At 46.5% G+C, this 142,197-nt stretch overlaps 4 protein-coding genes and 1 non-coding gene across 5 annotated transcripts; 2 read left to right on the forward strand and 3 right to left on the reverse strand.

Moving 5' to 3' along the window:
• Positions 1-25,761: 25,761 nt before the first annotated feature.
• On the forward strand, positions 25,762-25,957 carry LOC144122279 (U2 spliceosomal RNA). The gene has a single exon (XR_013312884.1). It is a non-coding gene; the product is annotated as a U2 spliceosomal RNA (small nuclear RNA).
• Positions 25,958-32,176: 6,219 nt separating this feature from the next.
• On the reverse strand, positions 32,177-80,306 carry mrn (general transcription factor IIH subunit 4 marionette). Its single transcript, XM_077654992.1, has 14 exons — positions 79,949-80,306; positions 79,767-79,871; positions 78,463-78,594; positions 70,780-70,873; positions 68,566-68,657; positions 63,793-63,907; positions 58,291-58,359; positions 45,439-45,522; positions 42,418-42,550; positions 38,119-38,170; positions 37,930-38,008; positions 36,715-36,762; positions 36,486-36,626; positions 32,177-32,360 (listed from the first exon to the last, which is right to left on the reverse strand). The coding sequence occupies exons 1-14, from the start codon at positions 80,068-80,070 to the stop codon at positions 32,250-32,252; spliced, it is 1,377 nt and encodes a 458-aa protein (XP_077511118.1). The 5' UTR covers positions 80,071-80,306; the 3' UTR covers positions 32,177-32,249.
• Positions 80,307-89,844: 9,538 nt separating this feature from the next.
• LOC144119923 (uncharacterized) lies at positions 89,845-96,694 on the reverse strand. Its single transcript, XM_077652425.1, has 3 exons — positions 96,680-96,694; positions 94,210-94,367; positions 89,845-90,238 (listed from the first exon to the last, which is right to left on the reverse strand). The coding sequence occupies exons 1-3, from the start codon at positions 96,692-96,694 to the stop codon at positions 90,022-90,024; spliced, it is 390 nt and encodes a 129-aa protein (XP_077508551.1). The 3' UTR covers positions 89,845-90,021.
• Positions 96,695-102,647: 5,953 nt separating this feature from the next.
• On the reverse strand, positions 102,648-107,947 carry LOC144119924 (carboxylesterase 1D-like). Its single transcript, XM_077652426.1, has 4 exons — positions 107,943-107,947; positions 107,062-107,372; positions 105,194-105,419; positions 102,648-102,705 (listed from the first exon to the last, which is right to left on the reverse strand). Exons 1-4 carry the CDS (start codon positions 107,945-107,947, stop codon positions 102,648-102,650), a joined length of 600 nt encoding a protein of 199 aa, XP_077508552.1.
• A 21,039-nt stretch (positions 107,948-128,986) lies between these two features.
• LOC144119925 (uncharacterized) lies at positions 128,987-138,265 on the forward strand. The gene is made up of 7 exons (XM_077652427.1): positions 128,987-128,990; positions 132,649-132,690; positions 136,116-136,216; positions 137,375-137,437; positions 137,528-137,602; positions 137,867-137,920; positions 138,182-138,265. The coding sequence occupies exons 1-7, from the start codon at positions 128,987-128,989 to the stop codon at positions 138,263-138,265; spliced, it is 423 nt and encodes a 140-aa protein (XP_077508553.1).
• Positions 138,266-142,197: the final 3,932 nt, after the last annotated feature.

The following is a 142,197-nucleotide window of genomic DNA, read 5'->3' on the forward strand; positions in this document are numbered from 1 at the left end:
CTCTTTTCGGTTCCGTAACTCTGTTTGGCCAACCACCACAAAAACAAATGTGATAAAAATACAGGTTCTGCAGAAGAAAATGATCCGCTACATTGCAAACCTTCCTTATCTGTCTCTCCAACGCAAACTGCTTCTAGAAATTATAACATAATTCGTTTTGAACATATATATGTTTTTCGCATATTGAGGTTCTTTTACCATTCTTCTCCTGCTTATAGAGATTTCTTAATACGTACTACACATTTAAGGACACCTTCGAATCGACTCTACACGTGAAACACCGATCTCTGGTATATTCCATATTTTCGAATTAATTATGCACTACAAACGCTTGAACACAATTTACCGACCACTCTTAATAAGTACAAAGTTTTGGCTAGTTAAACCAAGCGAGTTAAAAATGTATTTTGTTCATATATAGCCAGGTTGCATTTTACGTGCCTCTTGTCTGCCGGTGCCATGTATGCCTATTGAGTGTTTCTTTTCTCTTTATTTTTCTCGGGTCTTCCCTTTGTTTTCATGCGTCTGTAAACTATTGTTAGTGAACATACATGCTCATTGTTTTCATTGCATTTAATCTATATGTCACTTGCTTCGTTGTTTTTGTGTTTTATATTTATATATATATATATATATATATATATATATATATATATATATATATATATATATATATATATATATATATATATATATATATATATATATATATATATACAGAGAGAGAGAGAGAGAAGTGGGCACTTCTACAGCGACACATTTATTTATCAACGTTTCGACCGCGGTGCGGTCTTCTTCAGGACTAGTGGTCTCGCGTCAAATGGACGTTTAAGTTTGTGAGCTGCAGAGGAGGGCAAAAGGAGTGTAAGAAGCAAATTGCAACAACAGTTCAAAAAATTGAAAAAAGTAAAAAAATAAAGATATGGGTGCGGGGAACAGACAGGGACAAGATTGGGGGAGGAATCAAAAAATAGAAAGAAAAGAACAAAAAGGGGGGGGGGGGACTATTATAGTAAGGAAGGACAGGGTAGAAAAAGGAGATGGCGAAACGAGAGAAAGGGAGAGGAAGACGGTGCGGGGGACATGGCAGCGCGGCAACCACAGGCGTACGAAAGCAAAACGTGCAAACAAGACACAAACAATATGCACAAACACAAAGATGGGCGCCGCTGCAGATGCGTGGCCAAAGAGGCGCCGCTGCGCAAATGACACTGGCAGCGACGAACAGGCCAAACCAGGCGCCTTGTGGGGGGTCTCACTAATTTCCGGTGAGCCGAGGGCTAGAACGTCACACGGGCATTTCGAGGGCCCTCGAACCGATAGTCAATCGACTCAAAGGCGATCGAGCGCTGCCACACGGGCAGTTTCAATGGCGATCGAGTCAATAGCCTATCGAGTCAACGGAGTAGCGCAGAACTCCATCGAGATTTCGAGGGCCTTCGAGCGCTGCCCAAGGTTGCTAGCGTTGCTTCGAGCGGCGCCATGCGCACTTTCGTACACGACACATTCACGGTGCAAAAACACGAACAAACATTATTCGCATAAAATTTAATGCAAGCAGTCTGTAAAATTATTTTAAAATTATATTAGACTGGTTTTAAGCGCATTAAGCGCATTGATTTTGCGTTGCAGTCTTTGCGTTGCTTGCGTACTTAATGTTGACAACATGGCGGCACCCTGCCCGCCCGCTTCACAGCGATAACAGCTTCGTCGCTAATCCCTCAAAGCAATATCGTGTTCTAAGCTGTTGTATTCGCCTTCGATTTGTCCATTCTTACCCTTGCATAAGGTTTCCAGAGACAAACAGCTCTTGCTTTTCAGATATCATGGCGATTTCCCAGGTCTTAAGCCTGACGAAGCAGCGCTCCGACAAAGTTGGACTGGCTTGGTTTTGGCTCGTCTTGTATTAGAGTGGCTACAGCAGTGTAAGCATATGTCTCTCGCGTACGTGCAATTAAAAGGGTTTTGAACGACTTTCGCGTATGCCTGTATTTAAGCATTTAGTATACATTTATCAAATAATTTTGTTATTTTTGCAAAATCCAAAGTAGCGATTGTGGCGCCACACATCCGTGGTGTAAGATACGAGAACCATTTCAATGGCCATTGAGATTTGTCGTGTAGCAGCGGCGAGTTCGATGGCGATTGAGAATCTCGAAGACCCTCGACTCGAGGGTGATTGAAACTGGCCGTGTGACAGGGGTATTATACCCCTGTCACGCGGCCAGTTTCAATCACCCTCCTGTCACACGGCCAGTTTCAATCACCCTCGAGTCGAGGGTCTTCGAGCAGCGGCGAGTTCGATGGCGATTGAGAATCTCGAAGACCCTCGACTCGAGGGTGATTGAAACCCCTGTCACGCGGCCAGTTTCAATCACCCTCCTGTCACACGGCCAGTTTCAATCACCCTCGAGTCACACGGCCAGTTTCAATCACCCTCGAGTCGAGGGTCTTCGAGATTCTCAATCGCCATCGAACTCGCCGCTGCTACACGGCAAATCTCAATGGCCATTGAAATGGTTCTCGTGTCTTACGCCACGGATGTGTGGCGCCACAATCGCTACATTGGATTTTGGAAAAATAACAAAAATATTTAATAAATGTATACTAAATGCTGAAATACAGGCATACGCGAAAGTCGTTCAAAACCCTTTTAATTGCACGTACGCGACGGACATATGCATACACTGCTATAGCCACACTAATACAAGACGAGCCAAAACCAAGCTAGTCCAACTGCGTCGGAGCGCTGCTTCGTCAGGCTTAAGACCTGGGAAATCGCCATGATATCTGAAAAACAAGAGCTATTTGCCTCTTGAAACTTTATGCGAGGGTAAGAATGGGCAAATTGAAGGCGAATACAACAGCTTGGAACACGATATTGCTTTGAGGGATTAGCGACGAAGCTGTTATCGCTGTGAAGCGGGCGGGCAGGGTGCCGCCATGTTGTCAACGTTAAGTACGCAAGCAACGCAAAGACTGCAACGCAAAATTAATGCGCTTAATGCACTTAACACCAGTCTAATATAATTTTAAAATAATTTTACAGGCTGCTTGCATTAAATTTTATGCGAATAATGTTTGTTCATGTTTTTGCACCGTGAATGTGTCGTGTACGAAAGTGCGCATGGCGCCGCTCGAAGCAACGCTAGCAACCTTGGGCAGCGCTCGAAGGCCCTCGAAATCTCGATGGAGTTCTGCGCTACTCCGTTGACTCGATAGGCTATTGACTCGATCGCCATTGAAACTGCCCGTGTGGTAGCGCTCGATCGCCTTTGAGTCGATAGACTATCGGTTCGAGGGCCCTCGAAATGCCCGTGTGACAGGGGTATTAAAGAAGGAGTGGGCTACGTTAACGAGCACATGTGTAAGAACTTACTCAGGGGGTCTGGGTTTCACTGAACGGTGCACCCCTCTCCGTGGGCGGGTCGTTGAACCGACTTCGTCGGGAATACTTGCTGTAGTGGAGGAGAGCTGTGCTAGCTGTGTACGAAGATTTCAAATTGTCAGAAAAAAAGTAAGGAAAGAACGTCAAAGCTTATCAATACTGCACGAGACAGGATAGTGTAAGTAAGGAGGGGTATGATTGCCTGGGATATACACTAGGAGTTATAAAGGGTATATCAGAGTTAGCCAATTAACGAGAGGTGTAGTATTATTTTGTTTGGAGGTCGTGAATAAAAGAAAGAATACCAGGCTTTTCGTTAAGATATTCTTGAATAGTATTAAACTTGTGGATAAAATAGAACTCACGTTGTTCACGTTCTCGCCTGTTTTTGAAGCCCCCTTGAATAATTGTTACTTTTAGTTGGTAAAATGGGTGTCCTTCTGAGTTTACATGCTTGGATAGGGGAAGATTAGGGAGAGACTTGGTGTGTGCGCGGTGATTGTTAAATCGAATGCAGAATGCAGTGTTAGTCTGTCCTATGTATTGCTGGTTACACACAGTGCATTCAAGAAGGTAAATAATGTTTGATGAGTCGCAGTCAAAGTTACCGTTGATTGAATGCTGGAAAACTGACCTCGTACTAGTTGCGGAACACGTAGTCTGCATGTGCTTGCAAACTTTGCAGCGACCTTTACCACAGGGCTGGCATCCATATTTTGGGGTTTTGTGTTCATTGGAGTGGACTAGATGGTTCTGAATGTTTTTGGCACGCCTGTAAATCGCGCGGGGTGCGCATGTAAATATTTTCGATAGTCGTTGACTTTGCTGGAGAATATTAAAGTGCTTAGTAAGAATTCTGTTTATGTTCGGTGCGTTACTGTTAAATGTGAGAATAAGGTTTGTAGTGTAATCATTTCGGTTATCTCTTCGGTGCCCCTGGAGTATTAGACTACGGTTCAGATTTGAAGCTCTGCTTATGGCGTCATCAATAAAAGAACGTGGATAGCGCTGCGTTAAGAGCACGTAAACAGTTTTTAATGCTTTTTATACGTATATGTAAACATTTTTTTTTTGCTTGAAGTGCGTTTGTCGTGTAGTGCCATTTCAGAGGCGCTTGGGCCCAGTCAAGCTGCTTTTTAGCAGCTTTTAGCCCTTGCATCTCTCTAGGATGTAACACATTTTGTAAAAATGAAATGAAATTGCATTTGGAAGAGAAAGACAGGGTTTCATTTTGCAGTGTAAGCTTGCGTCTCTTGAATGAACAGATAACGTTGCCTCACACTGCTTGGGCCTGTCGTTTGACCCCTCGTTGACCCCACGGAAAAAAAAGGGCGTCTGGAAACTATTTGCGGGATCTTTCCTCTGCTTCAGGAGGGGTGGGGGAGGGGAAGGGGGGTTGATGGCCTCCCCTTTGTCGGGTTCGCCGCGATACGCGACGCACGACGGATAAGACGACGAAAGGAAGCGGGCAAAGCTGCCTTTCCGAAATTAACCGTGACTTGCAGGTGCCTATAGCTGTGTTTGGATTCCAGAGAAGTAGCAGCCCACCTCTGAATCCTCCTCGCCTATTCCCACGGGGCTCCGCGTGCCATGTCGCCATGTGCGGTGAAAAGAGCAGTGTGCAGAGTTTAAATGAAACAAGAATGAAGCTATACAATGAAGCCAATTACAGACAGCTAGAGGAATTTCAAGAGCATGCTGTGTGATGCTAGTTATCTCAGTGAAAACTAATGCAGCCAACTATTATTTCGTTTTTTTTTTACCCAACAGACATGAAAGGTCTGAAGATGAATTAGTACCAAACACATCGGTGCATCAGTTGTGATGCCTGAAAAAAGTTGTACCAACATATAAATGCCCATGTCGTGATAATCAGGAATACTGAAGAATTAAGGAAAATTAAAACATTTTTTTTTGTTCGGGCTCACACACCTGCTACAAACATCTTTATACGTAGCAATTTAAATGACTCCGTAGGAAGCTTTTTGGGTAAAAAGTACAGTATGGCAGAAAGGAGTCTTTAGGAAATGCACTTTAGGAAAGCCATACCAATTCCATCTCATCGTTCGATAAATGTAACAAATACCGTGCAAAGAAGCTTGCTGCATAGTATAGTTACAAGTTACTGGTTGCAGACCGCTCTGCAGTCACTGGACTGTGATTGTGTATGCACTGCATGACAGTGCCTGGACTTCAGAACAGTTAACCAAAAAAGAGCTGCTTGTTCATATCGTTTACCACACATATAAACATCATCAATGAAACAGGATGCTATGTGTAACTTTTTGACATGTTCCTTTTTGGCAGCCTCTAAAAATGTTTCCGCCTAAATGAGCTGGCTTGTTTTGCAACAATATAACCACTGGACTGCTGTAAATTGCCACATTTTCAAATTGTATGAAAATCATTGCATGTGAGGGGTCACAACCATATCCTCTTTCTTGAAGGTCCCGTTGCTTTGTTGGCAATGCTTGGACAACCATGGCCAGCTTTCCGCATTTATGTGCACAGGGTATGCCCAGTACGTGCATGCCTTTCCACCTAGTAATGGCTTACATTGCAAACAGACAAAAAAAACACACACAGAGCACAAGTACAGATAGTGTTTGTAGTCCACACTCTTCTTCTTTTTCACCTCAGTAAATATGGCACATACACACGCGGGGGGATTGGCCAAGGTACAGTGGAGATTTGCCAATGAAGTATTTGCACGGGGGAAAAAAAAGACGTGAGGCGGCGGCGTAGAAGACTGAATCAAGATAAAGAAAGGAAAATTCAATTAAATTTAAGAAATATGAATTACCAGGAATAGAACCAAGCATTTCGGACATGAGACAGAATTTTGTATACAGCTAACAAGGTAACCGATCAGTTGCACTTATGTAATCATGAAGGTAGCCACAAACACTGCTTAACGGGAATTCCTTGGCGCTCGCACCGAACGAGAGAAAAACTGGAAGAGACTGGAAGAGGGACCTCCAAATACTGATTTCCTTGAACAACCGCCGGCAAGAGAGGAGAAAATGGTCTAATGTTTCAACTTGCCCACATGAGACACAAAGGTTTGTCGCAGGGAACCCGTATCTGCGTAAGTACAAATTTAAGTGAGGAATTCTGCATCGCAGAAGCGTCATTGACACCTCAAAATGCCTTGATTTACACCGCCGGACATCCAATGGGTACTTTAAGTGGTGAAAATCCACGGTATTGAGCAACGGATCACTCAAGCTGGCTGAAATATGTTGGAACCACTGGAAACGTGAAGTTTCCAACAGAATGAGGTGAGGGACGGGATAGATTACAGGAGCGCTGAGAGCTGACCTTGCCAATAAATCAGCCACCTCGTTAAAACAGACTCCCGAATGCCTGCAGGTACCCGGACAAAGCGGATCTCACGCACTGTGCATGGAACGAAAAACCTAAGCGGCCGATTCAATAAAGATTTTCCGGAGTTTTGGAGAGAGCCTAAAACTGAGAGGCAGTCTGCAAGAATAAGAACCCGTGCTACACGTCTGGGAATTTTGAGAAGAACCAAACCAATTGCCAGAAACTATACGAAGAATATAGAAGTATAATCAGGGATACGAACGGAATAGCTCCAAGCCAGATCCTGCGAATATATCCCAATCGCCGCCTTCTCACAGCTACCGGAGGCATCAGTGGAGAGAACAGTATGATGAGGAAAATTGTGTAGGTGTTCAGAAAGACGACTATTTAGGATATTTTCGGGCATATGTTTCGCATGGGACGGGTAAATATGGTCGTACTAGAAGACGGGGTCAGCCTGCGTATCAGCAAACTCGTTGCAAGGAGATCAGATCAGCCTGAAGTGGAGCTTGCGTGAACCTAACTTGGGGAAGCTGATAGCGTGGTCAATGTTGCTGTTGTTGTTAGCCTATCAAAAGATGGCACATACCCACACTGGGCGATCGGCGAAGAATCCGGTGGCTATTCACCTGTACTCAATTAACAAAAAAGAAAACCACGCGGGAATGCAACACTGGCGGATGTGCTGAATTTCAGGAACAAACTGTGCAACATGTAACAAAAATATTCCTGAATCAGATTTTACATTGCATATTGAACCATGACTGTACCAAAGCAATGAGACATAAGTGAAGCATTTCATTCCTTTCGTGACAGAAATAAGTTATGAGGTTTGTTGAATAATTAAAGTGATTTTTGATGGCAGCTAGTACGGGTCATATCAAGTTATAGCTCAAGATTACAATCACATCTGATATAGATGACACGCATGCTATGAAAGCAAGATAATTTTTTTCCTTTTTTTATGAGAAATGCACAGGCAGTTTCAAGGCATGATTCACAATTTGATTTCTGACGTAAACACAAAGGCATGCCTATAATTTATTCGTGTGTTACACCAGAACCAACACTACCTAAGTTGGTAAATCATGTTCATTACCTGGGTGTCATTAATAGCAAACGTATCCTAATGCTGCTAATCCTATAGAAGAACAAACAGCGGTTTTATGAAGAAGTTAAGTAATACATGATACCGTTGTGTCCATCAGGTAATGAACTGTGCGGCAGTTTCAGTTTCTCTTCTCTTATTTTCAATTTCAATTCTCTTACTTTCAGTTCCGCTTCTTCAGAGTTTCAGTTTCAGTCACATTCATGTTGCTTGACACCACGTATACGTGACGCAGGAAAAGTAGAGGGGGGGGGGGGCGGAAACTTGGCGTCAGCATGACATCGTTCGCTCCGGTGTCTCGTTCGAACTTGCATCTACAATGCAACAACGTGCCGACGAGGTAAACCTTTACTATGAGTTTCACGGGATCTGACGCCCCCTCGTACATTCCTGGGAACCCCGGGCCAGCCACCAAAACCATGGAACCAGTGGAAGGCACTGTTTTCTACCCACTTAGAGGCGTCTGGCGCCTGAGTTTGCTGCATCCCGGCGCAAAGCTATGCTTCTGCATTCGCGCGGCGTCGAAGGTCAGCGTCGTTGCGGAGCGCCTCCCGCCACGGGCGCAATTTTAAAACGAAGGAACAGGGACCTCAATTAAATGAAGTTACGAAAGGCGAAGATGCGTTTCTAACCGCGCTCAACACTTGCGACCGTCTGTTCTCAGCCACGACGGAACGCCAACGTGGTTCGAGATATGTTTACAGAACCATATGGTGAGCCTGTCAGAGGTATATATTGCTCAGTTACGCGAACTTGCGAAGAAGTGCGACTTCGACAATTCCTGCCGCTCCCTGCGACTGCTCGGTGAACAGGGGGCGACAGCGCGTTTTTCTCTCTCTCTTTATTTCTCTTTCTTCCTTTTCTAGTATTTCTCTTTCGTGCCCATCTTCTTTTCAGCATCTGATTGTTTGTTGCTCTGTTCATGTGGCGGACATGTGTGCCAATTCCAACTCCCTAAGAAGGGGAGGAAGATCGCTGTAACTTCAGTCTTGAGAAAGGACAGGATCTGCCCGAAACGTCGACTCAAAATAAATGTCTAAATAAAGCGTTTCTCAACTTTGCGCGCGCACTACATCAAGGGTAACTAATATATATATATATATATATATATATATATATATATATATATATATATATATATATATATATATATATATATATATATATATATATATATATATATATATATATATATTAGCTACCCTTGATGTAGTGTCTCTGTACACCAACATAACGCATGATGATGGCATTCGAGCTCTGGTCGCATCCTATGGAAAACAAACAAGCGCTGATGCTCCTAGCCAAGGTACCATCGCTGCACTTACTAATCTGGTCCTCAAACTCAACTCTTTCGAAAGTTCTACAGCTCCTTTTACCTACAAACGAGTGGTACCACTATGGGAACGAAAATGGCGCCAAATTATGCCAACATATATATGCAGAGCATTGAATCGGAGTTTATCCGCTCATACCCAACAGAACCGGCTTTTTACAAACGCTTCCTAGACGACATATTAACGGTATGGACGAAAACCGAGGACCAATTCATCCAGTTTATTTCACCATTTAACGACATACATCCAAACCTCTGTTTCACACACACTTACTCCACCAGTCAAATTATTTTCTTGGACGTCTCAGTTCGAGTGGAGAAGGGTAGCTTAACCACCAGTGTCTATAGAAAGCCCACGGATAGACAACAGTACCTTCATTACAAGAGCTGCCACCAGGGACTCCGGAACAGGGGGGGCAGGGGGGGCGCCGCCCCCCCCTCCTCACTTTCCGACCGCTTAATAATAATTAATAATTGGTTTTTTGGGGAAAGGAAATGGCGCAGTATCTATCTCATATATCTTTGGACACCTGAACCGCGCCGTACGGGAAGGGATAAAGGAGGGAGTGAAAGAAGAAAGGAAGAATAGGTGCCGTAGTGGAGGGCTCCGGAATAATTTCGACCACCTGGGGATCTTTAACGTGCACTGACATCGCACAGCACACGGGCGCCTCAGCGTTTTTCCTCCATAAAAACGCAGCCGCCGCGGTCGGGTTCGAACCTGGGAACTCCGGATCAGTAGTCGAGCGCCCTAACCACTGAGCCACCGCGGCGGGGCCGACCGCTTACGCTGAAATCGAATTTTTGATAAGTGCTGAAGTTCTAGTGCTTTATAATTTTAAAGAATATTGACATAGTACAGAGATGGCCAACAAACAAACAAATATCATTCAGCACACACAAATGCCAAATTCCCATCATAGGAAACAAATGTAACCTTCCCCCCCAAAAAAAAAAAATATCCTCGATATATTGAAAAAGTTAAATATACTAAACTCTCCTTTCCTATCTCACAACGAATCCAAGAAAAAATCTCAACACTAACAATTAACCTCAGCCGATTCACAGGACACACTTGAGGTATGGCACCAAAACACCTAAAGGACGTTTACACCAGGGCGACTGAACGCTTCATTCTGTACTCCAAGTCTGGTACAAACAAACATCACAAGTGCGCAGGAAACTCCAAACTATCCAACGCTTCCCTCAGAATCACCAAAGCCTTCAGAATAACACCTAACATAGCCCTCCCAATACTTGCAAACGTACCCACCATTCACAATATTCGAAAGATAAAACGCACTTTTCAACGCCCTTAATAACAACCCTTCCTTTGCAAACGACACCCTCACTATCCCCCCTTCAGTCATCACCACGAAAACGGACCTCCACCTCACCCACCCAACGCAACGCATCAAAATCAACTACTCTTCCGGGCCCCTTACACCATCAGACCTGCATATTTACACCGACGGATCGAAAACAGAGGCATGCTGTGGCCTAGCATATAACGTTCTCAAAAAAAAAAAAAAAGAATCGAATCACACAGTATAAACTATTTAAACTTTCTGAATACAGCTCTAACTTTGAGGCCAAGGCTGTGGCCATCATCAAAGCCATTGAATACACAAAAGCCACCACTTCCCAATCAAAACACCATCCTCGCCGAAAGCCTCTCAACACTAAAAGGGGCATTTGAAAAGGGGCAATCGTGCCAGGGGCTTCTGAACTCGGGGCTTTTGAAAACGGGGCAAATGCAGCGGGGCATTCGGCGCGGGGCATTTGACACGGGGCTTCTGACATCGGGTGCTTTCGTGCACCACCAGGTGGAAATATCAAGTGCAGAGATACGTTTACTGCAGCAGCAGCAGCACTGCGGGCAATGTTTAAAAGAAAGATACATGTATCAATTTAAAATAGAAACCAAGGCATTTATTAAAAGGGAAATTTTTCTTGAATAATGCAAAAAATAACAAAGAACCATAGTGCCAGGTATATCAAACATAATGCATCGAGAAAATAGGAATTATTAAAACAAATGTCAGGTACAAACAGTTGAAAGAAGGTGAAGTCTAATAATACTTTTAAAGGAACGAATAGTTTTAAAATCCTGAGATAAGGTGTAATGAACGGGAGTTTGATTAAAAACTGAGGGAGTATGAGTCTGAGTATGAGTATGAGGGCGTGTGAGTCTGAGGAAGTATGCGTCATGTTTAATGAATTTTGTATTGAAATAATTCAAGTTTGACTTTATTTCTTTGGAAACAAACACAGCAGTTCGAAGTAAAATTATGTCTTCTAAACGAAGTATTTTGGAATCTACTAAGTAATGCAACGTGTGATCTTCAGTTCTTAAACACTAAATGGCACGAATCGCCCTTTTTTTTTTTTACAAAGAGGAATGAAGTAGTATTCTGTTTTGTCGTGGTGCGCCAAACTAACAAACAATACTGGAGTCGAGATTCTATAAGCAAATAGTACAGGAATGTTTTAAGCCAGAAAGGTAAAAGATTTCTATATTTGTTGATGATACCGAAGGACCTTGAGAGGCTATTTTAAGTTCGCTACGGGGGCATTGGAATGCACGTGGCGCCAGTTTTTGCGGGCGCCAGGCGACGCGCTTAAAGGGGTATTCACACGGGGGATAGAATCCCTCCCGAACTGACGGCGGCTGCGTACACGTCACGCCTTCGAGAGTGCTCGCGGCGACGCAGTTTCCGGTTTTGGTCCGGCGGCCGCCGCCGACGGGGGAGGGGACCGTTCGCTCGGCCGCTACGTTCAGTCCCCGCGTCCCCGGGAGATTAGGCGGCACTTGGCAGGGCGCGCGTTGGGGTCGCTGTGAGTGGCGCTCCGCTGTCGACGGAGCTGTATTACTTCTTGCCGTGGATTTTGCGCACGTTGGACGAAGAGGAATGCGTGCACTAATAAAAACATTTTTGAAGTCCAATATTTATGAACTGGTTAGAGCAAGATGCGTTTTGTGGCATACGTCGTCTTTGTGTTTGTCTGCATCTTCTCAGAGTTTCTTCTCTTCTATCTTTCACGCATCTCTTTTTTTTCGTCTAATTTTTCCCCCCTCTACTGTCGGCATTTTCCCTCCTCAGATCAGCACAGCCCCGCTCCTTGAGCATGGTAAACCCAGATGGCGGCTCCCCGTCCCTCCGCGCCGAGGTCCCCCGTGTGAATACCGCTTCCGTCGGCTAGCCAGAGAGACCCATTCTTGGGGACAAAACAGGTTGTTTACCCTACGGTGGTGGCGGGACGTGCTCTTCTGGGAACAGGGGGACGGAAAGGACGCAAGGGAGAAGATGAGGTTGTAGAGACAAGGTCCGATGTCATTCATCACACCCGACCGCAATGTCTCCACCAGACGAGCGAGTAACAACGAAGAGTGTACGAAGAGATCAGCTCGCGAGGGTCAGGGGCGCCGCACCGCCATGCCAATACGCAGCCGTCGACAGATGCTCTACGAGGAGCGTACAACCTCAGACAGCCGCCATATCTGCACTTTGACCAAGTGGGGATGCAATTACCGTGGAGCGTGGTTGACAGGAGTGGGGTGTGCTGGCTTTGCGCCCCCCCCCCCCCCCCCCCCCCTCCTCTTTCCGTTGACTCGAACGTGGGAAGCGCACGTGCGTGTAGGCGCAGAGACGCGCCCCGGGCGTAGAAAAGGAATTTTGTTCTTCTATTTTTCTTTTACCTTGAGAAAGGGTTGAAAACACGTAGTAACCAACAATTTTGGTTGTTCATTCTGATTGAATGCTGGTTGGAATGTAGCCTGGACACAGAGGCCAGCAGTGCCAGCCCGCTACGCTTCCATGCGGTTGCGCTTTCTGTTTGTGGTTGTTTGTTCCTTTACGCTCACGTGTGTGCGCGCACAGTGTAGAACGCCCGCACTGGAGAGGAGGCGCGGGACTAAAGAGGAAAAAAAATTACGCTAGCCTAGGGGGCTTAACAGTGGCGCGTTTCATTTTTATTGCACCTTTTTTTTTTTTTTCTACAGCGGCGCGCGGGCAGCGGCGGGCTGCTGTGCGCGTAGCTCCGCTTCTTTTTCGTTTGTTTGTGTACAGCGTGCGCCCAAGTGGAAGCATTTTTTTTTTATCGTGCGCCTGCCTGCTGATTTAACATTTAACTGCAGATTTACAATGCCGTTGCCTCGGAAGATGCCGGGGTCTCAAAAGAAGATCGACTTCGTGCCGGCACAGAAGCGTTTATGCCTTGGAATTGAGGGTTCACAAGGTATATTGCGCCACATTTTTGTCGCCATTTTGTTTATTGATATGTTTCTAATGCCCCTTTGTATTTGTCTTCGGGCTGGCAGCGGGAAACCATTCTCACGAAAGTCAGCCAGCTGACCGTGCGATAGGAGCAACAAGTATTAACGGTACGTCTTTGCAATATTTTGTTTATACCATGCTCTTCATGAGCAGTTCATGAACATTTAGCGCTTGATGCATTTTTTTTAACTTCTCTTACTATTTCTTTGAAGGGATAATAAAAATAAAAGATCCATACAGTGGTCGGCTAAGAATTCCTTTTATCTCACTTATTGCAGAGAACCCAGCAGAGGTTGTACTAGATGGAGAGCCCTCCTTCACAACAGACTTGGACCGGACTACATCGAATTCCGGCGCCTGCGCTCCGGTGGAAACCGCAAGACGCGACGACTGCCCCAGGATGTCCCATCACTGCCTCCCAAGGGCTACAAATTTCCAAGCAACCAAACCGGAAGGTCCTGTAAATATGCATGGTTCCAGAAATTCACATGGTTGTCGTACGACTATGAGCGCGACGTCGTCTTTTGCACTGTGTGCCTCATAGCCTTCAAAGAAAGAGGTGGAAACGTTGCAGGAGTGGAACCATGTTTTATTCGCGCTGGTTTCAATAACTGGAAAAAGGCTATCGAAAAGTTTCAGTGCCACGAGAAGAGCCAATTTCACTGCGTCTCCGCAAGTCGCCAACTGTCGAGATAAAAAGGAATGCACGTAGTGCAGCTATTATCTCAACACAGCAGCAGACAGCAAGAGGAAGCCAGGCAGGCACTGCGCGCTATAGTAAGCTCAGTCCGCTACTTATGCCGCACAGGCCAAGCTTTGCAAGGGCAAACAAAGGATGACGGAAACCTTCTTGATCTGCTAGATGAACGATCACAAGACGTGCCTGCTTTGAAGAGATGGATGGAGCAGCGAGATAGATGGCTGAGCAGCGACATACAGAACGAGCTCATAGAAATTATGGCTCACAGCGTTCAGCAGGGCATCATAAGAGACGTCAGATGTATTCCCTTCTATGGGATAATCGCTGACGGCACTACCGATGTAACAGGGAATGAGCAATTCACATTTTGTGTGCGGTGGGTAGATGAGATTACACTGGAAGTTCGTGAGGAATTTCTTGGCATGTACAATGCACTAGACAGTAGAGCTGAGACCTTGTATAGAGCAGTGAAGGACATGATTTTGCGTTTAGGTCTGGACTTCCATAACCTAAGGGGGCACTGTTTTGATGGGGCCGCGAATATGGCAGGCAGATTTACCGGCGTGCAGAAAAGGATCACGGACTCTGAACCGCGGTCAATATTTGTACACTGCAGTAACCACTGTCTAGACTTGGCACTCCAGGAGGTCGCAAGGAACTGCGAGGTTGTCGGCGATGCTCTGAACATTGTAAAGGATGTTTCCCATGCAATACTCGAATCTAAAAACAGGAAGACTGTTTATTCGAACGTTGTCCTTCCTCCGGGTAATGATGCCAATGAGCAGGATTGTTCCAGGCCGAACACTTTGCTACCATTGTGTCCAACGAGGTGGACAGTAAGAGTGAAATCAATGGAAAGGTTTATCGAGAACTATGAAAGGGTGCAGGCGACATTGCAGGAACTGGTACAAGTTCAAAGCTCTCTCATTGGCATTAGCAAGACAGCACTGAAAGGATATGAGAAAGTATTGGGGAAGTTCGAAACTTTATTGGGCATCAACCTTTCTATAGCCCTATTTGGCCCATGCGAGGAGCTAGCGAGGATGCTTCAACGCCCAGTTTATCGCGCTGCAGGAGCAAAAGAGGCAGCAGAGGCTCTTTGTGACAGCTTGTACAGGCTACGGTCTGACGCCGCATTTGGCGTCCTATGGCAGCGGATGCACTCAAGAGCAACACAGTTAGGGCTAAATGAGCCTCGAGTGCCCCGAGTCTCGCAGCCGCCGAGACGGATTCAATTCACAGACAAGCCTCAGGAGCCTGCAGCGCTTGACTGCAAGTCATTACATAGAAAAGAGTTTTTTGCCGCTATCGATCGGATTACCAGCGAGATCCGAAGGCGATTCGAACAGCCTGGCATGGAGCAGCTGATTAGTCTGGAGCGCATTCTGACTGACGCTGCTGGAGGTCGAAACTTCGCGGCACGCGACTTAAATGAGCTTTTAGGAGCACACGCTGCAGATTTTGACACCAGTAGACTTTCAGCGCAACTCGTGCTTCTCCCAACGCTCCTGCGTGACCAGGGCCCGGCCGCAAGCGAACGCATTTTGCAAATTCTACAGGGGAGGTCTGCAGACATGCGTGAAATGATGGATCAAGTTGTACGGTACCTGCAACTCGTGTTCTCTGTACCTGCGTCAGCTGCTTCAGGAGAGCGCTCTTTCAGTGCCCTGAGGCGAGTAAAAACATTTTTGCGCAATCGAATGACGCAGAGGAGGCTGACGCACCTTCTCCTGCTGCACGTGCACAAGAGGAGAGCTGCGGACCTGCAACTGGATGTCATTATGAAAGAGTTCGTGTCCAGAACGGCAGAACGAACAGCAACTTTTGGCCTCCTTTGATATCCTCTCCTGCCCGACACCCCCTTGTCATACCAGCCACGAAGCTCATCAATGCGTGGGAATATTCTTGTACTTAGTGCCTAAGCTTTACCTTACTGTGGGAGCGAATGCAGAAACAAATGACTTTTTACAGCTTTCGCACCCGTTCGTTTTTCGTTTCGAACGCGTCATTTGCTTAGTCTGCGCATGGTTTGGGAACTTCAGAAATTTCAAACCATTTTTAAAGTGCATGATAATGCAGAATAAGCAAGAATGCAAATATCTAAAATTTAATACTGTTGAAATTACTCATTAAATTAATAATAATATTAATTATGATAATATTAACATTATCATTAATGAAATGTAACATAAATAAATAACAATAGAATATTATAATTATAAAATATTGACACAAAAATAAATACATAAGTAAATACGACATAGAAACACGACCAGGCTTGCCCCCCCCCCCCCCCCCCCCACTCCCAAAAAAGTTCCGGAGTCCCTGGCTGCCACCCACGCCACTGCAAAAGTTCAATTCCATATTCCCAAGCCATCAGATTCAAACGGATCTGCTCACGACCAGAAGACTTCAAAGAAAATTCTAACCGTATGTGGGAGGTTCTGAGGGACCAATGCTATCCGCGGCCTCTATTTTTGATGATGCCATTAGGAAAGCGGAAGCAAAAAGTGGTAACGAAATGTTCGGGGATCCCCCATCAGCAACCGCAAATGACACCGCTCTAATCTCGTCTTAACCTTCGCAAGCAACCTTCATAATTTCAACAAAATTCTAAAAAAAAACATTTCAACATAATCGAACAAAACGACAGACTGTCAAAAATTTTCCAACAGTTCCACACGTTACCTACAGGCTACCAAAAAACATATATGGTTATGTAGTTCACTCTACTGTCTATAAGGGAAAGCCTGTTGGTTGCCTACCTTGCAGGAAGAATCGGTGTCAAGTTCGCCAGCATATGCGGACAACAACACTAGCTCAAAGCACGCACTCTAACTTCAAGCACTCCATCCGTGAAAACTTGAATTGAATTGTGACAGTGGTAACGTAGTGTAGACGCTCGAGTGTGGTGATTGTCAGGTGCAATACATTGGCCAAACCGAGAATTCCTTCCGAATTAGATTCAACAACCACCGCGCGCACACCAGATCTCTTCCTCTCCTCCCCCTGTCGAAACATCTTTCCCAGGAAGGTCACGAGTTTCACAAACAAAAAGTTACGCTGCTACAGAGCGACTTCCAAAATACCCGTGAGCGTGAGCAACGAGAATCATACTTTATATATCTGTTTAATACTGTGCAGGCCGGTATGAATGAAAACCCTGGTACTCTCTCCACACTTCAGAGGTCAGAGTCCTAGCCCTACTGAAATTCACAGCACCCCGACAGCATCGCCTGAGGTCATGCCAATTTACGTGCTTGCTTCCACATGCCGCCCTTCTCCTCCCCTTGCCATTCTTTCTTGCTCATGACCAGAGAAAACAGTTCTGAGAGCAAAGCATATTGCCTATTCCCCCCTCAACTTTTTATATTTTTTTATGTATTTTATTTCTCTTTCTTTCTTTTTTTCCTGCTTCGCAGATAGTAGAGCGCGATGCTCCATATAGGGCAGTAACCCATTGCAATAACGGACACTTGGGCGATTTCGCGCCTTCGTTCCCCATTTTCTTTCTGTTACTCTCCTCTCTCTCTGTTTCTAGGAAGGAGCCCTCTTTTTGTCTCCGCGACGGAACGCGGGGCGGAGGCGCCCTTCTGACGCGAGGCAGCGCGGAGACATTTGCGCTTTGCGGCGCCCGGCTGCGGGATCGGGTTTCTGCGGTGCGTTTGGCCGGCCGCAACGCCGCCGTAAGTTACATTTTAACTGTTAACAGCCGCACCCGCGGGGAGCGCATCGCGCTCTGAGGCATATGCGCGCAGTGTTGTTTTCCGTTTCTTTGTTCTTTTGTTGCTGTTTTCTTGTTTATATTTTCATTCCTCGTGTTCGAACCTCTCGCTTCCGCCGAAGGAAGCTTCCCCCCATGATAATTCTTGTCGCCCCCCCCCCCCCCCCCTATTTTCCATGCGGACAATTCACCCCTCTCCGCGCCCGCTGTCGCTAACCTCTGCTTTCTATTCCCCCCCCCCCTTTTTTTTTCGTCTGTTCCTTTAACCACCCTCCTCCTTTCTCTCAGTCGAAGATAGGAGTCTGGTCGCTCGCTGTTTGTCTCTTGTGTGATCTGTTTGTTTGCTCGAAGGAGAGCCTTTTTCAAAGGAGAAAGAGAAATAAAGAGAAAAAGAAAAACGCGCTGTCGCCCCCGGTCCACGGAGCAGCCGTGGGGAGCGTGCAGAAAAAAAAGAGAAATGCCCTCAAGGCAGAGCGGCGTCTAGTACAGAAACAGACGGTGGCGGATTCGCGGAACAGATAAGAATTAAGGCGCGCTCACATTAGCGGGAAAACGCGCAACGCAGGGCGTTTTCCGCGTGCCGCTTCCCGCCCAAGCCGGTTTTTCTCCCGCGGACAGCCTGCTGTGCCGTCCCGCGGAGCGATGGGTTCAGTACCTATTTTTCCCGTGCCGGTGATGAGAACAGCCAATGGGCGCCGACCGTGAACCGTGACGTCGGTCCCAGTTCAGTGACCCCGTCGGCGGAGGCGGAGGCTGCGCGCGTCCGGCCGGCCGGCCGGCCGGCCGGGCACTCGGCGGCTGCTTTGCCAGGGCGACGGGAGGGGAGCTAGCAGACGATCAAGACGACGACGCGAGAAAAGGGTGCGCTTTCCAGTCTTCTCTAGTGTCACGTGACTATCCCCTTCTCTTTCTGCTCGTTCGGGTCCTCCCTCAGCACCTCCTCTCTCCACATTCCAAGACAACCGCAGCGAGAAAACGCGCACAGTGTGAGCGTCATTCTGAGGAGCTGCGAGGCAGCGTCGACGTTGACGCTGTGCCGGTGCGGGAAGCTTCCCGCTAGTGTGAGCGCGCCTTTATAGATGCATGTACTCGCGTGCCGCTGGCCAAAACGAGTAAACAAATAAACAGAACCAAACGCAGACAGGGCAGACTTCCCTGGAGCCTCTTCGGCAGGAATAGTCGATGCGGAATCAGCGGCGCAGTTAGCTTAACTAGAGACACGTGCACACGTGCAAGATGCGCTTTTTTTTTATCCCGTGCGCGTTGGAAAAACGTGGGGAATTCCGAGAAAAGCCTAGGGGAAATGTGTGTCCCCAACCGGACATGACGTCATCAAAAGTCATGTGACCATGACGTTTATGGGTGACGTCACATTTAAAAAACCAATCAGCTTTTCCAGCCTACGGACCCGCAATCGCTTGTCGAAATGCTACCGTAATGTAGCTATCGCTACAATAATTCGGCCAACTCGTTCTTGTGTTCGCGGAGGGTGCCCCAGCTGGCTCAATCTCCTTAGAGCAGCACCAACCGTCTGTGCGCCTTCCGCAGAATGTCGCACATGAGAAGAATAGCCCCAAGTCACAGCTGGTTGGGAGTATACACCTCTCCAACCTGGACGCACCCATATTGCTCGCGGGACTGTTGCCAGCACATGACACCACCAAGCACCAGGCTGGTCCAGCGAGCAGTATGACGACGACCAGGGGCCGAATTACAGAACGATCAAATCACAAACCTCTCACAAACGAATCTATTAGTCCCACTTTTATTGGTAGGCCGTGACCGGTGGACGTGCTTTGTTTTTCGTCATGGGCGGCTGCCGTTTACGTCACGGACGTGGCAGAAGTGATGACTTTCCAAGCCTAATTATGCTGGGGCAAATTTATTGCTTTTGTCATCACCTGGATGCGGTACATTTTGTTAGCGATCGAGAATGACCGAAGCGTACGTGGCGATACGACTGAGGCAGTTTCGCCGCTGCTAGCAACGGCTAAGGGCGCACGAAGACGCGTTTGACTTGCCGTACGAGCTGTTTCGACGCCTGTTTCAACTCGAGAAGGAGACTACAGGTAAAAGACAATAACTGGCCGTAGACTCGGCTGCTATTTTGCAGGCCGCCATATTCACGTTTTACCGCCATCAGCGCACCCCCGCGGCAGCGAAAGTTCATCATCATTATCAGCCTGCCTAAGCCTACTGCTGGACAAAGGCATCTCCCATGTCTCTCCAATTAGCCCTGTCCTGTGCCACCTGCAGCCGCGCTACCCTCATTGACTCCTTTATCTCAACCGCCCACCTAACTTTCTGCCGCCCCCTGGTACTCTTGCCTTCTCTTGGCAACCAGTCCGTTACCCTTAACGACCCTCGGTTATCTTTACTTCGAATCACATGCCCTGCCCAAGCTCATACTTCCTCTTGATTTCGAATAGGATGTCAATGACCCTCGTTTGTTCCCTGACTCAGTCTGCTCTCTTCCTACCTCTTAAAGGGGCTGCGAAACACTGCTTGAACGGATGCACATTACACTTCAGATGGATTCTTTATGTCACAGAGATGCTGAATCAAAAAGAATTATAAGGATCGATGCATAGGAACGGGAGTTATTCAATGAAGAAATTTCAAAATACACGCAAACAAAATGCTGCCCTCCGCTAGATTTTCGCGCAGCTTCCCGTTCCCATTTCCCTCTCGCAATGACGACACTTAGGGGACCAATCAAAACAGCCTATCTCAGCACGTCGCGGAAGTTTGCACTCCATGGTTGCCCGTTCTCTGTAACTCGTTCGTGCCAAGGCTGCCAGCGCCGTTTGAATGGTTACAACAACCATGTGAACGCCCAGCTGATCCAGCGGTGCTTCATCGTCACGTCGACGGCGCAGAAGAGAACACTGATAAGTGACGTTTCCTGATTTATGGATCCGAACTCGAGCGGGAGATACTGCGAGGCTGTGACAGCCTACGCAATATATCAGACAAATTTAGCTTGGCGCGTACCGCTACTGCTTACCGCCTACCATGGCCCGTCGTTCCTAGCGCGCTGGTTGGTCATGGCGAGCAAGGAGCGCGCGCTGTTGACGGGAACGTGGCGCCGCCGCCCGGTAATCCTCCACAAGCTGACGATGCGCACTGCTAAATGTCAAACTAATGGCATTTTTCTTTGCATCCTTCCTTGGGACAGAAATTAACGTTTACAGAGTGCAATGGCTCGATCAGATCGATTCCGCAAAGCCGTTCTCAGATGCATATGGGCTGCGTTCCAATACTCTAGACGTCTAACAAGACGTCCAGTGTGACGTCTAGGAAGCCGTTTACATGTCCATGGCTGCGTTCCAATACTCCCAAGTAGACGGCTACTTAGACGTCTAGCCGGACAGCCGCCATCTTGGGACGCGTTCCATTTCTCGGCGAAGCAGTCTCATAAGACTGCTTCGCCGAAGTCCATATCGATGCAGGCTAACTTGCTGTCTAAAGATGGCGGAGCTGATATACGCGGATGAGCGAGGCGTGCTCTTGCGGGCGTCGGACTGTACACGGAGTATAGGAAAGGAAAAATGTGAGTCATTCCATAATGTTATTTGGTACGCAAACTAGTGGCTAATTAATCTTCGTGGACGTGCGATTCCTAGCAGTGAATCACGCAGAAGAAAATCGTGCAGTTGAGAGCTTCGCTACAGCAGCGGACGCTGTTGGTCTGTTTACGTGATCCGGACGATGCCGGATCTTAATTAGCACCTTGATTTTAGAGAATACTCGTCGCTGTCGTTGGTTTCCTCGGCGGGCGTTAAGACGGCTGGCGTGACGGTTAACAAATGTGTTCTTCTGTTGCTGTATTAGTTGCATCAACTCTTTCGCGTGCATTCTTTTTTATCTCTACACTCTCAGAACAAATACACCGGCATGTTGCGAATTGATTTTAGTCGTTGCAGGATTAAAGATCGCTGCTGTATTTAGGTCTCTCGCTGTCTCCGAGTGCCACGTAGGGCAGACAGCGGGTTTAATGTCACGTATGTGTTTTCCTGTTGCAGTGTATATTAGCCGTATCGTATTTCGCGCATATTAATTACAGTCTTTCGTATTCTTATGTTTACAGGACCGTCTGGACGAGCACGTTCGAGGAGCATGTACAGTTGAGCATCAATAATAAAAGAATAATCGCATATCTCTTTAGCGTCGTCTTCGGAGAGCGGTCCCGTCTGCTACAAGTAGACTGACCGATAGGCACATCCACCAGTCCGGTTTACGCGCAAATTCATCCCAGAAGAAATGTGTAAACTTGTTGAAAACACGTTTTTATTTATCTTTATTGCTCATTTTGTGAAAAATAGTAGTACAACTGTTCATAAGCTTTAGTTACATTATTATGCCGCGAGGCGGCGTGAGCACTAGACAAGTTCCAATACATGGACATGTAGACTGCTTCCTAGACGTCACACTAGACGTCTTGTTAGACGTCTAGAGTATTGGAACGCAGCCCATATATTGGAACTTGTCTACTGCTCACGCCGCCTCGCGGCATAATAATGTAACTAAAGCTTATGAACAGTTCTACTATAATTTTTCTCAAACTGAGCAATAACGATCATTAAAAACGTGTTCTTAACAAGTTTGCACATTTTTTCTGCAATGACTTTGCGCGTAAATCGGACTGGTGGATGCGCCTATCGGTCAGTCTACTTGTAGCAGACGGGGCCGCTCTCCGAAGACGACGCTAAAGACATATGAGATTATTCTTTTATTATTGAGGCTAAATTGTACATGCTCCTCGAACGCGCTCGTCCAGACGGGCCTGTAAACATAAGATAGAATACGAAAGACTGTAATCAATATGCGCGAAATGCGATAAGGCTAATATAGACTGCAACAAGAAAACACATGCGTGCCATTAAACCTGCTGTCTGTCGTACGTGGTACTCGGAGACGGCGAGAAACCTAAAGACAGCAGCGAGCTTTAATCCTGTAAAGACTAAAATCAGTCCGCAACATGCCGGTGTGTTTGTTCTGAGAGTGTAGAGATAAAAAAGAATGTACTCAAAAGAGTTGATGCAACTAATACAGCAACAGAAAAACACATTTGTTAACCGTCACGCCAGCCGTCTTAACGCCCGTCGAGGAACCCAACGACAGCGACGAGTATTCATCCCTAAAATCAAGGTGCTAATTAAGATCCGGCATCGTCAGATGCCGGATCACATAAACAGTCCAAAAGCGTCTGCTGCTGTAGCAAAGCTCTCAACTGCACGATTTTCTCCTGCGTGATTCACTGCTAGGAATCGCACGTCCACAAAGATTAATTAGTCACTAGTTTGCGTACCAAATAACATAATGGAATGACTCACATTTATCCTTTGCTATACTCCGGGTACAGTCCGACGCCCGCAAGAGCACGACTCGCTAACCCGCGTACATCAGCTCCGCCATCTTTAGACAGCAAGTTAGCCTGAATCGATGTAGACTTCGGCGAAGCAATTAGACTGCTTCGTGAGAAATGGAACGCGTCCCAAGATGGCAGCTGTCCGGCTAGACGTCTAAGTAGCCGTCTACTCGGAGGTATTGGAACGCACCCACGGTGTCTTCAACTGGTCGCTCCCGCGATCTGGTTAGGATCTGGCAGAGTGGGAGCCGCTCTTGCTCTGAGCGCATAGCGAGACTGGTCAAGCCGAATGGTCAGCGAGTTTTTAGAGCGGAAGCGCAGGAGGCAGAAGGAGGACGTAACTTCTGGAACCACGACGCGGCATCGCTGCTGATGTTGAGACCAAGCCTTCTGCCCCTGCCGCTCGCACTCCCACTCCGCGGGTGCAGCGTTCCCGCTCGCTAACCGCGGATGGGGTTCGTGCTCGAGGGACAAAGGGGAGGGACGACAATAGCGTTAACACTCATATGCTATTTATTACAGTTGCAATTAATGCACAGAGCGGGCCAGCTAGCTACAAAACATCAACGAGGCCTTCCTTGGAAATAGAAGGCTACGTAAGAAGGGCTTCCGACTTACCGGCTGGGACAGGGGCGCGACTTCGGAAGTATCGGCGGCGAACATTTGTATGCGCCGACAATAACGGCCGGGTTTTCCCGTGCGCGCCGCATTCTTGGGGCAAAGCCATTCCCTAGCATTTGCTGGGGAATGCGACCAGAGCGCGCGTTTGCTGCGCTCGCTTCGCTGCCTGGAACCAGAAGTCCAGCGGCAAGGCACAACGGATCCCCGTGCGCCTGCCGCGGAAGGTGACGAGAGCGTGCGGCTCCAACCGGTCACGACGCTGGCCGGATTCCGAAGAGCTCTGTCCGGTCCCGCAGAATTCCGCGTAACGGCCCGTTCACACTTGTCCAAAAATCCGGCGAGCGAAGCGGATTCGGCCGCTTTTGACGCCTAGCGAGGCGGAAGCGGCGCGGCGAGGGCGATCGGGCTGGACCCAAATTTTCCGCGTTCGGCGCCGCGGCGAAAAACGGCGGCGCCCTCTGACGCAGGGCCCCTCGCCTCGGAACGAATTCGTCGTTGTTGCGGCCTTGTTCAGCGCGTTCACTGGCCATAAATCGGACACCGGTACATCGCTTCGTCTCACCTCACCGATAAGGAAAATTATAAGTGATAAATTTTCTTTATTTTTTATTTTGAGTGACGATTCTGCCGCTATTAGGCCTACGAGGAGCGCCGGTTTTGTCACAGTACTAGTTCCCGTCTTGACAAGCAGATGGCGCCACTAGGCTGGGCATTTCTTTGAGAGTCTTTGCATACGCTGAACTAAAAAATGGGAATGTGCTTGCGTTTACGTACGCAAGCGTGCATACGGTTGTGGTACACAGACAGCATCAATTTATGCTCTTTTCTAACCATATCTGTGTACGCCGCGAGCGGTGACGTGGTGGCCGGGAAGTGTGTGGAAAAGGGAGAAACAGCAGCGGCGCGGCGGTTCCGCCTCGCCCGGGCGTCAACAAATGAGAACAGGTCCTAGTTTTCCCGGCGAGCGAATCCGCTTCGCTCGCCGGATTTTTGGACAAGTGTGAATAGTGCGCCGAAATCTGCCGCCGGAAAAAAATCCGCCGAATTTCGTCAGCCAATAGGAGGGCGAGTACCCGCGGCGACAAACATGGCGGCGCCCTTCGATGCAGGACGCCTCGCTTCTGACTGAATTCGTCGCTGTTACTGCCTTTTTCAGCGCGTTCACTGGCCATAAAAGAGCCAGCGGTGTTTGGCTTTGTCCTATCTCGCCCATAACAAAACGTTTGAGCGATAAATTTGCTTTAATTTTTATTTTGGGTGACGATTTTTCCCCTTTTAGGCTTAGGAAGGGCGTCGGTTTGTTGACAACAATGGTTTCTCTCCTAACCACCAGATGGCGCCACTAGGCGTTTAAAAAAAGTGAGAATGTTAGAAATGGCGTAACTTTCGACAAAATAGCTGCATTTAGCGTAACGCAAGCGTGCATACGGTTTTGGTATGTAGACAACATCGATTAACCTCTTGCCACATCTGTGTACGCTGTGAGCACACGAGACGATGAGCGGCCACGCGGTGGCCGGGAAGTGTGAACCAGACAGCATTTCGGCGGCCGCGGATTCCGCTTCCTCTCGCCGCCGAATGTCCAAGTGTGAACGACTAGCAGCGCTCCACGCGGCGGCCGTCGGCATTCATTGCTCTCGGTGCCACCAGGGGGGCCACGGGGGCCACCTGCGAAACCGTGCATCGCATTGGTTCTGAATGATCGCAATGAAAATTGCGAGAAGATTAAAGATTTTCTAGCTTCATTTCACTAGAAGACAGGCGTCCCGAAAGGCGCAGTGAGAGGATAGAGTAGGCTCATCAAAACAGTTTCTGCAGCTCGAGAGCTTTGGCGCTAGCGGCTAACGCAGTAGTCGGAGCTAGTTTGAGGGTCAACTGAGATGGCTCCGAATCGTGGGTCGTTAATTAGGTTATCGCTTCTCGGCCTTTATAACGGCTAAGATCAAAGTGTAGTATCTGTTCTTATCAGCTTAATATCTGATACGGCTCCTAATTGGAGTCAGGATGTTAAATTAATTTTTGAAAGTGGGCGGAGTGCTTGAGGCTTGCCTCACCTCTGCCGCGGGTTGACCCGGCATTGCAGTGCCGCTGGGAGCAGCCCACTCACCCCATATGGGGTGAGGCCTTCAAAAATCAAAAATCAGACCAGCTCTACTGCTCAAAGTACCAACTCCAAGCACCCTTCCTGGGCGTACGCGATCAGCGTCTGCGCATGCGGAGTGTAAGAGAAGTCAACGAACCTAGGCGAGGCGCTGAGATCTGTCCGTGGCGCACGGGCGTTCGCTTTAGGCGTCGGAAGAGGGGTCCGGTTTGTAACAATGGGAGGCTCGCGGGGACCTCGGTGACTCTTTTTAATGGCTCGAAGCTCTTCCAGGTTCCCCGACATTTTCATCGGTGGCGCACGGGCGTTCGCTTTAGGCGTTGGAAGAGGGGTCCGGTTTATAACAATGGGAGGCTCGCGGGGACCTCGGTGACTTTTTTTAATGGCTCGAAGCTCTTCCAGGTTCCCCGACATTTTCATCGCACCCCAACACTTTCTCTTCACGGCTTGAAATTCCCTCGGCTCGAGAGGCATGGAGATGCATTCCCCTTTTCGACGCCCGTTCCGGCGAGCGCCGACGCTGATCGCGTACGCCCAGGATGGACCCTTGGAGTTCGCACTTTAGAAGTGTTGAGCAGTGGCTGTCGCTACCACCACCGTACCTTGCACCGTCAGTTTAAAAATGTAAATTACCAGCAGGTGTCATCCTAATAAACCTAGCACAAAACCTGTGCGAATAGGTGACACGCGTGAAAGTGTCGAAATTCCGAGCATGGAAAACCTCGCATGCGGAATATATTTATGCATCACACACAACGCTACAAGATATCTACTAATTATTTAAAAGCATTCTTCCGTACCCCGAAGTTATTCTCTGCCGCGAAGAAAATCCCATTCCACGGACAACACTGCGTTTTGTTGTCATACTAGCTTACTTTCTTCCCCTGGTCGTTTAGGACAGCGCACTCCCACTATTCCCGGGACCTTCAGCAAACACTTTCAAAAATTAAAAAAAAAAGGCTTCTTGGGGTAAAAAATATGGCTTTTTCGGCAGCATGTGCGGCAGAGTATTACCAGTGTTTGCGGACTCCAGAAAACAAGCGAATCGTATTAAGCTGGTTAACTAACTTTTCAACTAGGAAAAGGCCCAATAGCTCTCAGATTCAGATCTCACATCTACATTTTGCTGACACCTTTTCGCCCACATAGCCTAGTAATGCATTCGCATTAAAAACGTTTCTCACCTTGCCACTGTTGGAAACTGCCGGAGTGCTACAAACCACACCAGAACAGCTAGTAGGCCACGAAGCGTGCACACCTCTTCAAGAATTTCGTAATTCAAGGCATCGGCCAGCGTAAACTGCTTGAAATGCAGAGTAGCTGGGCGGAACAACATTTCTCACCTTGCCGTCATCAGAAACCTCACTAGTATTGCGTTGAAGACCAATACAGAAACAAAAAACACGGAGTATGTGTGCTAACAATGACGCCATGCAGACGACAGTCCCCTGGTTTCCTTCTTCCTGTATGGCTTTTTGCCACATATATATTGAATTAAACACCAGCTCTACCCTTCTAATTTTGTGCGTTTCCCTAATGTGCTGCAGTATATATGAAAAAGGAATATTATTCTCAGAGTGATAGCATTGAGTATGTGAAAAGTATAGTGTATGCAATATTCAAGATGTCATACCCAATTTTATGAATTTCTTTGGAAAGTGCACTCCAACTAGCACCTGTGTTGGCAGCACCAAGGCTCCCTGGTTTAATAATTGCATCACATGCTATCATCAACTGCAGTTTCTTGTTGAAACAAAACACACAAGACTTGACTAGGTATTACCATATGAAGGGTGATGTGGCTTGCTCCCATAGCTAGGTGACGTTTCACAGGATGTTGTTTCATTCTGCAAGTATCTTGTTACCAGCTACAAATAAATAGCCACATAGCATGCCTACTGCGATTCGCAGCACTTAACTGCATGCTTGGATACATTTCGCAATGCTTGTGAGCATATTGCTGCTGCCATCAGAGTACGTTGCACACTGCTGCACAAGACTTTCTTGTGCTTCAGCATTGGGGGAGGAGGGTGGCATGTTGCTTCAACACCTGTCTTCTGACCCTCTGATTGGCCCACATGCTACAGCAGAGAACTGAATTCGCTTTCTACTAACTGCACCTGCACTGTGAGCATGTAAATACTCCAAAGGCTAGTCCACACTTGTCACCACACCCTGGCAGCAAAATGCTTCATATCAGCTTCTTCTACTAGCTCAACATCTGCATTTCAACCCGCGTTTTGCACTAATTTCCGAGGCTCAATTACATTGCACAGCGCGTGGGCTACATTTCGGTGGTTGCTACTCCATCGGGAAGGAGTAAACTTTTCTTGCTGTCATTACAATGAGCACAGCAGATGAGTGCAACCACCTTCCTTCACCATCAGTAAGCACTTGAGGCAAATTCTTTGAAATAGGCACTGTTAAATTGGCAGCATTTTCCTTTGCATCTTTGACATGTGCACTTCATACAGCAAGGCTACTTCTCCAATCGCTGTACTTGGCAACACCAATGCGGTGGGAGCAATTCTGAATCCTGGCGCACAAAACTGAGATGTGCATATGAGGTATTGATAGAAAAGCCATTGAATAAAAACAAACAATGAACCCCCAAAGACTTTGCAAGTGCTTTTACAAAAGCCAAGTGAGGCAGTTGGTAGAAAAACCATACCGGCCTACCAACCCAGAACAGCCATAGAAGTGTTGAGATATTTAATGGTTGCGCAATGATCGAGCGAGGGACGACAATTATATTTGTGGCAAGGTCCTTAACGCCTTAGTGTCATGAAAGGAATTTGTGAAATTATATATATTTGTGAGAGTTTCGGAGCAGCCACAGTCGCTATGAGGAGCAGCAAAACGGCATCACACCGTGTGTGAAGTTTCAAGTTGCACCTCCGCTTCGAGGTCCGAGGATGCAGGGGACACCTGTACATTGACTAACATTGTATACGTGCTCTGGCACAGTGACTTAATGCTGGTGCGAAACATGCACTAAGAATGGTGGGGCCTTAAACAGCAATGCTATTTATGTGGCACCACATTAATGAAGTTAGTTCGGCAAAAGACTTTTTGCACACAGGATGTAGCATCGTTGTATAACGTCTTTTACCATTGATAGCACTACACCCACAGAAGGCTGTTCACAGTTTTGCAAATGGCCTTTGTTATGAATACACACTGGACCAATTTCATAAGCAGATTCTCCAAAAATGCTCGGGCAAGTGCTGAACACACTCTGTTATCTATCTGCAGAGCAGTCAAGTAAGATATTAAAAGAGAATATGATTTAGCAGCCCATGAAATGGTGCCTCACTTTCTAAGGTGTTGTAGGCAAGACAAGCACCAACAGTAATGTTTGATGTTATGCATGCAAGAAAGGTAAGCAGTGGACGACATTCCCCTACTTGGAAGCTTATGAAGGCTACCATAATAAACCAGTAATCTTTTCAGCTCCAAGATTGGCCAGTCCATTGGCAGAGTGCAAAAATATACAGATCGAGTGGCTGGTTCAGCAGCAATTTTGAATTGAAAGTCAAAACAACTGTAAACGCAGTTTCAACCACTACTGAAGTGCACCCTGCTGCCCACGATTTGGAAACACACAGAGCTGAGAAGAGAAAAATGTTGGGAGTAATAAGAGCAGAGTGGATTAGGGAACTAGAGGGAGTTGATATCGCAGCTAAAATCAAGAGGAAATGAACATGGGCAGGGCATGTAATGCAAGAACTGACAGTCTTTTTGGGTAACAGAGTGGGTTCTGAAAGAAGGTAAACATGGCAGCTAAATGGTTAAATGAGATTAGGAAGCTTGCGGAGACACGATGCTCACAACAGGTGCAACAGAGGGTTAATTGGTGACGCTTCTGTCCTGCACTGAAAGTAGCTGGACTGACTATGATAATGTACTGCTTTGGTGTGTACATGGCAGGTTCAGGGTTTTATGGCAGAAGTGGATGCTGGTGGTTCACAAGATGATGTGGCTCTTCAGCTAACGAGATAAAACGAGAAATGCGACAGCTATAAATGTACTATCAGCATAAAAAAAAACACGAACAAGAAAAGTGAGGTGGCAACACCACAACACCAACATACTATAAGCTCCTGGATCAGAAATATAAGCGAAATTGAATAACACTTCTGAAGAAGTCTTCGCACCTTCGAAATTAAAATAGTAGGAGCTAGTACTGAGCTTCCCCTGGCTAAGAGCTGCGTATTTTGCAGTCCGTGGTTCAGTTGTGCTGATAGTACAGTTCAGGAGATATCAGTGGTTCTTGTAGTGCCTTGATGGACAAACCTGATGTCAGCCATGCAAGAGACATCGAAAAAGAAAAGAGCCAAAAGCAATTCCGGGTTCTAGGGTCAACATTACTGAAACCAAAACAATGTTGCAAACTTCAAATCTTTTCGAAAATTGTTGGCACTTGTGGTTTGAAGGTGGTAATACAGGAGCAAAACAAGAAAATATCCAATTATAAGCTTGATAGAAAAAGTGAACAGCAGCAACGTTGGAGTGTCATGGATGTCTAACACCCCTGGCACAAATGTACTATAGGCAGCAAAAGTTGGTATCAGGTATGTGTGGAAAAAAGATTTATTTCAGCTTAGTGATGAGAGCCAGTTGCCTGAAATGCCTGGTTACAAGGGAACTTGCATGGTACATTTGGTGGTAACAATAGCAGGCCAAAAGGCAGGGCTGCAATAATTTTCTTTCCGAGAGCATGCATCTCATAAGTTTTTGCTGGCTATAGTGCTGTCACGTAAATATGAATAGCTTTTCAGTGCCCTCTGAAAACCCATCAATCACTCTGGCACATCTATTTGTTGTGAGGCCTTTCGCTACCAGTTCAAATTTTTGCGGAGAATATCCACAAATCAGGGATCACTTCTGCATTTTACACTAAAAAATGGCTGTGGCTCAACTCAGCCGAGCCAGGTTATACAGAGCAAAAGGCAACCAATGTTAATGCCGATGTTAATGCGGAGATGTTGGCAGCATCCGCTGCTCTTTTCCACTTGAGATACACTTGCTGCCAGTGCCGCTGCTTCTCCAGACGTACCTCCCGTTCTTCACCCGTTTCATCAACTCGAGGAGCCCGCTTTTGCGACTTATCTCTAACCAACGCGACTTGGGGACGCTTTTTGTCATAGGGGTCGCTAGAAGCAGCCCGGTGCCTCCAATGTACAGTCGAAGAACTCACCCCAGTGATCGGTTCTGGCTCCATGCCAGCAAGAGCGAATCATGTGGTTAGTCATGTGACATTAATGGTGAGAGCGAGCGGTCGAAAACGCAGTGGCAGAACGAGCGGCAACAGCTGCAACAAGTCACGTGGTATGACGTCACAGCCACGCCTGTGGCGAGCCTCCAGTTAGAGGTCAAACCCAAGCGTCATTTGACCTTCAGCTTTCCATGCGAGAAGTGGAGCTTTTTGCTCCAAAACAACTTATTTTGATCAAGTGCACTCACAGAATCTTTGTTTCTCAACTTTAAATCCAGTGTTCCCTGTGCCAAAGCAATTTTAACTTCAAAAACAAACACTCATAGAGTGCCTGTGCAAGAAGGTAAAATGTAAGATGGAGATTGAAGAGCATGCCGCAAATAAAACATTAAAAAACACTCACAATCACAGCTCTGACCAACAGACATTTTTAATGAATACCACTACCATGCTGAGAGCTGGCAATGATTGCTCAGTAAAAATATGGACATAGGCAATGTATGGCACGAACTTTCCACAAAAAAAATAAATAAATGTGTCAAGATGTCTCGAGCAATGCTTTCACACTTGAAGGGGCACTGACAACTCCATCTAATTTTTTTAATTAAATATCAACTATTTGGTCCTTTGTGGCTATGCTGTTGTTTGGCAGTAAAGTGCTTACATATTGCTGAGAAAATGGCATTTAAAAATGGAACAGTTTTGTTCCTTGAATACGAATGAAATCTGTGACATTGAAGCAGAAACGGACTCTGACCACCACTGGCAGTGAATGGCAGAGCAGCCTAGCCTGACCGAATCTAAAACAAAAAGTTATCTAAACAGTTTGTTTGCAAAAGCGTCCAGTAGTGATGATACCTGTATTTAATTTTTTGGTGCTTTCTAGCTTGAACATTTAAAGAACCTCACTGTTAATACAACGTGGCAATCTACCGATTAGGGCCAACATTAATTTGTACCCACAGTCCCTTTAAGACTGAGGCAGGTAGCTTTGCAAATGAGCAGAAACATGGATGCGGTGTTGTTTATTTGAATTAAAAAAAAAACAACAGTAAACTGGGTGAAAATGAAGCGAGGGGAATCAATGATCTTGTCGGTGCCGCTTCCAAAAACGTTTCACTTCGTCATGGCCATTCCTATTGACCACCATGACGCGTTTACTTGGATTGTCCCAGATGAGGACACCCAAGTCCTGCAAGGAAGAAGAGAGATCAGATCAGACTGCCACCCATTTCTTCATGAAAGCTCACTATTTTAATTTGGTTGAACCGAGCACTCAACCTTAAAATGTTATTGCCAAGCATCTATGCTCTTTTCTGTGCCCGGTTTTTCTCAGAAAATGCATGGAAAGCATTCAGTAATCCATACGGAGCCAACCTGCAACCTGCGGTACTATATAGCTAGGTGCAGCTGAAACCGAAAAAATTTACAAGCAAACCTACTTCGAAATTTCACTGTTTCTTTTTATACACAGCAGTAACTGATTAAAGCAGAAATTGGGCACAATGAGCTATCCAGGATTCTTGAACTGATGTGCATGGGCATGTACTGCACGACAACTGGAAATAAAAAAGACATTTTCTACTTTAAATTACCTCTTTACATACCACTAACGGCTTACGAGAAAAAAAAATGAAATTTCTACTTAGGCTTTCTGGCAAGAAAACATTCACCAAGCTCACATCGATGCTCTGTCTTGAGCTTAGGAAGCGCACCATCTCTTCGAGTGTGGGCAACCATACTGGCCTGCACTACAAATATGTTGCATGTCTGAGCAGCCAGGTGTTTCTCCAAGGTTAAGCAAACATGCCAAATCATCAGGGTTGCTGCATTGAGATATCGTGTGACCAGATGCACTGAGCCTGCCAAAGTGCCAAGTGCCATGGAAGGCAAGCGAGGCCTTCTAATGAGGGCATGAGATGACAATGACCTGCCCATCACTATGCTGCTGCTGATGATGATGATGATGCAGTAGCCACACTTGTCCTTTCACACCATCACAAAGATGGAGGCAGGGCAGAACTGCCAACTACTATATGTGGTCGTCGCAACGTATACAGTCTTGCTCAAAAGTGTTCAGCCCACATGGTGTATTTTCCAGCCTTGTGGCGGTGCACATGTGATGCCCCTCACTGTATAAATCTCCATGAGGTGCAAAGAACCCTTTCCTCCTTGTGCACCAAGAAATGTTGGGTTTTAGACGTTCCGTAAGGTTAGGTGAGCCTTAAAATATGCTCTAGCAGTTCTATAATCCGAACTGTACAATAAAAGCTTGCATAAATACTCCCTAGAAACAGAATTAATAAATGAGCCTAAAATTTGGAAAAAAAAAGAATTTTAGATGATTTGTTAATTCGTCTAGAAATTTTAATAGCTGCATTTTTTTCCCTTCTAAAATGGCTGATCACACAGCTCTAAAATTAGAAGTGTACAAGGGCCCACTCACTGTTCTAGCATATTTGAAACTAGAATTAGTGGCCTACTAGGAAAAGCCAGTGATTTTACACATTTATTGTCTTTTTCACTGAGTCAAATTCGCAAGTTTGAACAGTTGCTAATTATTACATTCTCAACAAAACTAAACAGACTGTTTTTCTTAGTTCCAACTGGGTGTGGGTCATTGCCGCTGCTATGAAAAAAAAATCTGAATCAGCTAGAGCCCATACTTGAAAAAAGGTACAAAAACACACACACAGAAAAGCTTTGAAAAAAGAAACTTAAAGTTGTTAAAAATAAAAGTATGTTATATATAAATAAAGTCCTTAGAAGGTGATCATGACACCGAGACAGCCCTTGGTGACAGTTTCTTGGAAACGTAGCGCAAAAAAAAAAAGACAGAGCGCCATGTTTCCAAGAAACTCAAACCTACTAGCCCAAACCAAGCTTTTGCTTGGTTACAGTGTTTTGCATTTTCCAAGCAGTGCCTCCTCTATACTTTCTGTGCCTGGGAAAAGGAGAGGCGAACAATGGGAGCCGGCCGCCGGCGCTAGTATGGCCTTTCGCCGCCATGCGCCACCACCGGAGTAGGACGCCCATCGCATCACCGTCGCTCATAGAAACACAGACTGTTCGCAGCTGTTCTGTCGTTGACTTTTCGACTGCGTTCATGTTGTTTCAAGTACAATCAAAACTTCTTTAAAAGGGAGCTCGGAAGCTCTTGTTGCTAAAGGTAACCGGTCCATTTCAGTCGTATCATTTGCGGCTATTGCTGTGCAATGCGCTCGCGCGTCGTCTGCTGCGCTGATATGACAGCGCGCGCCTGCTTGAATCCAATTAGTGAAAAATTGTTCTGTCACCTTTAAGTTCGCTTGTCTGATGGTCATTATTTGAAAGCAGTGTTTGGCAGCAGCTACTACTGAAAGCTTGGGCGCTGAAAAAGCTCTCTTGCATGCTGTTTACTCACGTAACAGACGACGCAAGCCGGAAGGGCATGCGCTAAGTAGCACGTAAATCCGTTAGACTGCTTCCAAAGTGATACCTGATCCCGCGTTTCCTTCGTAAAGTTTTTTAGAGTTACCATTGTCGCCACCGAAGCCACAGTTGGCGCCAAAAAATGTGGAGCTGTGCCATGTGGTTTCATCATTTGATCGGCCGCGCACTTAATTTCCTGCAGCACTGTTTCTCGAGTCGCATTGTTGACGCTCAACTTGAGCAGAACGCGATAAAAATGCGCCCTGCTGTCAGTGCCATCAGTTATGTAACGTGAGCTAGGCGCTGCACCATCTGCCTGAAGATAGCACTGCGCTGACTATCTCAGCGAAACGGGTCTCTTCAATCCTTCTTTTAACTTTCTATCTCCCGCATTCCTTCCGCTTTTTCAACTTATGCTTCATGGCACACTTTTCGAATAAAAAAAAAAAGATATAGGGGTTCATGTATTCAATATCGGTGCGTTAATTGTGACTCAAAACTTACTCCAACTCGAAAAAAAAAAAAGCATTTATTGTGGAGTCCCACTCCCACGTGGCAGTAAAGCGTATGCCACTCTCACAGTTTCACATACTTTTGCGAAAGGAGCTTTTTTTTGCAAAATGCTTAACTACGTCCTTGTCAGTAACAATGAATGCGTAGTTGCAGAGGAGCGGCCTCAGGAAAAGAACCGATTCATGAGCTTAAGCCTGTGCTCGCTGCTGCCATCGCTCTTGCACTTAGCAACTTTGAAGCGCAAAGAGCTGGGACAGCGTGCTCTACTAATGTAGTGATAGGCTTTTGCAAGGTCTCATCTTCCTGCGGGGTGCGGTCAGCAAAAGCTCCTATTGTGTTGAGAATGAAGAGAAGTTGATCTTGCGGGTAGAGCAGCCCATCTTGGTCTTGGCTGCGGGTGAACTGAAAGAGCGGCTGGTTGCTAACCGGCTTCGTACACAAAGTAAGGCAGTTCTCGCATCTTTTTCTTTTTAGCACTTCTAAATACATAGGGACAGATTGCATGCAGAATACGAACTTGAAAAAGCCTTAGGAAAGCATGAATGCAATTAAACACGCATGCAATAGTGAAAGCAAGAATCGTACTGCGCGCCGCCGATCAGCGCCAGCCCAGCTTCTTGTATTCTCGAAGAGAGCGGAGGCACCCGACGCGCCAGACGTATTCTACTCACACAGCGCCGCCATGCGGCAGCCGCGAGCGGCCGCGGAGCCGGCGCCCGACGGCCTGAGGAGAGCGTTCGCCCAGGCACAGAAAGTATAGAGGCGGCACTGGTCCAAGTCATTAGCCTCTATGTTCATTTTGTCTTATCTGTTTTCAAACTCTGAATCCATGAGTTTGGAGTAGCTTTTTTTTCCCTTTGTGCACATGGAGAACAGCCCTGAAGTGACATCTAATTCCTTGAACACTTCGATTCTTCCCGCATTTCTATCATTAAAGCATGACATTTCATTACCAACAGCTGCCTCAATGGTCTTCATGCTTGGTAATGCTTATGGGCACCTGACTCACGTCACTTCGTTAGTGCCTAGAGTGCACTTTGTGTAGCTACAAACATAAGCTAAAACGAGACACGCAGTACCATAAAGCAATTGTACTAGCCCCAATAAGAAGGCTAGAAAATCAAAAGTGAAGCATTGCATGATTAAAAATAAAAAAAAATGGTGTATAACAAGGAAAAGTAGTGAACACTCGGTGCGACGCCTTCAACCACACGGACTTTTTGTTGCACTCTGTGAAAAAAGGATCTATAGGAAATATTTTGAGCATGACGAATGGTTATAAGTTATGCATCATTAGAACGCTAAGAAATTGCTCTATAAACAAGCCCGAAATTAAGAACTCTATATACCCAATGCAGTTAGTATGACAGTAGTGAAGAACAACGGTACATACAGAAGCATAGTTCCTGAGGAGTTGGAAGTCACTCTGCGAAATGAACTGGCTGTACAGGACTCCTTCACGGAACACAAATCGGTCCCTCTCCAGTTCCCAGAGACGCAGCTGATCCATGATGGTAGCCGGAATCACGGGTGTCTGCAACGTAGGACACGTGTTAGGAAAATCAAAGAGCTGCATGAGCCATCCATCCGCTTGAGAAGGCCACGGAAGGACTAGTACTTGCCCGTTTGAGAGCCTCGGGATGTGCATACATACGAAGAAACTTTATGATCTGGAATAAAAAAGAAATAAGACAAGCTATGCTGATGAGCCAGATGCTCAATCGAAAACAAGCCGTCAGATAAAATTGACCGTGAGGACCGTTGAGTAAAGATACTGCGCAAAATAATACAAACACAGACGAGAAGGGCACAAGGACGGGCACCCTCCTCGTCCGTGTTTGCATTATTTTGCGCAGTACCTTAACTCAACAATGTACGACCGTCACGCCAACAACATGCACTCTTGACCATGAGGAGCAGGAACCAGATAGTTACAGCTCAGAAGGACAAGAATCAACAATTAGGTCAAGTTAGCTTTCTTAGACTGCACTAAGCACATGAACCGTGAATTCATCATGTGGCGTTTATTACAAATGAAAAGATATTTTAAATTCCAACTAAGAAAAAAAACACAAACAAATATGGCGGGCTGATGACAAGAAATTCTGGCACTTTGTAGGTTCTTGAGAGGAGACTGAACACAATCACCGCTTGCGAGCTACTAATCTGCCAGACATTCATTTTGCCAGCAAAGAGCAAAGTGCAGCTTTTGTCAGAAATATATAGCCTATCGTTTTGTACAACAAGCTTTCCAAATCTCGCAAAGGTGGAATGAACTCTCGCCTTCACTTCTCCAAAGCTTTTGACCTACAGTGGTGCCAGTGTGCCCCACAACAGCGGTACATAGAAGTAAGGAGGAAAAATGCTTCAATAACTGCGCTGCAGAAAAAAAAATATGGACGGTACCAGCCAAGAATGTAGTGGTGCCATGGAAGTGAAATAGTCTCACGAAAATTAAGTAACCATAAAATTAGTAGACGTTTTTAGCATACCGGAGACGTACTACCAGACACTTATACCGGTTTACTAGATCCCTCTTGCACATGCGCAGTGGCATTGTTGGGGTGAGGGGGAGACACTGCGTGTGCGCAAGAGGGGTCCGGTAAACCGGTATAAGCGTCCGGTAGTACGTCTCCGGTATGCTAAAAATGTCTAGTATTAGAATTAGGTCAGACCAAATCAGAATAAGGTCTGCAACTTATATTACACATCAATTTTCTACCTAGAAACAACTAGAAAAGTCGGACGTAATAAGACATTCTGAATAACACTAGTTCAGTAAATAAGCAACCAAAATATAATCTGACAGCCAAACACAGCTATGCCACATGGCCCACCTGATTTGATGTGATGCCACTACGAAGTGCTTGCCGGACACTCTCCCTAGTAAGTCTGGCAACTACCAGATTAGGAAACCTGAGCAGGACGAAAGGGCAATTGATGATGAGTGCCATTCATTAAGTCGAGACCTCATGCAAGCTAAGCACACACAGTATATATGAGATGTGTTTTCAAGCTGGTATCACCTGTACAAAAGTTCGCAGAACAGCGCCAGCAGGGCCACCTGGAGCTGAGAATCTGAAATGTAAATAGATAAACGACATCAATGCTGGTGAACTGCACTCTTAATTCACATATTATACACAGTGCACTTTAGTTTGCTGTCTATTACAATGCACAAGTCATACAGGGGCAGAACCAATTGTACCGTAATACGCAGCACCTCCTTCAGACCAACTACATAACAAATACCGATCTTCGCTCCTTTACAGGTATCACAAACTTGCAGCCCACAACTTCACAAGTTTTACCATCTACAGAATGAACTTGTTAACTGGATCAGCAAGGACATCAATCTATCCTATTTATCCCAATATAACACCTACACGACTCCAATATCAGGGCCGACTGTGCGGGCAACGAAATGGGGAAAAAAAAGATAGTAACTTGATGGCCCATTTTGCGCGTAAATGAAGAACAAAAACAAAAGATCACAAATACTATAACATGAGAAATGAGGCCGCAGTATATGTAATGATTGTTAAACTTTACGAACAAAAGCACCTCCAAAAATGGCTTCACATGTCGCTTCTCTTTCAAGATAGCGGCATTCAAAGTCTACAGAAAGGGGTGTTTGAGCTTGGCTTTAAAATGCTTGCACTCTGTAAAGTACAGGCCACCGAGACTCCATGCCGCATATGAGACCTAAAAAGCGAGCGGGAAATTTACAATACGTTTTTGAAAATTCCCGCTTTCACACCTCACGGCGACGCGCGGTGCCAGGCTTTCACACGAAAACCTGGCATTCGACATCATGTCGTGCAATTGACGTCAGCAGCCGGGGGTTATCATTGGTTCATAGCGCCTAATTTTTTCAGATGTCAGGCACCAACACGGCCACGGCCACTACGCGCACATTGCAGCCAGCGGAGGTACAGGAGTGGCCGCGTGGGCGAGGCCGACGGAGGAGCGCTGCCGTTTTGGCGTGCGAGAGGAGAGGGAAAGGTGCGAAGACGCGGAAGTTCAAATTTTTTTCTGCATATAACTCAGCTCCCACAAAATGCATTAAAATAATCCTTGCTGGGGGATAATTATGAACCGTCATCTTTTAACATCCCAAACATATCACACCTTTATTGAGACCCGCTTTCTGGGGCCCTTTAAAGATAATTTGGAATCCTGGAGCATGGAGTCCTGCTGCACCATCGCCGCATTGAGTGCACACACTTTAGAGGCCTTGTCGTGAAAATGAGACTTCTACCAGTTGGTCAGCCGTGTGGCGAGTCATGCCTACAACACCTAGTTTCCCGTGACTGCACAAAAAATTGCAGATTTAATAATTTTCCCTCCAACTGTGTGCTAGTAGTGACATTCTCTTTTTTGTGCTATTGTTGTATGGTGACAAGTGGTAATGACAGTATGAAGAAAAAATGACTATTTACATTTCCGAACAAACATCATATGGGGGGGAGTTCGAGAACTTGGGAGAATTTAAAAGAAATATTATTATTATGAATATGCGATCTCACACAGTTCATGTCTACCATAGCCGAGGGGCCCTCAAAAGAAGTGCACACGGCACGCTAAAATACAGAAGCAACAGATATGTGAACTATATTCAAGAGGCAACGCTTCAGATGCATGCGTCACAATCAAGTGATGGTGAGCCTCCTGTACTTTAACGCAGACAGCCTCCCATGCAGCAAGAGCCGCCATCATCGCAGTGCCACCACTACTCGATGTTTCGAGTTGCCAAGTCCTACGCCTGTTTGCTGCGCCTTCTCTGCTTTCCCTAATTCAATCAACTCTTTCAGTGCTTCCTCTTATGACCAGAACTGCCTTCTTTCTAATCAATAGCCACATTCTCCTTTGCAGTTGCACACCGAGCATACTTGAATTGGAGAAAAACTAGCACCAAACCATGCACACCACAAGACAAGAACGAAGAGGAGACACAAGCGAATGATGTGTTGTGCAAGGTTTAGCACTAGTTTTTCTCTAATTAAAGCATGCACCAACTAGCCCAAAAAGAGGTGTTAATACACCGAGCATGTTGCTCCAAGCGCACTAAAAAGCTGACTTTGCCCAGTGGCTGTCAAGCCTATTGGTGCAGGTTTGCTCTCTTTTCTCTCGTGCCTTCTGCAGCACAGCTGTTAACAGCTCCACGAGCAGGCACACCAGGCGCCTTACCGTCTACCACAGGCAATGTGTTCAGCGCCAGTATCTAGATATCTCTGCACCGTGTATGACACCCTCTCAGTTGAAATTGCAGCCCCGGAATTTTTAGGCACGAAGTCAGCAAGCGGGTGAATGTTGCACATTCACGCCTCACATGTTGACGCCTGTGGCAGGCAACGCGCGGTATGTGACGTGCACGCAATGCCGTAATCTGCGTGACAGTACACCGCCTTTACCGCATTGGAGAGAAAGCTTCCGCAGAGAACATCTACCAATATATGAAGAGGAACCAAAAAACTTTCAGCTTGAGTAAATTTATACAATTATTTCTCTAACAAGACCGCTGCTTTTCACATGTTAACATACCAGAGCGAGAACAAATGTTCAACCCATGAGGGGAACTCCATAACCAATAAGCCCCTTATGTGCTAGATTTAAGAACTTTTTCAAAACCAGTAGCCATGAATGTTACTGCACTCACAACTAGATATGGCAAGATTGCCAATTCCAGAACAGAATAGACTTCTTTTAGTATACCAGTGATACAATGCTCACGCCTTGTTAAGCTCCATATTAGCAATATTCTTTCTGGTGCCTCTCCAAACCTCAAATATGTGCCGCCGCCACGGCTGCGCTTGCTGATTATCCTTTTCTCGCGACCTGCTGTGGTGGCTAAGTGGTTACGGTGTTTTACTTCTGAGCCTGAGAACACGGAATCAAATCACGGCGGCAGTGGCTGCATTCCGATGGACGGGAAATGCAGGAGATGATAATTTGATGTTCGATGTCTGTGCAAGTTTAAGAGCCCCAGGTGGCCAAAACAATTCCAAAGCCAATGTGCAGCTCTGGGACATTAAGCCCCACACAGTGTATAAAACTATAAACCACTCCCTTGGCACAGCAATGGGCATAGCATTTCTTCCGCACAGCAATGGGAGGCTCCACTTCCGTTGTCAGCACCAACCTCGCATTAGTAGCCATCAAGAGAGCAGCCATTTCCATGTTCCAACTGGCACCAAAGTTATTCCTATGCTATGTGGACGACTGTTTCAGCAATATGCACCACGAAGATGAGCAGCCTTTCTTACTTCATCTAAATTCAATTCAGCCATCAGTACAATTGACCATAGAAGAAGCCAACGGAAAAATCCTTTTTCTTGATGTCCTCGTAAAGAGAAAAACAACAGTGCTTGAAACCTCAGTATATCGAAAACCGACGCACACAGGGAAGTACCTTAACTTTCAGTCCGCACATCCAATTGGTCACAAGCGGTCAGTCGCAAAATTGCTTTTTAATCGCGCTTTCACCCTATGCTCATGCCAAGAAAAGCGCCGCTGCGAAATGGACAAAGTGAAGCAAGACTTGCAAGACAATGGATATTCTCAGCAGCTAATGAAAAGCCAAGAGCGCTCCGCTCACAAGAGCAGAAAAACGCAGAAGCCAAGCGAGCGAGCATTCCATATGCTTCCGGGGTAAGCAAAGCACTTTCACACATTTTCAAAGGTTATGACGTGCACATTTCTCATATGCCTACCAGCAAGTTGAAACAACAGCTGGTCCGGGTAAAAGATCATCTAGATCTATCAAGGTACCCGGGCGTGGTATACAAAATACATACTGTGTCAAGTCTGTGACGCTGCTTACATTGGCGAAACCGGAAAGTTCAGACGCAGGCTCAAAGAGCATCAGAATGACGTCACGAACGGTCGCTCCACATCTAATGCTTTGGCAGAACCCAGTATATCAACCGGACACACCATCGATTGGGACGAAGCATCAGTCATCGCGCCTTCTTTTAGAATCTTTTCATATACATAAAACGAAGCATGCTCTTAACAGGACATGTGGAAATCTTCCAGAGATCTACAATCGGACACTATGCAATTTTGACCATACTTAAGCCACTATCATTCCATGCGGCGCTCTATGTGATCAAGGGACCCGTACAGGCCCCGAAACGTCGTGTTTCCTTTTCCTGGAAATTTTTAGTGAGAGCACGCTTATTTCTACAAAACCATTCTCTCGTAGCATACAGAGTCAACCAGGAAAACAAGCAGAACCAGCAGGTTCTACGGTAAGCAGTAAAGTGAGATACAGGTCAGGAATGACAACAGCATGTGTGCAGCTACACACAGTGGAGCCTTACTTGTGTATGCGTACACCCTGTAGTTGGTCTCAACCATGATGTAGCCTGCCTCGTAGCTTCGCAGGCTGGTCTCTTTCAGGCCCGACGCCAGGTTGATGGCGAGCCGCGTTGGGTAGAAACGACCTGACCTGCGCTGGTGAACGCCATGCCCAGGCAACACACCACACTTTAAGGTCAAACAGCCCGTGGCTCTTTCACTAGAATTCATGATCTGACAAAATGAAATTGTATTTCTGTCTGTGCTGAGGCATCCCTGCAGGTATCCACACCACCAAGAAATTGCTCGAGAAAAGGCTTCCGTCAAAAAATAGCAGCGATACTCCGAAGCTGAACCATATTAGGTACTTAAGAATACCTAACATAACCACAAGGAGCATTTCATGACAGGTTTCAGAATGCAACTTGGGTCTTTCTCAAGCAGCAGCTCACTGAAAAACAGGAAAGAAAAAAATCATAACTGAACTCTCCTTAGTGCAGAGAAAAGTGAATGTCACTGCTGGTTCTTAATATACTTATGTTAAAAACTGAATGGCATAATAATGCAATATCGAGTCAACTATAGCTTATTAGTTGGTTTTCTTTGAAAATTGTAGCACACATCAATGACATTGCCAAAAAAAGATGCCACCACAGTCTAGAAGACATTGAAGTAACGAGCGTTAGCTGTTTGGTTTACTTGAATTGATATCAATGAGATTAAAGTGACGTGCACTAATGGAAATACAAATGTGACAAATCCAAGTGACGTCACCAATCAATCACCAATTCGGTATACCAATGTCACCAATGAATCACACCAATCGGGTTGCTATATCAATTTACTATGGGGGGCGCCATCTTGAATTCCTTGGGATTTCACGCCGAAGGGAGGTGGTAGCAGATCCCAAGAAATCGAGAAACGTGATGAATAAGAGCTGACGCTCTTAAAAATTCAATTAAATAAGCTACTACAACAACTAGTGCTTGAAGGCATGTGCTTGAACATTAATTTCACAAAAAAGAAAGGCTGTTTCCACAATAAAATCTAGCCAAACACAAGGGTTAGAAGTGCTGGAGAAACATGGGCAACAGTGGTAATTTATTTATTGTGCAGAATTTTGTAAAAAAATTCAGCCCTGTTCAGTTAAAATAGCAGTTCCAATTTTCGTCACATTTGTGAACAGGCACATCAGGTACATAAGTCCAGTGCTGATGGTGATATCTGTTAGCGTGATTATGTGGGCCCAGTGTCAGTAAAATGAAGCATATTAGGGGAAATTCAAAATTCCACAAGTGCGCTTTCCCATGTAAGCATGCTGCCAAAGACAAGATGGCAGACTTCTCTATAAAAAAAAATTGCTTGGTCTACAGGAAAGGCACTATGGGTGTGGATAGAATGTAAGAAACATATTTTGGGGAATCAAACAAAAAACCAGTCCCTCTTGTTTTGTTTCAGCTAAAAACGCGTGGTCAGCCATCTTGTTTTTGGTTATGTGGCAAAGCGCACTTGCGGAATTTTGAATACCCCTATTAAATGCAGTCTAAGCAATACGCAAGAGGGAACATATGCAAAACATATATGCCACAAGCAGAAAGAAGGTGTGGCTCTGAAAATGACGATGTAAATATTAGTAAGCTTATGGCTGTGCTACGCAAACACAATACATCTCTACTACAAACAGACAGGTATGCACTACACATGAACCCTTTCATAATAAAAGCATTTGTCCCACTTGAGTTCTCACACTTTCTGTAGCAAAAAAAAAAAAACAACTTCAATCTATCAATGATAAACAGGACTAGCTTCTTGTTGCAAACACCATTCGCCTTGATAGTGCTAATGGGTGATAGGAACGGGACTTTACTCCATTCTGATGCTAAATAAGACCTCTAGACATTAGGCTCTTACATTGCACAATGTACTGCCTCAATTCAAGCTGTCGTTACTGGGTGCTGTCACTGGTTTTGCATGGGTCCAGTCCTTATGAATGTGCTGATGTGACTCACAGAAACATTTGTTGACAAAGTGAAGTTGGCCAGCATTGATCGATTTCTGTGTTTTAATAACAAAGACGCTAACTTCACTGAAAAACAGAGCTGTTATAGGATAGCAAAGGTGAAAAAAAATTAAAGATAGCTGTCGCCACTCTCAGCCATTTTCGCAAACTCTAGTGAGTCGAGACAGATTTTTGTGTGCTTATCTCTGAAACTATGTGACATTGCCGCCGATTTGCAAACACTGATCATGGAGTACTTTTTGTGAGGATAAACATAAACATAGCCGAAAACAGGCACAGAATAGACCTCTTACTGCTAACAAAAGCTGGACGGAGCATCCTTAGTATCTCTAAAGAACGTTGGAAAGTTTAACAACATAGTTTCCTAGTTCTGGTATTGATCTGAGTCATGCATTCTGCAGGTGTTGATAATCAGAAGTTTTCACTGTCCTGATCAGACCTGCAGACACGGAAGCTCTGCATTTACTACAAATTCTAATGCATGAGTCGAAGACATTAGCATCTTGAGGTAACTTTCCAAGCAGCAAAATAATGACAAGGCACGACCAGAACAAAGAGCGCAGTGAACAAGGAACAATGCTGAAAGCTGGCTGTACCGAAATCTGAACTTGCACTGGCTAGGTTTTTCACACTGCCACAACTGCACTAAATGTGCTTGCTGCAAATGCTGGCAAACACAAACATGACTTTCTCAAAAAACCGGTTGCAAAAAGCTAAGTCTGCAAAGGAAATTTGTTGTTTTTTTTCAGTTCATCTTGGTTAATGCCTTTATGATTTTTTTCTGACGATATAGTAAAATAAAGCTTTACGTGAAATTTCAAAGCAATCTCTCTAGTCGAAATAAGGCTTTGTAGTCATTCTGCTCAACCACAAACCTTTCAGGATAATGGTTTCATGCACAGAAGAAACCTTTCCATCCATTTCAACGCAAAGTGCATGCGCTATGCCTTCACACATCCTCTCCTTCAGCACACCAGTCTCACTACTGGTTACAAAAGAAAAAGAAATGGTGGGGCAAACTCACCTTCCTTTGATAGACAAGCCCAAACTCCCTCAGGTGCTGCAGGAACACAAGGAGGGACTCTGACATCCCTTCAGTGCTGTAATCCTGAAAAAAAAAAAAAATATCAGCATTTCAATCACTCCACCTTCATGGTCGCCAACGAAGATTACTACCACACTAAAGCTAGCTGACGCACATACAGATATCAGCTTCAACACTAATCTTGCACCAGTGTGCAGAACACCTTGCTCCACCTGTCTTGTAAGCTATTCACTTTACTGCACATCCAGTGAGGGTTTTAGACATCACTGTACACGATTAACCTTCATTACAAGCCCAGAGCTAATTCCATTTACAACCATTAAACAGAGCATTTCTTGACATGTCGCAGTCTCGCGCTGGCCCAAGCAACAGGCCTCTCCTGCAGGGCACCCTCACTTAACTGTTACCAGAGGATTTAGTCTTTCAATTTTATGGCGGGCGTTAGAATATTGTTACGTACTCGGCAGGCACTGAGCAAGTCCGGGGCGTCCATTTAAAAGGTTTAGTAACGAGGCGGAGAGCTCAACGTGGCCAGGCCGCCCAGCTTCTCTTTCCTCCACGCTTCCGATTTCCTCCGCTTTGTTGTCGACACAAAGCACGTTGCACTTCTCCCTCCGCAGACGAAGCCTCCCACGGTGAGCTAAGCAGGGTTCCAAGGGCTGAATCGTTTAAGCCAAGCAATATGCACCACTTGGGTCTTTTGAGAGCATCGGCCACTGTCAGTAAGGCGAAAGATGATGTAGTTCAAATCACTGATGCGTTCAAGCACAACAAAAGGGCCAGTGTAGTGGGACAGGAGCTTCTGACACAAACCACGCTTGCGGAGCGGCGTCCACAGCCACGCTCAATTGCCAGGGCCATAAGAGATGGGCTGGCAACGGATGTCGTAGCAGTGTTTAAAGCGCTGCTGTGAATCCAAAATGCGGAGGCGGGCAATTCGACATACTTCTTCAGCTCGGCAGAGTGTGGCAGTGATGGAAGGCTCGTCGTGGATAGAAAAAGGAAGGATGGTGTCGATGCAGCAACGAGGAACGCGAGCGTACACAAGGTAAAATGGGCTGTAACCAGTTGTTTCATATTGTGCAGTGTTGTACGCATACGTAATGAAAGGGAGGACGTCACCCCAGTTCTTATGGTCAGAATCGACGTACATTGCCAGCATAGTGGTGAGCGTGCAGTTTGTGCGTTTGACGAGGCCGTTCGTTTGTGGGTGATACGGTGTCGAGTGATGAAAATTGCATTCACAGCGAAGAAGTTCTTCGACAACATCTGCAGTAAACTGGCGCCCACTATCACTGATGAGAACGCGAGGAGGTCCATGACGGAGAATGAGAAAGCGCAGGAGAAAAACAGACACATTGGAAGCAGTGGCGGACGGTACGGCGGCTGTTTCACAGTATCGTGTTAGGTGGTTAACACACGATCAGACCGGGGAAAAGGGCCTAACAGGTCGATGCCCACTTGCTCAAATGGTGTGGTTGGAGGTGTGACAGGGTGCAGCTGGCCTGGCGAACACGACGTAGGGAGCTTAAAATGCTGGCACTAGACACAGCTGGATACGTATTATTGAATCGTTTGACACATTTTGGGTCAGTAAAAACGTTCCTGTGTATGGTGAAGGGTCCAGGCAACTCCCAAGTGGCCAGACGTGGCATCGTCGTGCATCAGTTGAAAAACAGGGATGCGAAGGCTAACCGGCACAATGAGAAGAAACCGTGCACCGCTGGGCGTGAAATTCTTCTTGTAAAGTAAACCGGCGAGAATACAGAAACAGGCAGCAGAGGAATGACCGGCGTCGTCGAAAAGCGTCGCTAACGTTACGTCCTTGCGCTGTTCAGTCTCGAACTGGTTAGGATCAGGAAATGTGGGTGATACAGAAGCGAAGCAGTCATCGAAGTTGTCGTTATCGCAACCAGTAGGCAAAAGTGGCAAGCGTGAAAGACAAAAAGTATGGTGGGGCAGCCAAAAAAGAATGTAAACCAATAGGCCCTTGCCTGTGCCACTACGTATAACAGGCTTAAGCGTGAAAGACAGTCAGCATCGGCGTGTTGACGACCGCTTTTGTACGCAACAGTGAAGTTGAACTCTTGTAGCCGCAAAAGCCCAGCGGGCAAGTCGGCCGCATGGGTCGTGGAGGTTCATGAGCTAAAAGAGGGATTGATGGCAGGTGACGATGATAAAACCATTTCCGTACAGGTAGGAACGAAAGCGCTGCACAGCAAAAACTACTGCGAGACACCCTTGTTCGGTAACTGTGTAGTTCCGTTCCAACTTGCTCAACGACCGGCTGGCATAAGGTATCACTTGCTGATCTCTGCGGTGGCGCTGGATGAGCACAGCGCCAACTCTGACAACTGGTGTCGGTGTGAACTTCGATGGGAGCAGACAGGCAGAAATGGCGCAGGATAAGGCCCGACGTCAGGAGAAATTTCAGATTGCGGAATGCAGACTCACAGTCAGCGGTTCATTGGAATGGCACGTCTTTTTGTAGGAGGCACGTGAGAGAGGAGGCGACGTCCGCAAACCGCGGAACAAAACGGCGAAAATACGAGCATAGCCCTAAAAAACCGCAAAGTTCCTTGACTGATTGCGGCACTGTGAAGTTGGTGATAGCCTCAACTTTCTGGGGATCCGGCCGGACACCGTCCTTATCAACCAAGTGACCGAGGACAATTATTTGGCGTTCGCCAAAGTGACACTTCTTAGAGTTAAGGACCAGGCCGGCTCCTTCAATGCAGTCGAGGACGATAGCGAGGCAGCTGTTATGTTCGCTAAATGTGTTCCCAAAGATCACTACAACATCCAAATAACACAAACAAATCTGCAACTTAAGACCACGCAAAAATAGCGTCCATAAATCTTTCAAATGTGGCAGGTGCATTGCATTGTCCAAAAGGCATAACATTAAATCCATACAGTCTGTCAGGTGTGATAAATGCAAGTCTTTTCTTCATCGTTTCGGTGCATTGGTATTTGCCAGTACCCTGATCTCAAATCAACCGAGGAAAAGTATGAGGGGAAGTGAAGACAGTCGATGGCAGTGTCTATGTGTGGGAGCGGATACACATCTTTTTTTGTGATGGCATTTAGGCGACAGTATTCTATGCAAAATCGCCACGTATTATCTTTCTTTTTCACGAGAATAACTGAAGCCGCCCAAGGGCTTGAAGATTCCTGGATAACTCCTCGGTTTAACATGTTATGAACTTGTTGGTCTATTAGCTCACGTTCGGTCGGTGATACGCGGTAAGGCCTCTGCCGCATTGGAAGTGCGGAGCCAGTATTGATCACATGATGAATGCGAGAATGTGGAATGGGTGCTGGAATATGTCTGGAGAAATCAAACACAGTGACATGCTTCAAAAGCAGTTCCACCAAAATGCGGCGCTCGTTTGTGGAAAGAGACTTCTTAATCATAGCCTGACCTTTGGACTCTTCACAGGGGTGTTCCGGCTCTTCAAAAGCGCGGTTACTGAGCGCCACGACTGAAACAGACAAGCCTTTCTTGAAATGGGCAAGTTTCATGCCACGAGGTAATATGGTGGGCGCTTCCGAATAGTTCACTGTCCACAGTGCAATGTGGTCACAAGTCACGGGGACTGTGCAACGGGGTACGAGGACACTCTTCTTAGTGCACGTAAGTGCAGTGGGTTCCACCACGGCGTCAAAGGCGTCCCACACAATTTTAGATGGAACAACCGGCACGAATTCAGCGAACATTGCCGGGACAGGTGTGTCCTCTGACACAGAGAATGCTCTGAAATCAAGAGAGGAGCTTTCCACTAGAGCCGACATCAGAGTTGCGTTCAATGAAATCCCTCCAGTACGACACTCTAATGTTGCACCGCACTGCTGCAAGAAGTCAATTCCAAGTATGACGTCATGTGTAGAATGCGACAGCACAGTAAATTCAGTCCTGAACACTTGTCCACCGATAATAACATTTGTGGAGCAGACACCAAGTGGAACCAATGTTTCACCCCCCAACATCCTGCAACGCCACAGCCTTATCCCAGCCGAACATTACTTTTCGCCCCAAACTATTAATAAAGGTCAAACTCATTACAGATACTGTCGCATTGGTGTATACTAACGCCATAGTTCGAATTCTGTAGATAAGCATTTCAAGTTTGTTCTTTAGCATAAACATGGGAAGAGGGATTGATAGCATCCACTTGGCGGTGGCCTCACCTCCATCGGCCACGCCGTCTAGTTTCCCGGAGGGGGAGAGCAGCGCCGAGGGGATGGTGAGCATCATTGACGTGAAGGTGGTGTCAGGCTGCGGTCGGAGGCAGGTGAGGCGTTTCGCAGAAATGCCGCACGGCAGCTGCTCCAAGGGGATGCTGGCGTTGGGTGCTGAACTTCAACATCGGGGTTTAGAGAAGTGTTCGGCCACGGGCGGTGATCTTGTTGCATCGGGCCTTGGCGGCGGCAGTATCGGGATATATGTCCGGTCATGCCACAGCGGTAACACACAAGTGGAGGGCGCCAGTGGTCAACGTATCGTGCCTGCCAAGCGGGGTCAGGGCGTTGGTTGTAGTCAGGTCTAGGCTGTTGTCGCGCAAAGTCGGCTGTGTAGGCACGCCATCTTCCCACAGACTGGTAGGCAGACCGTACATAGCAGGGTCTCCGATCGGCGAAGTTCTGCGCACCGCCAGCTGGAACCCAAGAAGTGGATGGTGTTGCGGGCTCGGCCTGCAATGCACAACCGTCCTGCTGGGCGTCATCACGGCGCACAGGGTCTTGATGCCAGAGGAGTTCCTCGCACACAATTTGGCGAATCATGTCAGCCATTGACACAGGAGCAGCGACGTCAACGCTGGTGACGGAAGTGACATTGGCGAAGTGCCCGAATTTTGAGACAATACGAAGAAGCTTCAAAGCCTCGAATGTTCTGCAGTGCTTGATGACGTCAGCCGTAGACTTCAAAATGTCTTTGCTAATAAGGAAGTTGTGTACGTCTTCAGCAATCCCTTTAAGCAAAAGTCCAACCTTATCTTCTTCAGACATCCGTGGATTCACTACCCTGCAGAACTTTACGATGTCTTCGATGTACATGGTGCAAGTCTCCCCAGGTAACTGGGCCCGTTGAAGCAGCGTTTGTTCGGTACGTTTCTTTTTGGCAGATCCGTCGCCAAAAACTTCTTTATCTCTTCTGTAAAATGTACCCACGTGGCAAGGGAATCTTCATGGTTGTCGAACCAAATCAGGGCTGTCGCTTCCAAAAAGAATACGACGTTGGCTAGCTTCACTGTAGCATCCCATCGGTTATACAAACTTAACAGCTCGTAATTAGTCAGCCACTCATCAACATCTTCATCGGACCTTCCAGCAAAGGTGCGCGGTTCGCATGATGCCAGTGGCTCATGATGCCAGTGGCTCGTTGCAGGCGCTGCTTGCTCGGCATCGCCGTCCTGAGGCATATGCAATGGAAGGGGTGGTAATCCAACAACTCTGCGGCTCCGTCGAGCACCAGAGGGATCCGTGTTGATACCCAGCAACGTCCACCACGACTGTTACGTACTCAGCAGGCACTGAGCAAGTCTGGGGCCTCTATTTAAGAGGTTTAGTGAAGGGGGTGGAGAGCTCAACCCGGCCATGTCGACCAGCTTCTCTTTCCTCCACGCTTCTAATTTCCTGCGCTTCGTCGTCGACATAAAGCGCGTTACAATATAAAAGGAATCAAACAACATTTAATTTCACTAGGCAATGTAAACAATGGTTGTTTACAGTGCTTCTAAGGTATCTTATTTTTAATTTATTTTTATTCTAGCCTTTCATGAGCTATTTTGTCCTCTATGGCAGTGGCATAAAGGTTTAGTGCCAGGAAAGGTGCTACGCTGTCTAGTCCCCACAATTTCCTCTACATGTGGCCCAATTATAACAAGAGTGGACACTTTTCACTTCTATTATTAGCAAAAACCTTGTGTCACATTTGAATAAACATGGCACTTTGCATATTTTGTCAACGCAAGCACAGTGTGACGCTTGTTAAAAAAAAAAAAGGAAATCACTGGCACAAAGCTGCAAAGCTCTCTTTAGTAGCCAGAATGTGAAAACACCTATACAAAATAACTTAGGGGAAAAAAAAAAAAAATAGCAGGGCCAAATTTCACGATGGCTCATAGCAGCATACCATGTGATTAAAGACTAACCAGAAGTAGGCCCATGCACTCATACAAAAGGAGGCCAGGACAATCACAGAGTTCCAAAAAACAAAAAAAGTCATGCCCTGCCTATTCATGAAGATCTGTAATAAAAATTCTTGTAAAATGAAAAAAAAAAGAGCGAAGCTTTTGACCCCACTATGCTTTAACATGGCAACCAGCAGTGTATCACATAAAAAGGTGCAGGGGTTAGGCTATTCATGTAACTGCTTTTTCCAAATCTCGTGACATTTCCAATAAATCCGGCAGCCATCATGTCGTGTGTAAAAAGTACCATCCTCCACCTCCTCAAAAGTTAGCTGCAAAAAGAATGGTGCTATTAGCTAGTACGGTGTTTTTAAATAAGTACTCCTGTGCCTCCATCATACTGCGAGTACCAACTGGCAAGCCAGCACTGATGCATATTTCTTCATAGTCCGATACCATCCACTAAGGATAATGTTCATAAAAATTGCCATGAGTTTCAATGTGATGTCATGAACAGCCTAACGCAAAATTAGAAATTTTGAAAAATAAAAAAATGATGTGTAGGGCTCTCTTTCAATGTGGCAATATCACAGACATTCAGAGCTCCCTTCCCGACACTCTAAGGATGCTCTGCATTGAGTCAGAGTGCCTGTTTCATGAGCAACAATTTAAGCAATAGCTACCACCAAAATGGCTTTTGCCAGAAACCGTCAGTAGTACTCGCACTTCAATATTTGTGAACTGTACTACTGCTCTGCCACTTTTTTAGGTAAAGGATCTGCCACAAAATAAAAATATCAGCAAAAAGATATTTCACTACTGTACATATATATACCGTATCAATGCGTGTAAGGGCCGCACTTTTTTTTCCAGATTTGAGGGCCAATTTTTGGGGTGCGGCCCATACATGCGATTTACGAAAAAAAAAGAAAACATACCAATCAGGAAATCGGTAGCATCTATTCTACGTTCAATCGCAACTCGCGGTGTATTCCCACTCCGAGCTGGTGCTGTGCTCCGGTGCACGCTCATCCCACAATAACTCGCGCAGCACGTCCGCTGTCAACGCGCAGCTGTTGTTCCGCGCTTCCATTACTTAGCAGAGCAGCTCTTCTTCCAGTTCAGGAAACTTGCACGGCTTGCCTCGGAAAGCGCGCTTTTTGCAGCCTGTGTTCCTCAATGCATCCTTTTGGTTGCACCATTGTCGGACGCACCTCCTGGCCAGGTAGAACTTTCTGCCCGCTGCACGCTTGCCATGTTCGATAGCAAACTCCCAGCTGTGTAGATAGGTATTAAGGTGCTTGCCTTATCGTGCTAAAACTGCTAAAACTACAACGCTCCGCGGCAGCACGCGAAAGCTACAACTAAAACCCGTGCCTTTGACAGCAACAAAACGCTAGAGCTGGTGATACTGATGCTGATATGAATAGCGGGAGCTGGCGGCGGAGGAAAAAGTTGACGATGATGAAAATGAGCCGCGGCCTCTGGCACCATCCGTGGGCGGCACCTGGAAGCTCCTGTGCGCATGCGTCGCCTCCGCGATGAAGCGCGCCCTTGCTCGAAGCCGGAGCTGATCACGGAGGCCACAGCACATGCATTTCGAAGGCTATTCCGACATGGGTCGTGTGGAAAGTATGGGTGCGGCTCTTAACCCTTACATGGATATTATTTCTTTTCTAATATTTCCTTCTGGAAAACAGGGTGCGGCCCATACACGGGTGTAGCCCTTACAGGCGTTTATATGGTAAATCACTGCAGCATGGAGTGATCTCTTACTCTTAACTGACATGGCGGTTAATGTGTTCCTCCATCCACCCCAGATAATCCCCCCCGAGCACAAGGTAGTAGAACTCACTTTCTGACAACTGTGACACACTACGATCAGTGCATGTCAAAAATTGCAAACAAGCACGGTAAGTTCTATAAGGAATGGAACAAAGCTGCACTTTCATCCGCATTGCAAAATGTGCTTCAAGGTTCTGCAAGTGAGTACTCTTGGTGATCAGCACAGAATTTGTCAATTTAATTTCGATGTCATTTTTTTTTTCTAGCTCAATGCCTGGTTGAAACTACTTCAATAAAATAACTTTATATTACTGCTGACACTCCACATTCAAGCCAGCTTCTAATGTATTTAGGTACAATGAATGCTCATTCATTGCAGATCAAGACAGCACCAAGAAGTCACTACCTACGCATACATATGTAGTGACATTGCATTTCCAATACAAGCATGGGCAGATTTTAAACTTTGCAACAGCAGACAACGCATTATAACAAAGCGCCTGAGAAACAAACTTATAGCAAAAACAGAACATGACACCCTGAAATAGTTAACACCAGGCTTACCATAAAAATCGGAATATAGGTCGAACTTTTTTTCAAAAAACCATGGTGAAAAGCCAAGCCCTCTCTTATATACTGGTCATTGGCAGAAAAACTACGGAAGTCTTGCAACAATAGGCGGCTGAACTCAACAGCCTCCATCACCATCGCCATGAGCAGCAGTGCCGCCATTTTTGTGTTTCTGTAGTTGAAAAGCTATTATTTTGGTTAAAGGCTGCTTTTTCACCTTTTGTTTCGAAATGAGCGGAAGCCGACGACAATTCACCGTCGCCTTCAAGAAAAACGCGATTGAGTACGCGGAAGCTCATGGCAACTTGGCAGCACAGCGCGAATTTGGAGTATCGAAAAGAGCATTCAGTACTGGCAGAGGCAGAAGCTGCGTATTACAACTTGCAGCAACCAGAAGAAAACATCACTTCGTGGGCGGACCACAGCGTATCCAGAATTGGAAGGAAAGGTTGTGCTGCGTGCAAGATCGCTGCCTGTGACGGCCGAATGCATCCGCGTGAAACGGTAGAGATCACGCGTGCCTCTAGACTCACGAGGGCGCAATTCCAAGGGCTCGCCATCGTGGGTGCGGCGATTCATGAAGAGGAAGGGCTTTGCTCTACGGCGCCGTACTTCTGTGTGCCAGAAACAAACACATGGGTTAATGGGCACGCTATACTGTTAAAAAATTGGCTGGATGTACATATGCCAGCATTCAAATGAAAATGAATACTGTCACCATTGTGCAACCTGTCGAGTCGAATTTGTTCCAAGATAAGGGTGTCTTTTGGTAATTTTTCTATTAAAAATTTTTTTTTTTCATTTTTAGAATTGGTTAGTTGGGGGAGGTGGACCTATATTCTGATCCGACCTTTAGTCCGGTTTTTACTGCAGTTTGGATTTACCCCATAGTCTCGCGTACAAGTTGACTCTGCTCATATGATAGCCACCCTCCAATATGCAGCGTGCCCTCTTTGGGCAAAAGAACAGTTGACTACGAACACGTTGGCCATACATAGCAAGATTGCTTCTGAAAGTAATTAAATTACATTACAAATTACTGGTCTCAAAAAGCAATGACATTACATTATAATTAGTTCCCAAAAGTAAGGAAAATTACTTTAAAGTCTCAATGCATAAAAATTTGTTCACTGATCACAGTTCCTACAAAATTTTCAAATTTCTTTTGTTTGCACCACCACTGAGCGTCTAAGCGGACGTGGGAAATTTTGCCCCTCTGTGAAGAAAGATAGGCCTAGCCCATTGAACAGCCGCTTTGCTGACATAGATAAGGTAAAATTAATCGCGAAATCTATATAATTGCTTACATCACTCTTCCGTTTGAAGTTCATTCAATTCGCAACACGGTCTGCCCTCTTGAGTTTGTCATCCGCGTGAAACAGCGGGAGTGCATTGACTGCTTGTTCACGCTCATCATCCCGGAAGTGCATCGCGGTGCTGACAAGCTGGCAATTCGGCTGTTCAATTTATGCAATGTGGAGGCGCGGTGGCTAAAATTGATTGTATGTCATGATGATACTGTCGCCTACGCTACCCTAGAGTTAAAAACAGGGCTTTAAGTCTGGACACAGATGCTACTTTTCCTGAGAACTCACAACCATGTGTGTTAGATGCCAGATGAGACTTCTTGCCAGTGCAGTGACATGACAATATATAGTAAAACCTTGTTAATTTGAAGTCACTAGAAGCGTGAAAAATATTCGAATTAACTGGGTTTTTGAATTAACCGAGCACAGCAAAAAAATCAGACCCAGTCAACAAATTTTGCTGCGGAAACCTATATTGGACAAACTTTGTGATTACCATACACTGCCATGTGAGAGTCTACCCCCAGCTTGAAGCCCCCTGCCGACAAAAAAAAAAAAAAATGTCTCCAAATACAATTCGACACATGCACACCTCCCTCCTCCCGCATCGTCCCGCTGCCGCAATCTGTTTTGTAGTCGCCTGCGGGATCAAATCTGCCTGCGTGCACAACTCAAAGCAAGATCACAAGGACGGCATGCAGTATGAAGCCACTGGAGAAGTTGCTAGGATCCAGATCAGGTGTCTGGGGTGGGTGGTCTAGTTCTCTAAAAGTACACTCTGGACTGGCTGACTGGACATCACAAAACTTGTGAACAGAGGTGCTGTCATGCAGGAGGATGTCTCTTGTTACCAATCCTCGGTGCTTTTTCATGATGGCCTCATGCAGTCATTGGACAACATTAGCGAAATACTAGTCCTTTTTGTCTTGCTGTTTTCCAGATAACCAACCAGTACGGTTCCCTTGTCCCGAAAAACCATTGCCATCAGTTAGAAGTTTTTCAGAGGCGGAGACCCCGAATGTCTCTATGCAAAAAATGTTTCGTTTCTAAGTTCCGCTGGTACAGCTACGCTTCAGCCCTGGTCACAGGGGTGAAAGAAAATCTTCTGGGTCACTTGCATAGAAGCACAAAAGCTCCCTTGCTGAACGCGAGTAGTGATATCGATATGGTGAAGAGAGGTTCCATGACGCACACAGTGCTGGGACCTTCGACATACCCAAAATGTCATGGATGATTGTGAGAGCACTACCATTCAAAAATGTTCAATTTCGTGACAGCTTCGGACACCTTAATTTGGTGGTTCTTCATGAGAAAAATCTCAACGGAAGCTCAATGATCCAAATCGGCTGAGGTATGTGACTGCCCTGAATTTGGATCGTCTTGCAGGTCCATACGGCTGCATTTAACTCAATAGAATTAACAACTTACTGTTGCATACGAAGGACATTGCCACACACATTCTATTGTGAATTTCTTCGGTGGAACTTCCTTCTTTGCACAATATCTTTATCATACTCCGATACTCAAGTCAAATTGTTGGAAGGTGCCATGTTTAACTGACTGATGCAGACCAAGGGATGAACTGGAAGGCTCGATAATGAGAGCTTGCTTGACTAGAGATAGAGAGATAACCTAAACAAACAGTGTAAAGAGAGACCATTATCAGGCTTCTGTGGTTACAACCGAGCAGCAAAACTGTTTGATCTCCCCTCGTACAATGGCACCACAACAACTCGTCACCAGAGCATCACACTAAGCATCACATTGTACCAAGTGTGAATTTGACACTTCATCCTGAGGAATGCGTTACAGAACCCGCAAGGCAAGAACGCTTTCGTTTTTTTTCCGAAACGTACAGGAGAACAGTCATTAAAGTTCGGGAAGCATGATTCACCGCATGGCTGAGCGACTGAAAGATTTCAGTCATAAATGACTAAAAAGAAATACGATAACTCTACAGCTGGCGTGGCGGAAGCACGGTGGGGCTCTGTGCTTATAGGCTTTATCTCAGAATTTTTTCGGAGGCTCTTTCGAAAATAAAGGGGCTGCAATTGGGGGCAGCAACAGCTGTAGTATTTCATGAAGGCTTGCGGGCAGCCAGAAAGCAAAGATTTCCATTGTCTCATCGTTGCCATCAGTCTCTCTATTTCTCTTCTGTGCTTGCAACATTATGTGTGCCTTGCCCCAGCCATGACTCAAGTATTAATCAGCCCACTTGTTTGGAGTGCATGCTTTTGAAAGAAAAAAAAAAAAAAGTCGACTTATATGCAAGTAAATGCGGTACTAAAAAAAAGCAAACTGACCAATTTCACACATATAGGCATTAACCCATTAATGCTATTGCACTAATGGCAGAGCTTAAGTGTTGCCACCAATTTTTAAATTCAGTCTATGAGGTTTGCTCATTTCATCCACGACAGAGCAGCCTTTGCTATAATAAAGCATACAATATGACAATGCTCTTGCTCCTTTGATCGTGCACCCAAATTCGAAGCACCTCCTCAATGGCAGAGTGCTTTCCGGACTTCAGTCTGTGAAAGTCCAATAACTAGGAGCATGAGTACGTGGTAGGAGCTGCTAATGGAGCATAAAAAAAACACCCCTAAATGATCCTACTATTATATCCAAAACTTTCCGGCTTTCCAGACTTCAGTCTGTGAAAGTCCAATAACTAGGAGCATGAGTACGTGGTAGGAGCTGCCAATGGAGCATAAAAAAAACACCCCTAAATGATCCTACTACTATATCCAAAACTTTCCGGCTTTCCAGACTTCAGTCTGTGAAAGTCCAATAACTAGGAGCATGAGTACGTGGTAGGAGCTGCTAATGGAGCATAAAAAAAACACCCCTAAATGATCCTACTATTATATCCAAAACTTTCCGGCTTTCCAGACTTCAGTCCGTGAAAGCCAAATACGTAACTAGGAGCATGAGTACGTGGTAGGAGCTGCTAATGGAGCATAAAAAAAACCCTAAATGATCCTACCATTATATCCAAAACTAATTGAACACAAAGAATTTAAAAGTCGGCTTACCTTGCCTAGTGTGAGAAAGCTGAGCTGGAACAGGAATGTAAGGCATTCCACCAAGTTCAAGCCACGTGACTGCAAAGAGCAAAGGAGAAGGCTTATCGCACCAGCTGGATATGGTACTTGCTAATTATGCCCACAATGACATGGCGCTCAACAAAGAAGTAAAAGGTTTGCACAAATTGTAAAACAGATGATGTGGTTAAAAGAAACAGAAATATTACAACAGAATTAAAAACACAACGATGCAACAAGGCCTGGGTAAAAAAATAAAAACACAGTGCAGCAAATTTCACAAAAAGTATAGTTTAAAAAAAAATATGACATTACAGTGTCCTATTTTCAGTGATTACTAAATAATCCACAAAACGAGGAAGTCCTCCCCTTTTCTTGGTTGATGAACTTACGCTTTCATGAACAGCCTTTACCAGGCTACTTACACATCAGTAATACTACTAACCCTGTACACCCACAGCCCTTCACAAAGCCAGCAAGCAGCTGTCTTGCTTCCCTTAAACAAGGATATTCAATAGCGGCTGTGTATGCCACACGTTGCTTTTTAGTCAATAATGCCAAAAGCACGCAGAAAACAAGCCAGCTACAAGTGTGAAGGTAATTAACAAAAACTAGAGGTGTGCAAATATTAAATTTTTGGTTGCAAAATGAACTGAACATTTTGTAGTAGTTTCGAATATTTTTAAATACTTTCATATGTCAGTACAAGTAGTTCAAACTAAAGACAAACGCCTTCCCACAAAACATAGCTACGAAAAGAAACAGACACATTGCAAACAGATTTTACCTTTACCCATCATCACCATAATTTACTATACCTGCACCCACCATGCATTAAATAATGGAGGGGTGAATCACGTACAGCTGCTCCCACTTATAGCGGAAGTTCCTTTCTTTGGAGGTGAAGGCGCAAATCATCACCAAGGCTTCAAGTGGCAGAAAAAAAAAGGAGGCATTGCAGCGGATGTATCCATCTCTGACAGCACCCTGTCGACACTCTTGAACCCGAAGGATGCGATCACTAGTGTTCTTCCTCTGGGGACTTCTGCTTAGCACACAAGAAGTTGATGCAAGCGGCACATGAGGACCCTGAGAAGGCATTCTTTGCATGGTTCCTCAACATGCATGCCACAGAAATGCCAGTCGGTGGAAGCATGCTGCAACAGAAGGCAATCAACTATGCTTGCATTCTGGGCATCGACGATTTTAAAGCAAGCACAAGTTGGCTGACCCATTTTAAGGCCCCAGCATGACATCGTTGCAGAAGTGTTGTGCAGCCAAGTCTGATGGTTCAGACGCCAATGGTGCAGAGAGTAAGGTGTCATCTGCTTTGCCCGATATAATGAAAGAGTATGCCCTGTCCGAAATTTATGAAGTGGATGAGACAAGACTTTTTAATGAATTCCTGTCCACAAACACGCTGAACATGAAAGACCAACCGTGCAACGGAGGGAAGCACAGCAAAAAAGCGTGCAACTCTGCTTCCCTGCACTAACATGGACAGCTCCAACAAGCGCTGCCAGCTAGTTATTGACAAGAGTACCAGGCATCGATGCTTCAAAGGCAGTAAGAGCTTGCCAGTAAGGTATCTGGAAAACAAGAAATCATGGTTGATGCAGGCCATTTTCTGTGATTGGACCAAAGCTTTCAAACATGCTATGAAGGCCCAAAACTACAAGGTGTGCTTGTTTATTGATAATATTCTCAGCTGATAACGTTGCGCTGGAAGATGTGGAAGTTGAGTTTTTCCTGCCAAACTGCATGGCTCTGATCCAGCCAGTACACCAAGGCATTACAGTGAAAGCTTGTTAATTCCACTTCCGTTAATTCAGAAATTTCGAATAATTCGACCTTCGCATTTGGTCCCTACAATTATATATAGGTGTCTATGGGACGAAACTCTCGTTGATTCGGATAAATTCCATCCCACCTCGGATAATTCGGACGATTTCGGGCAGCCACAGAGGCTCGAAAACGAAAATACGGCAAACGTGGCACAAAAGTGATACCCAAACGCAGCATCGCCATTGACATCAATTAACAAACTTGGCCAATCCAATTCAATTGGCTCGACTTGTGGCTGGATGGGCGCTTTTTCTTGTTTTTTTTCACGTGTCGGCGTTATCGACGGGGGCATTTTGTCGCTCTGTTGCTATTGGTGCACTGTATCCTTGCACGCTGTTTTGCCGAGGGCCGCTGGATTTAGCGCGGCTCAGTTATTGAACCTTATTAGTGCTTTTCTACTGTGCGCCCGTGTCACCGCATTCTCTTCCGATGACAACGCCGGCTAAACGGTCGAAGTACAAGGCCAAGGACTTGGCTACCAAAGTGGAAATTTTGCGGGCCCTGAAGGACGGGCTCTCTCGACAAGAAGCCATAAAGAAGTAAGACGTGAAAAGAAGTACCTTGAGCACATATGTGAAAAATGAAGAACAGATTCTTCAGGCGTTTGAAAGCGAGAAGTTCCGAGCATCACAAAAGTGCCTGCGAACAGCAGCTCATCCAGAGTTGGAAGAGGCTTTGCTTCGGTGGGTGGTCAACTCGCGTAATGCAAACCTGCCATTGAGTGGACCCCGCATCATGGCGCAAGCCGTGAGGTTTGCACTGATGATGCATATCGATGCATTCCAAGCATCGGAAAGGTGATGCGCACGCTTCAGAGAGTGACATGGCCTCATTTTTAAGACTGTGTACGGCGAAAGAGGTGCTGACAACGAAGACGTTGCCAACAACTGGAAGAACGCTCAGCTGCTCGAACCCATCGCCGCCTACGATCCAAATTATATATTTAATGCTGATCAAAGAGCACTTTTCTTTAAGACTTTGCCAGACAAGACTGTGACCATGAAAGGAGATCCGTGCATCGGTGGCAAAAGAAGCAAGGAGCGAGTCACCATTCTTTTAGCCGCCAACATGACAAGGACAGAGCACTTGCCGCTTGTCGTCATTGGAAAGGCACAAGAGCCACGGTGCTTTAAGAACATGCCTGCTCTTCCAGTGGAATACCGAGCGAATAAAAAGGCCTGGATGACGTCGGAAATTTTTCGAGGCTGGATGCAGAAGTTAGACCGACAGTTTCCGCAAAGTGTTAATGGTGCTGGACAATTGCAGTGCGCATAACAGTGTCACTGGACTGGACAACATAGAAGTTGTTTTCTTGCCACTGAGCACATCGGCCCTCCAACCGATGGACGAAGGCATAATTCAGTATGCCAAGACCAAATACCACAGGCGCGTGCTGGAATGTGTGCTCCTGCGCCATGAAGTCGGCAAGCAGTACGACATGAATCTTTTGAGTGCGGTCAACAATATTGTCTATGTTTGGCACAACACGCCCGCACACGTCGTTGCTAACTGTTTTAGACACAGTGGCTCCGTTGTGCGTGAACCTTGCGATGATGCAGTGGCCAAAGTGTCGCTAGACGACAATGGAGATGACTGCCAGGATTTCGGAGGAGTTCTGCTGGATGCAGTGACACTTGCTGATTACGTCAGCATTGATGACGGCGTTGTTACAGCCGGCCATCTTACCGATGAAGAAATTGTCAGGGACGTGCTGCACGGCGAAGATTCTGAGGAGGAAGAGGATCTGAGGAGAGAGGAGCAGCCTTGGCCCCCTCGCAGTGTGAAGGAAGCGGTGGAGGCCCTCGCTGTATTGGAAGAATTTTGTTGGGACACTGCAAACAGCATGTGAGCTGCTAAGCACCTGGAAAGACTTAGAAAAATAGTAGCCGCGCGGGTTTGTGCGCGAAAGCAGACGAGCGTCCTCGATTGCTTTGCGCAGTAAAGGTATGTTGATGAAAATCGTGCATTTATTGTTTTTGTTGCCAACTCGATAATTCGGACATAATTTACGGTCCCTAGAAGTCCGAATTAACGAGCTTTTACTGTATTCACAGCGTGAAATGTGCTCACCGGTAGCGGTTTATTCAGCGATTTTTGCTGAATATTGACACTGGGCGGCTGACCAAAGTGGACTTATTCATAGCCCTACAAATGAGTACCAGAGTATGGACAGCAACCCAGCGAAGCGTAACCAAAAATTGCTTTGAGCATGCTGGCTTTAAGCCTGATGCTTAAGTGACTGCCCATTCAACAATGGACGAGGAAGACTACCGTTTCAGAGTGGAGCCACCCTCCACAGAAGCTACTGCGGCGTGTGCAGTCCTTCGGGAAGCCGGGAATGTGCCCATGGACGTCAGCAGACAAATACATCGCCGTTGACACAAACCTAACTGCTCATGAAGAGTTAAATGAAGGGGGGTTCACCATAGCGACGCGGCGTCGGAAAATGAAAGTGAAGCACAAAAGTAATCAGGTCTGCCTCCTGCACTGAATGTGATCGACGCATTTGACGTCATTCGTAATTTCATTGGCGCCCACAATGATGACGCCACGATGCAGCTGCTGACCGAGTGCAAGCATTGTGCCCCGGTGCTGATCTCCAAAGGAAGGAGGAAAATGAACATGACGGATTTTTTGGAAATAAATGATGTCTGTGAAGGGTGTAGTCAAATCTGACACAGGTTTTGGGGCAGATTTCGCCACAACAAAATTTCTTGCGCGTCCCGTCAGTTTCATTGTAGTGAGGTTCGACCCTACCTTTTGTTACAATCCTTTTAATATAACAACTGCATCCAGTGAAAGGAAGTCCAATATCGCACTTTGACATAATGTCCCCAAGATCAAGGAGCTTACCGATGCTGTCATGATATGAAGCACTGTAAGCAGGCCAGATACCCCTTTACTAGAACAGTGACCTGAGCGGTCAATTATCGGCGGAGCAAGGCACCGCTAGCAAACTGCAAACTGGTTCACAAGAAAGACACAAGAGCAGCAACTTGAGCAGCAATGCGAGTGGACCACCCTTTCCCCGCTCCCTTGTGACACCTTGTACATAGAATCTGTCCACAACGCACTGTGTTTACAGTGACACCTAGCCTGCTTACTGTGTCGATTTTGCCGAATTGCAAACTGTGTGATCAGCCCAAGCACTGTAGCGAATGCCAAATGCCCTGCGACGGCAGGTGGTGCCAGCGGTGGGCCCTGTGGAGCCCAGGTTGCTATTCCCGAGCAACCAATCGTTAACTGAATGGCACCTGCCATGATGGGCAGTTTTCTCACTATCCGGTGAGAAGGCTGTGATGACGCCACAAGGTCATGTGACCTAGGCGGCCCACCTGCCTCCTAAGTTGCTTTCTGGGGACCACCTGCCGGGGTCACGCTTGTTATTTTTGGCTCACAAAGCCAATGCCGACAGTGCCAACACCAGATTTTCTGGATAACGGGGCTTTTAACGGTACCACGCTAAAATTCCACCGTGTAGGAGAATGCGTCGTCTGGACCCCGTGCAAGGATGGAACGGGGCAGAGAATGAACACAAGAATGACGAGGTTATGGATGGCTACGAGGTTACACAGCTAACTGGCAATGTGGACTAAATCAAAGAAGCAGCACATGTCACCGAGATAGAGAGAGGAGGCCAGTGCATACCTCAATGGTGTCCAAATACTGGAGCACGAAGTGCCACACCTGGGAAGGCGTGTCCATCAGCAGAAACTGGAAGCCCTCCATCGTGATCAGTGGGGAACTGCCTTCGCCTTCCTCCCTGCATTCACAAAGGCAGCAGCACATGGGTAAAGGGTGTACTGGAAACGGTCTCCATTGCAGCAAAGTTTCGTGTAGTCTATCTACCGCAACAAAACAAGTGGGCTGAGTTTCAGGCATCGTGACTGAAAAATTACTCACATTAGCCAAACTGCGATTCCGGCTGAATGCAGCCGGTTTACTTTTAATGGTATACTGAGGACAGCTTCGCACAATTTTTGTCCGCAGTAAAAACCAATTATGTGTAAAACACGCATCCATTACATTGAGAAAATTATACTTAAAAACAGAACATTCTAGTCTTTCCGCCACTCAATTCAAATTCAGTAGAACATGTTGGTAGACTAGTTGGTGCTTTCAGCAGAACCTATACCTGGGGTTCCGCATGCAAAGAAACCGTCAATATAACGACAGTTTGCATGCAAAAACGGACAATGGTGGCGACACATGTGCACTGAATTTTTTTGACCTCACCCAGCTTACAAGCTCCACTGTCAGTGAAAGTAACCACTTTGTGATTACAATCTGGCAATTTATCCAGACCAACTTCAATTTCACCTCAGCATCTCTTTAACTAACATCACCACAAGCAGGTTCCCACGTGCACCGCTCCAGTATATTCAGGTGGCTGCAGAAGTTTAAAGAACACGGAAGCCACAAAACGCTGAGTCTCCTCAGTGCCTGGAGACGTTGCCCAACATTGAGGGGTGCACATCACAGGTAGAGCAGGGACGTAAAGGACAAAGCCTCTGTTCAAGGCTCCTTGCTAAGTCGGCCTGGAGGTCAAACTTTTCATGGCTGCAATGGTCGAGAAATATCTGCGAACAGCTCTATATGCATGCATAGGCCTTGCTTTTTTCATCACACCATACACACCCTCTTTTACATCACCTACTAAGCACATTAATGCTCATCACACTTCGTGCAACTATTCCAAGTGACATGCAAAGATGGAGTTCACACTTTCTTTTTTTTTTTTTTCGCTGAAGCCGTGTTCCATAAACTTTCGACTGCTAGTGTGGAGTTGCAGATATAATACATGCGGACCACACTTCAGTGTTCCAACTCTTTCTTACTACTGTGCAATGAAAATGGAAAGGTTTGCTGCCTTTATGAGCAAGTGCACAAGCGGCATTTACTTGGATAAGTATAAAACATCCATTAATTTTTCCTACGTAATGCACCACAAATATTTAAATGCCAAAACATCGTTCATATTACGCTGTCCGTTATTGTACACCTGTACTGACCACCCCCTGCTTCTAAAAACGAAGCCCCACTGCAACATTACAGAAACTTGAACAAACAATCGCAAATGCTCTATAGCTTTGAAGCAATGCGTGCGGCACAATTTCACTAAGAAAACTGATCACGAAAACTCATTTGCTTTAATAGTTAGACATGAGCATAATAAACTGGGACACTGAACCGAATCACTGAGTAGTTATTTAAATTTATATAATTTTAATTCCAGATGGTTTATGGGAACTCATAGCCTGAGTCCCAAAGCGACTCAGGCTATGAGGGACGCCGTAGTGAACGGCTCTGGAAATTTTGACCACCAGGGGTTCTTTAACGTGCACTGTGCGATGAAGCCACCTTCAGATGTGTAGAAGAATTATGGCCGACATTAGCCAAGCCTCGAGAAACTACATAAAACAGCAATTCACACATTGACTGTTATAAAATACGGCTAATAAGCAAAACCAAACTTGCAAAGCATTTTTAGTGATTTGGATATTGTCGAAACCAAAATGCAACCACACAGAGTCAGTGCGAAATCATACTCCTAGCTCTTGCTCTTAGCTACCGACAGGAATCAAATACGTATAGATGCCATTTACTATTTAATCGTTTTAATTTAAACAACATAATGGAAAGCATTATTGCTTACTTATAATTATCGCCTACCGAGGGTCAATAGAAAAAATTTGCAGGAGACCTGCTGCCAACAGTGTTCTGTTCAATGAAATTAAAACTGATTTTTTTTAAATTTTTGAATTGTGAACGATTTCATGACAGTAAACAAAAAAAAAATCTTGTTTAGAACTACTGAGGCGGGGTTGCCTAAGATGCCGGATGCTCTGGGGGAAAGAATGTAGGCTGAAGCAGATCAAGTTGCACAACCAGAGCGAGCCTCAAGAGAGCAACTTGAGCTCAGTACCATGCACAAGGCAACACCAACAGCACATCAACCGGCTTTGTTGTCTTTGACATCAATGAATGAGCGTCATGATCTTCATTGCAATTGCCTTCAAGGAAAGGGGGAGCCATGATGGCAGTTCATGGCAAAGAGACGACATGGGGTTGTAACATGTTTTTACACGAATGATGTGAATGGCTTCATGACCGCAGGAGCACTGGACCTAAGTAGGCACCAACGGTTCAGTAGCATTGTTGACAAGCCGGGTACTTTGCATGACATGGGAGGGGCCCTGGAACCTGGAAGAAAATCTGGCACTCGCCGGAACAGACAGACTAAGGAGTCGGCGGAAAAGTCATGAGCAGGCTTGCCTTGCCTGTTGTGATGTTTGCAGAGGCCTTAACAGTTGGAAGTGAACAAGTGAGCCAGCTGATGGCACTGCTCAGCATGACAGGCGACTTCAGAAAGGGAGGTGTATTACCAGCTAGCGGGGAAGCAGGGTTGAAAAGGTATGTCAAGGAGGCAGAAAAGCTCACATTTGTACAACAGACAGAACGACGAAAAGCCAGTCACTGCTTGGGCAGCAGTGTTGCAGGCATAAGTAACAATGGGGCGGGCCTGATCCTTACTACAGTTGTCGGAGGAAATGTACGGAGTGGTCCACTCTAAGTACGAACATGCCACAGTGTGGCCACGCTGCGCCGTGTTCGTACTTAGAGTGGACTACCCTGTACACGAGGAGTATGTTACCAAGAATTTGTCTGAATCGTTCTGCGAGATCGTGAGGCCGGTGAATAGTCCTGTGATGAATTGTGCATCTTGGGGCAGGACTGCAATCTCAGCATACCAAGTGAGGCGGTTGACCGCAACAGTGATCCTGCGACTGTTGGTGGCCATGCACGGATGTGGGCCACAGATCTATGATCAACACTCATATGACTCAAGGGGCAAGCGGGAAACAGTAAAGGACGTTAAGGCCAAGCAAGACAAAGCTAGCTGGTCTGCCACAACCACTGGCTGGTGAGTAAAACTGACCTCAAGCTGCTCTTGATGCCTGGTCTTAAGTTCCGCGAGTAAACTTGCTTTAGTCTACATTCCCATGTCCAGTACTTCAGGCATATCAATAAAACCTGCTTCGCTACAAGTGGACAAAATATGGGCTGATTTGGTGCAGCGAGTAATTTGTAATTGAATATTTAAAGGTTCTCTTGAACCGTGTGGCAGCCAGCAAAATTGGTGCACTCGCGGTTCGTGACGACATAGACTGACAGTCACGTACTTGCTCGCAACTGAATGACTAAACCGTGTGTAGTGAGCATAGGGAAGTGAAGTGTTCGTTGTTCAGGCTTGGGTTGCAGTGGGGTGAAGTTGGAATGGGACATAGGCAACAAAGGCCTGTGTCCTTCTCGGAATCAGCAACTTCATCACAATGTGCCATGGTCGCGCTCGGGTAGGCATGCACTCTGTGCTGCACCGACGGAGAGCGCGGCAGTTTTTCAGCGGACAACGGCGCTGTCAGTTTAAGACATTACTCAAGCTGCTTCATTATGGCCGTCACTGCTATGGGGAGGGGCTTAGTGGTGATAACTTGAAATTATAATTTCTAGCTCAAATGTATGCGTAGAGCCCTACTTCTTCTTTAAGCACGCATAATGCCGTGGCCAGTAGCTGCAACGTAAAAGCACGATTTGTTTGTAGACCATGTCATGACCCATTTAGCGTCTGCATATATCTTGTTTTAAGTTTGTGATGAAAAGCGCAGTTTTTTGGAATGCAAAAATTTTGAATTAATGCTTGCAATTCTTTTCTCTACATTACAAGCACAAAGAAAGTCCTTTCCATTTTTCCAAGCCAAAGAGTTTGCAAATTTTTACTAGGGAAATATTGAAGCTTGCACAAAGTTTATATCTTGCTCATTACAGCTCCAAACCTGCAACTTTGTGCAAAAGCACAAGCAACATCCTCAAGCTCTTGTCAAATATCAAAGTTTTCCAACAAAACTGCACTATTTTTTGTCAAATTTAGGCTCATTCCTTTGTGCTGACACATTACCACAACACAGGCAAAAAAATTTGTTGGAGGCATTTAGACATCTTACAACTGCGGGAAGGCGAAAGCCGTTTGCGACTCATTGCACTGATTTGAATTTCCCGCACTTGATTCCATTTCACGACAGAGGAGAAGAGCAGGTGGCGCCAGCGTGGCAGAGAGATCACGCGACATCACAAGGTCACGTGACCTAAAATGTAACGGACGGACGTGACTATGAGCGATCAAAGGCTATTTCCTTAAAACTAAACAGAAACAAACAATGTTCCTGGGACCGCTGCGACTGTCTGCATCTGAACATGCCCATTACACTCGTACCACCACCTGCCAACATGGCCAAGGCGGCATTTTCGAACAGTGCCGCCACCACTTTGGCCAGTAACAGAATACAAAAGTTTACCGAAGCCGTCACCGCAAGGCAAAGTTAAAAAGCTCTGAAAAGAGGTAAAGCACATGAAGAAGCTTACGATTTCATCAGTCCAGCGTGGAGAAGTATCCGCACCGCATCTGCACTAATGCCTTCTGTTGTATGACAGCCCACCATGAAATGAAGAACACACTGCACAACAGACAAAAGGCACAGTTGGCAGCAATGTGAACCGAAAGAGGCAAACACACTGGTTTATCATGCACAGAACAGCACATAAGGCTAGTATAAAAACCGTGATCAACAAAGGACATGTAGCCAGGTAGCAGATACCACAGACAGGTTACGTCAGCAGTGAAGTTGCACTCAGATTCATGACTGCACAAACTATTTTTATGCGATGAGAAAATAGCCTGCAGTTAAAAGTTTTTCCTGTTACCTAAATGAAAACGTAATCACAAGACGAAATTATAAATGCAAGAACTCCAATGCATTTGACACGTTAATCTGAGTGAAAAATTGAAACGATGATGTGGTTTGCTACTCCGATTGGTAGAAGAAACCTGCTGGTCGTGAGCCACTGTTACCAACTGCTGTTTCCTTAAGCTGTATCCTACTATACAGTAAAGCCTCGATATTTTGAACTGAGATAATTTGAAAAACTTCTGTGGTCCCGTATTTCTAATATAAATTTGACCCGATAATTCGAAGTGGCGGCGTGTACCAGCCCGGTTAATTCGGAGATCTGGGATGCTGTGCAGGCATATCCGATCCCATTTCGCCGCAAACTGATGAAGCAGTGGCCTCTCGGAGTCGCGAGGCAGCGGTGAATAGCGATCTCGATTAGCAATGCTGATGCTCGATATGTGAAGCGCCCGGTACTCTCAGCACAAAAACAAATCTGGTATGGCTTGCGGACCACCGAAGCATGCGCCTACAGAGGAGAAGACATGCTTCACTGCAACGTAGGCGTAGATACCAGTTTCAAAGTAACATGCTCTCCACGCTTTGTCAGGGCACAGCGGAGGTGCTGGCATCGAAGTACTGCCCACCCGTAACAGTGCCAACGCCTCCCGTGATGCGATCATTCTTGCTACGTGCCCACGACGGGTTGACTGCGCGCAATGCCGACCTGCACCGTTTCTTTGAGTAGTATGCCACGGTTTGAGGGTTAGGTTGCCCTTTCTTCGAAAAAAAAAAGAAGAATACGATCCTAAAATTCGGTGTTAACATATACGAGCAGTCGACTTATTTTTTGCGGAGTCCGAAACAGTTTTAGATGACCGCCAGGTAGTACACGCTCCGTGACAGTGCCCGTTCTTGGCTACATGAGGCTCCTTGAAGTAAAAAAAGTTGTTCGTTCGTATGCAAACATGAGGCTCCTTGAAGTAAAAAAAGTTGTTCGTTCGTATGCAAATCAATTCTGCTGAAGAAAATTCCAATAGCGTGTTGTTTACCCAGCTTGTTAGTGCTGGTTGTAGCTTAGAGTGTTCGGTAGCGCGTGGGAAAACTGATTCTGATAATTTCCCGGGCGTGTGTCACGCCGGAATCCGAAACTACATGACCGTTTGCAGTTCAGTTTGCTGCCAGTAAGTCGGACAGCACTAAAGTGTGCTGGAACACCGCTTTTTTACTTTTGATCTCCAATAGCTTCAGACTGCCGCCTTTGTGATTGCAATATTACGTGTTTGTTGCATTGAGCTGCGCATGCCGCGATGCCCCCCCCCCGCGGGAAACTGCAAATTAAAAACATGCGGGGCAGGGGGTATGCGTCAACTTCTGTTTTCGACAGAATAAACAGATGTCAGACTCCTGTTTAAGAAGTCCCAGAATTACACGCCACCCGAGAAAAGATGAAAAGCAATATTGCACTACAATAGAACATGCTCAATGATATGCATAATCAATGATAAGAGTAACTGGTAGCAGCTCATACGAGACAGATAAATTAGATTCAAATGATTTCATCAAAGCACTTGAGATACAAAGGTAAGCACCTACATGGGCTCAGACCTTGAGCCAGTATCTGGTAACAAACCCTTCCACTAGAAACAAGCACACATACTAATAAACTGTTCCGTGATATTTGCAACTGAGGAGCAGTTTCTAGGTGCTGCCCAGGCCTGCCTCTGTGTTTTTACTGGCTGAAGTTAAGCTGCAACTTCTGGGCACCAGAAACAGCATGATAAAGGAAGTCTGAAACGTAAAACAGTGCATTCAAATGTGCAGCACGCTATCACCTCTATGGTCATGGCTACAATGGAGTAAAATGCATACATATTTTTTCCTCACAACAGTGACCTCTCGCCCTCACCTCCCATCGTTCCGCTGCGTACTGGTCCAGAAAAGAAGCATCTCTACCATGCTTGTCCTTTTCGAGTGGATTGTAGACAGCCCACGGTTTTCCACTGTAACACACACAGAAAGAGACGCCAGTGTCTCGATATGTCCTGCTTACCTTCACGCAGTGTTAAGTGCATACTGGGGCAAACTGAAGTGAGCCTGCGTCTACAGATTATCGCACTCTAATGACTTTCACTGAAAATGGAGCTTTCACACGACAGAAAAGTAAAAAAATAAAATACTGGCGTTTCCACCGCCAGTCGTTATTGCAGCCGTTTTTGCAAGCAAGACAGTTTATTCAAGAGAGTTTATTGCAAGTAGGTCAGGCTGCATGCCCGTCTTCTTTCAAATGGCGATCACAGTGTCCTTATCAGTTTTTACATCACAAGTTTCAACCAAATGGCGAGTGAGTGAGTGAGTGAGTGAGTGAGTGAGTGAGTGAGTGAAAACTTTATTGCATCTTTCAAGGGTTTCGCGGTTAAGAAGTCTCCGTCATCTTCTCTGGCGCTGGCGACTTGAGGGTTCTCGTCAGCAAGGGTGGGCCCCTATTCCAAGGCTCCACTGAGTCGTGCTGCATCATTCACGTGCTGCACTAAGGCCCTTTGGGTCGTGAGCTCGCCGCTGGTGAGCCGACTCTCCCATTGCTCCGCACTCGGGTGTACGTGTTGGTGGAATGCTTTGTTGCGTTCGCACTCCCACGTGATATGGTAAAGTGTAGGTGTGGCACCGCACCAAGGACAGGTGGCTTTGTATTGTGTCAGGAACATCTTATTAAGTATGTGTAGGTTAGGAAAGGAGTTGGTATGTAATCTGCACCAGCCGATCACTTCCTCCTTTGTTAGGGCTTTGTGTGGTGGTGGATATCTAATTCTAGCTCCCCTATGCAAGTTCAAGGTCTCTGTGTATCCCCCCTCGCAAGCCTGTAGGCGGAGCTCCGGAGCATTTGACTGCTCTGCTCGGAATGCGTTACCTCGAGCTAGGCTGTCTGCCCTTTCGTTCCCCCCTATACCCGCGTGGCCCGGGATCCAGATTAGGTTATGCCTGGGTTTCTCCTCAGCGGAGGTTACCCCGCTGAGTATTCTAAGGGCTGTTCTGCTGATCCTGCCCCTCGTGTAGTTCCTGCACGTCTCCTTCGAGTCCGTCAGCACGTTGAGAGATCGGCCCGTTCTGTAGCCTTCTGCTGCCGCCAGCGCAACGGCAATCTCTTCGGCCTCCGCTGTGCCGGCAACCTTTGCCATGGCACACGTGATCATGTTTCCTTCCTTGTTTACCACTACCGTCGCGGCTACGCGTTCTCTCTCGCGCGGATATACGGCAGCGTCCGTGTATACGGTGTTGTATAACTGGGCTAGCGTTCTTTTTACGTATTCGGCCCTCGCTTTTCGTCTGTTTTCGTGAAGATTGGGGTCCATGTTTTTCGGCAATGGTCCCACGTTAATGGTTTTCCTAAGGTGGTCCAGTACGTCCGCGTATCTGTCTACTAGACCGCTCGTGGTCCGACCCAACCTTCTTAGGAGCGCTCGTCCCGTAGGGGTGCCTCTGAGTCTCGTGGTTTGCGTTCCCAGCAGAGCTTCGGCGAGCTCGCTGAAGGTGTTGCTGATGCCTAGCTGGAGCAACTTTTCGTTCGACGTGTTCTTGGGTAGGTGCAGAGCAGTCTTGCACGCCTTCCTGAGAATGGTGCCGGCTTGCTCTCTTTTCGCCTTGGTCGTCGCGTGGTACGGCAGGGAGTACGTGACTCGGCTGACAATTAGGCTGTTGACTAGCTTGAGAGTGTCTTCTTCCTTCATTCCGTATCTCTTTTGGGAGACTCTGTTGATCATACGGCCCACCTGCTCTGCCGCCTTGCTCAGCAGGCTGATGGTGTGGCTGCATTTCCGGCTTCCTTGCAACCACATGTTCAGGATCCTTATCATGTTCTTTTCCGGGATGTTCTGTCCCTCGAGAACGACCTCCAGTGTCGCCTGGGTGGGATGCTTGCCGACCCTTAGGAGTTCCGACTTCTCCGTTGAGCATCTTAGGCCCCTCTCTCTGGTGTAATTTTCTACGCAAGTTGCCGCTTCCTGTAGTTTTTCTTGCTTCTCCCCGAGTGATCCTTGGGTGACCCATATCGTGACGTCGTCGGCGTACATCGCATGTTGGATGCCCTGGATCTCCTTGAGCCGTCTTGCGAGTCCAATCATTGCCACGTTGAAGAGGACGGGCGATATGACGGATCCTTGGGGTGTGCCTTTGCACGGCGTGGGGAAGACGTCGCTTCTCAGCTCGCCCAGCCTCACGGTCGCCGTTCTGTCGCTCAGGAAGGCTCTGACGTAATCGTGTGTTCTCCTCCCGCAGTTGGTGTTGTTGATTCCTTCCATGATGGCCGCGTGGCTTTGGTTGTCGAAAGCCCCCTTTATGTCGAGGGCCATGACGACGTTTTCGAGCGCCTTCGGCATCGTCTCGAGCACTTCCTCCTTAAGTTGGAGCAGCACACCTTGTGTAGGGAGGTTGGCTCTGAACCCGTACATGCTGTCCGGGTACCATTGTTCGTTCTCCAGGTGCGACTGGATTCTCTTCGTGATCACTTTCTTGTAAAGCTTGCCCCGGCACGACGTTAGAGGTATCGGCCTGAGGTTCTCGATCTGGAGCTTCTTGCCCGGCTTCAGAATCATCACGACGACGGCGTGTTTCCACTCCGCCGGCACTCTTCCCTCTTGCCAGAGCTTGTTGAGGTAGGTCGTAAGCTGATCTATCGCCTCGTCACTGAGGTTCCTTATTAGCGAGTTCCGGATCTTGTCCGCCCCCGCCGCCGTGTTCTTCGTGGCCGATCTTATCGCCTCGACGACCTCCTCTCTCGTGATGGGTCGGTCCATGGCCGGGTTCTCCTCGCCATGGTATTCTTCTCGGTAGCTGTCGACCTGATCTTTGCCGTAGCACTTGATCCGGACCTCTTCGAGTAGTTGTTCGTCCGTGTCTTCGTATTGGTGCACCAGCCTCTGTACCGACTTGCTGCTTTCGGATTTGTGTTTGTTTGGGTCCACGAGGGCCTTGAGGATCTCCCATGTTCTGGCCGTGCTGAGGGTGCCGTTCAGCGAGTTGCTGCCACCCCTGCCTGGCCAGCTGCGTCGCGTACTGTTCCGTTTGCTTGGTTATATCAGCAATTTTCTTCTTTAGCTTCCTGTTGAGTTTTTGTCTTTTCCACTGCTTGGTGAGCCCGCGTCTCGCCTCCCATAGCTTGAGGAGGCGCTTGTCCACCTCCGGCGTTTGTTCCGTTCTGTCTACTTCTTTCGTGTATAGGTCTTGGATTCGTCTGAGTTGTTGGCTCCACTCTTCCGCAGAACCGATGTTGTCCTCGAGCTGCTTGCAGTGCGCTCTGAAAGACGTCCCAGTCAGTTAGCCGAGCCGTGCCAATCTTCCTCCTGACGTTGTCCACCACCGTGCAGATCCTTATTATGTGGTGGTCGCTTCCAAGGTTCTCGAGTAGGTTTTCTCACTCCGCTTGTTTGGCGCCCCTTTTGAAGGTTAGGTCGGGACTCGTGTCTGGACTGACGCTGTTCCCCTGCCTAGTCGGTTGATTCTCGTCGGTTAGCAGCACGCATCCTACGTTCTCTGCCGCCGTGCAGATGCCGCGCCCCTTTTTGTCCTCTTTGTTACAGCCCCATCTCGGACTCTTGGCGTTAAAGTCGCCCGCTATGATTAAGGTGTTTTGCCCCGCCAACTTTTTCGCCTCCGCAAAGAGCCTAATAAAGTTCCCTTTTGTTTGCTTGGGTGGGCTGTATAGATTTACGATATAGGTGCTTATGGAAATTCTTTTCTTTTTGGGAATTATCTCCGTAATTACGTGTTCAATCTGGGTGTCCTCTATTTCTTTGTGTGCTATGGCTACTACTTGTTTGCTTATGAGGGTTGCAGGGTGGCCACTTTCCTGACACATGTAGCCCCTGAGTGTCGGGGTGTTGTTTGTTTCTTGTAACATAATTGCATCCGGTGGGGTTCCTCTGGTGTATATGAATTGCTGCAGGAGGCCTTGCTTACGCTTGTACCCCCTGCAGTTCCATTGCCAAATTTCTAGTTGTTGGTGCCGTTCTGCCATGTTTGGTTATTGTTGGTTGTGTTGGGAGTCTCTGCGCCGAACCTGCGTTCGTTGTATAGTCTGTCTCTGGCGTCGTTGGTGGTTCTTTGTGTGGTCTTGTTTTTTACATAGTTTCTAAAGCTCTGTTCGTGCAGGGCAAACTTTTGTTGTGTCTGTTGCATTTCACTTTGCATTTGCTGCATCTGACCCTGTAGATTCGTTATGAGGTTTTTGATATCATCAATGGGGTTTCCCCCTTCGTTGTGTTGTTGCGCCATCTCCATCGCCTGAGGTGGTGGAGTCGGCGTTCTAGCCGGCGAATAACCCGCCCTCATTTCTTGTTTCTCTCTGATAATGTCATTTAGTTGTTTCTTTAGTTGCCTCGCTTTTCGCGACTTTGCTCGAGTTCGCGCCTGAGGCTCGTAATCTCTTCTAATAGTTGTTTGTCTTGTGTGGTTTGTATGTTGTTTGTGTTAGAGTGCGGAGCAAAAAGTGATTTGGAAGGGCCGTCTCCCCAGCTCACCTTAACACCTCCGCCGCTCTTCTTCTTCTGTTGCCACGGCTGCTGCTTTTGCTGCGGCTGTTGCTTGCCGGCGTTGCCCAGGGGTGGGTAGGACCCGTCCCGGTTGGACCCTCGGCTCCGGCTCCGGCTCCTGCCGCGGCTGCGGCTCCGTGTTCTGCTCCGGCCCGGGTCCTGGCTCTCGTCCCGGAACCATCTTGGTCTTCTTCCCCGGCTGCGGCTTCGGCTGCGCCGCTGCTGCTGCTGGGGTCCCCACCGCAGCTCGCTCGCTGACTTGAGGCGTTGTTTGCAGCCTCTTGTGCCCACCGCGTGGTCGCCGCCACACAGCAGGCACTTGGGTGTGCATTGGTGCACTTCCGCCGGATTCTGGCATCCGCACTGCCTGCAGGTCCTGGTTTCCGGGTTCGGGCAGACGTCCATTCGGTGCCCTTGTTGGCCGCAGGCGTAGCACACCTGCCTCGTGGGCCGGTACGGGAAGCACCACATCTCCCCGCCGTAGTACAGCACCTGCTTCGGGAGAACGGGGCCGTCGAAGGTGATGACGGCCGTGCTGGATCTCCCGAGCATTCTGGCTGCCAGGATCTTCACGCCTTGCGTGCGGACTCTGAGGTTGGTCTTGAGTTCTTCTGGTGCGGTTTCCGGGTACACGCCGTGGACGACCCCGCGCAGCGTGCCTTCCGGTGCTGCCACGTGGGCATTGACGGCGTAGCTCTTGCCCCCGAAGCTTAGCTGCGTGATGCGCCTAATCTTCTGGGCCGCTTCTTCGTTGTCGGTGCTGATGATGATGATGTTCGATCCGTTGCGCAGTCGGCTGATGAGGTCTTCCGCCTTACATCCTTGTTCGGTAGCCGCGAGCACCGCCCACGCCACTTGGTGCGTCTGCAGGCGTTTAGCAGCGAGTCCCCTCGGCCGAAGGACTATTTTAGGGTCGTCTCTGGGAAGCGGCAACAGTCTCCTCCTCGGCGCTCCTCCTCTCTCTTTCCTCTCCGGCGCAGCTGGCGCTCTATCTGTGACCTTCGCCGCGCCTAGGGAAGGCCCGTTCCCTAGGCTCGTTCCCACCAAAACTTGCTGCTTGTTATCGCTGCGTTGGCGTCTTTTCTGCCTTCTCGACATGGCGATTTCCCAATCTGCGTCGGTTCCGCCATTGTTGCTTACTTGTGAGCTTTGCGTCGATGGGGTGCTGCTTCCTAGGGCTTGGCTGCCCGTCGCCACGGGTCTGCCTCGGACCTGTTGCTCGGGAGTCGCTTCGGTGGTGTCCTGGAGGTCTTCCTTCATGATTTCTTGCGATTCGGCCGAAAATCTTGTCGGGCCTGTCGCTGAGGGTCGATCGTAGCTGGGGTTGCTTGCTTGGGACATTGCTCCGGGTCTTCTTTACCTCGGGCCGAGGCCGGGGAGGCCGAGGAGCCCCACTCTCTTGCTAAGCCTCGTTAGGCTTAACGCCTGGTCGGCCACGTGGAAAACTCAAATGCCGATAAAATCCAAAATATTGGACCCACCGGCTTGAATTTGGGGCCCTCGTGGTCCTCTTCACTTCCGGCGTCAATCCCAGCCAAAATTTTGGTGGTCCAGTCGGGTTGAACGGGTCAAAAAGCCGAAAAACTGCGGAGCACATGTGACACACGTCCGCTCGCCTCGGCTGCTTGCAGCGCCCCCCAAATGGCGAAAAAAATTTTTAAATCCAATTTTCCCAAACTCAACTCTGTCTTTTGTTGCCAGACAGCCATGAACAGAATGAAGTACTAAGAATAAAAATTGGATTGACTTATCCTTAGTGTTCCTTAAAATCGAAGCTATTTTCTTGCTCATAATTCATAACGTTTAACTACTACAAACATGCCTCATGGATCCGTAGTTGTAGTCTACAAGCTAATTATGTATTACTGGCCAGAAGCATTCAGAATAAATGAAAAGTTGGCATCACAGTTTATCATGAGCTTGATATGGTTTTTCAAGCTGCTCAGAAGTGTTATTTGAAGCAAATTAGGTACAGAACAGAAAGCTTTCAAGCAGTATAGACATCAAATTTTTCCTTGCAGGTTTTCATTTTTCAAATGATATGTTAGGCATTAGTACATATGAATTACTTAGTAGTATTTGCTTACAACTGCTAAAAAATTTATAAATGAATTTCTTACTGATGCTATTTTGGTTTCAGTTTCATTAAATGAATGATGGCTGAGCTGTGTAAGAAGTGTTTAGGTCCAGTGAGGCATGAAAAAAACTGCAATGTAACCGCTGATATGAGTTAAAATAATTTCCCTACGCTTAAGCCAACATAATAAAGAGAGGCGGGCTAGTTGGTGACGGGTAGTAGAATGCATATTGAAACCGCGCACAAAAGACAAGGAAGGAAGGGACGAGACAACGGGACAGAGCGCGGAAATGGCGATTGGTCAGTTTCTTTCTCGTCCCTTGTATTTTTTGCGTGGTATCAAGATGCATTCTTATGCCAGCCTGCTTCAAGAGCTAGAATGACAACAAACAATGTATCAGCAGTTACATTTCAGCTTTTTTCATGCCTCACGTGACCAAAACAGTTCTTACATGTCACGGCCATGGTTCAGTTGATAAAAGCGAAACTGCACAAGATGAGGAAATCAGTTATAAATCATTTGCGGTCATAAATGATGACCACGTTGTGATTCATGTATTCTTATGTCTTATGCATCATTACAGAGAAGAAGACATACAACTAAAATGAGGTGTCTACAGCCTTTCCAGTTCGAAGTCAAAGCAGTAGATGAGAAATGTCTTTGGAGTGAGACAAAGAAAGCAGGTATTAACAAATACAAAAATTGCCTCAAAGCGATAAAGCTTGGAGTGATCATGTGAATCCAATAACAAACAGCACATTCCAAGAGTTCGGCATCTACATGGAAGCCCAACACTTCCATGCAGCCAAGTGTAATGCAAACATTACCAAAATTTGTTTTCTGTATCTCCTGTCTACATTGTTTGTTGTGCAGGTGCTTAAATGAATTTCTAGGTACAAGCTAATGTTTTCTATCACAAATACAGTACAAGTACTGTACCAGCTTGCAACACCAAAAGCACCAATAAATAAATGAAATAACAGCACTCACCCTCCAAGCAATGCAATCTGGATGTTCTTTCGAAAAACTGCACTTAATGACCAGCCTGGAAGTCCACCAGGGAGGCTGGCATCCATCCATATGTGAAGGGCAGTGAGAGCCTCAAGTGCCTCCAAATGGTCCCTGTTCAAGTTAAAAACAAAAAATGCCGCAAATGACGTCAATGAAGGCCTTCACGATACAAGGCTTTCCAAACAAAGCTCTGCAGAAACCTTGGGTTCCTAGGAGTGCTTTTCGGATCCCTCGTGCACTGAAATCCATGCATGCCTCACCCCCACCTTTCCATTACAAACTTTATTTTTGGACTAACCATACTGTAACTGCTTATATGAGACTGTTCCATTCTGTCAGCAGTTATTACTAATGAATTTGGCAACTTTTTTTATGAGGCCGAACACTGCATGCTCTCTTTTGCATGCATGTTTGGCAGGATGAGACGAAAGACTCGCAGGGCTCCTCAGCACCTAAGGCATTGAGCTTTCCCAAGGTTAAAAGGGCTGAAGGTCCCTGAAGTCAGCTTTTACAAGCGAGTCGTGCCAACAATACAAGGCGTCCTGGGGGTACAAAGCACTCACTAAAAGTATGCACACAAGTTGTGCCACACATGCTGACAAAGACAAAACAAGAGGAGATTAACAGCAGCATCTCTGGTCCCGACGAACATAACGTGTTAAAACAAACTGAGCACATTTTCAGAAATCGGATCAGTCCCTGTAAAAGATGCGGTGCTTTAGTTTGGAACAAAAAGCTGCACAGTGCATGATAAGGCGATTCAGTTGAACGCATTCACATATACTTTTCGCAAGGACACAACACAGCGTTGTGTTGCGTCCTTCCTTCTTGTTTGTGCGTGTGTCGCTACGCTTTTCCACCATCATGCATAAGCAACTTTCCCAACAGTTCATGCTTTCAATCACACTGGCATGATGCTTAAACTACAACGCTGTAATAACACGGCTGCAGCATACGAGTCGCGCCTACAAAGTCAGGCACATTTAAACACTTCAAATTCTATGCAGTGCCAATTCAAATAATTCAGTATGCACGAAAAAAAGACTGCATGTTATCGGTTCACCTGCCTGCAGGCTTTCCCACACTACAACAAGAACGGAGAAGTTTCCCATTCATGTGCGAGGCAAGAACTCAAGTAGGAGTCAAACTATTAGTGCCATGCATTCAATACAACAAATCAAATGGTTTATCATGTAAGCCATGCTCGAAAATCAAGCAAATTCAGCATAGCATTTCACATGCGTTCAACCAGTGTCTGGAAAAGAATGGGATCTGCAACTCACTTGACGTATTTCTGTTCATTCCACGACGAAACTACCGCCTGGGGAACAGGTTGTTCAACGAACAGTAGTCTCATGATGTAGTGACGAGATATGATCGGCAGCTCTCTGAAACAGGGTGTGAAATATAAAACAAAATCCGGCAACGGCACCCCAACGGGACTACCCCGTTGAACAGTACGCACCGGAAAACGGCCAGACACGTCGCTGGATGAGTGTAGAGCTTGTCTAGCGTTGCCGCCGAAAGTGTTTTCAGGTACGCGTGCAAATCTCGGCACTTCAAGCCGGCTGACGTCGTTAAACTCATGGTGATCACAGTTTGAAAACACCTTTAGTCAGCTCATTCTAGGCATTATTGTGTTTAGAGGGGCCGTTGCCGTCGACCGAAATCGACGCGGCTGGCTCGCCGCAGTCCGTGCACCCACGTTTTACCTAAACACCGGTTAGCAAGGCAAGCACGCACCGACGCTGTCGCATTGTGGCTGAAACGCCGGAAACCTGAAATAAAAGACGCTTGGGACAGGTACGGACAGGATTGACTTTGACTTGGCTTTCGCTTTCGTAACAGTGTGGCCAATCTTTATGTGAAAACACTACCAGTATATGAAGGGTGCCATCGATAACGACAGCACCTTAACGTAGTTTTTATATATGTTTTTTTACTTTTCAATAATATTTTTCTTTTATCTTGGTTTGATTCTGAATTTTTGTGACCCCCCTGCTGCAAAAGGGATTGGTCGTATCAGCATCAGCATCATGCAGCCCGCAAGGTTCCGCGGGCCATTCGAATGTCGTGATATCGGAGCAAGCTTTGCTGCCTCTGAACATTACGGTCGTAGGCCACTTACGATCACATATTGGGGAACTGTAAAGAGGATCCGCCACCGGGATCTCTAATACGAGCTCCTACTCTCAACCAATGGGAGGCGGTGTTGGTCAGCCCAGACCTCGGCATTTAAACCCGGGCCATTGAATAGGCTACTCAGGTCGCTGTCAGCTGTGGACTGATACCCACATAGCACGGGTCATCTGCATTTTGCCTTTTATGACGAAATAAATCCAAATAAAAAGAATCGCTCCAGCCACAGTGTGCATCCTATCGCATTCTGTCGAATAAATTACATGTATCGTTCACCCAAATCTAATTCCGGATATTTTTGTTCTTACTCGAGTCATAGCTGCTTAGGTGGACGCTAATTTGTTACACCTCTCAGCCGCTTTTCATTTTCGAATACTTGTTACCCCACTATAGGCCTTTAAGGAAAATAAGGTGCTGATGTGATGCGGTAACATGTACACGTATTTTGTATCCTTTACTCATAACTTTCACACTGAGCATGTGTATGCAATGTCTTTTCACTAGCCAATGCAGTGGACTAAAATAATAATGCTAGAAGTTTACCCTGCTGTAATTCTCCACATCCCTGGTTTAGAGCTGTGGATACAGCACAAAATTTATGTGCTGACATTTAGCAGGGGAGCCATGCTGTACTTGTTAGACAATTTCTGTATCTCAAGTAAATTGACATGTTGAGTTTAACGTAATGATTGTTTTTCGACTGTCTTCGTGGACAAAGTAAACATAATTAAAATCAGTGAAAAAATCAAATAACCGATGTCGAATCACAGCCTCATAGGTAACAATGACCCAGGTATACGTTCCATATAGCCATGCATAAATGTGATACAGTCTGACTGATATGTAACATGATTGTCAGCTTCTCTGTGCAGGCATATGTGAGGTGATATGCATTCCACATAAAATGCACATGACATAAATGGCAGCCCTTAGCAGTTCGTGAGTTAACTGTTTTTGCATTTGGAGCAAATCAACACACTCCCCCTTGTGCAAAGAACCAGATACAAAAATAATTAGAGGCATCAGTACCTTGCACTTGATGAACTGCTTTCAAAGTTTTGGAAACTTAATTTCTTACTTTCTCAGCAAAAGTTTTTTATTTGCTACTTGACCTGCAGCACATTGCATGCTTGTCGCTGCTGACTTGAAAACATTGTACAAAAACAGCCTGTCTCCTTGTGTTCATCTGTAATCTGCAAAACCAGTTTTCATCTGCCTAAAATATGAGTGCTGTTACCTTTTTACTGTGTAAAAAAAAATAAATAAAAATACGCGCATTGTGCATGACAGCTGCTCACGCTGCGACAAGTCTTCATTTTGACTGTGATGAATGATATGCATATCATCATGATGAATTTTTATGGCGTAAGGGCATCTATGGCCAAAGAGCGCCATGGCACAAGACATTTATTGGCTTCTCAAGGTGGGGTCGAAGACCCATTTTCCAAGCATTTCACCCTAAATAATCCGAGCACCAGACCACGGGAAAGCTTGTACCCATTGTATCACCGGTGGGTACCCGGCGCCATTGGGGATCGAACCCCGCACCTCCCGCATGCGAGGCGTATGCTCAACCACTCGGCCACCGCTGTGGTGCGAATGATATGCATATATTCGCTGCGACAAAAACGACAACACTTACAAAAGCGTGGGGGAATCGCCAATGCAAATTGTGACAGGGCAACAATATTTTATGGTCAAAAGCTGTGACATTAATTCGTCTTACCAAAGGTGGTGTCACTTGGGAAGGACTGATCCATACGGTTCCTATGGGGTGGGTGGGTGGATGGATATAGGAGCATGTCCTTTGAAACGGGGCAGATGCAGATAGGTGCTAGCAGGCTCAAATCTAAGCACCCAATTTTTTGCCGCACAACGGAACCTTTGCTGTCTAAGATGCTGTATTCCGCTACAGTTTTGTTGGAAACGCCGTTGAAAAATTTCACGAGGAATTTTAAATCAGTGTATGCGCCCCCTTTTCTGTATCTCATTACTGGGAACCATGATCGGCGAGTGTGATGTTGATTACACATCGGCAGAAGTGCTTTACCAACAACTAATATAAATCTCACCTACCAGACCATAATAAGATATTTTTCGTATAGAGTAGCCTCCATTTTAGCTTCGACACCCAAAGGTGTTGCGTTACAGTGATTTACGCCTCGTTGACAAAAATTTTCGTTACACCATGATTGCTGCTCCATCCAAGAAATTCAGAACACTGTGGTGTCATTCAGTTACAAAAGCAAAAAGCGCACTGTCGACATGCGGTGCGAAGGGAGCATTGCTTTTCATCGAAGGGCGCACTGGAGAGAGTGTAAATTGTAATAAAACATGGCGAACAGTCCTGAAAGAGGAAAAAAACAACACTGTGCACTTAAAACAAACAAGCGATATTTTACATAGATGTGGTCACATGGTAGGCTACACTGATGATGGTGGATTTCACCACAAGATGGCTCCTTATGCAATTTTCAATGCAAAATTAGAATAGTAAATCCACGTTTCTTTGATAATGCAGTGCTTGATTCATACTTCTATGTACAAACGTTAGCGCAAAATAAGACACATTCACAAGAAACGTAGAAAAGACAACGCGCGTTGTCTTGTCCACCTTTCTTGTGAATGTGTCTTATTTTGCGCTAACGTTTGTACATAGAACTATGCACCAACTAGCCCAGCAACAAGTGTTACTCGATTCATACACTATGAGGCACGATCTTTTCTTTTCTCCCATAATCTCATGACACGTTTTGATGGGTGGTCATTGTTAATGTTTAGGTTAGAAAAATGTTTTTTAACATTTTTCCTAATTTAAAAGTACCATCTTGGAATTCATTCTACTTTCAGATAGAAATTTCAGTAACGTTTAGGCTGCACCAGACTTCACTCCTTAAAAACTATCCTCAAGTCACTTCATTGCTTTAAGGCCACCAATTCCCTACCACATTTTACTACTGTTATAGTGATTCACATTCACATTACCTGCACTTAGAAACGCTGACTTTGCTGGCAACGGCGTCTGGATAGATCGGACATTGCGACTTTTTAAGAAATTATTGTTACCCAGCACCTACACCAAATGTTATGGGATGGCAAGCCAAGGGACAGGGCAACATGATGGCAGATTAAATTGGTGTGAGGTGGGGGGTAACGTCATCATCCGGGTCCCTGGTGCACCGACGCCTTCAGCTGGCCTTGATCTTCAGCCAAGCGAACCTGGTCTCCGCCGCCCGGCTCAACCCCAGCTCGACTTGACCACAAGTGGCCAGCCGCTTTCCCCCGGCCCCGATCACAACGACAAAAAGAAACAAGACTGCACCCGCACCCAAGCTGTCTGGCGCGCCCATAAACCTTGGCGTTCGGCTCTGGGCGACCGACCATTGGACGTGGAGATCCGGGGCCAACCATTCATCACATCACCTCATTCACCGTGATGGCAAGCCTTTCATCTTCCTTTACGATTTCTGATCATGCTCAACATCACCCCATACTTTAGAATTCAAGTAATCGATCGGGACGATTGCTCGGTGGCCTCGGCTATTGTTACGAAGAAGTTGACCAAGAAGCGGGCAGTTGCGCGGGACGGAGCGCTTGCGCTATAGGGCCGCAACCCATTAAATTCATATTTAGTCTCTCTTCATGTCGTCCTGTTCCTTCCCAGTAAAGAAACAAAAACAACAAAAACATTGGAACCAATTGGAGTTCCAACGGCTTCCAGCTGGTTCTAATTGGACCTGTCCAGTTTCCAACTGGTTACAACTGGAACGGCGTTCAAGTCGGATAGTACAATTGGACTATCAAACTGGACCATTTGGGCTTCCAATTGCTGAGTCCAATTGGTCTTACCCACTGCCTCCAAATGGTCTGCTCAACTGCGCCAAATGTATCCATATGAATTTTTGCATATTAGACAAACAAGGCAGACCTAGCATGGTTGTTATAATAAGAGCTATCAGCAGCTTAACCTACTGAATTGTATTCATCATCTGCACCACCACTGCGGTTGAAGTTAAATAACGGCGCTCAGTGGGCAAGCGCCACTGGCCTCGGCATGAGAACCTCATAACGGGGTATATGAGCTGGAGCAGAATACTGTTCTCTGGATGTACGAATTGAGCTAATATATCCTACTAGTGTCTGAATGTGTAGTGTTTCCTGTGTGTGATGCATGGGTGCCTGTTAGCCTTGATTTCCATAAAAGCATGTTAATTTCAATTCCGTAGTAAAAATGTTGATTGGCATTAGCACAATGTCTCTCTGCCGTCCTCACAAAGCAATTTTACTTCTCTACATTAACAATATGGTAACTTGTAGAAATATTTCTCCCACTGCATATTTTGCGAAACTGAATTGAGTAATATTTTTTAAACGTTTCCTGGGTGGAATAACTGCCTGGCCGAATGGGTCCAATTGGTTGGTCCAGTTGGATCCAATAGGTAGGCTGGCTAAAAATACAACTGGAACTAAATAGAATGTCCAATTGGTTCCAATGTTGTCTTTTGTTTACTGGGTTGGCTTTCCACCCCGTGAAAAAAGGCTCATATGCCTCTTCAGAGTTACTGCACACTGCGTATAAGTAACCATCACATGAGTGGACACACTAAAAACTGCCATCTATGATCTTCTGTTCCAGCTGGGTTGAGGGGAATGTGTACTTTTGGGTCATCAATACTACATATTTACCCTGAAAGCTGTTCCAAAGTTTTGACCAAGGCCTGATCTTCATTGTTCTTGGGATACGCAATTTTTCCGACTTTCAATGGATTCAAAAAGCTTTTTTCTGGTTTTTTCACAATTGGTTCCACATGAGCTAACCCCTTCCCAAAGAAAGGAACGTCATTAGACTTTTGATGCTTTGTGGAAGATCCTGTTCTCCCTTAATCCCGCAGTTTTTAATCCTGGTGCAGTCGCAGTGCTTGTTTTATAGGTTTGGCTAAAATAAACTGATCTGCTGAAGTTGGTGGCTGAAATCAGTGACACAGGCCCAAAGGTAGGGGGTTTTCTTTACCAAATTTTGCAAGTAATTTTACATATTATGGAGAGCTCTTTAAAATTAGATAGGAAATGGGTGTCTAAGTGCGAGAAGTACAATTCTGGAGTTGGCTTTAGCTGAAACGTTACATTTCGTTCTTTACAAAATAAGGAAATGTACGTGCGTCTAGGTTTTCTTTACATTTCCAAACTGTATGAAAGAGTGCCCCGTCTGCTCCACAGAAGGGGCAGGAAGAATCGTGTTTCAGGATACCATTTACTCATCAAGGGCAGAGTATTAGCTTATATTCGCCTGATTATGTGCTCTTCAAATCTGCTAAGGGTTTTGTAAAGAAGAAGATATTTCCTTCTTATGATCTTATAGTACTTCGTATTTTCTGCGGAGCTTAGTAAATGTGAAGGGTTGTTAACTGTGTCAGAGGCTGCGTGTCAGATGCTCGGAGAAGGAGTGCTCGAGCAGCTGTGTTGGCCACCTCATTGCCCGTCGTTCAGAGGGGCCCTGGAGTCCAGAAGACCCGGATGTTCGAAGGATTAGACGTTTCCAAAATTTCCCAACAAGGAGCGCCAACGCGACCTCTGAGGTAATTGCGTACCACTACTTGTGAGTCGAACATAACCGTTGCGTCGCTATTCTTGGATATCGCTAGTGCGATAGCTGTTTCTTCAGCCGATGTGGTATCCACCGCTTGGATAAGGCTGCTTGCGATTATATCCCCCCGCGGTGAAACAGCTGCAGTTGCCGCGACCCCGTTAACTGGTCCAGTCGCATCGACATAGATCGTGTCCTTGTTTCCATCCCAATGTTTAGAGAGGTGTCTAGCTATGCCCAGAAATCCTACAAAACTACATCCTATACAGAAGGAAATATGCGACACCGAACGAAGAACTGGACAAGAGACCGAAAATAACACTGAGAAGAACACAAACACATACTCAAGCCCAAAAGACTTCAGGCAATCTACCCAGAAGATTATGGGCCACAAAGCGGTACTGTGGCATAGAGGCGGACCTATACCACATGGTATGGACCTGCCAAAACAGCACAAAGAAAATATAAATGGTTTGGTTTGTGGGGTTTAACGTTCCAAAGCGACTCAGGCTATGAGAGACGCCGTAGTGAAGACCTCCGGAAATTTCGACCACCGGGGGTTCTTTAACGTGCACTGTCATCGCACAGCACACGGGCCTCTAGAATTTCGCCTCCGCGGCCGGGATCGAACCCGCGTCTTTCGGGCCAGCAGCCGAGCGCCATAACCACTCAGCCACCGCGGCGGCTAAAAATATAAATGGCCCCAATCCACGCTGTGAAAGTGGTTGGACAGGAAACCTGTAAAACTGCACCCAATTACCCATTGCGACATCACTTGAAAGTTCACACATGTGGCTACAAAGAGTGAAACCAGAGACAAGTGAAATGTACTTGAGCTGCATGCTGTATGCCTGATTTCATTGGAGATATGGTGTTTGCATTCCATTTTCAGCCTGGCGTTCTTTGATTACGACAACGACACGAAAACGCAACCGTAATCGTTACGAGGAAACACACGCTGGAAGAAGGAACGTGCTTCGCAATGTTTGCAGGCGCCGTTATCATACATTATGCGGTTTGCACTTCACATGAGGGATTCGAACGACGCCAACCCCTTTCGAAGCAACTGCAAACCTAATGTTTACCGGAACGCGTAGTTATAATTGTCGACAACCCCGCGTCGGAAACATTCCTTCTCTTATGACGTGGTTTGGATGTCCACCGAGGTATGTGAGACGGGCGTCATCTCCTTTACTTAATACCAATTTTCATTTCATTTCCTTTGCCTTACGGCGCGGTTCGAGTTTCCACCAAGACATGTTTCCTTTCCTTAAATTGTCCGGGCAGGACGCCGCGTCGAACGGGCGATGGTGTTCCCTGGACCCCTTGGCAACGCTGCAACACACTGTCGCGTCCTGCTCTTAAAGATGAAGCTTAGGCGTCCTCCAATTTTTCAAATCTTTTTTTACTTTTTATTGTTTTTAGTTAGTTATGCCGCCGCCATTATACATTATGCGGTTTGCACTTCCCGCCAGGGCTTCGAATGACGTCAACCTCTTTCGAACCAGCTGCAAACCTAAAGTTTACCGGAACGCGGCGTCGGACGGTGCTCCCACTGTTCACACGCGCCTTATCATCCATCTTACGTGTGGTTTTGATGCTTGTTTTGTGGTTTTTCTTTAGCCTGACGTTTTTTGCTGACGCCGCCGACACCACGAAAATTTCCTTGGACGGTATAGGTATGGTATACAGCTTCGCTGTGAAAGAACCGGCGATTGAGGGGTGGGAAGAAATGGTGTCCAGCTCAGACCCGAAAATTCAGCAGAAACAGCACCTAAAGTGCTAGAGCGGCTGCAAGATCCTACGTACTTCTGAAATAGGGGGACCTTCCACTAATTTTAGATACAATTAAAATATTTTTCTTCTCATTATCAATTATTATGCTGAAAATTTAATGCATAACATTAAGACAACGACGTTTATAAAACGTTGAAACAACTGAACTATTAGTCCTGTTGTTTGTGTTTCTCATCGCCCTTGTTTTATCGCGCTGCTTTCAAGTTAAATGATGAGTAATCGACTCGCCCACAACAAAATTTTAATTCATGTGATTACCCACTCCTTCTTGAGCTTTGAATCTAGATCGAGGGCACACATGCAGATTCATCTCGCTTTCCATCGCACTCTTCGCGAACTGCAGTAGACAGAAAATGAGACTGGTTTTGCTTTCTGGCCGCATAGTGTGCTTTCCACGCTCACGTGAGTGCTGTATACTAGCCAGTTGCCCTAATTGAGCAAAACGCAATCCCTAACATAATACCGCTAAAGCACTGCGCGACTGTACTAACAGCACAGAAGTTGATCTTCAGACGCCGCAACAAGCTGGACGTCGTTGATCGCCGGTATCATCTCTAAAATGTACCGGAGGCGGCCGCGAAACGGTGATGCCTGCCGGAAAGTTGCCCTCACTTTGGCCCATGTTTCCCGCAGCAAAGTGAAACAGTATAAGGAACCCGAATTTGACCGCGCGATGACAGCGCCGTGATTATCCCCTGGCGGCAAGCCGTAAGCCAGATGTATACAAGGCGGCGGCTGGTTTGACGGCGGCGCGCTCGCTCTTCAGTCCGTGCACTCGTGGCGCAGCAAATGCCTAGCTTCGTGCGCTCATTCGACATTCGCGCCTAATGGACTGCCGTTAGGAAGTACGGCTATTTCTGCAATTGCAAGCTTCTTTGGCAGTAAAGAAAACAAGTTGAATGATTAAGCTAGTTAACATTAAAAAAAAATCGAGCGAACTGCTTCGAGGGCTTTTCGCCGCGCTCCACTCTTACGAGTTAATTTCAACATAAGTTCAGATTTGCATGTCGTGAAATACTACAGAGCAATTTTTTCGTTCCCTAGTGTCTTTTACAAAGACTTTTGTTGGAGAGTGTTGATTCCCTCCCTTTTAACGTGGAAGTCGGATCCTACCAAAGGTATAATGTCATAAGAAAGCCCAGAGAAAAGAAGAGCTTCAAAACACGCCCCAAGAAGCAGTTTTTATGCCTTTATTTCAGATCGATGGGACGCCAGTGTGAAGCACTCTCATAAAAATAAAAGAACGATATGACACTGCGACACTCCATTGGAGAAAATGCCACTACTTTTTATGTAATTGTTCTTGCAGACGTCTTCTCTATACACCAACACCCCAAGGAGAAAATGCCACTGCTTACGCTTTCATGAACGACTTTTTATTTAATTGTTCTTGCAGACGCCTTCTCTTTACACCAACACCCCAAATGCAACATCTCGTGAGCCAGAATTTCAGAAACAAAATGTGTCATAAATTCTACAAAGACATGCAAACAGTCACCATTGTCATATATAGCTGCATGCACATTCGTGTATGTAAAGGTTAAATCTAATACACAAAGAAGAATTATGCTAGAGGCAGACGTCCTCCTAAGGCGGGTTCCTAATTATTAAAGAACAAAGACAGCATGCATGCATTTAAAATTACACATGTAAGAATTGAATCATGGTTTTTAGGAATCCTTGATGAGGTAAAGCTAACAGTAATGCTCAATTAACCTGTGGATGCGTACAGAACAAATAAGCGCTTACTACCTTACTTGTCGCATCAAAAGTTGGGGACAAGAGAGAAATTGCGAAAGGCGAGAGTTACCGGTATATAGTTCGCCGCACTCTCTGCATCAGAACTGCATTAATAGGATTACTAGCAAATCGTTCAGACCTTTGACGGGCGCTTCAATAACAAAAAGAAGAAAATAGAAAGATAGCTGACATCAGTGCCTCAACGAATATGAAAAATAAACAAAAGCACAAAACCGAAAGCGTTCCTCCGGCTGAATACGCGCCCGCACACACCATTGTCACACATGGTGTTCGTTCGTGACAAACTCGCTGGGGTCGCCGTCTTGATCCGTGACAGATTTTCTCAGGATCTCATTGATGAGGACGCAGGTTTTATCGGCGAATCGTGTGGGAGCGGAGAGTTTGAATCCGTCTCTGATGACGACTTCGAGGGCAGTCTTGGGCGTGTCTTCAATGACGACCGGCCACGGATCGCCATTGACGGCCGGAAGTCTCCTGTGGCATCGGGCGCGGCATGCATGGAAGTCAATGTATTAGGAGCATCCTGAAACTTTAAACCTGAAAGAGCTCATTCCGTGTTCCGATGGGCTTATTAAACTAAAAACGCGGCATTAAACGACAATGTTGCCTTACAGCGGGAATGATGACTTCTAAAATGAAATTGCTATCAGAAAGGAAGAAAGCGGCTGTGGCTCAGTGGTTAGGGCACTCGACTACTGATCCGGAGTTCCCGGATTCGAACCCGACCGCGGCGGCTGCGTTTTTGAGGAGGAAAAACGCTAAGGCGCCCGTGTGCTGTGCGATGTCAGTGCACGTTAAAGATCCCCAGGTGGTCGAAATTATTCCGCAGCCCTCCACTACGGCACCTCTTTCGTCCTTTCTTCTTTCACTCCCTCCTTTATCCCTTCCCTTACGGCGCGGTTCGGGTGTCCAACGATATATGAGACAGATACTGCGGCATTTCCTTTACCAAAAACAATTTTTATCAGAAAGGAAGAAAGCGGCGGTCATCGGCAGAATTGATATATAAAAACCGCCTTCCTTCAGTGCAGTGAGCGCAATGGCGCTGGTTCCTGAGCAAGTTAGAGAATGAAAACGGTGATGTTTGTGTTCATGTTGGAGGTCTTGCGGGATGGTTTAAGAGAGAGTAATTAGTTGTGGAGTTCAATGTCCTGAACCGAAACATCGTCTACGAAAGATGCCGTAATGAAGGGCTCCGGATTGATTTCGAGCGCCTGGTGCTGTTTAAGATGGGCTTACCATGCATTTCCACAGGTCATTTTTTACAACTTTTTCGCGATCTCTCAAGTTCTCCCTCTTAGTATAGAAAAACAAGCCTGCGTTTTTAATAGCAGTACTTGTCAGTACGTGTGGAGCGAGCAAAAAACGTAGTGTATAAGCGATACGTTCGTTCAACTTGCCTGTTTACTGTGCGCCTTTGGAAAAGAGACTGCACCAAATAATAGCTCCTTTTGAAGCATTTAATGAGTGTTATGGTGGTACTTTTAGAGTAGTTTTTGGCTGCAGTGGATAGTTATTTAGATTCGACGCTCTAAGAGAGACCAAACGTGACAAATTCACGCATCTCAAAGGCTCAATAGCTTCCCATCTAATTGACAAAACACTGAATATTTGACGCATTCGTGGGACGTGCATATTTCGTTACGTGTGCAAACTTTCCTTGGTCTCCACTAAGTAGATCTTCAGGTTTTGTTGGGCAAAGTTGACCGCCATTACAAAAACGCGACCCACGGCGGCCTGGTACTTTGTCGCCAGATATCCGTGCGCAACACTTTGGTGACGGCGGTTGAATTTGAACAACGAAACCAAAACTGAAGAGCTATTGAGTACAGATCAAAGTAATTTTTCAAGCGTAACGAAATATGCTTGTCCCAGAAATGCGCCAACTATTCGGCGTTTTGCCAATTAGATGAGAAGCTATTGAGCCTGTGATATGAGTGAATTTGTGACGTTTGGCCTTTTTTAGAGAGCCTATTCTAAGTAACTATCCACGGGAGCCAAAAGCTGCTTTCTCTTGACATCAAGGTATGCAATAGGGGAAAATATCATCCTACTTATCATAGAAGTTCAGTTATACAGGATTTTGAAGTTGCCGCATAAGATACGGGAAGAAAAATTTGTATTCCTGTTTCTGAAGTTACAGCTTCAAAACACTATCGCTGAAATTCTATAATAGGTAAGATGATAATGTTAGTTTTATTGTATACCTTGATGTCAAGAGAAACCATTGACATGCACATTAGGAAGCTCAGTGCGGAAAAATTTTAAGGACGCTCTCGGCAAAAAGTTATGTAACATAAAAACAAGTGCAAAATGTCATATTTACATACAATTAAATGACATATTTAGAATCAGCATAATAAATACGTGTTTCCTGAAGATTTGGTAGTTGTAATTCCATAAGTAAAGAAATTTAAAAACCTCTTTCCCTCTTAAGGAGACTACCATCGAACGCCTTAACCTTCGACGAAAAATTGCGTTTAAAATAAATTACCCTCCAAGTTTGTAGCTTTAGCTTCCGGAAAAGAACGGATGAGGACCACAGATGCAAATCTGAACCTAAAATCGAACTGAAAAACTGCGTTTGGAAGAAAGTAACCTTGACAGCAGTATTTCAATCTGACGGTGCAAGCAATGAGGATAATTAAAAGGACTAGATAATCTCATAAAGCGCTGAGTCCGGCTTGCACCATGAGCATTATTCCAAAGACGCCCACTACGCAGGCAGGAAAAGTGGACGCTAAGAAGCGAAAATCTAACCACGCAATGCATTTCATGTAAGTTAAAGAATTTTCAAATCTTCCGCGTTGGTCCGTTCTAACCTGCTCCATCATATCCATGCAAGTACAGTGCTTTGCTGTAGCGAATGAGATGTGCAGTCGACTCTATAAACGAACTCTGTCTAGGTTTCCTACTGGCGTCAGTTCTCTGTTTCGTCACGGCGCCGTCGCTTTTGCGGGGTGGCGTTTTTCAGCATCGATGCTGAGAAGCGCTTCATGCCCAGCAATCCTGGACAAAAGCATTTTTGAGCGGGAGACCGGTTATGAACACATTTTTTTCATATAATTTTAAGATTTCACAATAGCAATCAATATATCCGCAGATCACCCGACGGCAGTCTTGTATTTGTTTTTTCTATTCACGTTTTTGCTGCCGTCAAGAGCGTTCCCCATTGGTTTTCTATGACAGTCTTAACTCTTCGATCGATGCGACCGATGGAAACGCTTTAAAAGAAAGATTTTGCTACATATCAGAATAATGGACCATTACCTTAAATATTTCCATAACAGTCTCTTACAAGTTTCTATATTTCAAAATTTCTGCCCTAGAAAGCTGGACTTGTCTGCTCTTCAATGAAATCACGACAGCGACGTAATTTCGATTGTTGCTGCTGTAGTGTACAGTTCTAAGTAAAAACGCCGCCAGGCACCGGATCAGATCGAAACCCTTCAATGATCAGGGCTAAGTTACTAGTGTTCATAACCCCCAAATTTATCATGTGGACCTAAAGTGACGCCCTGAAGGGATTAGTTCAGATCTTTCGACCGGTATACGCCGATACGCGGCGATTTGTCATGGTGATATGGATTAGCACCAAGGCTTCCAATCTCGAAAAAAAAAAAACACGACGTCTGTTTGAGTGTCTGAAGCGAGCTAGACTTTGCGAAATAAAAGCATGGCCGCGAGTGGACAGATCAGCTTCGCTGCCCACTGCACGAGACCACTACGCTATCGCCGCAACCGATCACCCCTCGTGCTTAACTGCCCCTGTCTAGCTCTGTGCATTGCATGTTGCTGTCATTATCAACTTCTTTCCGTGAGCAGTGGATCTGGATTGCACAGCTATCGCAGTGCCCGCTCAAGGTGCGTTAAGCGGCCGCAAAATTTTATAGTGCGGTAACATTCAGGTCCCTAGTTCTGGGGGACCATTCAGCATTTAGCTCTGGGGGACCATTCAGATCCGCCCCAGTGCTAACAATCAGCCACTAACTGAAATCGAAATGAAACTCGGTGTGCTACACAATATACTTAGCATTTTGCTAAGTAAGCTAAATCGGCTGTAATTCTTTTGCAAACAGAGATGTTCTGCTAATGGAACGCGTATATCCGGGGCGCCATCTGTAAAATACATCCTGCACATAAAGTTTCCTGCTGCAGTCAAACCGTGACCGAAAGTTCCGCTCACATTCCACGTCACAGTGATGGCCCTACTTCTTTTGAAAGATTACATGGAAATTTGTTCCTGTCCTCTTGCTGCAGTCTCTGAGTGCAGAATAGATGGCGCAGCTGATGTTACAACTGCCCTCAGCGGCCCGCTCCACTGAAATTTTCAAAACACGCATTTCAGTTTTAGGCCCAAAAGTCCAGCAGCGCCTGAAAGCCGAGATAGACTTTCAGATACTAAAAGCAACAATCACATTGCAAGTAATAAAATGATTCCATACCCTGTCTTCATAAAGGTTGCCCACGCCTTTATGAACAGCAGGCTTGCTTGCTTGAGCCGTTCGGGGTACATGCGGTTCGGGGCCGTTAGCGGTACGCCGAACAGGAGGTCCAGGTCGGGGAAGGCATTCGCCGGCTCATCACCTTCCGCACCATCAGACTAAAGAATGAAAAGGAATGAGGACGCGTGCACTAATCCATCCGCTAACTGTAGAAGTGAATGTTACGGCAATTCTGTGTTTGAGCCATAAGCATAGGCTCTGCCCTCAAGCTCCATTGCGTACACTGTCTTCTCACTAAGGATTGACGACATGCGTATAAAAATTACGTGTCTCCTCCAAAAAGTGCCACTTGGGAACACTGTGAATTTTATGTTACAAAGCGATGCACCATGTTGGAGAGATTAAGACACCAGTCAAGACAAGGTTGGAGGCGGAATGATGGTGGCCATCATCATCAGCAGCCTGACTACACCCACTGCAGCACAAATCCTCTTCCAAATCACTTCACTTCAATTAACCCTGTTTTAGCCAGCGGCGGCCACCTTATCCCTCAAGCTTCTTAATCTCATCCGCCCACTTAAATTTCCGCCGCCCCCTGCTACGCTTGCCTTCTCTTAGAATTCAGTTTGTTACCTCGAAGGATCATCGGTTATTTTGCCTTCGCATTACATGCCCTGCCCAAGCCCATTACTTCATGTTGATTTCGACTAGGATGTCATTAATCCGTGTTTGATCCCTGACTCACTCTGCCCTCTTACTGTTTCTTAAAGTTACACCCATGATTTTTCTTTCCATAACTCGCTGCGCTGTCCTTAACTTCAAGTTAAACCCTTTTGGATGGCCGGCACGTCTCTGCCCCATAGGTGACTAGCCGGTAACATACAGCTCTTATATAATTTTCTCTTGAGGCATATTGATAAACTGCCAATCATGACCCGAAAGAGCCTGCCAAATGTTCTTTACCACATTCTTATTCTTCTATGAATGATCGCGGTGTACAGTTAGAAACCTAACCGGTATTTCGTGATCTATGACTTTCCATGAGTAACCTTACACGCAAGGGCGCAGAGAATCTTTGCAAACTGAGATGGTAGGTAGCATGTGTAAGCGACCTCCCTTCTGTGCAGTTGAATCAAATGATCGATATATGGTCAACGCAGCTATCAAATAGGAAACTACAAGGGGGGTGGGTCAACTTTGGAGAAACAAGGGTTAGCTGAATGCGCACTAACCACTGTTTATTGACATAAGTGCTTTAATGGCAGTTTTCCATCAGTATTCGCTGCTGGAATGGGTAGAGTATGTCCATTGTTATGGGCAGTATAGCTGCCAACCAGTGTGACGCTATACCTTATTTGAAATCGTAGATGCAGTGAATAGGCACCCACTGAATCTTCGCGCAGTGTCCCGCCGTAGAAGCGAAGGCATTTACTATACCGGCTGTTTCACCTAATGGTCTGCAATTTTTAAAAACAGGTTTTGTGAGTTAGAAGAGGGCTTTCGCCACATATCTTTGTCAGCGGTGCTTCTCTCGTGAGAATACAGCTAAAACGTGCTTACTAGTATAGACAGGTAAACTTATAGTGAGTAACCAAGTTTTAACTATTACTGTAAGTCGTCTTATTTGCTGATAGACGGGTAACCTACTTAAGTAATATCCATATCAATTTTTTATAATTTCGAAAACGCAATTACCCTCGTCGCTGTGGTCCAACAAATTTTGGCTATTTCAATGAGTTACATGCACTGGAGAGATTGTTTTGACTTCAAGTTTCTTGAAAGCGCATGTATTTTGGCGCGATGTATCCAACATTGTTTGGGCTACAGCGCCGACGGTAACTGCGTTTTCAAAATATTAAAAGCTGGTATCGATGTTGCTTAGGACGGGCTACGCCCCTCTTCTTAAATAAGGACACTAACTGTAATAGTTAAAAAGTTAACCCCTTGATACTAGTTAACCAGCCTACTATAGTACGCACGTCTTAGCCGCAGTCTGATGCGCTACACTGTTGACAATGCAATGCCGAAAAAAGCGCTGTTCTTGCTTAAAAAGCCTATTTTAAAAAATTGCAGAGCATCTGAGGTGAAACACGCGGTACACCAAGGCTGGTTTTAGGTCGCGCTGGACTGGATGTTCGAAGGATGTAAGAGCAGGGTTATTCTGACTGAACTTGTCATGCAGCTCGTTGAGTAAATTGACACTCAAATTAGTCTCATATCGCTGTCCTGTCATCGAGGATTTCGTATCTGAGAACCGCTTTACTTTGCTGCAAACGAAGACACTGAAGTACAAATCCTGATGTAGGAGTAGATGTTTTCATTCATCAGCGCAAATTTTTATGCTGCGATAATGTGAAAAAGCATAGAGTCAACAGTTTAGCTTAGTCCTCAAGAAGCAACTTTTTTTTCGGCCATCCAGTTATGTCTAATCTTATGCCTAACACAGTTTTAAAGCATGATGTGCACGTACACTTAGAACTTTCATTTCCCTTTAAGGGTTTCAGACCCATGAATTAGACATTGCCAGTGATCAATGTGGAGGTTTGGCAAAGTTAGTGTTGATATTGTCGAAACAGCGAAGGGACACGGATGAAAAAAAGAAACGCTCAAGACAAGGTGCTCAAGTACACAGCGCCCTCTCTGTGTGATGTGTGCTTCTTTTATCTCCCGTGCCACCGCACTATACGAACAAATGACATCAACATTATCAACGAGGTTGATGAAGGAGCTTTTGGAGCTCGTTTGCACGTCCATTCTCAAGACTTAAGATGACGATCGGACCGAAATGAGGACGAAATTCCTTAGGCATGCTGCTATGGTGCAAACTACAGTTTACGGGCTTCCACACTTATCTTCTTGTTTTTCAGTAGTACTGGAAAACCGAACGTGACACATCGGCCCTGCAGCTAAGAACCTGACAGAAGACCTGATGTGGTGCTCACCCCCCCCCCCCCCCCCCCTGCTTTACAGAGGGCTAGCAAAAAACATTTGCTTTAAGCTGCACTTCCCCTTTATAAGGGCCTAGTGAAGCCGATTTTCTTTAAGCTCTGGTGGTTATTATGCAAAAAAAGAACTTGCGCCTTCATACGTACATTAAGCGTAAATGAAGGCAATGCTATCGGTTGTTGTCATTCCAACAAGTTTCACATTTTATGGCACTCAATCGTATGTTTGTATGAACACTCACATCTGTCACGTAGACGAAGCCGTAAGAGATGAAGGAAATGCCGCGTACGAGGTCGCTGAAAAGCTCGACGGGACAGCGGACCAACAGGTCTTCTAGGAAACGGACCCGGATGTCCGCGCCTGGAGGGTTTTTTTCCCGTGCATCGTCAAACAGCGCCTTTAGGCCGGTCAAGTTAAGTTGGTGCTGCAGTGCTCCTAGCCACTGCTCCTGTAGATGAACGTCGCATGAATACGTGATGTAAATCAGGATGTAGAGCTCAGCGTGCTAAAAAATTATGGCACAAACTTTTATTTTAAATTACTATATTCACAAGCTCTTAATCACAGTGCAAAAATTGGTGGTGGTTTAGCTCTGGTTAAACCTGCAGTGACGCGATAGCTACAGCTGGCCGAGTGGAACTTGGTCACGTGACCAACCACGTGACGAACCACGTGATCAGCCACGGCGCCGCGCCGCCGGCAGCTGCTCTGCGCCACGTGACCAACCACGTGACAGCGTGGCGGCGCAGCAACGCTGAAGGCTCGAAATGCTACCGTAATGTAGCTATCGCTACAAAAGGGACAACCTTGCAAAGCTCCCAAACTGTTGGCCAATTTCACCTCCCTTCCTCTCTTGGGCCGGATAAATGGCAAAGAGGGTTACGGCACAGAGAAAGTGCAATCTTGCTGATTAGAATGCGATGGATGGCGTCAGCATGTCACAGCTAGTTCGAATTCTCGGTAGTCTTCCCGCGGAAGAACGTTCCATTACTGGCTTTCTCTAGGGACCACAAAAGTTATGCAAGAACAGCGTACAATGGGCAGTTGACTCGATATTCAAGGCTTGTTGAAATACATGACCAGTTTTGATAATTCAGTGAGTGATAGGGCGGCGGCATGTTTTGCCTTACACATTTTATTGTGGATGAATGCAACTAATTTCGGCGCGTTATACAATGCGTTGAATGTTAATAGCGATTAGTGGCAATGAATGCGCTTATTGACCAGATTGTGTTCAATAGTATCGTCCTGCGTTACCAGCCCATAGGGATCCCAACCTCCGCCAGATGGTGTTCCGGAAGCGAGCAATCAGCGTTCTATATGGCGGCAGTTTTATAAAGTAAGTGAAGAGGGGCTGAGTCCAAGGTTCTCACGTGAAAATGATTCGTTTCCTGAATTAAACAGTCTTAATTTAATGCCGTTTGCCGTGATGGTAAAAGAAAAAATTTTAGGTTGCTTAATTACCATTACCGGATGAAACTGCAAAAGCACTAGGCCTCTTACTGAACTTTAGTGCTTCTAATCTGCCGCCGTATCGTGTGGCTTGCTGCATGCCCATCTGATGCCGCTTCCAAGCGCACGGATGGAAGACGATGAAGACGATGGCGCCAAAACCACAGCGCGATAGGCTGGCAGTGTAACACGTGTAACACTGGTAGTAGATAAATACGATATTCCAAGCACAGCGCGGGAGACTGCAAGTTTAACGCACGAGATTTTATATAAGCTGTTGTTACGAAGTGCTGGTGCGAAGCATCGACTGGCGAAGCTGATCGATCCCGCTCCCTCGGCCATAAAGTTTTTGATTTCTTTAGTTTCTTCGACAGGTGTGACACTGCTCATCAGACGACACCGGCTTTCCGCTGCGATGAGGCTCTTATGCTATTACCTAAAAACTAGCAACCTTTAAGGACATTTCCACAGTGCGAGTCTGAGAAAAAGAGTGCGGTCGTGCGTCTAATGTTCGCCATGCCATACAGATTCCCTGACGGTTCTGTTCAAGCGAAGAGCTTGTCAGAGGTGAACAGTCGCATTAATAATGACGCGAATCTGTATATATATAGGTCAGTGCCCAATTACTTAGCTTCTAATAGAGGAACATAATACAACATAAAAGTGTACTGGGGCGACAGTGAAAACTGCGCACGCGGCATAAGGATTTTTGAATAATAATAATGACAACGGATGGGTGGTTTGCTTAACGCTATTAAGTTGGCGTTAAAAGCGGCCCCGTACGTGGGCCCTGACAAATCAGTTGCTGCCAGTAGCCATCACTTTCTACCCGCGCAATCATGGTTGCGCACAATAACAGCCAAAACGAAAGCTTTTGTAAGTCTCTTAATTCTGTTTCCAAATGAAAGCACTGCGAAAACCGCAAAGTGCGCGCGCGCGCGCGCGCGCGCACGCACGCACGCACGCACACACACACACACACACACACACACACACACACACACACACACACACACACACACACACACACACACACACACACACACACACACACACACACACACACACACACACACACACACACACACACACACACACACACACACACACACACACACACACACACACACACACACACACACACACACACACACACACACACACACACACACACACACACACACACACACACACACACACACACACACACACACACACACACACACACACACACACACACACACACACACACACACACACACACACACACACACACACACACACACACACACACACACACACACACACACACACACACACACACACACACACACACACACACACACACACACACACACACACACACACACACACACACACACACACACACACACACACACACACACACACACACACACACACACACACACACACACACACACACACACACACACACACACACACACACACACACACACACACACACACACACACACACACACACACACACACACACACACACACACACACACACACACACACACACACACACACACACACACACACACACACACACACACACACACACACACACACACACACACACACACACACACACACACACACACACACACACACACACACACACACACACACACACACACACACACACACACACCTTCCATGCCTTTAGTGAGCGAGTCAGCTTTTGCAAGGTTTCGCGTTAGTCTCAGCGGCGGGGTTATTATTGCTAGTTTTGTTATACGATATGAATTAGGCCCATCGTACTGTAAAGAAACGGAACGTTTTGACTCTGCAGTATAGCTCCTCTGATTTCCTTGACACTTGCCTGGGAAGCGCCAAACTTCCGGTTCCTGGCTCTTCGTATTTTGTAAACTGTTGTGGGACTCCACAAAGTAACAGTAAGGACTTGCAGCTTTCCGCGAAGATGAACTAGGCGATATCATTGCATAAAGTGAAATAAGAATACACGCGAAGCGTGTTTGGCACAGCCCAACACGTCTCTGCACGCTCTCGATGAATTTAAGACTGTCACCGCCAGGGGACCTATGCAAAGACTCGCGCCGCCAAACCTGACAAATTCTTTTTGCATTCATACTTGTTTAGAGCTCTCTCGGTGAAACAATGATGGGATCAGATATTTCCTACTAATGTGGAGCGAAGCTACAATTTCCACCTCAGGCATGAGTGGCCTGGTTATTATCCAGAATGGCTGATCTAGCTCTTGCTGTGGAGTATTTCTTTTCTTACGACGAGAAGCTGTGCGCATGGCCACCTCGAGGTTTCCACTAAAGGTTCTGCTGAAGGAACCCGTTTAGTAACAATTTTAATATTTGTATTGCATTTTGCACAGTTGCTATAAAGCCTTCTACCTCTGAAATGACACTGCTGAAACGTAGCTACAAGACGGTGGACTGGCAATAAAGGAACGCATTTGGAAACAGTGATTACGAATTTTTCAGTTGCCTCTGAAAGCTGCCTCTCGTAACGTTCTCGTATGAATTCCCTAAGCGCTCATAACAACTGTTCACGTCAAGCGCATAGAACGCCAACAAGAGCGCATAAAGGAACTGCAGCAACAGCTTACTTGCACGAAAAAAAGAAATTCCCATTGATCAGCACTCGACCGACCACAGTACAGTGAATACGAGCTAAATAGAAAACATTTGCACGTGAAATCCGCTCGTTCACCTCCTTGTACGCAAAGGTGGGTATCCGTAACAATCTGCGTCGCCCTACGCGCTTGGAGTACCAAGGTTTACCAGAAAGTATGGCTGGCTTTCTCAAGTGGCTTACATAGCGCAGTACATGTTAGGACGCACTGTTTGCGAGGAAATCTGCTCTGTGAATCGCGCTAAGCGATAAGCAAATGGGCGGGGCTTACCGCTGCAGGTTCAGTACTGGTGTCACTGACGATGTCGTGAAGCAGGTCGTCAAGCAGCGCTTTCCCTTGTCCAGCGACAAATCCGAGCAAGACCACACGTTGATTACCAGGTCTGGCTTCAGCCACTGTCAGTGGGGCTGGCGGCCCCTGGAGACGGAGCGATGCGAGTTTGTCCAGCAGGGAGGAATCCGCGGTGTCCAGGCATTCACTGGAAGCGGGCCCGCAGCCCAAAGCTTTCTCCACAAGGTATGCGCGGATGGGTGCATACCTGGCACATTGTGAACGAGAACAGCATTCGTTCCTCAATTTTCTGCAATGTATTCTGAGCCGGAGTTAATTTGTTTTCAGTGAAAGCTATGAAAGTGAAGCTGTATTTGAAAGATGTCTTTGCAGCTTTGCACGGCCCAGCGCAAGACAGTCCCACGTAAGCATCTTCAGCCCTCAAAAGCCACAGATGTGCACAAAAAAAAACGCAAATGTGTAACGAGCCAAGAAGGGTCAGGGAAAAGCAATACAGAAGGAAGCACGTATTAGAAAACCGAGCAATGAATTTCAGAAACTGTTTCCTTGCATATTTTATTGCGCCGTTTTCTTTAAAATATTTATTCATTCATTCACTCAATATAGAAGGAAGCCTGAAAAGTCGCATTAACACTGTGAGACACCTTGTTTTTATAAAGTCGTGGCTAATGCTTTGCAGGAAACAAACATGTGATTCTCGCGCTCTAATTGAGTGGGCATAGGGTAACAACATTCGATTACTTCTTTCAAGGGTGAATTTTTTTAGCGGGTCTGAGTAACTACCTGCGTGATTTTTCCACAAGACATGATCGTCAATGTTCACAGTTAAAAGTTCAGATTTTTCCAGCTAAAATTTCAAGAGACAGTAAGATATGAAGTGTTCTTCCCATCGTCGAATACGTGCAGAAATTTTGTCAAAGTATTCATTTTGTTTTAAGTTGGCAGAAATGCACAACACTCGGGAACGTTTTCTGCTGAATGAGAGAGCAAGTTAAACAGCCTTAGAACAGTCGTTCACTTGAAGCGTTGCAACCAGTTCCTTTCCAGAGCCGGGCCATAGACAGAGGAAGTGAACTATGTCTCTCCCCAACTCCATACGACCGCGCCCTCGATCCTAAGATGACGAGCCAGATTCCACCGTGGGCCCATTTGCTCTGCCGTACAGAACATTACTGTGGTCAGGATTAAAGTCATACAAGCATGGTGATGCAGGCCTGCCTACTGTACCAAACCTGTCCATTCTGAGTGCTCGCGATAGCATCAGAAATGCTAAGGAGGTCGCAGAGATTAATTTTAGCCATGCTCTTATAGTAAAATAATGCATTTAGGTTGCTTACAAAATGGTTTTAATGATTTTACGCACCCTTCGATGTCGTAGGTAAAGAAAGCCTTCGCTTGACAGTGCTGCTGACAGAAATACCCCCGGGCTGTAAGCGCGGTGTGTATGAACGGAGTGACAAATAAAAATCGTCCTCGTCCGAACAAAATCCATCCCGTGTTGTGACATGGGCAGGTTTAAAAGCGGGCATTTTTCGTTAAATATATTGAGCCAACAGTTGTAACTTTTAAAAACAGGCGCATGCAGCTATTTGGAAGGCTGGCAGCTTATACCACGATAGCATTAACAGTGGCACTTGGCGAAAATGCCGGCGCTGTCTCTGTGAAGACTCGTAGAGCGAAGCTTTCGCTCTCGTGAAGCAAGCAGCCACTTCCCTGTCCCACTCCTTAGCTAGCGGACTGCCCACCCACTTATCCACCCACCGCTACCCTCGGTCCACCTCCCCAGACCACTTCGCCCACCTTAATCCCTAAGAAGCGCTATCACACCCTCTTCTACATAACTCTACCTTCCAGTATCGCCGCATACCACCAACCCATCTACATAAACACTCCACGATGCCTCCACCCTGTAGAAGCCCGCGAAGCAGAGGAACGGAAAAGCAACGGTGAAATCGAATTGATAAGTGAAGTAGAAATGGTAGCCTCTCTTCAAAAGCATCAACCATAAGCCACCTCCCCACCCAACTCGTTAAGCTAGGGGTTGCTCACCTACTCTCCACCACACTTCCCTCACCTCCCCAACTTAGCCCCACCTTCCAGAACCGCAGCGCACCATAACACCATCTCCCTGAAGCAAATTTTTGTCGCATCTGTGAAGCATCGGCTTAGAGTAAGTGCATTCATTAGGGTGAAAACATAAAAGTAAAAATCGAAGGTAAATGAAACTGCAATCGCACCTATCCTAGCATCCGTATTTGTCATCATCCTGTCATTTGCTTACACGAAGGAAGCCAACTGTCTCCGAAAGCAAGAAGCATAAGGAATATGTTTTTTTTTAATTTTTGGTGTTCGTCAATGGGAGATAAAAAGTTGATTATTATTATTCTTTTCAAAGATAATTGATTATAAATCGGAATAAAAACCACATGTCGCCCGTGGGATCCGAGCCGACGACCTCCGAATTCCGCGTCCGGTGCTCTACCAATTGAGCGACGGCGACGGCTGTCCAATCTTCTGCTTTCGAGGGTATTTCTGTGTAGTGTAACTGAACCTTGAGAGTGTTCACCAGCGCCACCAGCGTCCATAGCGACAGGCGTAGTACGTCCTGCATTACCGCGAATGCTACGCAGGAACATGGTCGAACGGTGAGGGCGGAAGCTGTGCAAGAACCCTCTGATGCTACTTACGGCATCAAGACTGCCAGAATCAAGGCCTTCGTTAGCTATTGAGCACGTATGCTCTAATGCTAACGTGAACTATAACGTTATCGCATTAACAAAACTTTCAATTAATAAGGGTAGGCCAACCTAACTGTTGGTGCCAAGAGGGAATGAAGTAACACTGAAGTTTTGAAACGGTACAATCACAAAATTGGACGGCGTTCGGGTGAAAATTTAGAGCCTTTAATCCAGCTTATGTCGGACAAAGGGTATCTCGTTCCGCCTAAAAAGTCGCTGCGTGAAACTAGATGCTTCGATCGAAAATAAGGTAAGACTTGAAACATTCATGGCTCGGGAGAGACTGAATACTAGAAGCCGCTCCCAGTGTGTTTCGAAACTGAGCGGCCAATGAAGCCCGCCTATTTTTGAAGACGGATTTTTTTCGATGTAGCGGACCTTGTTATTTCCAGTGATAATGTATGCCAGATTCCAGACGATACCTTGAAGCTCACGTAGCCAGAGAAGTACCAATCAATCCTATTGAATCGAAAGTTGCGCACTGCGCTGAGTGAAGTTAATAGGGCCTCGTTCAAGCATATAGTTTCTACAGGAGCTTTCTTCGAGCTGTGGCCACCTTCTTTGGCCTTGTAAAAAGCATCTGCGTCACAGCGCGTTCAAACGCTGGTTTGCGACCGACTGGCGAGCTACGACAGAACCAGAGCTATTAGAGGGAGTGTGGTCATGACGCTAGATGAAGGGATCACTGATCCTCCAATGAAAGCGCAAAGGTCAGTCTACTCTTGCCCTGCACCGACGCTTATCTATGCACAGGTGTGCACATGTGCACCTGCAGGTGCAGGTGCTGGTGTTTGTTTGCGGAAGCCGAGCGCCCTGAAACGAGCCTACATTATTTATACAGCCGCACTGTAAAATAATATGCTGTTAGGGAGACAAACAGAAACCAACGGGACAGCTTGAGCCAGAGACAAGCGCTCCACACCTGCGCAGAGGAGATCCACCGTGGAGAGCCACCCTCTGGATGCGGTCCCGGAAGCTTTCTCGATTGGACAGCAGCAACTCGCCGACGGTCCACGCTCCGCCCCCAGCGCCCAGCACGTTGATCTGGCTGATGTTGCCGCCAAAGTGCCTGATGTTGTGCCACATCCAATGTATCGCCTGCAGCTGGTCCGATGAGGTTAGTAGCGGCAGCCCTTGCGGATTCTTCTCTGCAAGGAGCAATGCGATCACGTCACGCTTAACTTCTCTGTCGGCGATTTGTGATTAGGGAAGGACTATTTGGAGTCATTCCGACATCGCTCCGACAGAGTCGCTAAAGTCTGTGACTATGGCCTCAGAGCTACACTAAAATTATTTGAGGCTCGTATCTCAATGTGCGGCTACGCCATCACGTCGAACGGACTATAGCATCGAGGAGTGCAGCACGGCGACGGTGAATTTGTTCCTAGGGAGGAAGAACAAGCAAGAGAGGTACTTGTGCTCAACCGTGGTGCTAAAAAAATTTGTGAAAAGATATTTTCTTCATACTAAGGGATAACTTCCATGTGTACCTCAACCTCATTTATTTATTTTTAAGCAGTTGTGCTAGACCTTTGAAATATTTTGTTGTTTCGGTGAGTTATTTATTACATTTTTAATGAATGTATTACTTGCTCTGTTGTTTACTGCAAAGTGTTCGCCTGTTTTGAGTGCTGCGACCCTTGTCAGGCAAGAATATTGCCTTCTGCTGCAGCACCTGAGAGAACCACATGTCTGGAAGGAAATGAGGAAAGTATATGCAGATGTAACGTTAAGAGACAAACAGAACTGAATGGACCAGGGAACAAACGCGAATTAATATCAAAGTTGAAACCAAGAAGAAAAATGGGCGAGGCATGTAATGCGAAGGCAAGATAACCCACGATTCCTTAGCAAAACAGGGGGCGGCAGAGACCGAGAGGAGGGTGGGCGTCTCGGGATATAGGTGTCCTGCTTGCAGAGGACCGGGTTAATTTAACGTACATGGGATAGGGCACTGCCCTGCAGAGAACGCAGTGCGAAACAATTGTATAAGTAGTCCGTTGTCGCAGACATGAATAGTAGAAGAATGGATTGACTAATTCGCCTTGTCGTTTCTTGTGCCTGTTAGTATTGTGGTGCTGCAACATAATGGATCCTTACCAACTCGCCCAAATGTCACTCTTGTGCGATTCGCTAAAGCTTTTTCAGTGTTCGACTATGCTGCCGAAGAAAAATGCTTCGAGAAAAAAACAAACCTAAAACACGGCAGCATCGCAAAAAGACGACAAGAACCACTCACATAAGCTTAGTTCTTCCACGAGGTGAAAATAAAGGGAGCAATATAACACCTCTCCATCCATCCCCTCAATGCCCGTCCAAGTGTAGGGCAACTTTGCGCAGACCGTATGAAACACACAACACATAGACGCATGAATATCTCTAAAAAATAGAGGCACATACATGGTGACCAACACTACGATTCGGCAGAACGCTTGCCTGAATTGCACTCACTGGTCGAAGGTAAAGAACGAGAAATTTAACGTCACGGAGTGCCACGGCCACAATTAACATGACAGTAAACGCAGAGCCACCTCAATCATGCACATATATCTCTAACACCAGATTCAAGGACTTTGAGTTTCCTAACGCTTGTCGTGCATGTGCCCGAACGTTCAGTCTGAACAGGCCGCTAAGTGACCTACCTCATGGAACCCTTTGTATCCGTTGTGTGTATTGTTCATCCTCGTTGTACATTAAAGATGTTTGTCGCCCATCACCTCTGAGAGTGAGTTGTCTGCACTGAGCGCCCATTAGGCCTAACGATAGGCCTTCAGTCTACTTCTCACTCACCTTTGATGGGAACAGCAAGAGGACCGAGCCGAAAGTTGGGCGCCACAACGACCATGCCGCTGAGGCTGGCGAGCACCGCGCCGTCATACCAGTCGGCTCCACCGCGAACGAAACCCACGCTAAACAGAACGGCCAGAACTGGGAGGGCAGGACCGCACGAGGAGCTCGTGTAGTCACAGGGCTCAGCGGGGCTCCACACGTTCAGATACAGGCAGTCCTCGCTGTACTCAATCGGCTGAGCGTAACCGCCTCTGTCAGCAGGCGACTGTGGCCACTCTGAGTTTGAGCCGTTAGGCGTCACCTGCAGGCATCTGCCACGAAACACTCGCTTCGCAATTTTCAGACTCTGGAGAGTATTACTTAAATTATTTTGCATTTTTTTTTTTGCGAAAAAGAAAAGAGGCGTGGAGGACCGAAGTCCAAGGATTCATAGTCCGTTTACAGTGCTGCGTCAGCAATTGACTAGAGAATAGGAGAGGCGTTAAATAAGTGGCGAATTAATGTCACAAACGTTCCAAGATTTCTAGCGCACTGCTGCCTCGAACGTCCACGGCTATCGGTGGCTTCTCCTTTCAGCGACTGCCATACGAGGGAGGCTTCTAGAAAGCAAGTTGTGTTTTTTTTTTGCAATCACGAGCTTTCCACACCGACCGTTTTCAATTACAGCTCAGAGGGGGTGAAAAAACGGTAGGATGTGTTCCCTGTTCTTGTCCACAAGTAGTTGAAATAAGGCTCATAGTGCACGGATGCCAAGGACCAAAAATACACAGTAAACAAACAGAAAATACAACAGTCATGAGTGTGGAAAGGACGCGAAATGTGATGCCACACAGTTGCCACGTAACATTTTTGTTTCCTCTGTTCCCACTTCTTCCCTTCACACCATTTTGCCAAAGCCTGCTACTTTTTGTTTCACTGTGCCTTTAATGATTAGTTTTACTTCGACATCTTTTAGTTTATTCATTGTTTTGTATAAGAGAAAAAGTAATTTTCCTTCAGGCGAGTTGCTGATTGGCCTTTTTGAGGAAAACGAGAATGCTAGACATCGTGGTGAATTTAGAGCCAAATGAATCGGGGTAATTAGCCAGGACACTGTGTCAGTCACTCGTCTTGTTGGCGGGAACGGAACAAAACGGGAGAAATCAGGAAGGGCAAACACAAACAGCTCGAAAGCAAGTGGTATTGTCAATCCTTTTGTTAAGGCGGATAGGGTCCAGGGGGCATAACATTATACTAGCAAGAAGTGTTACGTGCAAAAATTGTAACTATCTGCACATTTATGCTCGTTTCAATGTAAATAATACAGGCGACAAGGACATGGAGAATGAGCTTTCTGCGGCATGCTGTAAACAAGGACTGCAAGGCTGCATCTAACAAAAGGACTCGCTTGGGTCCCAAAGAGAAAAATCGTTAAGCTCCGCTTTCAGGCTGACCACAGGAGCAGTAGGCGTTGTCCACAGACAATTGTACAGTTCCGGACAGCAGTTCACTGTAATTATGCACTGACTATTCCGAGTAGCTACACGCATCTTGTAGGAAGACAAGGGGACGCTACCTTGTCTGAGTGTTAGTAATCGTTCCATCCTGACGGATTATCAGTGTTCGCGAACAAAGCTGTCAGAACATGACAATAACAGATCTGGTGGCTCACTGGTTATGACGCTCGGCTGCTGACCTTAAAGACGCATGTTCAATCCCGGCCGTGGCGGTCAAATTTTGATGGAGGCGAAATTCTAGAGGCTCGTGTACTGTTCGATATCAGTGCACGTCGAAGAATCCCAGGTGGTCGAAATTTTTGGGGCCCTTCACTACGACGCCCCCATAGCCTGAGTCGCTTTGAGACGTTAAAACCCCATAAACCATGAACCAAACCTTTATTCTCATAAAACGTATTGGAAACTCATTGTTCCTTATGAAAAAAAAAAAAACGGGTAGCACCTCTCGACCTATATACCCTGAGCCCCACAACGCATCACGTTTGTTCCAACAGATTTCCAATCTGAGGTGCGAACGTTTCCTGGGGGCTATTGATAAATAAGAACATTTTTTAGGTCGCGTCGATATCGGGCTCACAGTGGAGCAGAAAAGGGTTTTGAAAAAGTCTACAGATGCCGCGCGTTGTTATCAGGACTTTGTCTCAAAGAAAAAGCGGCTTTGTTCACCGTGCTGGTTGGCTACACTACGAACGCTTGCAACGCACGTCACGAAGCATGCATTTCTAATAATTTCCGAAAAAAAAAAGCTGAGTAGTTCTATAGATCACATTTATAGACCATAAACAGATAACCCATTGAACGTAACATGCAATCAAAGGTTTTCGCAACACATTTTTTAGATTAATCACCTTTATAACTTACAAAAAAGTGGTTAGCACAGTATCTGCTAAAAATTACATTAATAAAGTAAGGTGGGCGATTTGGCAGTGGGCATATAACAAACAAGCAAGCAATGATTGAAATGTCGGAAAAGCCCATTACTGCGTTGCTCTAGCCTGAAGTAGTCAAAGACGTGCTGAGAAAAAAAGGCAAAAGGCACCATGTTGGACTGTAACGACTTCTTCGTTTAACTTTCTCATTATCGATGAAAAACAGGCAATATCAGAGTAGTGAGCGCAAAACAATTATTCGCCCATAAATTTAAAAACTTTGGCTTAGTGCAGCACATCACAGTGTTCCCAATACAGGTGTTCATGGCGCAAAAGAAATAAAAAACACGCTTGAGAAGAAAGAAGTCTTTGATTGCAGGAACATGAGAGACTCGCACAATAACTAGCAAAAATAATATATTCAGTCAAAAATTAGGTCAGTGAAAGATCTAGAATATACGTTTTATGCGTTACTATCTAAGCTTTCAAATCAGTAAAAAAAAATAACATTTGCGTCCTCGAAGCTCTTTTGGCTACTCCGCAGTACGGCTTCAAAGTTTACTCCTTGCCATCTTAAAGAGAAATCTGTCTGCTTTACTGCAGATGGCACATAATCGCCTCTGAAAGTATCGAATCTCCTTTGCAAGAGCCAAAACAAAGCTTACAGACGGACAGCTGTCTGTAGCCCGGGCTGAGCGGGACAGTAAGCTCTTTCGGAACAAAAATCAGCCGAATTGAGGCAAGTTTTCCGCACACAGCTGTCGCTTGTATCTACAGAGTCAAGTGGAAATGCTGCACATCCGCGACAGGGTCGGTGCCAGAAGAGGACGCTGAACGCAATGCTCGCCGTGATCGCTGTGCGTCGACATCCTTCGCGAGTAGTTAAAAATTACTCGGTCATGTTGCTGACAAATGAAGAACTGAGTCCTGAGGACGATGTGCCGTCCTTATGCAACATGCCGAGCGGTGTCAGCTGCCCAGCAGCGGCCCGCATAGCAGATAATGTGCCATTCACGCCATCGTTCAAACTGAAAGATTGGAATAAGTGCGGTAAAGAAAGACTTAATGCGTACTTGAGCATTACCCTTTCCAAGCTCGGTCACATGAAATGATGCATTCTCTAGGAGCGCAATAAAGTAAGGCCAAAGTGCAGTTTATTTTTTCAAGAATGTCCGGCCTATAGGGTTCACAATCTCGACGTGCAGTGCGATACACTGTAGTGACGTATAGAAATGGGAAGTGGTAGCTCTGCTGCCCTAGAGATATATAGAAGTAAGGACTAGAGGTCTTTGCATCTTCTAGGGGTTTGGACCTGCAGGATACTTTTATATGTTTGCAATACGGCTTGACGGCGAACCGTGTGCGCCGTTTACCATTGGCGAAGGCTATACATGTGCTTGTATTTGCAGCACGCACAGAAATCCATGCTGTTGAGCAGTTCATGCTAACTGCTGCGACGCCCACCTGACGTTCGGCCGTTTGGGAACAATGTTGTTCGGCTGCAGCTGGTGGACAAGGGGCAAGGCGCGCTGGAAACGTGCCGGCTTGAAGGCATACGGCAAGCCGAGGTAGTAAAAGACGTTGCGCTCCAGCACCCATTGCTGGGTGCCGTCGACGAGCCCCATGGGAGTGCGAACGCGGATGTCTTTGCTGGGCGTCAGGGCGCGAACCACGAAGTAGGCGAACATCAGCAGGAAGAGAGCGAACAGGCCCGCGTAGAGCAGGCGGCACACCTTCTCGGCCCGCTCGCTGCGCGAAGCACATTGTGAAACAACGCGGAACAGATGTCTGAGCAGCTTGAAGAGACTTCAAGCATGCTGCATGTTCACGTCTTACTATTTCTAAGCACTATCAGTCAAAATCTGGGTAAACTCTTCGTCTCACGATGAACGCGTATGCCGTTTAAAACTACCCGTGGCTGATGTCTCACTGGGATTAGCCTCTATGGGAGTAACGGTTGGTCTTGAAGAAAAATGGATATGACAACGAAGTTACTTCCAGAAACGAACCCTTTGTGCCCTGTTTGCCATTTGTGGGTTAGAAGGCACTGCACACACTGAGCCGTGGTCATCTTAGGATATTTGTGCTGCTAATGCTCAAGCAGGGAACCGCAGTGCCCACTTCAGCTGTTTGCAGGACGGATGAAAGATATCTTAGACGAAGGAACAGATTTGTTAATTGTAGTTCAGTCGTTTCTAAGCCGTTCATTTCTGGCGATGGCTGTATGACCGTGTTCACAGGGGTAAAAGTTGTCACTCTCAGCGCGGTGAGCAGTGACCAAACGCTCACTCGTTCTTGTGCTCACCAAAGAAGAGCATTCGCCCAATCCGCACCCTCCACAGCAGCGAGGGAGTGAACACCGTAATCGTACTCTGGCCTTTCGTTCATGCTTCCATGAAAGAGTGACAGAAAAAAATGAATTTATTGCTTTTTTAAATTAACTACTTTCGACGTACACGTCGAGACCTTGGTGGATAAGGCAAAGTCGACGTTCCTTGCAATTCACGGAAAGAAAAAGCTCCATGCAAGTGGCAGCGTTGGAGAGCTAAAGAACGACGAGTTGAAGGAGAGAGGGTGCTCCACGTCTTCACTACGGGGTGATCTCAGTGGGCGAGACGTATCCGATCGGAGTCGAAAGACGTTGCGCCTGGGAGCGGTTGTCAGAGTGTTGGTTTGATCCTAGGTTTGATGTTGGTGGAGGTAGCGGGCTCGCAGCCGACCGGCGGCGCTGCTGTCACCGACGCTGACCGCTTCTCCCGGCTGCGAGTGTAAACTGGTTGACGTAAGCTATATGCCCTCGCTCGCGACATTTGGGATGATAAGAATTAAGCGTGCAGCACGTGCGGCCGGCAGTTTCAAGCTTTCGGAGCGCTGTCATTCTGAGCGAGGGAGCAGGCTTAAGTCAGCCAGCTTACACGCGCGGCCGGGGGAATGGAACGGTGAACGATTTTTTGCGCTCGACCGAAAAAGTTGGCATCGGCTAGTTTATGTTTAGCGGCCCAACACCAGTTTTCCTGACGTATGACGACTTGGCGGACCCTATACTCTTAACCATTCAAAACTAGCAATTGCATTGCATTAGACCGAAGTATGGCTAATGTCGACCTCGGGTATAATGCCTTGCTAGATCGGTATGTGTAAATAGATTGAGAGAGAGCGTATTTGGGCGAGCCGGTAAGATATTTCAACAAAGGGTACTGCGCACACCCAGACAAGGACGAGAAGGTTAACACAACAAGCGCAGTTTTTTTAACCTTCTAGTTGAAATCTAAATAGATTGCTTCATCTGTGACAGGTGAATTTAGTGGTTGTTTACCCTGTAGCGAAATTCCTGTGATAGCATTACTTTGCGGTGCCGCTAGATCGGAATGGATAAATATAGGATGAGGAAGCTTCTTAGAACATGATGAATCTTGTGCTTGAAATACACGGAGATGTACGAAGCGCTTCATGTATATAGTCACGGGAAACCAGCTCAGCCGAACAGGCGCCTTGTTCTCATGAAAGTTGAGGTGTGGCACCAATACTCTCAGGTGAAGGGACAATACGTAATGCCTTCGCAAATGGACAGTGTTCACAGCGGCTACATATTCTCATTTTGGTTTCCTACTTCATGAAATTAATCACCCTGAGCTGACATTCCAAATGCACAAAAGTGTGATGACCAATTCATGTCAACGTCCAATACTAGGGACGAGTGTTAGCAGTAATACAGTAATACCAGAATGTTGTGCAATTTTGTTTCTGCAAAGAACGAATACGCCCCAGTGCACATAAAACAGGATCTGGCGCACTCACCGTTCGTATATGCGCATTATGTAGCTCATTCTTCGGGAGCTGTCTTCACCTTCTCCCCGAAGCCTGGAGAAAGAGAAGGAAGATTGTATTCGTTGGGCAAACTCCTAAATCAGGCTATATAGATGAAACTACGTGACCACACTGATGGATGAAATCTAAAAAAATTAGCAAACGATTTAGCTTGGCTAAGTGTGGAATACTGTGCAGAAGCACTAGTTAGGTGGCCAGCAGAGGTCCTTACATGCCAATGGCATTTTACATAAAGGTCTTTACCATGAAGGTCTTTGACCTGAAGGCTTTACTCAGAAGGTATTTATCATGAAGGCCGTTCACCGTAAAGGCCTTTGACATAAAGCCATTTGGCCTAAACGACTTTACGCTGAAGGCATTTACTTCGATTGCCTTCGCCCAGGTGTACCCTTCACCTAGGTGGAGGTCTGCCGAGTGTGTATACCTCTCAGGCTAAACGCATAGTAAAGCCATTTGGCCTAAAGGCCTTCCACGTAAAGGCCTCTACCCGGAATGCTTTTCCCATGAAAGCCTTCCCCCTGAATGCCTTTCCCATGAGGCCTTTATCCTAAAAGCTTTTGACCTAAATTTCTTTACCACAATTAAAGGCCTTTGACTTTACCCTGAAGACATTTAACTTGAAGGTTGCCGACAACCCGCTGGGCAGGTGGGCCGCCTTCCACAAAGCAGGCTACAGGACCCTACATACGTACGTATGCCCGAAATTGGAAAATATGCCTAGCAGTGCTACCGTAGAAAACGCACCACCAGAAAGCAAAATCGCTTCAGCAAAAAAGTATATATCGTGATATATAGATACTGCAGCAACCAACAGCTGTTTCCAAGCCAGGAGCCTCATGCTCAAGAAATCCAACCTTCTTACTGCCCCAAAAGAAAAACCTGCACAAATTAGCACAGCCGCACGATGTTGAGCTTTCTAGACTAGTCGTCTATACTTGTCAATACTCACAAGTGGTTTCACGTATCATGAACAGAAAGACGACACTCCTTCACTGCCTGATGTGTGGTCTAACGCGTTTACCATTATTTTTATGTTTATTCAGTTCACTGGTCATTTACTGTGAATTTCTTAGTAGTTTAACGAAGAGCGAAGAGCGAGAAGTTTTCAATCAGATGTCTTGTTGGTTAAAGCGACTCTCCATGCTGCTGTTCCTTTTTTTATGGTATTGTTAGTTCCTCTTGTCAACGCATGGTTGAGAAAAAGTGCGCGGAAATTAAATTGCTTGCAGCTTGTACGCCTGTTTCACAAGTCTCGCACCTTGTCGCATTCATTTCCTGTCCATTTTCCCGACGTGCTGTTGGCGCAGCAACATTTCGGAAGTGCGCGCGCACGAAAGTCCAGAATGGAGCGCATTCGGGTTGTAACGCCATATTTGGAAGCTTGGAAAGGCGGCCTAGTGCAATACCGGGAATTTCTCAAAGCAGACGCTGTGATTTTTTTTTACGGTCTCCGTTTTCTGAATGAAAGTTCTTGCGAACTTCAGTGTTAGAGAACCTGATCTTGGCGTCTAAGTTAGCAACCCAGTAAAACAGTTATTTGGATCAGCGGTCAAGGCGACCGCAAGAAACGATGTTTGAATTTGGTTCTCACAGAATATACTATAGGATGACATGAATTGATTTGCAACAGCGTGTTTGCCTCTTCCAATGTCTGGTCCTGTTGTCTAGCGCTGTTGAAAATTAATTCATGTCATAGAGCACCAACTCGCACAGTCTGCAGTCCTTCTGCAGTATAGGAGATTGAAAAGTGCGTGTATACATTGACAGCAAGGGGCGGCAGGTCGATAGGTGGCCGTATGAGGTTAATACGTTTGAGAGGATATAGTGCCCATAACTGGCACAGGACAGGGTTAATTGGAGAAATTAATGGAGAGGCCCTTGTCCTTCGGTGGGCGTAGTCAGGATTATGATGATGACAGTGTCTATAAAGTTTGCATGAAAAAAAAAGTGATCAGTCAATCAAACCTTCAGCTCAATGCAACATGAAGGAACCTTGTAAATGAATCCTGCGAGGGATTTGACCGTACCTCATCAACAACCTCCGGACTCCAGTAGGCGAGCTGGTATCTGTGGTCTTGCGGCGCTGCAGGCTGTAGCTTTGGCGGGACCTTCGCTGCTGCGAAGACAATGTCTGCTGTGACGTCGGCTTTTGCGCTTCCAGGATTGTGGAGGACTCGCTATAACGAAACACGAAAGGCGCAGGGATCTTTGGGAGATGGCAGGCAGATCGACTAAACAAAAACGCATAACTACAAAACACGCATAAACAACAACAGAGCAAATATGCTTTCCAGACTTTGGTGGCAACCGACCTTAAGACTATGTAATGTAAGGGTTACCTGTAGCGCTTAGCACTTTTGCGGCCAGCGTCCTTGGGGCCCCTTCTACAACAACAGAGGGAAAAAAATTGCGCTTAGTCACAGTCACGAGGGTTGTCAAATGGGGTGTAGTTAGAGAGGATTCACGATGAGCAACTTACCTCTCCGGTTCTCTGCGAGGTTCCTCCTGCCTCTTGCGTTTCCTGCGTGTAAAAAGGTCTGCATGAAGAGGTCGGAATACTAGTGTAGATGAGTACGCATGAATGCGGCGTACTGAGGAAGCGATTGAAGCCAAGGGTTCAGATCCTAAGCGTGTAGTGACAAACGTGGTAAAAAGCCTCTTCAAACAAACACATTCCAAAATTTGGCACAACCACCTGTCGAGGTCACCACTGCCCCATTTCTTCAGGGACGGGCCCTCTTGATCCGCCTGCACAGCTTCTTTACGCAGCTGTACAAACCCGCACCACGCTCCAGAGGCGCGGCCTGTGCATGTGGAAGGCTCGATGAGGCAAGCACAGCACAAAACACACGCAAGCGCCCGTACTGTCGTTTTGTCTATGTGTCGTCGGTTTTGCGCAAAAAAAACAACTTATGACGAATGAACAGACCGACAACGACTCTTGCTAAAGCACAACGCCATATATGGTGTTTCTGTAATAGCATCATATGTACAACAGCCATTCAACATGCCTATACAGATTTATTAAACACCCCGACTGACGTCATTTCGGGCCACCCCAGATGTAACTTACAATTACATCGGATTACTTCAGGAATAACTTCAGATAACTTCAAAGGTAAACGTTCAGTCATTCTTCTTTCTAGCCAGAGCTGAAAACTAGACTTAGGAGCCCAACGTAACCGACAACCATAACCGGCGTGTGTAAGCCGCCGCGGTGGCTCTGTGGTTATGGCGCTCGGCTGCTGACTCGAAAGACGCGCGGGTTCGATCCCGGCCGCGGCGGTCGAATTTCGATGGAGGCGAAGTTCTAGAGGCCTGTGTGCTGTGAGATGTCAGTGCACGTTAAAGAACCCCAGGTGGTCAAAATTTCCGGAGCCCTTCACTACGGCGTCTCTCCTAGCCTTAGTCGATTTGGGACGTTAAACCCCCATAAACCAAACTAACCGGCGTTAGTAGCACAAAGTGCCATCAGTGGAGCCACGTGCGGCAAATACCTTGGCTGCCTGACTCAGCAGCTCTGCTTCCTCTCTGCCGAAGCATCGTCTGCGGCGAAGTGCAGTTAATACTGCATGCCTATGTTCAAGGCACACAGAAGCTCTTTTGACATGACTGAGGAAACATATGTGTTCCGCGGGGCTAACGGAACTTAGGGCGCTAGTCTGTTCAAGATGTTGACATGGAGGGCTTGCAGCCAGTTCGTTATTGATGGAAGCTTGCAAAGAAAGGTTACTGTAAAGTAGCGCTTTCAGATATCGCTAGGTTAGATGTTTCCTCTTATCTTCAAAGTTATAGACATAGAGGGGAAAAGTTTCCTCTGGAGCAAATCCAAAAAAGTTGAGACTAAAATTTAGGAATTACGAACAAAATGCAAAGAACACGAGTCTATCCCAAATCCAATTTATTTTTCTGACAAGATGCGCAGCCGCCCACATCCGTGGCCTGGACTGCCGGACATCCGTGGCCACACGCGTGGCCTAGATTGCCGTCAGAGCCACGAAGCGATAGTCATCGGGTGCGAGATGTTGCTCTCGGCAAGTTTACAGTGGCTGACAATAGCTGGTGCGTAGCTAGCTTTGACTACTTTTTAGCTTGTGCCTGATTGCCGCGTGGACAGCGCGCTTGTCACGGGGGCGTTTCCGCGCGTTTTGCTCGCCGATGCGGCCTCCACGGCCCCGGCAACGCTCTTTGCAGTTTTCTTATCGCAGGAATCACAAATTGCTGTCAAAGCGAGATGCGCACCAGCTATCATCTGCCACCGTAAACATACCGAGAGTATTATCTCGCACCAGTAATTATCGCTTCGTAGCGCTGACGGCAGTCCAGGCCACGCGTTCCGCCATTCGTGCCAAGTCTGTAGGCGGCTGTACTTTATGATTTAACCTTGATTTATGATATGCCGAAACGCAATGTGAATTAACTCTGACAGGGGCTAGGGCATACCATGTCCACCACTTGCGGATACCATGAGGCGAGGTGCTCTCCACGATGTTGTGGGGTTGGATATTCGTGCTCTGACCAGGCCTCGGCTGCAGCGATGAGGACGAACTCAGGGGCGACCTCTTTCGGACTTCCAGGGTTGCAGATGACCGGCTGTCGGAAAACGGACCACAGAGTCGCATCTAAACTGAGTGGTAGACATTCTAAAGAACGGTACACACACGTTGTCGCACGTCAAGTGCGTTCAACAAACAGCGAATTTTCCACATTTACGCAGCACATAAAAGAGACAAAAGAGACAGAAAACTTTGTTTTGTCCATTTCATACTTTCCGTCGCGCACAAGCTTGTTAACAACCATTAGCTTACCTGTCAAGTTTTGCATCGCTGGCGCCCGCATCCTTATTGCGCTCTCTGCTGTAGAAGAAGGAAAAAAATGATGTCTTAAGCGACGAGCTCTCTCTCTCGAGGCATGCAGTCAGAGAAGGCGCACTGAGGACTTCTTACTTCTCCGGCGATATGCGAGTGCTATCCGGGCTCTTGTCTCTCCTGCGGTAAAAGTGAACAGCGAATTTGGCTGGCCTGCGAAACCTTCGAAAGAAAACATGAGCAATACCGCGCTGGCAGCGAAAACTAGTCCGCTACCCTGATTTCTTCCTTCTGCTGCGTGGTTAGGCCCCACATTTTTCACCAAGTCAAGTGCCACTAGCCCCAGAATCTACCCTTGCCAAATGTGTAACTTTCCTAAACGAATGAATTTCCACAAAATTTCGGCCATCAATCCAGAGAGTGGCTTGTTTTTCTCAGCAGAGCACGCACCTTTGCTATAGCGTGTTACGATAGCTTCTTCTGTGCTTCCGCTCTCATATTTTTACCTATATGTGCGGTTACAGAAGACAAGTAGCTTGCGATGGACTGGTGAAAGGGTGAAGTGGCTCCTAACTTGTGTCTTGCTAGGCTCCCAGAGGACCAGAATGCATAGTTGGCATTATACATTCTAAGCAGTAAGAATAGCATAATACTACTGTGCCTCCTTTGTCTACTGCGTGTTTCCTGCTGCTGCTGCTGTGTCTACTGTGTCCCCTTTTAAGTACGTAGAATTGCTTAACGAGAGAGTTGCGTGACAAAAATACAACCATTTTTAAGGAAAATGACCACGCACTAAAATTAAATTTCAAAGTCATCCACCGAGCTTACTGCTGCTGGAATCGATCATCGGATGGCTCCTTGGTCCGGGTTGCTGTCGAGTTGGCGCGCGCAGCTGGGCTGTCAGGCCGGGATTCATCGTGGCTGCCTAGACGGCTGGCCGAGCGCGTTCGGCGAGTCCTACTCTTATCAGTGTTGCCCCGCAAACTGTGCACGACCGGCTCGTGGCATTCTCGTCGGTGCCCATCGGTTGGCACGTCAACGTCTTCCATCGCAAGGGAGCTTTTCCTTGCGTTGGTGATGCAGAAGGCGGACACTGTGCAGTGGGTATGGTTTACGTATGAGGGAGTAATTGAGTCAAAACGCTTAAGCTGTTTAACAGAACTATGCTATAGCAGGGTCGAGATAATACATTGCTTCTCATCATTACCACCGTAACCTGCCAGTCTAAACGCTCGTAGTCTATAGCTCGTATCTATACCAGCCTCGGCGATTACACCGGGTGGTGTAGCGGTTCATCGCATGTATGAAGAGATTTAAGATCGAACGGCTGCTTCCTTTATGCGTTTAATTTACAGCGACAAGCTGTTTTAGAGCTCTTCAACCGAATAGACGACTATGAGCCTTCAATCCTACGAGCTATTCAAAGAACATTCATTTTCCCCGAACGGGAGGGGCCACCCAAAATGAAGAAAACTGAAAGTCAGTGGATGATAAGAGCAAAGAGGAAAAGTAAAACCGCCGTAATTCTAAAGACTTGATCTGATTTTCGCAGATTATTGCGTGCGTGCTAAAACTAACACGTTAATGCTCCATCTGCAGGAATTATTCATTTTTAAATACGAGTTTTCTAGTCACTATGCGCTGTGAAGTAGTCGAAACCAAAAGTAGTCATGCGCCGTGTGGTTGCAAAAGATACGAGGCAGAACGCGGTCCGGAGATTATGGCAGCGTGTTATCGATGACAAACGCCTCTAGGGCTCACCGGCAATCCAATTCTCTAGAGTGGGTAAGTAACGCCAATGATTCGTTGGCAGACATCCGATCTAAACACCTGGACTCCTATATTTTGTCGGGTAGACTTCTTCGCGAATGTAGTATATCGCAAAATTAACTGAACCGGGCCCCAAACATGTTACTTGCACATAAAATAAACCTCCAGAGACAGCACAATGAGTTGAGGAGAATTCCTGAAGTAGTAGTAGTACATTCCAAGGAAATATTAACCCTTTGCAGCCAGGCATCATGAGTTCGTGACACACCGCTTGCATGCTGCGTACTCATTACTACACGAAGTTTGAGTTCAATGTTTGATGACGCCTCGTTTTCGACAACCACAGCTTTAAGGTGAAATTTTGGTTTCTTTGCAAGTGAACTGTGTGAAGAAAGAGAGGGCGCGATTGTGCGATTACCAGCCAGTGTGAATCAATTCTTCGTCTCTTCTGACAAATGTTGCGGTGAAAGTAGACAGGAGTTCAATAAGAAAATGTTTACGGTGTCAGTGCGTAGGAGTACGTTAGAGGTCAACACTTCTGCCCCTCCTGCAACACCGACTAGGCACACAAAATGGTCTAAATCTTAATTTTTCCTAGCTGGTTAATTGGGAAATTGCTGAAATTTCTGCTATTTCTGCTGCTTTAACAAGCTTTTCATATTAGCGGTCGGGTAGTCATAGATTCGTTGCCTTGATGTGGATTTAACATTTCTTTCTTCGGGTCTTTCAAGATGTGTGCAAAAAAAGGTCAAGCAAGAAATGCTGTTAGCTTCCATTGCATGAAGCAAGTGACGACCATCATGTGAACATGAAGATAAAATGGCCTGGCTTAGCTTGGTCATGCCAAGAATGCGTTGCATATCTCGATGGAGTTCCGTGCTGCTTCGTTGACTCGATAGGCTATTGACTTGATCGCCATTGAAACTGCCCGTGTAGCAGCGCTCGATCGCCTTTAAGTCGATAGACTATCGGTTCGAGGGCCCTCGAAATGCCCGTGTGACAGGGGTATAAGACTGTCCCGGCGAAGGAGCTCAGCTCTTTTATACATATGCCGTGACGTCAATCATAGCGCAGCGCCCCTAGCGGGAGGAGCGGGAGTCAGGTGGTGGCTGCGGCCGCGCGCGACCGCGCCAGTTGGGGTCCAGCTTTTCCTCCGTGACGTCACGCGCCGGCGCAGCGCCCCTAGCGGGAGGAGCGGGAGTCAGGTGGTGGCTGCGGCCGCGCGCGACCGCGCGAGTTGGGGCCCAGATTTTCCTCCGTGACGTCACGCGCCGGCGCAGCGCCCCTAGCGGGAGGAGCGGGAGTCAGGTGGTGGCTGCGGCCGCACGCGACCGCGCGAGTTGGGGCCCAGCTTTTCCTCCGGCTGTCGTGACGTCAAATCACGTGGTTTGGTGGCTGCCCGGCCGCGCCCAAGGGCTGAACTGAGTGATTGCAATATGCAACGCATAAAACATGAAACCGAACATGCAGGATAATAGAAAGCCAAACTTGTGCAAAACATCCCGAACATTATTCGCCTGAGTAGGGAGCAGCAAGGTTACCTGGGCGGGATTCAAACCAGTGGTGGCGCAGAAAGAGCAGGTGGCTTTCCCTTGCTTTAGACCGCTCAACCATCGCCGCAGCCTGTTGTGAAACGTGCTATAATTGGCAGCGTCTCGGGGTCCACATTGAAGATCCTTTTCTTCACTGTTCCTCAGTTCATTCTGCGTTTATAAATGCCCACATCTAGGCTGTCGCCGTGGCCGTCCGATTGAGCGGATTGAGTCAAGAGGCGTAAAGGATGGCCCGTGTCACCAACCGCGATTTGATGTAGCCGAAGATGATGGTGACAGCTCTAGAAGAACCCTGCTACAGGGTGGTTGGTACATTTGGAAGGAACACATGAGAATGTGGCACATGTGAGACGGCGACTGAACACGTTTCCAAGGGCGATTGAGAGCTTCAGATCGCGATGTGGCGTCAAAGAGCGAAAGCAGCAAGGCGGATTAAGTTCCTTGCCCAGCACGAAAAACAGAAGTGGCTGAGCGGGAAGGAACGCAAAAAAGCAAAAAAAAGCAAACGAGGGCAAGAACACTGTTTAACTACGGAAGGCGGCTGATTGCGGAATCACCTGCTGCCGCGAAAGCTGCGCGCTGCCCATGTCGAAGATGATACGCGGGCGAGGATAGAACACGTCCTGTAGATTAGAAACCTATCCTATACTGGCCATAGGGCGACCCTGGACTACAGGACAGACTACAAAGTTTTAGCAACCAGAATACATCACTGCGCGCGCTACTCGCTTACTGACACTGAGGAAGCAGCATGGAAACACCATGCCAAGTGCTAGAAATCACGGCAGCTATGTCTGCTGCTAGTACAGCAACACTAATAATATTTCGGCGTTTTTCTGACCAGCCATTTCATGGTCTCTTTCCACCTCATGAAAACCTAACTCGTGCACTGAGAAAAAGAACGTTCTCGCCTCTGGTAGCGTGACACCGCAATCTGGAAGCCTCCAGCCGTCCAATGGCCGTATACTAGAACAAATAATTTCTTCGGATATGTACAGGAATGGAAACCCTTAGTTGCGGATAAGTGCGGAAATGCAATACTCACGATCTTCAACGTTGCTGAACCTGTCAGGTTAGGATGCAAATTTTCTTCTTTCTTCTCACATGGGCGCGCGCCGATTGACTGAGGGGAGAAAGGCTTCGGCAGTTGTCGAAAAAATTCATGAGCGTGAGTGTGGCAGCCATGCAGGAAGCAAAGCTGTCCTTCGATGAGGAGACGGAAGCTGCTCTCGAGCCATTTTTGACAGTATGCAACGTTATCGTTAGCCACTCGAGCAGCTTACCCGCTGGGTGTATTCTATTCCTGAACGGCACGTTGGAGATTTCCATGCCGTCTTGCAAAGACGACGAGGGGCGACGCAGGTTCTGTGGCCTTGCTGCTGCGGATTTTCAACACCTAGAATTTCTTTGCAGTGTGTGGATGTGCAGTTCAAGGCAATGTGAGGTGTCCATGACCCTCCTGCGCTGCAGAATACCTCGACTCAATCTCGATTTATGTCGATCAGGGTTATCTCTGACCAACCTTTGTGAGTCTTGTGGGGAAATTGAGTCCATAGATCACTCTTTCTTCTTTTGCCGGTGGTTCGCTTCTCTCCGTAGCACTTACTTGGAGATTCGGCACTTGGCGGCGGTGGGTCTTTCACCGGCAATCCGGATTCCTATATTGCCTGGACACAGGGTGCATATCATCGTTCACTAGTTGATTTCATTAGATCAGCCCACATTTTTTCATTTATTTAAGCATCTTCCTCATCTCTCATTTCATCACATTTATGAGGCAATAACATCGCTTGAAAAAAAAATCTTACTTGGAGATCCCCCTCACTCGACTGGGGTTGATCGAACACATAATATTCAAACACATATCTGTCTTTGTGAATGACAACGCATTGATACCAGACAACATGGGTTTAGGCGAGGGTTTTCCACCGTAACTTAGCTCATCGAAACAGTTCATGATTTAGCAGCAGCTTTAGATAAGCAAAGCCAAGTTGACATAATTTTCCTCGATTTCGAGAAAGCAGTTGACCGCGTCTCTCACTCCAGATTAGTGCTGAAACTAAGGCTCATACTAAAGAACAACACCTTAATTAACTGGATTCAAGAGTACCTCTCTTTACGGAAGCAATGTGCCCAAGTCAATGATGCAGCTTCTTCTTCCGCAAATGTTCACTCAGGCATTCCACAAGGATCCGTTTTAGGTCCGCTATTCTTTCTGATTTTCATAAATGATATCGTCAGTGACATAAGCGTCAAGATCAGGCTTTTTGCAGACGACTGTGTCCTGTATCATGAAATACGTAATGCGAATGACCAGGCAGTTTTAAACACCTCCCTATCTAAAATACAATCTTGGTGCTCGAATTGGCAGATGACTATTATTCTTAAAGAGACCATGGCAATGACCATTACACGCAAAAAGAACCCCTTAACATTTGCTTATAACATTAAAAAGCAGTGCTTATCTGTCGTTTCCAGCTACAAATAATTAGGAGATATTATTTCATCAGATCTTAGGTGGAATGAACATTTAACACACACCTACAATGGAGCTATGAAGAAACTTGGATTTTTAGGGCGTACGTTAGGGAACGCTTCACCTGAAATTAAAATTTTAGCCTACAAAACATTTATCTGACCCGTCCTAGGATCTCTCTGGGATCCACATACACAATCTAATATTACCAAACTTGAGAAAGTTCAAAGAAAATCAGCTAGGTTCATCTTTAACGCATACAGCTGGCGCACGTCCCCATCATTACTTATAGAAGCTGCAGAACTGGAAGACTCACATTGAGACTTTACCGGGATAGGATGAAATTTTTCTATTTACTCTATCATAACTAGTTGGGAATAGACAAAAGTTTATACATTCTGCCAGCTAACCGCCGCTCTACGCGCTCATATCACACCAAAAAAGTCCTAGATTTTTCGTGCAGGACTAAAGCATTTAAAAATTCCTTTTTTCCGCGCACTATTTGCGATTGGAATGCGTTATCCGCCGACACGGTTGACTGCCCAACTGTTTCGTCATTGCTCTGTGCACTTGCGCATAAATCCTGAGTGACATAAGCCTCCCCCCAAAAAATGACATTCATGTTGTAAATAGTATCTTGGGTTTTGTTTTTGTTCTGATTTATTATTGAGCGTCCTGTATCTTGTTTTCTGATTTTGATGTTTTTGAATTTGTTGATTTGTTTTGTCCACTCCTGCCTAAGGCTTGGTAATAAGGCTGGCAGTACCTGTAAAATAAATAAAATACTGAGTCGGAGCACCCGGGTTGGAACGCGGCCGCAGCGGCAGCGTTTCGATGGAGGCGAAACGCAGACTCCCGTGGGCTGTGCTATGTCAGTGCAGGTTAAAGATCCCCAGGTCGTAGTAATTTTCAGGAGACCTCCACTATGGCACCTCCTTCTTCGTTTCTTCTTTCACTCCCTCCTTTATCCCTTCCTTTGCGGTGTGGTTCGTGTGCCCTCCCAGATATTTGAGACAGTTACTGTGTCATTTCCTTTCCTTAAAAACCACTTTTCATTTTTTTAATTTTATGGGGGATTTCATAAGGAAGTTCCTGAAACCTACAATTCTCTCACTCTGTTATTGTGTAAATAGTTTGTACATATTATTGCTCCCCCTGTCCTCTATTCCTGTCCCCTCACCTCTTTCATTTCATTTCTCCATTCTGCCTGCTGTCCTTTAATTCCGCTGCCCCAGCTCAGGTGCTTCAGTATCGATGGCAGATGCCGGGGCTAGCAAAAATCTTTTCCTTCCTTTTTACTATTATTTTTAATAAAACCACTACCACCACCTGTCACTCTGCATCCGTGAGTTCTACCTTGAAGGATTAACAACAGGGCAGTCTGGACGCCCCACTCCAGTTGTAGTCAACGTAGTGCTGTGCGCGTGTGTTTTTATTGCTCAATCATGAACTAATCACGCGCACTACCTGGACACATTTCTTATTGTGTAAATAGTTTGTGTATATAACCTCTCACCCTATCCTCTCTTCCTGCCCCCTCACCTCTTTCAATTCATTTCTCCATTCTGCCTGCTATCCTTTATTCCCGCTGCCCCAGCTCAGGTGCTTCACTATCGATGGCAGATGCCGGGGCTAGCAAAAATCTTTTCCTTCCTTTTTATTATCATAATAAAAACCACTTACTACTCACTCTGCTAACTTTCCTAGCTAACCCCCCGCGGTAGCTCAGTGGTTAGGGCGCTCGGCTACTGATCCGGAGTTCCCGGGTTCGAACCCGGCCTCGGCGGCGCGTTTCGATGTAGGCGAAATGCTAAGGCGCCCGTGTGCTATGCGATGTCAGTGCACGTTAAAGATCCCCAGGTGGTCGAAATTATTCCGGAGCCCTCCACTACGGCACCCCTTTCTTCCTTTCCTTCCTTAACTCCCTCCTTTATCCCTTCTATTACGGCGCGGTTCAGGTGTCCGCAGATACTGTTCCATTTACTTTCCCCAAAAACCAATTTTCATTTCCATTTCCTAGCTCACCTGTATCGGCTCTCTAGAATGCAGATGAAGCAGGTTCTTACCGAATCTGTTCCCTGTGCCGTTGTATGGAAAAACTAATCGATGTTTTAAAGCTTGTTAAGCGAATGTGGATTCAATCTGCTGCAAAACATTATTTTTTGAATTGTGCATACCGACGCCACCTTCGAGGCATAGCTTCACGCTAAGAAGATGTTCGTTCCACTGGCGAAGAATTGACGCCTTTGTAATACGGCAGGGGCCACTGGCCTTTCTTTACTCTCTGTTGCGATGCTTATTCTGTAATATAATATAGCGAACCCGTAAAAAGTGCCTCGAAGTCACAACGAACAGTAGAGATCTTTGCCCGTTGAAAACTGTATTGTGCCTTGTGACCGTTTTGTGTTGATGATATTATTCAGTTTATGGAACAGCTGTAGGATTGACCGCCATGCCGACTGAAAACGAACACCGTAGTCGGTGTTCCCAGAGCAGTGCGCATTGGTGCGAGAGTATATAGTGCTCTGGAAAGTTCTGCAAGTTAGCAACCATATCTAGATGCATGTGTGTGCGTTCGAGAATATTTATTTTTTGACAATAGTGAAGTGCGGGGGTATGGCGGGCTCGTAATACGCAGCCCATTGATTTTTGGCATGACTGTAGAACCGCCGCTTCCCTCGCTCCCCCATTACCACTGAAGTGAATGGGGAGGTAGTATCGAAGATGGAAACCCTCCGCGTCTTGGGCCTATACATCCAGAGCGACGGTAAAAAAAAAATTGGCGGGTTCTTTAGAAAGGATATCAGTAATCTCAGTGGTGCATCAAATGCAGGTCGTGGACGGGCTTGCAGTTCGTAACGAAGATACACAAGCTATGAAGGAAGTAGCGATAACCCTAGCCGCAACACACTCCGTATCGGAGTACATAGTTACAGATTACCAGGTGGCTTATAGAAACTATATGCGTGGCAGTATCACGCCGCTAGCCTGCAAAATTCTGAGTCAGTGTAGGACTTCAGCTGCACGGAAGGAGCTAACATGGGTACCAGGTCACCATGGAGTTCAAAAAAACGAGCGCGCACACGCTTCGGCCCGAACTTTTCTTTCTCGGAATCCTCCTACATTCTCCCTTACTGATTCAGGCTCCCCCTCTCCTTTAACAACATATCCAGAGATATTACAGCATTTGCGCATTGAAAGGTAGACACCACCGAGGCGCGCTAAGGGTCTTAGTAAATCAGAAGAATGTCATCTTCGAAGGCTACAAACTGTCTTTTAATAACCCAGATACGCTTCACGCCATTGATCCCGAGTCCTTTCCGGCGCATTGCCAATTTTGTGGCCAGAAGGCAAACTTATACCATATGGTATGGGCTTGTCAGAAACATAACAGTATTGTCATGATAAATCAACCAACATAGGAGGGCTGGGAGGTGGCTCTGTCCAGCTCGGACCTCGAGGAATAACGAGCCCTCGTCGCCAGAGCCGGACAGCGGCTTTTACCAACGGTGTCCCGAACTAGGGACCTGTTCAGCCTTTCCTTAATCTAAGTCATCGTGGCTTTAAATAAACGTTTTCATCATCATCATCAAGAATGGACAGGGTGCAGCAACTGTTTCATTAATCGGTGGACGCCTCAAGCATGCCACGAGGGGAAGGATGAAGGAGGGAGTTTATAAAGGATAGAAAGAAGGAGATTAAAAAAGTGGGGTAGCGGAGGGCTCCGGAATAAAATATACCACCTTGGGGATCTTTAGCGTGCGCTGAAATTGTAACCCCCCCCCCCCCCCCCCCCCCCCAAGGTGGTCGAAATTATTCCGGAGCACTCCGCTACGGCACCTTGGAGGATTGGTGCCCGTGCCGAAGTGCTAATTGAGTGGAACTTCGCCCACATATCGCGGGTTCGGGCCAGAGCAAGCTGAGGGCATAGCCAGCGTTCTCCGCGCGCCTGAGCTTTCGCTCCGAAGGAAGGAAGGCGCATTTATTTGAGAGCACAAGTGTTTATTACACAGGAAGCTGCATTACATAACAGTGCACTGATCCCCAGACCTCAGTACAACCCACAGCCCAGCCGCAGCCCCCGAAAGCGGGCCCGCGGAGCCGCGCGCGCAAAGAAAGGACTACATACGCGCGTGACGGCACAGCCAAGGGCGATAGCATTCCGCACGGCCAACCAGAGGGTTAAATCGCGCGCGACACAACACGAGGGAGGATGGGGAATGCGCGGAGGACATCTTGACGGCGCAGGTCGCACGTCGATGGCTCATCGCGCTTCGTCACCGGCAATGACCGGCGATTGCGGACAACCAGCCAAATCAGGCCCTTCCGAATCCGGAGCGCGTGAGCGCTGCACAGGCGGGTGACGGGAGTCCGGAGGCTCGGGCCTGGACTCAAGAGTACATACTAGGTGAGCGAGGTTACACCACCCGCGCTCTTGGTCCCCCGGCAAAGGTCGGGGCCTCCGGGAGGCGAAATATGCGCACCTTTCTGCTGCCCGAGTCGGTGGCGGTCTCCCCGTTCATTCGGGCCTTTCACCGAAACAACGCGCCCCCAAATGTCACTCGGAGTGATCCAATAGGGACGCGAGGTCGAAGCGGGAAGAACGGAAAGGAGGGTGATTTACAGCGGTTCTTCAACAGAGCTTCCCTTGGAAAGGAGGACAACCAGCGCGGCCGCCTGCAATCCGCTCGCGGAAGAAAGTGGTTGATAAGGTAACGGTCTGGCCGAAATGAAATAGGCACATGGGCTTACTTATCTTCGTCTGTAGTTGAAACTAGGGTATACTTTATCTATAGCCTATCATAGTATACATTCTTCAAGCAGAGAAAACAGCTCTTTCATATCTTTAGTGGACGCAGGTTTTTCCGCGGTCGTTTGCGAGGAGATGCCTCCAAATAGATTAAATGATATTTCGTGCACCGGTCTATTTGTCGCTTGAAACACGTTGGTTGCTGCGCTTGCGTGCAATGGAAAATGATGCGCGCCCTATTAAAACGTATTTTAGAGAGTAGTCACCAATGCGAGGGCTCCGGGGGATACTCCGACCACTTGGGGTTCCTTAGCATGCGCCGAATTATTAGTAAAGATACGTTTTTGCATTGCGCCTGAGCAAAATTCGGCCTACATGGGTGAGTCATCTCGATTGTTCAGTTGGGCAGTGCTGTGCAAACAGTGCCTCCAGGCTTCTTGCCTCGCTTCGTTGTGGCGTTCAATTTAACTAGTAAGATAGAGAGGGCACACAAGCATATAGTCTTGAAGAGTGGTATGCCGACTTTTCAAAATGCTAGCTCTTGGCAGTGCTCTCTCCGAGAGAATATGCTGGCATTTTTCAGCACTGAGAATCATGCTGTGTGGCTACTTTCAAAGGGTTATCTGCAACGTAATGCCAGTAAAAGAAAAGGAATAGTTCCAAATCCAAAAGCCATCAGACTACTCACCAAAGTTAGCAGTTTGCTGCTTGCTAAGGACACCTTAATGACACATTTGCATGAAAATTCTGGCCTTGATCAGACTGGTTTTCAAAACCCGTTATCTTTAGGCGCTTACCTTGATCAACTACCCTTTCTTGTAATTTGGCGCAGGTATACGTAAGGAGCACTTTCTGTCAGACGCAGGAGGAGAGGAGGAGGAGAAGGACTTTAATGGAACAGGAGAGCTCTGCCTGGTTGTCGGCCTGGCATGCTACTCCAGCTCCACTCATATATTCAACTATGGTAGAGAATTTGTAAACACAATTTTATTTACAAAAATATGAGCTGCCTGCTAAACATGCGAAACCACCAATCATTTCATTGTGTCATTGACAGCGAGTCAGCACGACTATCTGCCCGGAAGAAACTTCAAGTAATAATCGAGTCATTGCACATAAATGTTTTAGCGAGAAACTGTGGCTGAATGGACAAATCGTAACACGTAAGGAAACGAATCACAGAAAATCGCACGGTATAAAAAGATCATAATAATCTCGATTTGTTCTCCGTGGCAAAGACCATGGGATCCCTAGTGACTCTGTTTCGTTTTATTTCACTTCGTTTATTGGTATTCTAAAGAACAGATGGCATTACACGGAGCGGACAAAAGGAGGGTTGGTGAATCATAGCCAGCTATTCTGGACAAAAGCATATTTGAGCAGAAAACAATTTATGAACGTAATTTTTTCATATACTGGAAGATTTCGCTACAGCAATCAACATATCGCCAGATCACCCGACGGCAGCCTTGTATTTTTTTTATATTAATGTTTCTGCTATTGTCAAAAGCCTTCCCCAATGGTTTTCTGTTCGATGCGATCGCTGGAAGCACTACAGAAGAAAGATTTTGCTACATTTCAGAAGAATGCACCATTACCTTCAATATTTTCATATGAGTGTCACACTTTTTCAGTTTTCAAAATATTTGGCCCAGAATTTTGGACACATGCACAGCTCTCTTCAAAGAGCACCATGACACATGATGCTTTTCATCTCCAAATGTGGGTCAAACACCCGTTGTTCAAGCATTTTACCTCAGTTTGACCGAATAGCAGGGCCGGAAAGCTTGTACAAACTATATAACCGGTGCTTACCCGCAGACAAGGGAATGGAAAGAGATGCTCGCTATGACATAAATCACGGAAGCCAACAGTCAGCGAAACAAGAAGCAGAGGGGATGTCTTTTTTCTAATTTTGTAGTTTTCACCAGTGGTAGTTTATACAAGCAGAAGAACAAGCACATGCCGCCAGTGGGATCCGAACCTCGCGACCTCCGGTTCGGATACCACCGGCGGAATATTTTTCTGCTTTTATTAATCTACCGCTGATAAAAGCTACAAAATTAAAATAAAACATCCCCTATCTTCTTGGTTTTTGTGACTGCTGGCTTAATCCCGTCATTTATTCGGACGGTACCTGGAAATACATAGTAGTACTATAAATAAAGGCAATTGAAAAAACTAAAATAGCATTTGGAATGCTGCTCATTATAAAATGACAGCTAACATAATTTGAGAATGCTGGCGATCGTCATTGGCAGAGATGAGTACAAAACGGCGGTTTCAAATCCATGATGTGCGTGAAAAATAGAACTTCTCGAATGTAGCTAATGCAATTAGCTTATAGCCCCAGCTTCGTTTTAGTAATTAACACAGGAAGAAGGATAAACTTGAATAGAGATATTAAAAGGAAACTGAATGTGCTACTATGCGTTGCGGAGTTAGAATTTAAATGAACAACCAATGACGAGAAAGTGCGTTGAAATGGGATGCTAAATTTAGGCTCTCTCTAATGATTAACAGTTTGGCTGTGCGACTGGACTTTAAAGACAACGCCTGACATCATTGTGAAGAGGCGCACTCATACACAGTATTTTACTAAAAAGGAACTGAAGTGATTTCAGAGCAGAAAATAGCTACCTCGCAATTATGGTAGTATTTGGCTAAATTTGTTTATAGGGATATTTGTACTTTTTGGATAGCGCTTCCTTCCTTCATTGTATGTGGTCAGTATAAACAGTTACTGTCGGGTTTAACCTGTTGCGGACTACCAGGTAGTTTTTCAGACGTTGGGGAATCCAAAACAGCGTTTCGAAGAATGTTTACATCTGCATACGAAGGAGTCTAATACACGCAAAACTTGGCATTCAGTAACGTTATTTCCGTAAACCGACGGTCGCATCAATGAAAAATTATTGAATAGACAGCGTGCAGTGTGGTAGTATCGTGGTCACTAACGATTTTCCGGCGTACACGCGGCATTCATGGAGGACGATACAAATAGTACAAATGAGATAATGAGAAAATTAGTTTATGCATGTACATTCGGAAAACAAAAAGGGCCGAAAGCCGAGCCTCGACCGACACACACACACACACACACACACACACACACACACACACACACACACACACACACACACACACACACACACACACACGCACGCACGCACGCACACACACGCACGCACGCACGCGCACACGCACGCACACACACACACACGCACGCACGCACGCGCACGCGCGCACGCGCGCACACACACACACACACACACACACACACACACACACACACACACACACACACACACACACACACACACACACACACACACACACACACACACACACACACACACACACACACACACACACACACACACACACACACACACACACACACACACACACACACACACACACACACACACACACACACACACTTAGTAACACGAACCATTGGATAAGTCGCTTTTAAATACTTTGAGTGTAAACCGAGAATTATCCCCAGAAAAATACGATACGAGCCGATGCTTGATTGGCTCATTTCCTGGGCATAGCTGTCTATTTCATCACTAGTACGAATAATCGCAGCGGAAAGCCTATAAAGAGGCAGTGAAATCGGACGGAACGGAACATATGTACACAGAAGCTGTACACCAGCTGTTGGCAGAGGGAAACGCTGCGCTTCACGTAGATGCTATGTCTTGAAGCAGACAGACAAAAATCTGCTGCGCACTTCAATGGCTGTCACTCTATTTAGGTTTTTTGAGCCAATTCTTCTTGGCAGACTCCGAATCAGTAAACATTACCCGTCATCTGAGAGGAAGCTCGCGGGAAAGTCCACGATTTAAAAATGATATTCTGTTTCGAATTATTCCTGTAGACCTGAAGCATTGGACTTCTTGCTGTCGTCAATATTATCTTTAAAAAGTTCGTCCGCGAGCAGTGATTTTTGACACCTTCCTTGTTAGTCATGCCGAAATTCGGATTTAGTATTTGTGTTTGTGTTTGCACAATATTTCTATCTACTGGAGCTCGAGATGTTCAGAACATGCGCTGGTGCGGGTCGACCATGAGTAAGTAATTGCACGGCTTAAAATAACCGCAGCTGTCAGCACAAATGACTGCGCGGCTCTTTCCATTCAAGAAAACCAGATAAGTTCATAGCTTTTCTTGAGTGCTTTCGTAACGTAAGAATCTCAGATACGAGTGTGTACTATACTGGTATATAGGACAGCGGAGCTGCTGCGGGGCCTCACCGCTCGCTTGCAGCCAGGTATAGGGTGTCCCGAGTTCGGACAAACTTCGCCCTCGCACCTGCGCGGGTGCTTTTCACGCTTGATAAATTTCTTGTGTGGCGTTCGGCTTCTCTGCTGTTCGCGGCCGCGACAAAAGGGAGAGCGCATCGGCAGTGGTCGAGCACATCGCTCTATGGCAGAGCTATCGGACGGCCGCAGCCCATCAAACCGCCGCAGTGTCAAGGAACGAGGAGCCGTTTAGTCTTTTGTTGTCCGCGTATATTGCCCTCATGTTAAATATCAATTCATCTCGCGTGGGTCCACCGCTGCCGGAGTTTGGGCGACGTGGCCCAAGGCGCCGCAGTGGTGGCCTCCGTGACGTGCGGTTTTTCACGGCGCTGCGATAAGTGACAGCGAGCATTGTTGCGGGCGTTGCTTATTTTACGATGCTCGCTTTTCAGTATTTTATCCGCAACGGGTTTAGCGAGTCCCCTGAAAATTGCTTTAATTCGATGCTACAACACGACACGCCGTCTCTTATGAAAATTTATTTACGCTAGTACCGTCACGAAGACATTGCTCGGAAGACGAATCACGAAAACTATTTTCTGTCAAGAAATTTTATTGACGAAAGCAGAAAAAATCTCATTCGCTCCCATAAGAGTGTCCTTAGTGCGACGATAAGTTGCGGTCGACAGTGATAGCTTGGCTTAATCGTCTTGGCGTCGAGTCTTACAGCGCCGCCACCAGCTCCGGACATCCGCGCAGGGCTTCACACTCTTCTTTGACGACAAGCAAGAGCTGATCCGCTGTGCCACCACAAAGGCGCCGTGAGGAGAACTCCTTCTTCATTATTCCGTAGATGTTCTCGACAGGGTTCAGGTAAGCCCTAATCAGTCCTGCAGGGCGTAGGGAATCAACTGTGCAGTGCGGACTGGGCAGTACCTCGGCCCGGTAGACGAGCCCTTCATCCGTTCCAGTGGACAGATATCGTGCCTACTGATGGCGCCCAAGATACTAACCGAGCAGCGGCTCCTACTGAGAAGAGAACGCTGTGGGTGTACTCAGAGAGATACGTGGGCGTAAGAGAGAGCAAACATGTTCCAACAAACATATGTTGACTCCCAAACTTAACCAAGGTAGAGCTGGCTCGTCACGCTGCAGGAAAAGGTACAAATCTGAAGGCTAAAAATATAACAAATCCAACATTCCGCTTAGGCTTGTGTGCGGCACGAGAGAATAATTCACTTCGTATTCGAAACTGCATCTGTGTGATGTCAAACAGGAATGGTAGGAGAGAAGCTGCACTAGGTACATTCTTAAGATGACGGTGTGTTGCAAACAATACTTTGTTTTTTGGCACTAACAAGTTAGTCGAACTTTACCTGCTCTTTTCGTTAGTTGTAAGAATGACAGGTCATACCTGCCATTCAACGGACGCCACACACGCTGATGTTGGTCCCAGCGTGCACATATGTAGAACGCCGAATCATTCGTGAACATCACATCTCGCCACTGCTCCGCAGATCACTGCTCGAACGATCGGGCGAAGTTGAGTCGGCCATCCCTCTGGTTTGTTGTGAGGTACGGCTTTTGAGCGGCAACACTCAAAAGCCGCAGATGGTTCACCCTGCAGCGGTTTAATGGGCTGCAACCATCCGACTGCTCTGCCGCAGCACGATGTGCTCGACCACTGCCGATGTGCCCGACCACTGCGCGCTCCCTTTTGCCGCGACCGCGAACAGCAGAGCAGCCGAACGTCACACTAGAAATTAATCAAGCATGAAAATCACCAGCGCTGGAGAGAGCGCGAAGTTTCTCGGCACTCGGGGGCAGACTGGCCGCAAGCGAGCGGCGTGAGAGAGCAGCGCCCCAGTGCGGCCACGCAGAAGCTCCGCTGCCCTCAGTCGTGGTTCATTTACTTTTGCGGCCGATGGTGTATGTGCATGTGCGTGTAGAGGGTTCAGGAAGCGTTCTTTTAGGAACCAAATGGGTATTTGACTGAATTTATTAAGATATATAGACTTGATGAAACTAAATTGCTCAGGGTTCGAAAGAATCCAAATACAAAAGGATGATAATTTATGTTCGGAATTTTAGATCCTTCAGCATTTTTGTGCGCGCAGAGTTATCACCATCTGCTCGCTGGTGTTGCATTCTTTATACTGTTATTTCAGAATCTGCCACATCTAAACTTACAATTTCCTTTAGAGCGAAAGCAGCATGTGGGTGATTTTCCCTTGGTACACGACGGTAATAGAAACCATACCATAAACCTGCCGGCGTGGTTGCTATAATTGACATCTACTTACGGCATCAGGCAACGCCAAGCAGCCAGGCCACAGGCGTAACTAAATTTTTAAAACCGTTTGGCTCCCCCATTTAAACGACAGTGAAATGCAGTGCCAGTAGATGGCCAAGTCAAAGTAATATTTTGGCCGCAGCAATCATAATGGCTTCTACTCGTCTACTAGCTTAAAAATAAGTTGTGGTTAATTATTTAGGAGAGAACGAATGGGTAAAAAAATGAGTAAACAATGAATAAAAGTTTGGTAAGTGTACCGTCTTTGTCAAAAGTAACCAAGCAACCATGGCGGCAGCGGGAGTGGGCTCTCAGCCGAGCGGCGGCGCTGCTGTCCCCGGCGCTGGCTGCTGCTCCCGTGTTGCGAGTGTAAACTGGCGGACGTAAGCCCGTGCTCTTGCCCTCCTTCCTTCAATAATAAGTAAGGAGGAATTTATGTGCAGCGAGCAGTTTCGCGCTTGTGGGGTGCTGTCATGTTGAGCCAGGGCGCAGGCTTACGTTAGGCAGTTACATTATACTCCCATTACACTCGCTGGCGGGGAGCAGCGACCGGCGCCGATGATAGCAGCTCCGCCACTCGGCTGCAAGCCCGCTCCGGCCGCGGCTGCTCGGTTAATTTCGGCAAATATGATGATGAAGAGCAGACGATGATGATGATCATGAAGCACGAACAGATCAACCGACTGCCCCCAACGGCCAGAGAGTTCACAAAATTTGGCGCACGCAGTCCCATTGGGCCCCACCATATGTGCAGGTCTAGTTCAGTAGGTCTTGCTCCTAATAAACACCGTACCGCTAATGGCGATCCCAAAGCTGCTGACGAAGTTTCCTTTCGTGTCACGCTGGCATTCCCCCCTCGTTCGCAGCAGTGCTGTTAATGGGCATGCATGACTATGAACCGACTGACTCTCTTTGGTATCCTCTGGACAAAAGATTCTTATTTGTTTTTTGTTGGTTGCAGACCCACTGGAGATGGCGAAGGCCACCAGGACGGCAACCAATATGTTTTTCTCTTGCAAGGAGGCCATCATAAAGCACAATGTGAAGCCCGCCATAATAATGGTGCTTGTTACAGTTTTGTTGAGATTGCCCTGAGAAAAAGTTCGAAATTAGAAGAAATCTGTTAGTCTCAAACATTCCTCGTACAGACGGGACTCTATGCTCAAGTTCTGTAATGAAATTTATTACTGAACCCCTATATACGAGCTCTAAACCCCTTAAACTTCGTAAATTAAGATCAAAAAGGCAAACGTCGCGCGTTGCCTTTGCATAAAGGGTTCTTGTTTCATTTGCGCATGAAAATATTGCCGTGGCTATGATACTCAAAGTGTCTTCGCCTTCAGGGCACTGTGGCACTTGTGCTGCAGTGCAGAGAAGTGGTGGTGCCGGTTCGACACAGGCAAACAGAAAAGAAAGTGTACTGTCGCTTACCTTCGCTTGCCGTTGCCGACGCAGTACGAGCCAACCTAAGCAAACACGATTTGTTCAGTGACACGTTTTCCTGAATGGTACGAAGAACCTTGCTGCCATATCTGCCCAAGCTTTTCGCCGCCTTACCTAAAAGCTACATTACTTACCTCTTTGGAGAGGTATCAAATTAAGGAGGTCAAAAGAAAAGGCCCCACCTATGAGGGGCGTTACTGTCTCATCATGTACATAATGCACTGATAGAGTAGAGTTTTCGAACCTTGGTTGGGTGCCAGATTGAGAATTTGAGAGCTTTTTCTCTTTTTTCGTTTCTTGCTGCAAATTCTTATCCGCAACAGTTTTCTGACAACCGTAAGGGCACGGGCACACTGGCGGCAAAACTCGTGCGGCACGCCGCCGGTGGAAAGCCGCTTGCTGCGAAACCTACCGCGGAGGCGGGTTGATCTGCCGCGCAGACGATGAGTCCAGGAGCCATTTTCGGCGGCTTGCCGCGTGCCGCGGAGCGGGGAAACCATTGAGGGGCGCCCGGCTTAGTCACGTGGGGAGCGTCTGTGTCGCCACCTCTTGGTTCCTAGCAAAGTCACCTTCCAGAGGTGGCAATGGAGCCGCGCGTGCTCCTCCACGAGCAGGGACCTCGACCGTTTAGGCATGAAAAGAGCTTTGCGCGGCGGCGCTCTCCAGCGCACTACTCGCCGCGGGTGTGGCCGTCCCTTCGCGCCGCGAATTGTGCTGCCAGCGGCTTGCCGCGCATTTTTCCACCATTGTGTTCGTACCTTGACATACTTCTCGCAGGAACTGGACAGGCTGTGTGCATCTTTGCGAGTATGTTACTCCATCGGCCATGAAGCAAAAAATGTGAGTGATGTAGAGTAACTGCTCCTGCGTATAAGCTACGTGTTATGATATGCAAATTTTCCTTCTTGCATTGCGTTTATTCCGTACCAGGTATCTCGAAGCTTCGAAGACACTGTTATTGATTGTTTGCAAAAGATGGCTCACGCTTGGATCACAGTAAGCCCTGTAAGTTACCATTATTTCACAGAAGCTGTCAAGATGATCGACATTTTTCAACAGTTTTAGAAGCCGCAGTATTAAGAAGTATTTTCATAGAAGATAAAATAGCATGATATGTATTGCGGCCAACACTTTCGTCGCGTTTCTTTTGCTAATACACTGCAGTTAATGAGATAAGTGAATAAGACTGCGTGACACCCGAAGAAACGTTGTTGCATGAGAAAATACTGAAAGAAATCGTACCTGTTTTCTTCCTTGTGTTGATCGAAGGCAGCGCCTAAGAAGTACAACGTCGACGTCGATGAAATCACTAAATCATTTCGAGTAAGTAGCATACCAAGTTTCTTAACAATACCATGTCACGAACCAGCTAAAAAACACACCTGAAGACATTGTACCGTTACATCAGTTATTCCGGTACTGTTTTGCATGACTGTGTCTTAAGAACGGATATTCTTGCTGTAACTCTATATTTTTTGTTGGTCGGACTTTTGGAACATTCCCTGTCGTGAGTGAAAAATTATTGGTCATTGTTGTCAGTTCATGGGCTCATAGATAACAAAATCGATACAATTTATATTACAGCGGTGTGCCCGGCGCCACCTTTCGAAAGATATCAGTCACGCCCTGGAAGGAGCGAAGTGGATAAAAGACTTCATCTCTGGCTAAATGACGTGCTACTCGGCGACAGGGCACTGTTTTGCAACACGTACTGTTACAACCAGCCTGTCTGATTTTGTGCAGCACCACCTAAGCATGCTAGGGCTGCAGTAAATAAACAGAAAATATTAATTTCAAAAGTCTGGTTTTTCAATTTGCAGGGAGTCATACAAAATATTCGTGGTCTCTTGCAGTATTTTAAAGCGATGACACCCGACACACTGCACACTCGGCTGTACACAAGCCAAACGCAAAACCGATGCCAGAACGCATGCTCTGCCACTATGCGAAAGTGGCCGCTGTACTTATGGGCATTTTTAATGGAGGTGTTTGATAAATTGATACAGTGGAGCTTGCGAAGGTACTTTCGAAACATCAAATGCAACATTTTTCGATTGTTCGTGGTCGGTATTGTGTCAGCCTTATGCAGGTGCTATCTAACCTAGCTACCACCATGGCAGGCTCTTCTATGACAGAAACGCAGAACAAAATTTGGCCCTCTCTCTTCTGGATTCTTTGGAATGCCGGCCATAAATAACGTCGCCTCGGTAGACGCGTTTCGACTTAAACGCAATGCAAGACGCCGACATAATGTGCGATGTTAGAGCAAGTTAAAGAATCCCAGGTGGTCGAAAATATTCTCGAGCCCTTCACTACAGCGCCTCCCTTTTTCCTCCGTCTTCTTGATCCCTGCCCTCACGGCGATGTTGGGGTGTGCACCAGGAACCAAGGCCGTTAACTGCATCTGTCCTTCCCAGAAAACCAATTTTGATTTTCGAACACATGCTTTCCGGCTGGGGCTCCTTGGAACTGACTGCGGCTACGGCAGTAAAACACGAAACGGTAAAAATGCTTTGTACGCAAGCTCGTGCCTTAAAAAATAGCAAAGAAAATTTACGTGAGCCTCGTTGAATTTGTCTTGACCGGGATACCTCGAATTTAAAGGCGCATGATAGCTCTATTTAATTAGCATGGTTGTAAAAGCCATTGGCCTTCTTGGATAATTTCAGAAGGAAGACGCTTTTACTTTTTTCTCGGCCTGGAGACATAGGCTGTGCAAACGCTGGCAACATCGCTGTGCCCCCTGCATCGTAAAATCAGTGCAATGTCCCTTTCGAAAACAACAAATTGCTACGCCAGCAATAGTCCATATATAACCAGAGTCTAAAAAGCGTTGAAAGGCTGATATTATTAAAGACTCCTGCCAATCATGAGGCACCAGGCCTTAGCTGCCGCTAAACCAACATGCAAGGTTGATTTCAGGGTTTTGAAGTTAGCGTGAAAATATGGTTATTTCTTCCTCTTAACATGAAGCCACCTGAGGGCTCTGCATGAGAATGCAGAACCCTCACATGAAGCTTAGACGAAAGGTCTCCGCAATAATTTAGACCGCCTGGGTATCTTTAACGTGGAATGACATCTCACAGCACACGGGCACATTTTGCGTTTCGCCTCCATCGAAACGCTGCTGCCGCGGTTTCTTCTTTAACTCCCTACTTGTTTTAAGGCGGAAATGGATAAAGGTTTTCAAGATAGATGAAATACAACTACACCAGATGACAAATATTCTAATGGTGTAAAAAAATTTTAATTTGCAAAAATTTAATTACTGGCTACAATTTGTCCTCGCACTGAGAGAATTTACAATAACTGCCTATTTTATATTTTTTTATTGAGCACACACAATAGGCCTGCTTTTTTCCGCCATTTAAGTGCCTTTCTTATGGCGCTGGTACTGAAACGTAGTTTTATCACTGACATAACTATTAATAGAAAATTACATCACTACTCAAGACCGCAGAGGTGCGCTTAGTGGTTTGAGTATCCGCCTGGTGTGCGGGAGGTGGGGCGTTCTATCCGGAAACCACCGAGTACCCGCCGGTTTACAGTACATAGAAGCTTTCCCCGGACTCGTACTCGGCTTTTCTCTTGTTAAATTGATTTAAAATTTGCACTTTACTTCTCTCCCATTTGCATTCGAAAGCACGTTGTGCTATATATAGCGCTGTTTGGCCAGAACTGCCATTACGCCATTCAAATTTATCAGAGTCATTATCACCCAATTATCACTCAAGGAAGACAGCGACAGAAGAATGCGAGGTACCCACATCACGACTGCAGTTTGGGCTTGATGATTATCACTGTCGGAGCAGAATAAAAGCAGCGCGGAAAGGACGAAAGAGACGAGAAGCACTGACGACCCTTCGGCGTCAGTGGTTTTGTAGCGATAGCTACATTACGGTATCATTTCGAGCTTCAGCGTGGCGGTGGCACATGACCAGCCATGTGGTGCAGAGCAGCTGCTGCTGCATGCGACGCGGCGCATCGGCGAAACCGAGCTGCAACAGCTGTGTGCATGCGCCGTGTCAAGTGGGACGAAGATGAAGGAGGAACGCCCAGCAAAACGGAGCGGCGGTAGACTGTCTGTGCAATTCGATTGGGCAAGTTCCACACGGCCAGCTGTAGCTATCGCGTCACTCCAGGTTTAATCAGAGCTAAACTACGGCCAATTTTTTTCTTGTCGTTTTCGTCCGCTGCCGCACTGCTTTTGTCTCGGTTGTACGCACCTTTTACACCCCGTTCTGTGGAGCGACGCCAGCGTAACACTTTAACTGCTGAAGGTATTTCGTGGGCCTAATACCTTTGCGTCATGGCCCACCTGTGAGCTGCCCTTAGATTTTTTTGGGCGCGGCGTGACCCACCAGTGAACCTCCGGCGAAGCGAACTTATTGGAACCGACAATAGATTGCTGTTTGAAAAATCGGCACTGTCCCACGGCTTTATATTACCAGTTGGTATTCGTGCCGAATAGCACTTATTTATTTATTTATTTGAAATACCTTACAGGCCCGTAGGGCATTGTGTAAGGGGGGCGGCAAAACATCAAGAACAAATTTAAAACGGGACAAACAAAAACAAGAAAACAAGGCTCTATACATGATCAGTAAAAAATTTGACACACTTATTTATTTGAAATACCTTACAGGCCCGTAGGACATTGTGTTAGGGGCACGAGCGCATGACGTGACCCACCTGTTAACGACTGTGCAGTGAACGAGTTAAACGAGGTGTACGGCAGAGAAGATGCGAGAGAAGCCAGACAGGTGCCTAACTTAAGCGGCCGCGCTGAAGTTAGCAGGACAAAAAGATGCCAGTAAAAGAAGCAGTGAATGGTGTCAAAGGTCGCGGCCTCTGTAACTTATCGCGCCGTGACTAAGTGCGAGTACCAGAGCAACGAACATGCGCAGCTTTTCTTCGACACAGAGCACTGCGCCGGCAGGTGTCGCCGCTTTGCTGCCAAAATGGCCGCTCATTCTGGTGGCTGCCCTCCTTTTCGTTCTTCTGCCGATAATGCACACGCAATTACACATCTACATGTCTACATACATACATACATACATACATACATACATACATACATACATACATACATACATACATACATACATACATACATACATACATACATACATACATACATACATACATACATACATACATACATACATACATACATACATACATACATACATACATACATACATACATACATATTAAACATACATACATACATACATACATACATACATACATACATACATACATACATACATACATACATACATTTTGTAGCGACCTGAAATCTGTATATTTCTAGGGCTCTATTTTTGTTTTTCCACACAGTCGCTTTTCGTCTAGGTCTGCTCTCCAGTTCGCCACTCTGGAAGCGCAAAGCCGCCGATGATCCTGTCCTCGGGCGGCGCGTTTCGCAGCAGCTGTCGCAGATTGACCGTGCTACATTCCTCTGCTCTCGCCATACCCTTCCTCTTCCTTCCAAGGTAAACACGTTCCCGACGGTTACCGTGGTACGATTTCCCGCAACTCTCGCCATAACCTCCTCCTCTCACCATGCCCTTCTTCCACGGCAACTACCTTTCGGT

The sequence above is a fragment of the Amblyomma americanum genome, chromosome 2 (assembly GCF_052857255.1).
Source record: "Amblyomma americanum isolate KBUSLIRL-KWMA chromosome 2, ASM5285725v1, whole genome shotgun sequence".
NCBI classification, from domain to species: Eukaryota; Metazoa; Arthropoda; class Arachnida; order Ixodida; family Ixodidae; genus Amblyomma; species Amblyomma americanum.

Coding starts and splice junctions, on each gene's coding strand:
- LOC144119925 (XM_077652427.1), top strand. Junction 132,691..136,115: donor CTGGTGCGGGTCGACCATGA/GTAAGTAATTGC, acceptor TGTTGGTTGCAG/ACCCACTGGAGATGGCGAAG. Junction 137,603..137,866: donor CTTGGATCACAGTAAGCCCT/GTAAGTTACCAT, acceptor TGTTGATCGAAG/GCAGCGCCTAAGAAGTACAA.
- mrn (XM_077654992.1), bottom strand. CDS start 80,070: ATGAGTTTAACGACGTCAGCCGGCTTGAAGTGCCGAGATTTGCACGCG. Junction 68,658..70,779: donor ACGCAGCGGAACGATGGGAG/GTGAGGGCGAGA, acceptor TCTGTTGTGCAG/TGTGTTCTTCATTTCATGGT. Junction 42,551..45,438: donor GGCTTGTCTATCAAAGGAAG/GTGAGTTTGCCC, acceptor GGCGTTCACCAG/CGCAGGTCAGGTCGTTTCTA.
- LOC144119924 (XM_077652426.1), bottom strand. Junction 105,420..107,061: donor TCTTGCTGTTCCCATCAAAG/GTGAGTGAGAAG, acceptor TGCTCCTTGCAG/AGAAGAATCCGCAAGGGCTG. Junction 102,706..105,193: donor GGTGGATCTCCTCTGCGCAG/GTGTGGAGCGCT, acceptor TCCTGACCACAG/TAATGTTCTGTACGGCAGAG.
- LOC144119923 (XM_077652425.1), bottom strand. Junction 90,239..94,209: donor GCAACCTTTATGAAGACAGG/GTATGGAATCAT, acceptor CCGATGCCACAG/GAGACTTCCGGCCGTCAATG.